This window comes from Pelobates fuscus, chromosome 1 (assembly GCF_036172605.1).
Source record: "Pelobates fuscus isolate aPelFus1 chromosome 1, aPelFus1.pri, whole genome shotgun sequence".
Taxonomy (NCBI): Eukaryota; Metazoa; Chordata; class Amphibia; order Anura; family Pelobatidae; genus Pelobates; species Pelobates fuscus.
This window is the reverse complement of record NC_086317.1, coordinates 5,395,246-5,539,424: the sequence shown is the minus strand read 5'-3', so window position 1 is coordinate 5,539,424 and position 144,179 is coordinate 5,395,246. Positions and strand designations below refer to the sequence as shown.

General features: G+C 40.9%; 2 protein-coding genes across 3 annotated transcripts; both read right to left on the bottom strand.

Annotated features, from left to right (window-relative positions):
- Positions 1 to 37,322: 37,322 nt before the first annotated feature.
- LOC134586354 (butyrophilin-like protein 10) lies at positions 37,323 to 71,665 on the bottom strand. The gene is made up of 5 exons (XM_063441828.1): positions 71,544 to 71,665; positions 43,692 to 43,779; positions 39,647 to 40,063; positions 39,232 to 39,510; positions 37,323 to 38,286 (listed from the first exon to the last, which is right to left on the bottom strand). The coding sequence occupies exons 2-5, from the start codon at positions 43,741 to 43,743 to the stop codon at positions 38,252 to 38,254; spliced, it is 783 nt and encodes a 260-aa protein (XP_063297898.1). The 5' UTR covers positions 43,744 to 43,779; positions 71,544 to 71,665; the 3' UTR covers positions 37,323 to 38,251.
- Positions 71,666 to 82,369: 10,704 nt separating this feature from the next.
- On the bottom strand, positions 82,370 to 121,135 carry LOC134586343 (butyrophilin-like protein 8). 2 transcript variants are annotated; one of them, XM_063441821.1, is made up of 6 exons: positions 121,048 to 121,135; positions 101,078 to 101,127; positions 92,691 to 92,739; positions 91,586 to 91,924; positions 89,763 to 90,044; positions 82,370 to 83,191 (listed from the first exon to the last, which is right to left on the bottom strand). In XM_063441821.1, the coding sequence occupies exons 2-6, from the start codon at positions 101,093 to 101,095 to the stop codon at positions 83,154 to 83,156; spliced, it is 726 nt and encodes a 241-aa protein (XP_063297891.1). In that variant the 5' UTR covers positions 101,096 to 101,127; positions 121,048 to 121,135; the 3' UTR covers positions 82,370 to 83,153. The 2 variants fall into 2 exon arrangements, with proteins under 2 accessions (XP_063297891.1, XP_063297883.1); XM_063441813.1 differs by lacking the exon at positions 121,048 to 121,135 and adding an exon at positions 119,508 to 119,591.
- Between the last annotated feature and the right edge of the window lie 23,044 nt (positions 121,136 to 144,179).

Below are 144,179 nucleotides of genomic sequence, written 5' to 3'. Positions count from 1 at the left end.
CTCATCGCATTCCATTTGCTTAATATTTGACCAGGATGCCCCTGACGAAGTCGTAGGACGAAACGCGTAGGGCGGCAAAGAACACTTTATTTCACGGACTTTTGATTTTATTTAAGTTTCAATTTATTTTGTTCGTGTTTCTTCAACTTGGTTTCCTGCATTTCTGACTGGGAGATCTACCAAGAAGTTCACAACAATACCTGATGGGCTTTTAATCTTCTTGCATGTTGTAAGTGCAGACAATAAAGTGTTTACTATATTTTTAAAGTGGTACACTATGTTCTTTTATCTTCTTTCCCTTAAAGTTAAATTGCTGGGATAAAGAAGATTACACTGATCCTCCTGTCTACATCCAAACGTACATATATGGGGAGATTTTCTATTATAACACTGATATCTGTCAGGAATCCCCGAATAACCCTTCACATGTATATATTTTTTTAAAAGAAGACAACCTAAAGCATTAAACTTGGGGTACTTTGACTCTTTTCATGCAACCATTTTACCACCAATCTATGCCAAATAAAAATAAATAAAAAACAATTAGTGATTTTTTTGACACACATAACAATTAAAAAATACATGTACTGAAAACGTTAAGGGTTACTGCCAAAGAACACCCCAATATGTGTTCAGCAACATCTCCTGAGTACAGCAGTGCCCCCAATGTATAGGTTGTATGGGTTTTTTCAAACTTACAGGGGTCAAATGTAGGACTTTACCCTTTTCCATGTTTGCACATTGAAATTTGCCAGATTACACACACACAGACAGCAATACACATAGACAGCAATACACACAGACAGCAATACACACAGACAGCCATACACACACAGACAGCCATACACACACAGACAGCCAAACACACACAGACAGCCAAACACACACAGACAGCCATACACACACAGACAGCCATACACACACAGAGACAGCCAAACACACATTTCCCCCCATCACATTTAAAAAAAATATATTTCAATTTAAATCCACCCAGCCTCCCTACCTTTGGGAGAGCTGGGTGTATTTCTTACCTGGTGTCTAGTGGGGCTGATGGGCAGGTGTACATTCAAGCAGGCACGGGGGCGAATAGGCAGCGAGGGAGCATTGATTTTGAGCTCTCCTTGCTCAGCTCCCTCGTGCACCGCAGAGTGATGCTGGAAGCCGGAATGTGATTCTGGCTCCCGGATTCACTGCAGGAAGCTGAGCAGGGAGAGCTTACACTCAGTGCTCCCTCGCCATGGCCTGCGAGTTTTACATCTATGGGTTAGAGGAATCGAGCTGGAGTGACTGTCCGGCTTTGTCATGATTTACAGGTGTTATAGATTTGTTGTGTCTAATGCTATATCGTGTCTAATGCTCACTATTATAACGGTCGGTATGAGCCTATTTTCGGGCAAGGTTTCCCAACTGGTGATGCATGTCCTCAGTGGTGAACATTCGAATGAGCAATAAAGTGTCATAGCTTTATGGGTAACTGGTTACTGTGCTTTAAAAAATGTTTTTGTTGTGGGTCAGGTGGTGTTAAAATGGGGAAGATTCAAGATGTACTTGTTTTATAAATGCTTGTTTTATGACATAAGTCCAAGGTGTCACGGTTCTCACCAGTTAGACAGACAGCCAGACGTGGTCGCTCCTGGAGTTCCCAACAGGGGACTTGACCGGGGAACTTCTCAGTCCTGGTCCTGCTTGCTACCTCTGAGCCACAGCAGCTTTTTACAGTGATTACTGTTTCTGGTCCTGTTCATCCTGGCATGGATACTACACTGGGGGCTGCGCCTTGACTTGGCTGTGTTTCACCTGTTCCTGATCAGTCGTCAGCAGGGTAAACCCAGCCTCGCCCTGTGCTCAGTGTCAAGTCTTTGATCCTGTGATCCTCTGATCTTGTTTTGTACCAGTGTTCCTGTTTATCTGCTTCGTATTATTGACCCCGGCTTCTGACTAAGTTGTTCCTGACCTCTGGCATCCCTTGACTTCGGCTACTCCTCGTTGTTCCTGACCTCTGGCATCCTTTGACCTCGGCTATCCCTCGACATTCCTGCTGGTTCAGTCCTTGCCTATCCTGCGTATTTGGTACTGCATCCTGTACAGCCCCCGTGCACAGACCCACAGGCCAGGTGAATTCTTACCTGACCACCTCAGCCTGTGGCTATCTGCAAGGGTGAGCAACATATCTGCGCTAGAGACTCCCAACTCAGGTAAGACCCTGACAAAAGACTTGACCAATATGGAGTCCGCAGAGATGTGCTCACCCTCCTCGCCCCAGCAAGTGTCCAGCCTGGCCCAGATTGTTCGGAGCTGCAGCAAGAAATTTTATTTCTTAAAGGCGCAGTACATCCAGCCCCGGAACCAGCTTATCCGGAACCGTTTGTCATCATGCCCGACCGATTTGATGGTAGCCGCACGTCCTTTCAGTCATTCAAGTTGGATTGTGAGGTGTTGTTTTCTTTAAAGCCTCGGACATATGCCACAGAGTTCATCCAGGTCAGAGCGGCTATCAACCTGTTGTCTGGACGCATCAAAGTTTGGGCTCACCAAATGTTGCAGACGAAGAGTCCTGTTCTTGTCAGTTGGGAATCCTTTTGTACTGCTATGGACTCACAATGCAAGATGATTGTGCCCAAGCTAGCTCCACGTACTAAAAAATCGCGGAGTCTTCGTAACCAAGGAACCGAGTACCATCACTACACCCCAGTGATGCCCCCTTATGATCCAGTTCCCAGGAAAACTCCAGAGGTATCCTATGTTCCACTTGACCCTGAGGAACCTATGCAATTAGGACTTGTCCACTGCAAAGTGACACCTAGGGAAAGGGACCGAAGGAGAAGCCATGGCCTGTGTTATTACTGTGGAGAAGAAGGGCATTTCATCACGCTTTGTCCTGTTCGCCCTCCTAGACCTCCAGCTCTCCGACTGGGTACTAATTTCCTTCGTCATGTGTACACCGCACACCAGCCTAAAAGGCTACATGGGAGCCGTAATTCTTGCCCATGCTTGGCTTCCATGGGAAAAACTACAACCCCTGCTCCAGAGCCGCCTGCATCTACTGCCGAAGTTACTTCCTGTGGTACCACCACTACTTCCTGCCCACCTGAAAAGGATTTACCTGTGGATTGTGCCATTGCTTCTAATGGCACTACGGTCCGTAAAGAAGACCTTGAAATGTTCGAAAAAGCATTGTTAGCTACGAACACTGCTCCTGCCGAAGTTGTGGAAGTGCTTGCCACCTGTACCCGGAACCTAAAAAACCTGGACAGTTCTTCAGCCGTACCAGAAGCTGGTACTGGGAAATCCCAAGCAATTAAGGGATTCCACACTGAGGACTTTGACTATGGGGACTCACTGGATTCTGATAGTGACCCTGGAGAGGTGTATTATTACAATGGAGAACCTACTTACGCCCGGAGGTCGTTTTTAAAGGGGGGGGGGGTACTGTCACGGTTCTCACCAGTTAGACAGCCAGCCAGACGTGGTCGCTCCTGGAGTTCCCAACAAGGGACTTGAACTGGGGAACTTCTCAGTCCTGGTCCTGCTTGCTACCTCTGAGTCACAGCAGCTTTTTACAGTGATTACTGTTTCTGGTCCTGTTCATCCTGGCATGGATACTACACTGGGGGCTGCACCTTGACTTGGCTGTGTTTCACCTGTTCCTGATCAGTCGTCAGCAGGGTATTTAAACCCAGCCTCGCCCTGTGCTCAGTGTCAAGTCTTTGATCCTGTGATCCTCTGATCTTGTTTTGTACCAGTGTTCCTGTTTATCTGCTTCGTATTATTGACCCCGGCTTCTGACTACATTGTTCCTGACCTCTGGCATCCCTTGACTTCGGCTACTCCTCGTTGTTCCTGACCTCTGGCATCCTTTGACCTCGGCTATCCCTCGACATTCCTGCTGGTTCAGTCCTTGCCTGTCCTGCGTATTTGGTACTGCATCCTGCACAGCCCCCGTGCACAAACCCACAGGCCAGGTGAATTCTTACCTGACCACCTCGGCCTGTGGCTATCTGCAAGGGTGAGCAACATATCTGCGCTACAGACTCCCAACTCAGGTAAGACCCTGACACAAGGGTGGTTTGTAGTGATTAAACATCTGATTTATGCCATATATAAAGCATAATAATACTAATGCCCACGCATGCTTAAACTCCTTTACTGTGTTAACCCCTACCATTTCAGCTGGAAGGCTATTCCATGCATCCACTACCCTCTCTGTAAAGTAATACTTCTTGATATTATTTTTAAATCTTTGTCCCTCTAATTTAAGACTATGTCCTCTTGTTGTGGTAGTTTTTCTTCTTTTAAATATAGTCTCCTCCTTTACTGTGTTGATTCCCTTTATGTATTTAAATGTTTCTATCATATCCCCCCTGTCTCGTCTTTCCTCCAAGCTATACATGTTAAGATCCTTTAACCTTTGCTGGTAAGTTTTATCCTGCAATCCATGAACCAGTTTAGTAGCCCTTCTCTGAACTTTCTCTAAGGTATCAATATCCTTCTGAAGATACAGTCTCCAGTACTGCGTACAATACTCCAAGTGGGGTCTCACCAGTGTTCTGTACAATGGCATGAGCACTTCCCTCTTTCTACTGCTAATACCTCTCCCTATAGAACCAAGCATTCTGCTAGCATTTCCTGCTGCTCTATTACATTGTCTGCCTACCTTTAAGTCATCAGAAATAATCACCCCTAAATCCCTTTCCTCAGATGTTGAGGTTAGGACTCTATCAAATATTCTGTACTCTGCCCTTGGGTTTTTACGTCCAAGATGCATTATCTTGCACTTATCCACATTAAATGTCAGTTGCCACAACTCTGACCATTTTTCTAGTTTACCTAAATCCTTAGCCATTTGGCTTATCCCTCCTGGAACATCAACCCTGTTACATATATTAGTAACATCAGCAAAAAGACATACCTTACCATCAAGACCTTCTGCAATATCACTAATAAAAATATTAAAGAGAATGGGTCCAAGTACAGATCCCTGAGGTACCCCACTGGTGGCAAGCCCAAGATTCGAATATACTCCATTGACTACAACCCTCTGTTGCCTGTCACTCAGTCACTGCCTTACCCATTCAACAATATTGGAATCCAAACTTAAAGATTGCAGTTTATTGATAAGCCTTCTATGTGCAACAGTGTCAAAAGCCTTACTGAAATCTAGGTAAGCAATGTCTACTGCACCACCCTGATCTATAATTTTAGTTGCCCAATCAAAAAAATCAATACGATTAGTTTGGCATGATCTCCCTGAAGTAAAAAATGGTTTCCATCACTTTCCCCACTACGTAAGGCTTACTGGCCTATAGTTGCCCGACTCCTCCCTACTACCTTTCTTGTGAATGGGCACAACATTCGCCAACTTCCAATCTTCTGGGACTACTCCTGTTAACAATGATTGGTTAAATAAATCTGTTAATGGTTTTGCTAGTACACCACTAAGCTCTTTCAATACCTTTGGGTGTATTACATCAGGTCCCATTGACTTATTTGTCTTTACTTTTGACAGTTGAAATAGAACCTCTTCCTCTGTAAACTCACGTGTAATAAATGACTCATTTATCCTTTTTCTTAACTGAGGTCCCTTTCCTTCATTTTCATCTGTAAATACTGAACAAAAATATTCATTGAGGCAGTCAGCTAGACCTTTATCCTCTTCTACATACCTTCCTTCTTTTGTTTTTAATCTAACTAATCCTTGTTTTACTTTTATTTTCTCATTTATGTATCTAAAAAAAGTTTTGTCCCCCTTTTTTACTGACTGTGCTATTTTCTCTTCTGTGTGTGATTTGGAAGCTCTTATAACTTGCTTAGCCTCTTTCTGCCTAATCTTATAGGTCAATCTGTCTTCCTCACTCTGGTTTTTTTTATAATTACTAAATGCTAACTTTTTGTTTTTTACTATTTTGGCCACGTCTGCGGAGTAAAGTTTGGGTGAATGTATTGTGTTGATAAAGTTACCTGCTTCCTGCTAGAGGTAGTAGGTTCATATAGTTATTGGTGTTTTTCAAAATTATGGTACTTAAGAAGACTTTGGTTTTGGTGTAGTTAATTAGTTGTATTATTTAGAAATGATATTGCATTGGTTGATCTAGATGTTTTGGTGACTATAATGTTTTCAGTAAATAGTATTGAGTTGGTAAAAGTACCGGACAATCTTTTTCCATTTTCTGTTCCACATATCTGAAACCAGATATAATGGATTTTGTTGCCTTGCACAGCACCAACAGGATTACCGGTAACAGAGTAACAGTCATAGTCTGTGTTCAGGAAACACATTTTCTCTCTTGGTTAGAACAGCTCGCAACATAAATGCTGGTATTGATTCTTCAGTATAACTATTGAAGGGAGAAATGCCTTTGTGTGTTCTGTGGTTGATGGTGAGAACGAAGGCTGCTATGTGCTCGCTTCTGACAGGGAATAGATAAAATGTGGGCAGTATATAGCTGAGTCTTTAAGTGAGAGTCATAAAAATAGATTCTAAGTACCTGAAATAATGTCCTGGGGGTCATGGTTTAGTTGGGCTTCTCACCAGCAAATTTATTCACTACATCATACTTATAATATATTTATATATTGCCTTAGCGTGGGCATTCATTAGCTGCTGATGGATCTGCAAACACACAAACGTTTGGCTTGTCACATGTTTACTGCATCGAGTAACCGAGTTTACATATTGTGCTTCAATCCCCAAGATAACCAAATTAAAGCATGCACAACACCCAGAACCTAAAGTCTACATCCCCCTACTAAACAACTGTCTGGGAAGATGTCTCTAAACCGCCTGGTCCACATAGTGTGCTCTACTCACCAACATAACTGGTTAATAGATTTCCAATACTCAGCTCGTAAGCAGACACAGAACCCCCCTAACAGAACTATGTCTACAAACCATTGAGTAAATGTTGCAATAATATGGTTTTGGTGTAGTTAATTAGTTGTATTATCTAGAAATTGTATTGCATTGATTTAATTAAGGGTTTTGGTGACTATAATGTTTTCAGTAAATAGTATTGAGTTGGTAAAAGTACCGGACAATCTTTTTCTATTTTCCGGTTCACATAACTGAAACCAGATATAATGGATCCTGTCACCTTGCACAGCACCAACAGGATTAACAGAGTAACAGTCATAGTCTGTGTTCAGGAAACACATTTTCTCTCTTGATTAGAACAGCTCACAACATAAATGCTGAAATCGATTCTTCGGTATGACTATTGAAGGGAGAAACGCCTTTGTGTGTTTTGTGGTGTGGCAGAGTGAGATTAGATCAAAGTGCAACATTTAATTTTATCACATGACAGGAGGCTTCATATTTTGCATAACTTTCTTTACTTTATGCCTCCAGCAGCACAAGTCAATCAGAAAACTTTAAACCAATCAGTAACAGGCATCACATCCATATATAAAGCCCTGACAGTCACATGATTTCCTCTTTCTTTGCTGCTTACCAGCCAAGGCACAGGTCAGAGTATTTTGCTCCAAACAGTTTTAATTTATATTACATTTATCGTTATATTTGAATGTTTATGGTGTGGTATTTGTCCCCTGCTACCCTCTCTCTTCTCTACCCTGATTATCTACTAAATTGCTTTTACATTTTGGTATTAGGCTTGCTTTTCTACCCTGATAATTTGCTAGTTGCCTTTACAGTTGGTATTAGCTTTGTCTCTCTAATATGATAATTTGCTAATTCCTTTTGCTTTGAGGGGATTACTTTGGTCCTTCTAACCTGATTTTTGCTGTCGATTTTAAGTTTTTATATTAGACTTGTCTCTGCTGGCACTTTGTTGTAGCACTTTCTCCGATTTAATCTCGCGCGTATCGCAGCGTTTTACCGCGATCGCGCTTTTGTTTGCTTTGGGGCCAGGACTTCAGGGCAAATATCAGGGGGCTGGGGGTACCGGGTGGACTCAGTACTGCAACGGCGGGCCGCGATCGCTTTGGGGATCGCGGACCACGTGGAGCATTTGCGCGCGCGAACGGCGGCCATCTTGAATCTCGCGGCTCTCGCGAGATTCACGTCGGCCATTCGGTTTTAGCCAGTTCGTGATTCCCATATACTGGATGCAGTACTCAGGTCTGCTGCCAGTTTGCTCTATAATGTTACATACAAATATCATGTGGAATAAAAGTTTTCTTGTAAATCTGGAGGATTAAGAATGGACTTTTCCCTGCTGTGGGCACATAGTGGATGCTTTACTCTATCTGCTGGCAGGGAAATTAAATAGAGCTGATAACTTACTCAGCTCCCTAATCCCACTGGACCTCACAACCACTGGATATACTCCATCCCCACAGGGATACAGGACACAGTAGTGGAGGCGCATAACGGAGTGATTAACAGGGGTGACCCCCCTTATGCTGGGTGAACCCCAAGCATGGCAGACACCTCTCCAAAGTGACATTGTGGTTCAGGGGTGACCCCCCTTACACTGGATGAACCCCAAGCGAATCTGGTCCCTGTCCTAGTGACATACCTATACTGGGGTGAAACCCCTACGCTTGGTGACCCCCAAGCGAATCTGGTACCTGTCCTACTGACATACATATACTGGGGTGAACCACCTACGCTGGGCGAACCCCAAGCGAATCCTATTCCAGTACTAGGGACATATATATATATATATATATATATATATATATACTGGGGTTTCATCCCCACGCCCTAGGACGGACTGATAACCACGGAGTACGATCTGTTACCGTATGTACAGACCGGAACACAATGGATACATGTATGTCGACAGAACCAGGAAGGAGAGCTCACGGTGCTGCCAAATCTCCACAGTACTATATCCAATAAGGGTGACCCCTTGGATAATTTGGAGGCTACCATACCTCCCCATACACGGGCTTACGTCCCAACATTACTGACCGCTCATCCCGGTCTTATTGAGGGTGACCCCCTCCTCAGACCACTCCCAGGAAATCTCTAAGTGGCACTGATTGAAACAATTCTGGGTGACCCCCAGTTGTACGTGGAGGCCCACTAGTGGCAATAAGTGTACTACCGTACCTGACACCTGGGTGTCCCCCAGGCTAGTCTTACTCCGGTGCTAGTGGCTTCTACCTTCAGAGTACGCTCTGTCATTGTATGCACAGACCAGGGCACACTAGATGCATGTGTTCCGACACCTCTATGCTTCAACAGGAGGATCCGTATGCCCTTTCCTTAACCGAGAAGGAGAACTCACAATACTGCCAAACTCCACAATTCTAGGACATATAAGGATGAACCCTTGGATTATACATAGGGAGGCTTTCACGTCTCCCATACTCGGGCTACGTCCCGACATTGCAGGATGCTCATTGATCGAAATTCTGGGTGACCCCAGTTACACACAGTGGCACACTGAGTTGCAATAAGCGTACTGTTGTACGATCCTGGCTCCACAGACCGAAAGGGTGTGAACCAACAGGTCGGACTTCCCTCAATTCCCCCGACCGATTTTCAGGTGAGGATTAAAGCCGCCAGGGCAGCTCCGGGGGAAGAAGTCCTCTCCAAGATGCTGGCTAACAAGTCGGGCACCTTACCACCTAAACACCATTGTAAGGGCCCAACGCGGCTTCCCCAAAGGGGAAAGAACACCCCAACTTAGCGGAACCGTCTCTCAGAACGTCCTGTCCATTAAACATCTCAGGCTCCATCATCAGGGGACGAGGACTTCATCCCTCCCCCTTCTCTGGAGATCATGAGAGAATGGAGAGTCTCCATCGGAAGAGATAAAGTGACAGAACCTGCCTAGCAAGAAAGGTTTCCTTTGGCACACTGGACAATCTTGTTTGACTCACGTACCACCCGACACCCAGGGTAATCCGAAGGGGGTTTACCGGAGCACCGGGCACACTTTGCCAACTTCCGGCTTCGGGGAAAAGAAGTCAGAAACAAGCTCAGGGTGGAATGCCCATGCCCTCTATGAACGAACAAGATAGTCCTCACCAGGGAGCTCGGTGTCACTGCGGGGATATCTATGTCCCGGTCAGGCCAGGATCCACGTAAAGGTGTAGGAGAAGGACTCAAAACTAGTTAGGATGAAATACTGGACATGATCAGCCCCGAGTAAAAATTCTATACTTTACGGAACTGACCCCACCCAAGACCTCTAGAAACTCACAATGTGAAGGAATGGGTGCAAAGGGCAATATGTAGGTTGGGGAACGCAAGGCAGACAGGGGCGCAGAACGGTGCAAAACAGCCCAATTAAAGATGGATTTTACACCATTGAAATTAGGGATGAAAGAACAAGGACCTCAACCGGACGGACTATTGTTTTGGTAGTAAGGAAGAAGACAGGAGACTATCGCCCAGTCATCAACCTAGGCCAAACCAATGGTTTTGGGGTGTACCGACAACTCAAGAAGGAAGGTATACATCTATTAGGACACCTACTCCTCGAAAGGGGTCTGCAAGGTTGGATTTGAAGGACACTTCACATGGTGCCTCAAGAAGTTTCGGAAGCTGGTCATGGCGCACTGAAGAGCAAAGGGTATCCGCTGTAGCAGTCCTAGACGACTTGCTGACCTTTTGCAAGTCCAATTCCTGACTACGTTTACAAACAAGATTTATGTTACAGTTTCGGGAATTGTTGGGATTCATAGTGAACAGAGGAGTCGGATTACACCTTCCCACAACAGCGATAGCGACTTTTTGTAAGGAAATTCGACGGGTACGGTGGAAAGGCTCCATAACCTCTTGACTATTTCCCAGGACCACTTCACTACCGGGCCAGACATCGGCTGAAAGCTCACTGCCTGAGATCCGAGCAAACCTATGAAATTGGGATCAGAATGGCAAGGACTTCGATAGTACTCATTACCGAGGTAAAGGAGTCAAGCGTGGCACCTAGAATGATTGTCTTTAATTGGGATCATCCTCTGTTTCTTCAGTTTTAGCTTGCCTTCGGGCAGATCCTAAAGGAGAACATCATCTATTGATGATGCAGGAGCGTCTAGAGTTGGTGGATTGGTGTCTTCCAGGGGAGACTGGTATGTCAAGGGACTATCACAACCAACTAGAGACCTATTATGGGACTCATGGACAACAGGTATTCCCCGAAATAACTTATCCGCATGGAACACCTGGAGTTCGCTGGGGTATGGAAAAGGACTGCGATCCTTTTATTACCCCTATCTACCTCGATGTTGAATCTTTATCATAATTTTTACTACGGACCGATCGGAACGGTCCGACTGTTCCATTAACGGGATACGTTCCGCTATTTCGATGGCGCATAGTACAATTCACAACACTCCGGTCGATCAAGAGCCTTTGATATGCTGCTTTCTCCGGGGTATCAAACAGTCCAGAACCATGAGTCAAAGTATCACTGTTGTGGGACTTTAATTGGGTTTTTTTGGAACTAGTCACGTTACTTTAGATTTTTTTCGTCGGGTATCAGATGTACTGGAGTTCGACGTAGATGTTTTTTTTTCGGTATCACCAGAAGGAAGGATCTCTACGGTGTCTTGTAGAACTAAATCCTATTCGCGTCTGTATCTTACCCGGTTCCCGGCGGTTTCCCAGTCTTTGTGCAGTTATAGCGGTGTTTTGTTATATGGAGATCACGACAACACTTTGTCACATTAAGGACATCTTCTGGGCTTATACCAACCATACAAGCCAGTTACCATGAACACTCCGTCTAGATGGGTTCATTGGTTGTTATCGCTAACGGGGGTGGAGACGTGCTTTGGGTACTCATTCGGTACGACGCACGGCTGCTTCTCAGGCCTTCACGGGGGGGCCTCTATATTTTACAGCGACGAATTGGACACGGATAGACTACTTCCGGATATTTATTTTCGTCAAACCACACACGCATCCTTCTCGCTCATACCACAGCTTTAAAAATGCAAAATATGAAGCCTCCTGTCATGTGATAAAATTGTAGATTATGCTAACGTAGTGTACCTATAATCTTAATTTTAATAATGACAGGCGAGTATTTTCCCTCCCTGTTCCCCTCCCTATACTCTGGGAAATTCTAATTTTCTGGTTGTCATTTTCACAGTCTAATTATAAGGTTTTGGGTATTTCAGTATATTTATGGGATGCTTATCTGGTTGACGGGTGTTTCAGCCGTGGTGATTATTAAGGTATACTACGGTTTGTTTAATGTTTCAATATATTAACGCAATATAAATATAGATGCATATTGTACTGGATTTAATGTGGACATCAGTTGATTTCCATCACCTTTCACGTATTTCTGTTCTTTTCAGAGTAACCATCATAAAGATAAAGATCAAGATAAAGCTGGAAGGTTTCAAGTCGTGTTCCAAGTTATGTTCTACACGTTACTCAGGACTGTTATTTGAAATTATAATAGACTGTTTTCACATCAAAGAAAGAGGAAGTCATGTGTCTGTCAGGGCTTTATATATGGATGTGATGCCTGTTACTGGTTTAACATTTTCTGATTGACTTGTGCTGCTGGAGGCATAAAGTAAAGAAAGTTATGCAAAATACTCGCCTCCTGTCATTATTAAAATTAAGATTATAGGTACGTAGTAGCATAATCTACAATTATTATAAAGAGTTAGAAAGTAGAAGGGATTCTCTGATAGGGACTAACCCTGACCTGCTTTGTGCTGCGTGGAAATACATTTTTATATTTTCTTGCATGGTGGATGCCAGAATCATTTCCTACATACGATAAATCTGCTCTCATTTTCAGGTCAAAAGTAGAGTTGAGCGAACCCGGACTGTAAAGTTCGGGTTCGTACCGAACATTACGTTTTGTGGACCCCGGACCCGAACACGGACATATCACTGTATGTTAGGGTTGGAGTTCGGTGTTCGGCAATTTAATGGCACGTTTTCAAAGGCTGCAGGCAGCCAATCAACAAGCGTTTGACTTTTGTGCCCTTTGAAGCCCTCACAGCCATGCCTACTAATGGTAGCCGCACACACATGAGGTATAATTAGTGTAGGGAGAGGATGCTGCCGCTGTGAGGGACAGCTTAGGAAAGAATTCTGCAAACTAGTGCATTAGTGGGGTGGGGTGCACTTCATATCTGAGAGTCAAATAGAAGCGTCAAATAGTGCTGTTACAGCGCAATTGTAAACATTCTTATTTTCTGGGTGCTAATCTGCTAAATAGTAAATTTGGGCGTGCTCTTCATATCTGAGAGTCAAATAGAACCGTCAAACACTGTGCTTACAGCGCACTTTGAAAAATTTAAATTGTTTTGGGTGCTAATTTGCGGCCTGCACTTCATATCTGACAGTCAAATAGAACCGTCAAATACCAATATTACAATATTGTAAATGTGGGGCAATACCCTCACAAGTCAAACTGAGAGGTCAGTTTATAGGGGAAACTGTTGCCTGGATACAATTCTAAAACAATTCCCATATGTCCTTTGCAGAGTTTACATGCTGGAAAAACACAGGTGCCAACTGCTGTGGCTTTCTGCACTGTGCATACCGGCAAGGAGGGCAGGGTTGAGGAGTGGGTGGAAGATAATGTCCTAGACCCCACATGGAATCAAGTTCATGCGAGTGACATGTTGGAGGAAGAGGCGCTGGTCGCACAGAGGCACCAGCACAGCATAAGAGGGTTGCAAAAGCGGAGCGGCCGTGCCCTAGCACTCATCGGCATGTATTAGCTCGAGAATTACCAGTTATCCAAGTAACAGATGGAGTGATCAAAGGATCCATAATAGAGTTGAGCGAACCCGAACTGCAAAGTTCGTGTTCGTACCAGATTTAAAGGACCACTATAGCGCCAGGAAAACATACTCGTTTTCCTGGCACTATAGTGCCCTGAGGGTGCCCCCACCCTCAGGGTCCCCCTCCCGCCGGGCTCTGGGGAGAGTAAAGGGTTAAAACTTACCTTTATTCCAGCGCCGGGCGGGGAGCTCTCCTCCTCCTCTCCGCCTCAGATCCTCCCTTTCGGCTGAATGCGCATGCGCGGCAAGAGCTGCGCGCGCACTCAGCCAGTCTAATAGGAAAGCATTTCCTATGGACGCTTGAGTGCTCTCACTGTGATTTTCACAGTGAGAATCACGCAAGCGCCTCTAGCGGCTGTCAGTGAGACAGCCACTAGAGGATTTGGAGGCTGGATTAACCCTATTATAAACATAGCAGTTTCTCTGAAACTGCTATGTTTATAAAAAAAAAGGGTTAATCCTAGAGGGACCTGGCACCCAGACCACTTCATTAAGCTGAAGTGGTCTGGGTGCCTAGAGTGGTCCTTTAACGAGCCATTCAAAGTTTCACATTGAGGACAGCAGTCCGGTGACCGGGACCCAGACACTGTCTGGGCGGCGGTCGGACGGCCGCGACCCAGTATGCCTGATGTTGAAGTTAGGAGTCACACTGTGGAATGGATTAGCAGGGTCTGGTGCAGGGTAACCGCACGCTCCCTGGTTGTAGCGGAGAGGTAGTATAATCCACAGTATCTCTGCTGGGTAACAGGAACAACATAAATAATCCAGGCAATTGAATACAGCATGCAGTAGTCCTAGTAGCGTTATAAGAATCCTTCCTTCCCAAGGACTAGACGACACATAGGCTGGGAGTCAACTGAGGTCTTTATTCACAGTTCCAGTATTTATGCAAGTCTACATGCAAGGGGTTTCCATACTGACATAACAGGGGCATTCTGAACATTTCTCCCATCAGGCACTGCTGGACGAGAGGGATACTCCCACTAGAATATACAGTTAAGTGGATTATCCCTCCGTGCAGCAGAACCGGCATTTTACATTAAAACTCATAACTTTTACATTATTCCCTTTATTTAAACGAATGGATGTTCGGTAGATAGCTCGGGTCTGAGCGCACATTTCGTGAAAGTACCGCTCAGATCCCAGCATAAATAACCGAACGCCGCATGAAACAAGTATTACATTCAAGTTACATCCAAACTATCGATTGACTTTAGGGAACCGCGGCTCCCGAACGGCTTGGAAGTCCAGCGGTCTTTGTGCCGTCGAGTAGCCGATTTTAGTTCCAGGCGCTCGACGACAAAATACCGCTGGGCTAACAAAGGATCCAAGATGGCCGACCGCCGCTTGGTCGGTAGCCGAACGGCGGCCACCCTGAATCCCTCTAATTACTGATTGCAACAATGTTGCAATCCTTAATGGGAGCCACACGACCTCCTGTGTGTGGTCTCCCTTCGGTAGTTTGTTCATTTCACGAACAGTGTTGAAATTCACTGTTCGTGAAACTATTGTATGAATGTTGGTGGTTTTTCATGCCGCCAGCATACGAACGCTATTGTTTGCATGGAACCTATGCAGCATACATATACTTGGTTCTTAAAGGTATACACACATCTTTAGGATAATACAGTAAACAGTGGCTAATTTGCCACACTGGTGTTGAGCACCAGCTTTTGTGTGGCCACATACCAGGACCCTGATGCAGCTTCAGTAAAAAGAGTACTGGATACCAGAAGCCATCACCAGACTGATCCGCAACTTGGAACAGGATGTGACCTTTACTGTAGTGGCTGTGCGTGCTTTCGGCGTTCTCACCCTGCTGCTGCTCGCCTGACTGCGCTGCAGTGTAATTTTGGCCTTCCTGCTCACCGCCTCATATGCGACGTGCCCGCAAGGTGGAGCACATGCTGGAGAGACTGTGCGAGCAGCAGCAGGCGATAGTGGATGTGACGAGACCAATCTCGCCACTGTGCATTGGAGGAGCCTGGTTGCCCGCCTGCTGCCTTTAGACTATGGCCCCATGTTGAAACGCTTGCCGGGTCATTCGGTGCTTGCCCTGTTTGAGCGGTGATACCCTAGATAGCTATGCCATGGAGCCCATTCGTATAATGAAAGGCTTTGGCTCCATGGTAATTGAACTGTATGTATGAGATCTGAGCGCCATTCAGTAATAATGTGCGCCCAGATTTGAGCTATCTGGGGATATGTTGAACGTAATTGTTTTATGCAATGGCTGCACAGTTATATATTTTTATGTATTTTATTGTCTTGTGCTGCCATGTGTTCAATTGAGTTTTGCCTCTGTCCTTGGAGATAATTGGATTACTTCCCAATTATTTCCAGGATAGAAGACTCTGTGGAACTGGTTTTGGGCAGAAAAGGCATGCTTGATTTGGTCACAAAGGACTACGATCTATCTTTTGAACCACTGGACCAATTTGTATGATTTTGACGTATGTTTGTATTTGGAGTATGCTGATTCTGAAAATGTAAGAATGTGAATGTGATGTATACTTTTAAAGTTATGAATAATGTGGAAAAACTGTATTTCTCTGCCTGTGATAATTACATTACCCATTGTGTAAGGTAATTGTATCAGAGGCAGTGGGGAAGATTTTGTGTGGGAGTGTCTGAGTGTATTGTACGTGTTTGTTGGTTGTTTTCCAAAACCCTGTGGGTGGTACTAATGTGTAAGAATGTGTATATAAGAACAATAAACCCACAGCTCTGTCTGTTCCTGCTTGACCCTCAAAACAGAGCCTTGTCTCGTTCTTGGGGGGATTTATTGTATGCTGTTCCAGTTCGACTGCTAAGAGTGTAAACTTATTCGTATGGTTTTTCCTATTCAGCTGTTTACAGCATTCGTATGTTTTAGAGCATTTATATGCTTCTCCGGTTTGGTGGATTGGTGTCTACAGTAGCTGTGCCTGTGTCTCTGGAAGGGGAAGATCTACTAAACGGCTGTTAACCACTTTTATGCCTGGGGGTGCCGTTACAGTGGAGTTTCAGCTGCAGCACGCACGGGTCAGTCGCTCTGCACCAGACTTGCCCTCCAATTGATCATAGTTAAAGGATTTCAAGTGGACTCATTACAATTACAGGGCCTCTAAAGAGTCCTGTATTGCTATTTGTCGTCACTACCTCCCCGCGTGGGGAGTGGGTAATTTGCGCGCCTGCTGTCTTCCTTGGATGTGATAGCCGTTTCTCAGGTTCCCTCTCCGTAATCGAACCCTGATTCCCCGTTACCCATGGTCACCATGGTAGGCGCAGAAAGTGGCATCGAAAGTTGATAGGGTAGACATCCGAATGCAAAGTCGCCATCACGGGGACATGCGATTGTCCCAAGGTTCTCTAGAGTCACCAATGTGCCTGCGCAACTATAATGTCAACAGCTACGGATCTTCACTAATAGGTAGGGGATGGAGGGGGGCCCTGTGCCAGTCCCTTCTCTTCCCCACTCTCTGGCAGACATCTGGCAGTACTGCCTCAGATCCTGAGATGCCTGGCCAGAAGAAGCTGTGGGTGAGCCGAGCTGCTTTCCGGCTGTTGCCCAAATGCCCTGCCAAGGGGCATACAGTGAGCTAGCTTCAGCAGCTCTTACCAATACTTCTTGGGTCTGAAGCTGGCGGTCTCTCACCAGCCGTGTCTTTGGGGAGCCCATTGAAAAAGTGCTTGCATGACGAGCTGGGTGATCTCCTCCGGGAACTTGGCTTGATGGGAGTTGAGCCAGTTCTGGGTGGCCCTTGTGATGAGGCATGCCCACTCCGCATGGGAGTCCTTCTCCCCTCTCCGGGTCTCCCTAAACTTTCGGCGGTATTGCTCAGGGGTGACCGCATACCGGGCCAGGAGGATTTGTGTAATAAAGGGACCAATACTCTCTGATCTGCTCTTCTGGTACAGCCCAGTAATGGGCGAATTCTCGTAGCAGCTCTGGGCCTAGCCGGTTTGACGCACATCCTTTGCCTGGCACATGTGCTGAATTTGGTGGTGTAGAAATTCCTGAAAAACTACCCAGATATATCAGAGCTGCTGCAGAAAGTGCGTGCCGTCTGGACGCGCTTTTGGCGTTCTCATCCTGCTGCTCGCCTGTCTGCGCTGCAGCGTAACTTCGTCCTTCCCGCTCACCACCTCATATGTGACGTGCCCACAAGGTGGAACTCCACCTTGCACATGCTGGAGAGACTGTGCGAGCAGCAGCAGGCAATAGTGGAGTTTCAGCTGCGGAACAGCCCCACTTCACTACCAATGAATGGGCCTCCATGCGAGACCTGTGTGCCATGTTGTGCTGTTTTGAGTACTCCACCAATGTGGCCAGTGCCGATCATGCGGTTCTCAGCCTTACTATCCCGCTTCTATGTCTCCTTGAAAAAACGCTTCAGGTGATGATGGAAGAGGATGTGGCACAGGAGGAAGAGGGGTCATTTCCACGGTTATCAGGCCAGTCATTCACAAGTGGCTCGGAGGGAGGGTTCCTGCACCAGCATAGGCCAGGTAAAAAATTGTCCAGCATCTCCACACTGTCCCATGGAAGTGTTCAGCTGTCCATCTCCCAAACACTGGAGAGAAAGAATAGAAATAAAAATATTTAGATACAGTGTATTTAAGGCGCTTCGTGATGTCTAACCAATGTCAAATCCAGTATCAGCAGCTATGGCACCATTAGTGGATATCCCAAAAAATCCACTAAAAATGACAGAATGAAAACAAAGAAAAGGACTCAGAAGTTTAGGTGATAATCCCACCACCCAACATGCAGAGTCCCAAGGTGCAGCGCTATTTAAGTTTCACTTACTCCTTAGTACAATGTGGGGGATTTTCTCAAATATATAGAGAGATAATAGTATAATACTGTATTGTTTAAAGTAACCTTTAAATTTGAGTGAGTGTATACTCACATTTTTATGAGCCTTTTTCGTTATCGGCTCAGAGTGGATCTGGATTTTCAGCTGCACCAGAGGACCTTCCTTAATGCATTCACTCCCCGTAGTAAATATATAGATAAAACAGAAAACACAACAATCTAGGTGGAACTGTTTTTCACAGATTGTGGAAATAAATATATGAGTGAACTGCTCACCTTGCTCCAAAATATCCACTTAGTGTCAGATTTTAGGGTGACACTACCCTTTCAGGAAGCGGAAAAGATCAAGAGTAGATAGGGAACCTTTTCTAAGGTAAGACTTTAATAATAAAACAAAAATGTATAAAACAAATATAAAATATAAGTATAAAAAGTCTTTCTTTAGTCCTCCTCTGAGTCCAAGATGCGTTTTGCCGCTTTGGTGGGCTTTCTCAATTTTTCACTGGGGAGAAAGAGGAAGTACCCACCTAGCCACCCGCGATCCCTGGCCCTGAATGACAGCATTTCAAAATTCGTGGCCTTTGAAATGCTGGCATTCCGTCTGGTGGAGACGGACAGTTTTAAAAACCTGATGGCGTTATTGGACTGCAAGAAATGCACCGCAGGCCGGAAATGTTTCTTTATTTTATATGTCCCAATATTTTGGAGGCTACCCCAATTAAAACAAAAAAAAAAAAAATAAATAAAAAAGTGTTGGCTTCCTCCTCCACCGCCGCTTCCACCTACACCACCACGGTCACCGCCTCCTCAACCTATTGGTCACTTAGTATAAACTATGTACACAATAGCAGAGTCTTGTGAAGGCCTTTTCTCCATGCATCAGGAGTTGACAATTTCTCCATGCATCAGGACTGCAAGAAATGCACCGCAGGGCGCAAATGATTCTTTTTTTTGTATGTCCCAATATTTTGGGGGCTACTCCAATACAAATAAATAAATAAATAAAATAAAAATAAAAAACAGTGTTGGCTACCTCCTCCTCCTCCACCGCTTCTTCCACCTACACCGCCACGGTCACCTCCTCAACCTATGGGTCACGTAGTATAAACTATGTACACAATAGCAGAGGCTTATGAAGGCCTTTTCTCCATGCATCAGGAGTTGAACTCAGTTTGAACAATGAAAGAGAATACCCTGCACTCCAACCCTCTCTCAAATGGATAATTCTGGTGATCCTCCTCACAGCCATGCTTTAGATTTTGATTTATGTTCTTCCAAAGCTAAAATCAAAGATTCCATCTAGTGCTTTTTTATGGCTCAGCTGTGTTTTTAATCTTTATGTATTTTATGTTATTTTAAGTGATTTCCCTATCCACATTTGTTTGCAGGGCACTTGTCCTACTCTTACTCTTAGTGATTTGGTTTAGGTTTCGGGATAATAGTTGGAGGTTAGCATTAGGGATAGTGATTTGGTTTAGGGTACAGGATGAGTGTTAGCGCTTAGCTCTGGGGATAGTGATCTGGTTTAGGGTGAGTGTTAGAGGTTAGCATTGGGGAAAATTATTTGGTTTAGGGTGAAAGGTGAGTGCTAGAGGTTAGCCCATTGTGTTCAGTAATTATATCACAGGCAGAGGGCAGGATTTTGTGTGGGAGTGTCTGAGTGTATTGTATGTATTGATCGGTTGCACTTCAAAACCCAGTGGGCGGTACTATGTTTGTAGAATGGGCATAAAAGCAGAGTGTTTGATTAAAAGCTTGAGTTCTTCTTCACCCTCAATTTGGAGTGCCGTCTCTTATTGGGGGAATCTGCTACAAGGGATTGCTATGCTTGTCATCCTCCCTTGCTAAATCACTACTTAGCTCTTGTAAGAGCTTGTTCCTGCCTTGCTCTCTGGAGGAGTCTACGGTGGTTATGGTGTCTGCTGGAGTGCTTGGAGCCCTCAGGAGGCGCTAGGAGCATCCTTCAACGGAGGTACCCAGTCAGGGTGCCCGTCGATCTGTTACAAACCCCACCTCCTCTAGACTGTAAGCTCGTCTGAGCAGGATCTTCATATAAACATAGGAAACATAGAATGTGACGGCAGATAAGAGCCATTCGGCCCATCTAGTCTGCCCAATTTTCTAAATACTTTCATTAGTCCCTGGCCTTATCTTATAGCTAGGATAGCCTTATGCCTATCCCACGTGTGCTTATACTCCTCATCTACCTATAAATCTACCTATTGTTCCTGTTACACTTTGTTATTGTCTCATTTGGTGAATTCCCATTTTATTGTAAAGCGCTGCAGAATAAGCTGCACTATATAAATACCAATAATTATAATAATAATAATAATAATGATAATAATAATAGAGGTTAGCACTGGAATCAGTGATTTGGTTTAGAGTTTAGGATGAGTGTTAGAGGTTAGCACTGGGGATAGTGATTTGGTTTAGGGTACGGGATTAGTGTTAGGGGTTTGAATTTGGGTTAGTGTTCTGGTTTATAGTTCAGTATTTATGTTAGGGGTTCAAGTTAAGGTTAGTGTTAGAGGTTAATTAGACTTAGTGATTTGGTTTAGGCTTAGTGCTTAATGTAAGAGGTTAAGGTTAGTGGTTTGGTTTAGAGTTTAGTTTTATTAGTTTGAGTTAGGACATGGCATATAGTTTAGGGTTGGTATTAATGTTATGGGTTAAACTTAGTGTTAGTTATCTGATTTAGGGTTTGTTATTGTAGCGGATTGTATTGGGCTGTCTCTAAATACTCTGGTTATAATGTTATTTTCATTTCATTTAATTTCTGTATACCTGTACTGTATGAAGCATTTGTCTGGTTGTTCGGTTAAACCACTCTTTTCGACATACGAACAACCAGACCACCCCAGAGAGAAGTGTGCCTCTAGTTTACCTCCCTCATCGGTGCTAACCCCAGTCTAATTGGCAATTAGACGAATACTCTGTGTGTGTGTTCCCTGGGTGGCCGCTGTTCGACATACGAACACATGGCAGCGGCCATCTTGCCATACGAATGTACAGCGGTGTTTGGTCGTCGAGTGTCTGGAACCCAAATCGGACACTCTACTACGCAAACACCGCTGAGACCCAGACTTCCATATATTCGTGCCGAAACAGAAAGAATCATACGAACAAGGGATTCATACGAATGTAAAAACAATCTGTTCAGCCCAGTATTTTCATGCATTTCAACTCACGAACAGAGACCAACCGCAAGGCCAAAATGTATGGAACTACTTTCGGCTACTGCCTCGTGTGCGGTCGGTCAAACGAACGCATCCACATAACTCCCAAACCACTGGTCCGGTCTGGGTGATTTTTGAGTATGTTGCTCATCCAGGTCAGAGCTATCAGGGGATACCATATTTAGAGGTGTATCATATGTATTTGGGGTACATACAGAAAATGGGAAAAAATGTATACTGAATAAGTAGATTCTGTCATACTGAGGGGAGGAGATGTGTGGGTTGTAACTTGTGTAGGATTGGTTACTGTACAACTTGCTGTGGGTGTCTCCCTTGCATGGGAAAGATGCATATAAGCAGGGTATGTGGAATAAAAGTTCTGCTCCTGATACTGTGTGTCCAGTTATTGGGAATCGTGATGGGATATTACTGGATTATTTTATTTACTATCGATGCTGTTTAACCTGGGTTAACCTCTTGTTCCTGCATTACTATTGCAATACCAGCGGAGAAGTCTATGGGAAACTAGTGCTCCGCTACAGTTATTGATGTTGGGGGTTAGAATTAGGGTTAGTTATCTAGTTCAGTGTTAGAGATTAGTGTAAAGAGGTAGACTTAGTGATTGGGTTTAGTGTTATTAGTTAGGGTTAGTGACCTAGTTTAGTGTTAAGTATTAATGTTTGGTGTTAGACTTGGTTTGTTTTAGGATTAGGGTTTAGTGTTATAAGCTAGGGTTAGAGATCTAATTTAGGGTTATGGATTAGTGTTAGGGGTTAGAGTTAGTAATTTGGTTTAGAATTAGCATTTAGTGTTATTAGTTAAGGTTAGTGATCTAGTTTAGGGTTATTATTATTATTATTATTATTATTATTATATTTATATAGCGTCAACAAATTCCGTAGTGCTTTACAATGGGTGGACTAACAAACATGTAATTGTAACCAGTTTCACACACAGTAACAGATGGGTTGAGGGCCCTGCTCAGTGAGTTTACATGTTAGAAGGAGTGGGGTATAGTGACACAGTAACAGAGGGATTGAGGCCCTGCTCAGTGAGTTTACATGTTAGAGGGAGTGGGGTATAGTGACACAGTAACAGAGGGATTGAGGCCCTGCTCAGTGAGTTTACATGTTAGAGGGAGTGGGGTATAGTGACACAGTAACAGAGGGATTGAGGCCCTGCTCAGTGAGTTTACATGTTAGAGGGAGTGGGGTATAGTGACACAGTAACAGAGGGATTGAGGGACCTGCTCGGTGAGTTTACATGTTAGAGGGAGTGGGGTATAGTGACACAGTAACAGAGGGATTGAGGGCCCTGCTCAGTGAGTTTACATGCTAGAGGGAGTGGGATATAATGACACAGTAACAGAGGGGTTGAGGTCCTGCTCAGTGAGTGTACATGTTAGAGGGAGTGGGGTATAGTGACACAGTAACAGAGGGATTGAGGGCCTGCTCAGTGAGTTTACATGTTAGAGGGAGTGGGGTATAGTGACAGTAACAGAGGGATTGAGAGCCCTGCTCAGTGAGTTTACATGTTAGAGGGAGTGGGGTATAATGACACAGTAACAGAGGGATTGAGGGCCTGCTCAGTGAGTTTACATGTTAGAGGGAGTGGGGTATAGTGACAGTAACAGAGGACTTGAGAGCCCTGCTCAGTGAGTTTACATGCTAGAGGGAGTGGGGTAAAGTGACACAAAAAGATAGTAAAGTATTAGACTAATGACAGTTGTAAGAGGGGAATCAGTCTGGGAAGTAGATTGGTAGAATAGTATTCAATGAAGGCTTTTTTTTAGCCATTAATAGTTTAATTGATATGCTTTTGTGAAAAAGTGAGTTTAAGATGATTTTTTGAAGGAGTGGAGACTGGGTGAGTGTCTAACGAAAAAGGGAAGTGAGTTCCACAGGAACGGGGTGCAGCCCTAGAGAAGTCTTGGATACGAGCATCAGAGGTGGGAGTACAAAGAGTACGAACAGAGGATAGACCCAGGTCTTCGGCAGAGTGTAGGGGCCTAGACGGGACATACTTGTGTATAAGGGAGGATAGGTAGGTGGGAGTAGCATTATGTAGAGATTTGAAAGCAAGAACCAGAATTTTATATTGAGCCCTATATATTACGGGAAGCCAATGCAGGGACTGACATAGGGGTGAGGTGTGGGAGGTGCGGACGGACAGGAAGATGAGCCTCGCCACCAATGGGGCAAGTTGGGAGCATGTAAGACCAGTGAGAAGTGGATTGCACTAGTCGAGGTGAGAAAGGACAGTGGCATGGACAGCACCTTAGCCGCATCTGGCGTTAAGTAGGGTCGGATGCGCACAATGTTTTTGAGATACAAGCAGCAGGATTTGGCAATAGACTGGACATGAGGGGTGAAGGAGAGTCAAAGAGAACACCTAGGCAGCGAGCCTGCGTGGTGGAGCTGATGGTAGCACCATTAACGTGGAGGGAGACAGAAATGGGAGTAGCAACACCTGAGGGAGAAAAGGTCAGAAGTTCTGTTTTGGACAGGTTCAGTTTAAGGAAGTGGGCAGCCATCCAGTTAGAAATAGCAGAGAGGCAGTCAGAGATACTAGTCAAGAAGGACAGGTAGAGATCAGGAGAGGACAGATAGACTTGCGTGTCATCCGCATAGAAGTTATATTGGAAGCCAAAGGACCTGATGAGTTTACCAAGGATGGAGAACAGCAGGGGACCAAGGACTGAACCTTGGGGGACACTAACAGAGAGAGGTTGTGAGCAAGAGGCAGAGCCAGAGAATGAAACACTAAAAGATCGCTGGGTGAGGTAGGAGGAGCACCAAGAGAGAGCAATATCTGGTAGACCAAGATTCCGGAGGATGAGAAGAATCTGTTGATGATCAACAGTATCAAAAGCAGCGGAAAGGTAAAGGAGAATTAGGATAGAGTAGTGACCATGAGATTTTGCAGCGAGTAGATCATTTGATACTTTGGCCAGAGCAGTTTCCATAGAGTGCTGAGCGTGGAAACCAGACTGAAGTGGGTCGAGCAGATAATTGGACTCGAGAAAGTCTGTCACATATGCAAGTCTTTCAAGGATCTTGGACGCAAATGGCAGAAGCAAGATAGGGCGGTAGGTCGACGGCAAGTTAGGGTCAAGGTTAGGGTCAAGGGCTTTTTTTTAGAATCAGGGTTGCAGTTGAATGTCTGAAAATATGCCAGAGGAGAGGGACAGATTGAGAATGTGAGTGAGAGGCAAAGCAAGTGAAGGAGACAAAGTACGGCTGAGATGTGAGGGAATAGGACCAAAGGAGCAGGTGGTGGGGCGGGAGGACCGGAACAGATCAGAAACCTCTTCCTCCGTAGCGGGTGCTAATGAGCATAGAGCAGCAAAGGTAGTGAGGTTGGGGGAAGTATTGTAAGGGGAAGGAGAGAGATGAGAGATCTCTTCCCTGATTGTAGAGATCTTGTCAGTGAAGTGAGTTGCAAAGTTTGTGGTGGTTAAGTTGGAGGAGCAACAGGGCAAAGAAGAGAGTTAAAAGTGTGGAATAGTCGTTTGGGTTCGTGGGAGAGTGGTTATGAGGGTACTGAAATAATTTACTTTTGCAGAGGAAAGAGCCAAGACGTAAGAGCGCAGCATAAATTTATAGTGGAGAAAGTCAGGTGCGGAGTGAGACTTCCTCCAGCAGCATTCAGCAGTTCTTGAGCATTTTTGGAGGTATCAAGTCAACTTGGTGTGCCAATGTTGTAGTTGGGGTCGCTTGCTGCATTTAAGTGTACGAGGTGCCATTATGTCTAGTTGAGAGCAGAGGGTGGAATTGTAGAAGGAAATAACAGAGCTAGGACAGGTGAGGTTTGAGATAGGTAAAAGGGGAGTTTGGAGGTTATTGGAGAAGTACAGAAGTTGGTGAAGGCGAGATCAAGAGTTATTCCCGCTTTATGGGTTGCTGCATTTGACCGTTGCGTGAGGTCAACGGAGGAGGTTACAGAGAGCAGACGAGAGGCATCAGTGCAGTTGGGTTTGTTAATTGCAATATTGATATCCCCAAGTTAGGGATTAATGTTAGGGATTAGCTTTAGTGATTTGGTTTAGGATTAGGGTTTAGTGCTATTAGTTAGGGTTAGTGATCTAGCTTAGGGTTAGGGATTAGAGTTAATGATTTGCTTTAGGATTAGGGTTTAGTGTTATTAGTTAGGGTTAGAGATCTAGTTTAGGATTAAGGTTTGGTGTTATTAGTTAGGGTTAGAGATCTAGGCAGGCAGGATTATTCAATAAAGTGTGAACCTTAGGGAAGTCAAAGTGAATTTAAAGTCACTAAATGACTAGGAAATCCCACCTGAACAGATGGTCTTTAAAGACGAGACTGTTAACATGGCTGAGGCCATTACTGCCTCTTAGAGGAATAAAGAAAATAAATGTGCTTTCTCTCTCTTCCTGTTCATTGGACCATTTAAAGGAGCATTCAGGTCATTATAACAGCTTCATCTTAATTTGTAATGGTGCCTGGTGTCCTTCCATATTACTTGTTAAGTATTAAACCGTTCCCACGTAGTTTAACACTAAAACTATGTCTCTCTTTCCTCTTCTACCTGGAATGATGTGGAAGTATCAGTGTGAGCTGCCAATGATAGTCCAAGAGTGTCAAGTGATGCTTCCAGCCATGCACCGCTGCCTCATTACTGCTTGCATTAAGGCTTCTATTTTAGCCATAGCAGGAGAGGACAGCAAGAGACTGGACCTGGAGAAACATCTTTAGCCATAGCAGGAGAGGAGAACAAGAGACTGGACCTGGAGACACATCTTTAGCCATAACAGGAGAGGAGAACAAGAGACTGGACCTTCAGACATATCTTAAGCCATAGCAGGAGAGGAGAACAAGAGACTGGACCTAGAGAAACATCTTTAGCCATAGCAGGAGAGGAGAACTAGAGACTGGCACCAGGATACACATCTTTAGAAATAGCAGTAGAGGAGAACAAGAGTGACACAGTGGAGACAGTGATACCGGAGAAACTGACGGAAGCGAAGCACAGAGAGATGGACACAGGTTTCTTCAGGAAGGAAGAGATTCTTTATTGGATCACCGCTCGGGACTCAGAGGGACTAACGTCACCAAAATACAACAAGTTCTGAGCCCCGGACAATAGTGCAGGCTCCTTATATAGGCACATAACTCCTCCCATATTAAGCTCCACCCGCACATTCTCTTGACCAATCAATACAAATAAGAATTAACTTCCTGCTTGACCGCATGGCTTGTCCAGCACAATGGAGGAGGGGAATACTACATCCTGTATTCTTGCACATGCTCCGTACACTACTGATCGTATCTTGCCTCGTGCAACCAACTGATCGATACGTCAGCATATGCACGTACACATGCCACGTGGTAATCTCGGCCTACTAAATTTATTTTTACCGAGATTCCACCACATTCCCCCCTTTGATGCCTCTTGATATTTCACAATTACTTGAGGCATCACTTAACCTTAGTTTGCATACACCGCAAGTTACCTTGAACCAGACCAGACTTATCTTATGATGTGAATCTTCAACACTCATCTTCCTGCATTGCTTCTCCCTGATCTAGAGCCTCATATTTATAAATTGCCATTATCTGTGCAGCAGCCTTCCTCTCTGCTATATTTTCTATCAGGCTTTGCACAGACCTAACTACTAAGGGTATAAGACACGGCAGGAGTAGACACAACATTAAAATCAGTAGGACTCCACCTACCACTGCCTTAAGCCCTCCAAACCACTCATACCAGCTACCAAACCAACTACTTGGATTATACCCTTTCCATACCTGAGTAGGCACATGCGCTAGTTTAACCATATGGCTAGTAAGCTCAGCTATTGCTTGCCCTTCGTCATCTATTTGAAGACAGCAATTGCTCAGGTTAAACTTCCCACATACACCTCCCTCTACTGCCAAAAGGTAATCCAAGGCTAATCTATTTTGGTAGACTGCTGTCCTCATCCTGGTATTATGCTTCGCTAGAAGATTGAGCGCTTGTGATGTCTCGTTAGTAATAATCTCAACCACCGCCTGTAATCGTATAATACGGTTGAGCATATAAATAGGGGTTCTATAACCAAAGGTACCATCTTCTGCCCACGTGGCTGGCCCATAATAATCTATAATATGCTGGGGAGGCCATTCATTATCTTCCCAGGCGCCTATCTCTATGGGTCCCCTTTTCTTCCTATGATTCACATCATACACTTTAACACCTAAAGTCTCACCTGTTTCAATAGGTAACAAGAAGAAGGATGGTTTGAGCATACCCAACACACATGCCCCTTCCCAGTCCTGTGGCAACTCCGAATAGGCTTTCTTACCACAGATCCAGTACAAATTTGCTGGGGCTCTCCAGGTAGATGTGATGGATAAATCAAACCACACATCCTTTAAATTGGCGTATCTAGCAAACGGGTTAGATGGTTCTGAGACATTTGAAGCCGACCACCAAGTTGTATTCTTTGTATCATCATCATAAGCTTTTTGCCCTAGACAAGTTAATTCTCCTACAGAAGTATTATACATTATTCCTTTCCTTGCTATGCAAACATAACCTATGATGGAGGTCTTTAATCTCCACTCAGATTTACCTCTAACACTCATATGATAATCGGCTTGTGTAGATATTAATTGGTCAACTGCCTCAGAACCGGACATTACCTCCTTTGCTTCCCAAGGCCATTGGTCTCCCATGTTAGTACCTCCACACACATAGCAGTTGGTAACATTAAGACTACCGGCAATACTTTCAGCTAAATCAATGAACAGGTTTTTAGCATTATGGGGGATCTTATTATCTATGCTCATCTCTTCATAAAAGGAATGGTATACTTGATGAGTTTGGGAGGATACCGTATCAGTCTCTATCCCTATAAACAATACTGTCCCAGGATCTAAACCCGTCCCGTATATTTGAAACCCAAATAAATTGCCATACTTGTCTAAGAACTTATCGGGGTTATTTATAAGTATATGGACTGGGTTGCATTCCATAGACTTACAATATGGGCTGGTAGGCAACTTAGTCACTATCATGTCTTTGTCTACTGTCTGTCCCCAAGTTGCCCACCCCACACAAGACCAATATGGGCAAAAGTTATAGTCTCTATTTGGGCATCTAGGACTCACATATTTATTTTTACTACTGGGACAAATATATTTATCATTAGACCCATACGTCCTCTCCCATCTAAGATCCCCACATACATTCCACGGCTTTCTACCACTTGATATCGCCTTACACGCATCAAACAGCAGAACACCCGAAGAATGTACGGATTCTAACACCGTCTTATTAATTAGGGTCCCCTGGGGATCTCCATTCCTGAGAGTCAACCAAATTGTACGGGGTTGATACTCTGGACTGAAGCACTTAGGTTCTCCTATTCCTAAATGGCACACACTATAGTCTATATTTAGGTATCTACATCTTGATACATCTCCTTTACACTCGTATTGTGAATGCCAAATTAGGGTTTGGGATATATGGTTACCTGTTCTTGTAGTCTTAATGCATACCTCACAGCTAGGAGTGTCGGTACCTCTACCTTCCTGAATATAAAAATACACATAAATAAACATTATCATCAACACATCTTTCGCCGTCATCCTCAGTCTTCGTCCGTGCGAAGGCACCTCAGCTTCCAGGATGTAAGGGCTGCAGGGAATGGAGTTCTGCTCGTCTTCACAGGAGTCCCTTCGAGACTTTCCCTGGCTTATATACTATACCTCGGTGGCGGACAGGCTTTATTATGGCCTTCTCACTCACGCACCAAATCCCAAAAATAATAAAATGTTGTAATCCACAATAGTTCCTCGTTACTCCGACTGAGTCGTGCGTTTTAACCGGATCTTGCAGGGATTCTCTGGATCTGCTGTAACTTGCCAAGAATCGACTGCTGCTGGTTTAACCCTGGAGTGATGTATCCACGGAGTCACTTCGGCTACTTTTATCGCTGTAGGGGTAGACAAAAGAACAACATAAGGACCTCTCCACTTGGGCCCTAACGGTACATTATTCCACTCTTTAATCCACACTTGGTCTCCTGGATGATAACTATGAACTGGGGGATAAATATTCACAGGTAATCTATCTTGTACCCATTTCTGTACCTCCTCCATAGTCTTACCCAACTCTACAACCTGCTGCCGGGTAATTCCTTCTCCCAACTGACTCAAGTCCCCCCTTAAGTTACCAAGTACGGGAGGTGGTCGCCCATACATGATTTCAAAAGGAGAGAGGCCCATCCTTCTGGTAGGGGTACTGCGGATTCGCAATAAAGCTATGGGTAAGAGAACGTTCCACTTAAGTTGGGTTTCCTGACACATTTTAGCCAACTGATTCTTAATAGTTCTATTCATTCTCTCTACCTTACCAGAACTCTGGGGTCTATATGCCGTATGAAGCCTCCACTTTATACCAAGCATATGAGTCAGTTGTTGTAGGCACTGATGAACAAAAGCTGGACCATTGTCCGATCCTATAGAACAGGGTAGTCCATATCGGGGTATTATTTCTCGTAGCAGGAATCTCACTTCTCCTGCTTTCTCTGTATGAGTAGGACATGCTTCTACCCAGCCTGAATAGGTGCACACAATTACCAGCAGGTAACGATGTCCACCCGATTTAGGCATCACTGTAAAGTCAATTTGTAAATCGGACATGGTGAGTCCCCCCATAAACTGGACTCCTGGTGGCTTTACTGGTCCTTGTCTTGCATTATTTTTAGCACACGTTACACATCTTCGTACAATGGCCTGAGTCAAGTTGGACAATCTTGGTATGTAGAAATGTTTTCTGAGAGATTCTTCTGTGCTGTCTCTCCCAGAATGTGTCCCGTTGTGATAATTTTGGACAATTTCTACCGCTAGTGATGCTGGTATGACTATTCTTCCATCTTCTAGCTGATACCACTTGTTCTCCAAATACTTTCCTGGTTCAGTCTTTAACCACTCCTCTTCTTGAGCTGTATAAACTGGAGTCCATTGGGACAGTGGAGTTGGTATAAGAGCAGCTATATGCCCCACATATTCCTGTCTTCCTGATTCAGCAGCACGCTTAGCTGCACTATCTGCCATCCGATTTCCCTTGGTTACATCACCATCTCCTCTCAGATGCGCTCGACAATGTATGATACCGACTTCTTTCGGTTCCCACACTGCTTCCAATAGTTGTAGGATTTCAGCTGCGTACTTGATTTCTTTGCCTTCTGAATTCAGTAGTCCTCTTTCTTTATACAAAGCTCCGTGGGCATGAGTGGTTAAAAACGCATATTTGGAGTCCGTGTAGATGTTCACTCTTAAACCTTCAGCCAATTGTAACGCTCGTGTCAGTGCTATCAATTCTGCCTTTTGTGCTGATGTTCCTTTCGCCAGTGGCCGAGCTTCTATCACCTTGTCTATTGTTGTTACTGCATATCCTGCATAGCGGATCCCTTCTTTCACATAACTACTGCCGTCGGTATAATATTGAACATCGGGGTTCTGGATGGGAAAATCAAGAAGATCTGGTCTACTTGAGAATACTTCATCCATTACTTCCAAACAATCATGTTGACTTTCAGTAGGTTGTGGCAAAAGGGTAGCTGGATTTAAGGTGTTTACAGTCTCTAAATGCACTCTTGGGTTTTCACACAACATTGCTTGATACTTAGTCATACGGCTGTTACTAAACCAATGATTCCCTTTGTAATCCAACAACGTCTGTACTGCATGTGGAACTCGTACATAAAGTTCTTGACCCAGAGTGAGTTTATCGGCTTCAGCTACTAGCAGGGCGGCTGCAGCTACGGCTCTTAGACAAGGTGGAAGTCCGCTGGCCACTGCATCCAATTGCTTAGACATGTAGGCAACAGGTCTTTGCCATGATCCCAAGTACTGTGTCAATACTCCCACAGCCATTCTTCTTTGCTCATGTACATACAGGTAGAATGGTCGTGTGTGATCAGGTAGACCTAATGCTGGGGCACTCATCAAAGCCTTCTTCACATCTTCAAATGCCGTTTGCTGTTCTTGAGTCCATAAGAAGGGGTCGTGCTCTGTACCTTTGATAGCTGCATACAGAGGTTTTGCCAGTATCGCGTAGCTGGGAATCCATATCCTACAGAAGCCTGCTGCCCCCAAGAATTCTCGCACTTGTCTTCTATTCTTGGGTATCGGTATTTGGCACACAGCTTCTTTTCTCTCTGGCCCCACCATTCTTTGACCTTCAGAGATATGGAATCCCAGATATTTGACAGTTGGCAAACACAACTGAGCCTTCTTTCTAGACACCTTGTATCCTGCCTTCCAGAGAATGTGTAGTAGATCGTGCGTTGCTTGCTGACAGATTTCTTTTGTAACTGCTGCTATCAACAAGTCATCTACATACTGTAACAATACACACTCTCCTGGGATGGACTCGAAATCCAGTAGATCTTGACTTAAAGCTGAACCAAATAGGGTAGGTGAATTTTTAAACCCTTGGGGCAGTCTTGTCCAGGTCATTTGGCGTTTTGAGCCCGTTACAGCGTTCTCCCATTGGAAAGCGAAAATACATTGACTTTCTGCGGCAATTCGGAGGCAAAAGAAGGCATCTTTGAGGTCTAAGACTGTAAAGTAAGTAGCCCCGCCCGGAATTAAAGCAAGCAGGTTATATGGATTGGGTACAACTGGATGTATACTAACAACCGCATCATTGACTGCTCTCAAGTCCTGCACAGGTCGATACTCATCTGTACCGGGCTTTTGAACAGGCAGCAATGGGGTGTTCCAGGGGGAAGTACAGAATTTTAGGATACCATACCGTATGAACTTATCCAGATAAGATTGGATGTTCTTCTTAGCCTTCTGCGGGATGTGGTATTGTCTTAGGCTTACTGGATAAACCCCAAGTTTTAGTTCAATTTTAATAGGTGGAATATTGCGGGCCAGTCCTGGTGGGTTGTTCTCTGCCCAAACTCCTGGTATGTTGAATAATGACTCATCACTCCTAGGGTTTTGGCTAGTCAATGCTGTATAAAGTCGCCACTCTTCTTCCTTTGGTACAGATAATGTCATAATACCTGAAGGTCCATTAAACTTTAAGGATGTTGTTCCATTTGGTAGGAACGTAATCTGCGCTTGTAATTTTGATAGCATATCACGTCCCAGCAATTGGACTGGACATTCAGGCATATAAAGGAATTGATGTTTTACTACGTGGCCTCCCAATGTACAGAGTCGACTTTTAAGAACCGGTTTTTCAGCACTTCTTCCAGTCGCTCCTATTACAGTAATAGTCCTTCCAGATGGAGGAGCAACTAGATTAGTCACCACCGAATGTTCAGCACCAGTGTCGATCATGAACGCACTCCTTTTTCCCCCTATTGATACATCGACCATAGGCTCCGCTCAACCAAGGGGGATGGAGCCCGGTCGGTATCAATAGTCCTCCATGACCGTGTCAGCCAATCCTACAAAGTCCCTACCTTCTCTATCGCGGGACCTTTGCGCTGCTGGGAAATACCTATCTTCCCTAACACTTCCTCTGTTCCCATTGCTCCCTCCGGGGCCTCCTCTACCTCTCGCTCTGCCTCTAAAGTTTCCATAACCTGTCCTAGGTCTGTCTCTCTCACACTGTTCTCTTCGAGGACACTCATTTCTCCAATGCCCTTCTTCCCTACAGTATGCACACTGATTTCTACTGAGAGGTTCCTCATTCCACTTACTATCGCCTCTATCTGGGCCCCGTCTATCTACGCCTGCGATCGCTACCGCTAACATATCTGCCTTTCTACGCATCTTGCGCTCTTCCTCTTTCTTACTTTCTGTTTCCCTATTCATATACACCTTATTCGCTACCTCCATTAGTTGGGTGATGGACATACCTGCAAACCCTTCTAACTTCTGTAGCTTGCGCTTAATATCTCCGTAAGCTTGGCTGACAAAGGCGGAGTTTACCATTCGAGAATTATCTGCGTCTTCCGGATTAAAGGGGGTATACAAGCGGTATGCCTCCAATAATCGGTCATAAAAGACACTGGGCGCTTCATCACTTTTCTGAATCACCTCAACTGTCTTCGACATATTAATGGCTTTCTTTCCTCCGGCTTTCATGCCAGCAATTATAGCGTCTCTATAGGCTCTGAGTTGAACCATATCAGCACCATTTACATTCCAATCGGGATCGGTGTTGGGATAATGTGTTGCGGCCCATGCTGATGGATTGGCTTGATTCAAAGTACGGGCTTTATCCTCTAGCGCTTTAATGGCCGCTTGATTAATTCTTGTCCTTTCCTCATTGTTAAACAAAGTCATTAACAACTGCTGGCAATCAGCCCATGTCGGGTTATGTGTCTGTACTATTGAGGTGAACAGATCAGTCATAGCTTGTGGTTTCTCAGTATACGAGGAATTGTGGGTCTTCCAATTTAAGAGATCGGTTGTCGTGAACGGGACATATACGAAGACTGGGTCAGCATGTGCCATTTGGCCTGCGGCATCGATATAGGCTGACCCGGGATTCAGACGAAGAGGCATCTGATAATGTTTTAATTGTTGGGTACCGGTCAGTTGTCGGGTTTGTATGGGGCTACGTGGAAGGGCGTCAGTTATGGGTTCCAGTCGGGGAGAAATAGGGTATGAGGATGTGGGAGCTTGGTTTTGGGAAAAGGTTGTAAATAAAACACTTCGAGCCGAGCTAGAAGAAGCTTGACCGGAAGTCTGAAGTGGCGCCAAATCAGGATATTCGGATCTAATGGGGGTTGGCTCTGATTCCGGAAGGGGAGATTTAGTACGAGAGGGGGTGGATTCTGTACTGGAGGAGGAAGCGGAAGTGGATGAGGGCAATGAGGGAAGGGTTGCAGGACTTCCTGCATTTGCGTCACTTCCTCTTAACGGAAAGTAAGGGGGCGGCAAAGGGATCTCGGACTCAGGGGGCGTGTCCAAAATGGGCCTAACACCAGTCCTAGTGGACAAACAAGTCCTAGCCACCATGAGGCGACATTGCTCCTCGTGGCACGTCTGAATCCATTTTGGCAAGTCATTTACGGCCTGTCTCCAACAATCAATATAAGGAAACTGGCCGTAAAGTTCAGGCCTACCCGATACAGCCACGTGTAAGCGCTGTACCAGAGTTGGATCCAAACTGCCACGTGGCGGCCATGCCGCAACCAAAGTAGGCCACTCCCTAGTACACAAAGTGACCAAACGTACAGGAGACATTTTAACCCCAAAATCACAAGTTTTGAATCCCTTTTTAAAATTCTTCACCATACAACCTAAGGGGTCCGGAATCGTTGACTGCGACGCGCCCATACTTATCAATGGAACGTCGTTGACAACGAATACTATGCACGCGTACTATTCAACAGTCACACCCGTTTCCTCTGGCAACAGCACCACGTGGTACGGTTACCAAGTGAAACGTATACAATAACACAATAAACACTCAGGGAATTCCCGTACACACACAGCTGTTACACCAGTCACTAGATAATCAATATTATGCCCTTTGGCGAAACTATACAGTCACCCACGCTATAATTCTCTATATACGAATTACCCGTCTATAACACACCCCAGTAACATCGTCTTTTACAAATAGCGGTTACAGTACGGTTAGCATAGGTCAAAGCACAAGTTAAGGTCACAATACAATTATTAGTGGTTATGGTGTTAAACATGCAATGGACGACAATTATTAGTACTTATATACAGTGTCAGTAAATATACAGGGTTATGATACCGTGCACTATAATACAGCAACACACTATTAACACTCTCGCTAGACGGCTGAGCTCGCGCTATCTAACAAGATATATACTTTACTAAACAATCTTTATCACATTTACAATTCCCAACTAAACTATTGGCCAGTACCTTGATGGACTACCTAAAACTATGTACACCCGTTTTGGTTAGCCACACTGCCCAAGCACCACATATAGCGAGCTAGAGGACCGAATTTACACAGACGCCTCTTAGTCGATTACTATCAAAAATCTAGTGGGTTCCAAATTTACACGCCTTCCCACTTAGCCAAGATAGGTTGAGAGCTAGCGAACCGAATTTACACAGACGCCGCTTAGTCTCCCGGTCCCTCCGACCTAGCGAACAAAATATACACCCTAGAACGCTAGTCTAGACAAGACACCGGTGTCCGGCTAGGGCTATTTACACCAGAGCCCCGCCTGACTAACAAAATCAAACGGTCTGACTAAAGAGCGTTCGATCGAGCGGTGCGCCTTCGCTCCTTCCCTCCGACAGAGGGGGCAGATTCCATACACAAATAACCCCTTATGGGCCTACCGCACAATCGGTATACCCCTAGTGGGTCTGCCGTCTAAAACAGCAGTTGTCTTACCTCCTCGTTCCTGAACCTGAGTTCACACTCATCGACGGGGACACCCCAGCACTTCTTACGTAGAGGCCGATGATCTCCTGGACAACAGACCAGTGGCGCCGAGATGAAGGGAGGTCCACGCAGAAGTTCAGGGGTGCAGCCGTAGAGAACGTGGGCAAAGATAGACCGTCTCACGCCTCTGCCTCTCAGCTACCGTTGAACGATGAGCTTCCCGGCCAATGCACCAAATGATACCGGAGAAACTGACGGAAGCGAAGCACAGAGAGATGGACACAGGTTTCTTCAGGAAGGAAGAGATTCTTTATTGGATCACCGATCGGGACTCAGAGGGACTAACGTCACCAAAATACAACAAGTTCTGAGCCCCGGACAATAGTGCAGGCTCCTTATATAGGCACATAACTCCTCCCATATTAAGCTCCACCCGCACATTCTCTTGACCAATCAATACAAATAAGAATTAACTTCCTGCTTGACCGCATGGCTTGTCCAGCACAATGGAGGAGGGGAATACTACATCCTGTATTCTTGCACATGCTCCGTACACTACTGATCGTATCTTGCCTCGTGCAACCAACTGATCGATACGTCAGCATATGCACGTACACATGCCACGTGGTAATCTCGGCCTACTAAATTAATTTTTACCGAGATTCCACCACAACAGGGATGTATTTACCACAAGGCAAACAAGGCATTTGCCTAGGGTGGCACTTTCAGGGGGGCGCCAAAAAAATGCCACCCCAAGCTCCCAGACAAATGCCTTGTTTGCCTCATGTTCTGGGGCTGTCCACCTTACTGTGAGTGAGTGAGTGTAGCTGTCAGTGTGTGTCTGTGAGTGAGTGAAAGTGTGTGTCTTTCAGTGAGAATGGGTGTGCCTGTGAGTGTGTCAGAATGTGTATGTCATTTTATGTGTATCTGAGAGTGTGTGCCTGTCAGTGTGTGTCTGTCAGTGAAGGTGTGTGTGCCAATGACTGTGTATCTGTCAGTGAGTGTATATATTGGGGGGGCAAATTTAGATTTCGGGGGTGCCCGAATTTAGTCGTGCCTAGGGCAGCACAAATCCAAAATACACCACTGCCCAGAGACACAGCTTTAGCCATAGCAGGTGAGGAGAGCAAGAGACTGGACATGGAGACACATCTTTAGCCATAAACCATTCCAGGACAGTTTAATTCTTTAAGGTAAGACAGCAACAGGGGGACTCCGTGTACCATAACAACTTAATTGAGAGGAAGTTGTGATGATGCTCGAAGGGTTCCATTAATGAATACAGGCAAAGAGGCATTTAACAGCTATGGGTTTGAAGGATAAAAATGAAAATCAAGAAAGTGGGAGATAGCTATTTATTTGCCAAACAATTAAATTCAAAGCCGTTTGAGAAAGAGGCTTAAACAGGGTGGACCAAAATCCAGAGCAGGGTTTGAGGAGTCAATAAGCTTTTTACTAATGAATTTTACTGATATAACATACACTGAATGCTTAGTGCATGGAAGATTACATCTTTTAAATGAACTTCATTTGCCGCCTCACAAAGTCGGCTCTTTTGGTTGCTTTGTTTATAACATTAGCTATTGTTTGAGGCTCTAACACTCAAATTTCTGCGCGGATATTCTCCTTGAGCTGCTCAAGGGTGCGCGGTTTGTTCAAATACACCGCTCCTTCAGATAACCCCACAGGAAGTAATCGGGCGAACGTGGCGGTCAATCTATCTGGGAATTTATTGAAATTATACTCAGTTGTCTCAGGAGGTCCATTGTGGCCCATGCTGTGTGAGCAGTAACCCCATCCTGTTGAAACCATATTTCAGGACGATTTTCAAATAGAGGATATAAACATGTTTTAATCATATCTTGATATCTCACACTATTTTTACTTATTGTTTCTTTGTGAAATTAGCAATGATGAATCTTCCTAGACTCCGTTATAATATGTACCTGTAACAAAAAAAAAATAACTACTAACAAATAAATGATTTACCTGCCAAATCCTTCTCTGGATTCTTGCCCACCCTGTATTTGCTAAATTTACAATTTCTTTTAACATGTTCTAATACATCTTTATACATATCTTATTGTGAGAGTGACCATATTCCCAGGTCGTGGGTTTAAACATATTAATAATTAACTAGATGGATGTCTCTTCATACTCTGTATTGCTCTATAGTGCGACTCAGATGTCTGATAGGGATAGTAGCCATTCTCTATTGGCTCTCCAATCATCTATGTAAGCTACAAGAGGTGAACAAGACGACTGTTTCGGTCAATCTGTTTTCCGTTTCCAGGATACTGCTTCAAAATTCCCCATATTCTCTCAGAACTCCTTTTTCTGTAAGAGAAACACATGCAAACATTATTAAGAAGCTTCTTAGATTTAGTCCGCCCATCATCCACCCACTTACAATGTTTCGCTTTCATTTCTTACACCCTTCCCTCTGTTTCCATTCATTTTATTAAGTTGTCATTCATTTTAATAATTTGATTATTATCTTGCATTTTATAATGCTCTTCTACTTTCCCTAGTGTTATTATTATGAGATCAGGGTTCAAAGCAATAATTTCATGTCCCCAACCGCAATCATTCCTTATACTCAATACAATCTTAACAATGACTCTATAACTTCTTCATTCATCCCTCCTACCCCATGTAATCCTCAGAATGACATCACAACCATTACCAGGAAGTACCCACAGTGGATGAGGTCTGGGAATTAAGTTTTATAGGAAGGGCAGGTATTATTAATGGTTAGTGGGTTTAAAAACAGATATAGGTTGCAACAGGCAGGAGTGGGAGAGGCTTGAGGTGAAAGTAAGTTGAGAGGGGCAGGAACTGCCCACATTCAGTGGGCTTTAGGTAGGAAGTTTGTTGGAAGGGGAAGGAACTGCCCACATTCTGCGGGGTTTCGGGAGAAAGTAGATTGGAAGAAGCATGAACTTCCCACATTTGTTGCAGTTTGTGGAGGAAATAGATTGGAAGGGTCAGTAACTTCCCACATTTGGTGCCGTTTGTGGAGGAAATAGGTTGGAAGGATGAGTAACTTCCCACATTTAGCAGGGTTTAGGACAGAAGTAGGCTAGAAGTGCAAGGAAATTCCCATACTGGGTGGAGTTTGGGGAGGAAGACAGCTGGAAGGGGCAAGCGAAGGATCTGAAAAACAAGCAGCTCATAATAACTATCTGCTTTAAAGTGTTTATAAGGTTTGTTCAATCTATAATACAATTATGTGAAGTTTTATATAAACATGTCAGGTCAAAATGGCCAAGTTGTTCATACTTAGTTTCCTATGAATGGTCCGGGCACGGCGGGCCTTTTTGGCATCCCGGATCAGACAGCGATAGATTTCATGGCTTTTTACTCCACTTAGTGTTGAGGAAACACGGTGACTTCCATCTTGCCTCTCCTCCAGCACCAGCATGGTAGAGTTCTCACTAATGTCCTGCTCACGACGGTTCAACCACTTTACAATGGGGACTTTGTACCAACCAGAGGAAGCACATCGTACAACTGTAGTGTTGTCAATTGTATCAAATTCAACTGGGGGCTCCTCTTCCTCTACAAAAAAAGAAAAATATATACAGTGTCATTATCAAGAGACATAAGAGGAAGAGACATTGGTGTCTTGCAAACTTACACTCTAGTCCTACATAGCTAATGAAGGGATGACCTTGGCTGTGCTTGTTTACTTTACCTTGTATCATCAGTTTCATTTTTATTTCCCCTTTTCCATGGGGGCTGAAGGCTTTGCAGGTATACAAGGCTTCATCTATGTAGTCCACATTGTAAATATGAAGAGTGAGGTCTCCGTCACTAATCTCAGACACGTCAACCTTAACCCGATCTTGGTAATTGAAGCTCTGCTCTTCCAGCTCTACGCGGTTTCCGTGGAAGCTGAACACTCTCTCCGGCTCTTTATATTCGAACTTCTGCTGTATATAGGCATAGATGTCATCCACCTCTATCTCCTCAATTATGTCTTCACGCAGCCAGCTAAAACCCATCTCGTCTGTACCCTCAATGAATGAGAACTCACATGGCAGAGAGGCATTGCCATAGCGTGGTACTAGTATTTCCTCGTAGCGAACTGGTGGTATAACATAGTCACACTCTGAGATAAAAGAGAGATAAAAGAGCTAATTATCAGAATCACTAATAACATATAAAAAAACTGCTTTTAAAATTGAGCGCTCATTTTGCGGTGAGTCCTCCATAGGTGAAGATGGATTATTTTTGTTGCAGTGTGTTTCTATTTTTACGGTGGGTTATTGTTGCAATTGTGTTTTATTTTCATTTATGTAACTATGGATTTTGATTTGGCATTGTTGGTGGCAGAAGAACAGAATTAGAAGAAAGAAGACTTTGGATGGTATGTATAATTTTTTTTACAGGTTTTAGGTTTGGGGGACCTTTAGCCACCTAGGGGAGGGTTACTATTGTTTGGAAGTTTGGACAGTGGCATGTCTACCACTCCTGTGTTAGAATTAATTAGGGCCCCTACTTGCCAGTATGCATGGGGGCCGGGATTGGAGACAATAGCGAGCAAATTGTTCTTTAATTTTCATTCATTTGTAAAAAACAAGAGAATGATAATTAGCGAGCGCGCATCTTGCTGGATGGATTTGGTTTATCATCGACCACCATGCAGGTCGATAATCAATCTCAGAATGCCGATGGCTTAAATTGTTTTGGATGCGGTTAGTAGTGATTTTCCTAACTCATCCGAATGAATGTTAGAGGATCGGTCAGACTGGCCGGATTTGGCTTTAGTTAATCTGCAAATAGCCAATGCTGTTGGAATTTGTCGTTTTGACCCTATTTTGTCAATTCGGACAAAATCTATTGTTTTGTGATAGACTGTAAGCTCGTTTGAGCAGGGCCCTCTTCAACCGATCGTTCCTGTAAGTTTTCTTGTAATTGTCCTAATTATAGTTAAATCCCCCTCTCATAATATTGTAAAGCGCTACGGGATCTGTTGGCGCTATATAAATGGCGATAATAATAATATAAATAGAATAAACTCAGAAAACTCCCTGTGTAAATCTAAATGACAGTTTATTATTATCCCTGCACTGGTCATTAAAGTGTAAGTTCACTTGCCCCATCAAATGACACTTTAATGGCCATTGCAGTGGTGATAAAAACCTCTTATTTAAATGTGCATAGGATTTGGGATAGAGTGCACATTGTTCTGTAAGCAAATGCCCCCAATATTAACTCATTCATGGAATTAACTTTAATAACCTCATATTGTTCCAAATAACAAAGCCTGTCTGGTTTTATCATCAACCAGTGAACAAACAGTGAAATATAATAATAATAATAGTTATAAAATATATATATATATATATATATATATATATATAAAATAACCGGAGTAGCCAAAACTGGCTTTGGGTTCCTGGGTTAGACAGAGTACGAGGAATCATACATTTGATTGGCTCCATTTACCATCCCTATAAGAACAATGAGGAAGTCTAGCTAGGGCCCTCTGGGATCTAAATCCTTCTCAGAGTCTAATAATCAGTAAGGAGCCAGGATTGGTCTCGCCCCTTCTCCTATCCGTGGGCAGGGTGACTGGATCTATCATCCATACCGGGACACATATAAGTTTCTCACATTTATGAAAACACATTAAAGGGTTGCACTGCAGTGTGTATAGTGCATGTTCTGCATTATTGCCTACTGCCTAATTGCTTAGTCTCATACACCTTCTTCTGAATTCTACATGCTACAGGACTACCCTTTTCATGTGCTGCCCATCAATATGTATATGTGATATTTGTCCCAGAAAACATGGTGGATCTGGCCTCCCTGTCCATGGGGAACAATGAACAATCAGTAATATATATGAGGCTGCTCAGGATCCTCACTAAATGATCAGTGAGTCACTCCCTCGTCCATCCCTGGCAACTGGCAGTACAAGAGAGGAATTCCACGGCACTCATTATCCTCCGTATTCCCTCACCTCGAGCACATTGGGTAAACCTAACGGGACACTAGAGTCACCAAAACAACGTTATCTTAATGAAGCAGTTTTAATTATAAACCATGCCTCTGCAGTCTTACTGCTCAATTCTCTGCCATTTAGGAGTTAAATTATTTGTTTATGCAGCCCTAATCCTTTATACCAGTTCTAGTCCTTTATACCAGTTCTAGTCCTTTATACCAGTTCTAGTCCTTTATACCAGTTCTAGTACTTTATACCAGTTGTAGTCCTTTATACCAGTTCTAGTCCTTTATACCAGTTGTAGTCCATGTCTGAGAACTTAGACGAGCTAAACAGAGGAGAAGAAAACACAAGTATTGGGAACCCCTCATCTATTGATTAACTGAAAGAATACGACCCACCCCGGTTAGTGGAAGTGAGGTGGAAAGATGTCCGGTGGCAGATTAAAGTGACCCTGTCGTGTTATTTACCCTTTAGTTTTCCTTTACTTATATCGTAATTATTGTACTGGCCCCCCTCTCCCTATTGCTGTTATTTATCGGAGATTATCTTTTCTCTATTTCTGGGGGCTGCCATATCGTTCTCCATCATGTCTGTAGTTTGCCTGTTTATGGGATTAATTTCACTGATGGATTGTGGGTAACTTAGCTTAGCAACTGAAATCACACTCACATATAACTAAGAAAACAAACAAACAGGGTGAACAAAAAAACGTGGGAAATAGAGAGGGATTGATTAAAAAACAAAACCTGCAGCGTGAAAGAACCTGTGTGAATGAATGGAGGCAGCCCAGCTCCCTCTGTTGGTTAACAAGAAATTAACCCAATGCTTTTACCACAGAAGTTCCAATATCTTACAGTCCACAACAGGCAGAACGGAGATGGGGCCTCCCCATCCCCCCATTAACTCTTATCCTGCAGCACACAGAGTCAGGGAACCGTGGGAACGTCCGCCTGAGCTTCTGTAAGCTCTCACCAGTCGTACATCGAGTGGGGCAGGTCGAGGAATCAGTAATCACAGCTCTTGTTTGGTTTTAGCAGAGAGAAAGAAGATGTCCTATTCTTATTTCATGCTGTTAGTGAATTTTGATGACACCCCCACCTTTTTTTAATCTTATTTATTTTTACACCAATAGCAGAGTGACCCCATATCCTCCGACCCTGACCAGCTTAATCTATCACAAAATACCCCCCACAACTTGGATCAATCCAACCCATAGCAGAGTGACTGCCTCCACATGGGCTAAGCCAACCTATAGAAGAATGGCTCACCACCCACCAATGGACCAACCAGCAAACAGCAGAGTGACCCAATACTACCACCTTGAACAGCCATCCTTTGACTTATTGACCCCCCACCCAAGCCAACCTATAGCATTGTGTCCACCCACCACCTGAGCTAGCCAACCTATAGTAGAGTGATTCCATCACCTACTATCTGGGACAACCATCTTTTGTCTTCCCGAGACAAACTATAGCATAGTGTACCCCCACCACATGGACCAGCATGGCCAATATCAGAGTAGCCTTCTGCCACCAGAGCCAACCAACCCATAGCAGAATGAATCTCACCACCTAGAGCAGACTGGTCCTCCTGAACCTGGGCAGTCTAATCATTAACAGTGTGCCCCCCTGCCATCAAAGACAGCTCAGCTAATAGCAGAATGGCCCTCTGTACCGTGGGCCAGCCAAGCATACAGCAGAGCAAAAAGCTGTTTTCAAATCCGAGTGATAGGCTTGGAGCAGAGTATTGGGGTTGTTTGCAGGAAATTGGGGTGCAGATCACTCACTTGCATAATACAGGATTAAAGTAAAGGTGATGAGTTTCAGAAGTAAAGTCATCTCACATGCAGGGCTGCAGAAGGATCAAAACGTCTCCTGCAATGAAAAACACACGTTACGTGTTCGAACTCAGTAAATGCTCAGGTAAATACGTTATTTATTAATTGTTTTCTTTACTTTACTTATTATGTTTGATGTACTAGTAGATCTCTATAGAATCGGTGGGTGTCATGTAGTAAAGGGAAATATATAATACCCAACTTAGCCCCCAGAGACACAGATAATACCCATCCTGCATTCATACAGAAATTATGGGTAATTCACTATGAATTAGACATGTGCATTTGTTTTCGTAAAAAAATCAGGTTCTAAAACGAAAGCCCTACATACGAAATATAAACTAAACGAAAGAGCAAATGCCGAATGCACTGTCTTTTCGTTTGGCTTCATTCGTTTAATAGACTCTGTGCTGCAGACAAATTAACTCCCTCAGCAAAGAGAGAATAACACTGTGCATGCGAGAAAACCAGAAAGCAAGGAGGGAGCCAGCAGTGCTACCAGCATCCTCCTTGTAATTAATATTAATTCCAGCCCACCCCCCCCCCCCCCCCCCACCGGCATTAAAAGTTCTAATAAACCTATGACCCCCATATTAATAAAAGGGAGATTAAATCCTCCCGCATGCCCCTACTCGGCTGCTGTCATTTAAAGCTGCTAGTGACTGGGCAGCTAATGCCATGGCGGGGAACACAAATAACTAAAATGGTGGGGGACATAGTGTCCCCAAGCCCCTACCTACTCCCCTCACCATAATAATAATAATAAGGGGGAGGGGGGGGCAATAAACTAACAATGTAAAATAAAATTTCATACTTACTATTTGATGTCTTCTTTTATTTTCTTTCAGCCCCCAAAAATGCCAAATAAAAATCCATAATACCCGTCGCAACTGTTAAAATTATTATTCTTCACCCATGGAGGGCACCACGCAGAATGAGCTCCACAGGGGGGGAAAAAGCTTAGAAAGCCTTCCCACTATGAAATCTGGATTGATGAATACCCTTCGCAACTGTTAAAATAATCCTTCTTCACCCATGGAGGGCACCATGCAGAATGAGCTCCACAGGGGGGGAAAAAGCTTATAAAGCTTTCCCACTGTGACATCCAGATGGCCAGACATGGTCACCCCAGAATGGCCCAACAGGGGCTTTGAACCTGGAATTAATTATTACAAGGATGAAGCTGGTAGCTCTGCCGGCTCCCATTTTTATTTATTTATTTTTTTAATTGCTCAGTGCTGTTTTTTTGTCCTAGTAGCCGAAAACAAATTATTTTTGAAACAAATTTCTTTGAAAATGAATGGTTTACAGACGAAATTCGGGATTGATGAATGACATTTTTTATTTACTACGAAATCATTTGTACGAAAATTTCCGTGGTGCACATGTCTACTATGAATGCCCCGGTCACAGACAGCAAGAAGAGCCAAGTGACAAATAGTCACTCTAACACCAGGGCAGAGTGAGTTAGTGTGGCAAATACAGCCACTATATATTGTCCTGTATGTATAACCACTGTTAATGTATGTGTATACCCCTTTAAAAGAACCAAGTGGAGGACTGCCTGCCAGCCTCTTGCCATGTGATTATGGTCCCTGGGAGACTGGGCCCTTTAAAAACAGTATGCGTGTGGCCTGGGGTCACACAGTAAAAGTAAAACCTCCCCACAATGCATCCTGGTTTCCTCCCTTCTGCCCTGGAGATAATTGGAGAAGTATTCCAATTATCTCCCAGGTCAAAGACAAGACTCCATTACACATGTGGGGACCTAAATACAGGATTATGTTTTAAAATATATAAAGTTACTTTTAATACACCAAACACAGACATGTTACATATCCCCAGATAGCTCAGGTCTGGGTGCACATTATTAGGTGAATGGCACCCAGACCACACGAATACTGTTTTTAAAGGGCCCAATCTCCCAGGGACCATAATCACATGGCAAGAGGCTGGCAAGCAGTCCTCCACTTGGTTCTTTTAAAGGGGTATACACATACATTAACAGTGGTTATACATACAGGACAATATATAGTGGCTGTATTTGCCACAGTTAGAAATGACCGTTTTTGGCCAACAACTGCAAGTCAGCTGAAACAAGGACCAAAACATATGAGGGCCAATATAACCCTTGGATATTTACCTGAAGGACATACTCTGACTTCCCCTAATTCTCCGTCCGTCATTTAACAATTGCCCACCCATTCAGGGTTGTATTTGTGTGTGAATGAAGTCCATGTGTTTATATTAAGTGTGTGTGTGTGAATACAGAGGTGTATTTGTGTGTGTGTGTGTGAATACAGAGGTGTATTTGTGTGTGTGTGTGTGTGTGAATACAGAGGTGTATTTGTGTGTGTGTGTGTGTGTGTGTGTGTGAATACAGAGGTGTATTTGTGTGTGTGTGTGTGAATACAGAGGTGTATTTGTGTGTGTGTGTGTGTGTGTGTGTGAATACAGAGGTGTATTTGTGTGTGTGTGTGTGTGTGTGTGTGTGAATACAGAGGTGTATTTGTGTGTGTGTGTGTGTGTGTGTGTGTGTGTGTGAATACAGAGGTGTATTTGTGTGTGTGTGTGTGTGTGTGTGTGTGTGTATACAGAGGTGTATTTGTGTGTGTGTATACAGAGGTGTATTTGTGTGTGTGTGTATACAGAGGTGTATTTGTGTGTGTGTATACAGAGGTGTATTTGTGTGTGTGTGTGTGTGAATACAAAGGTGTATTTGTGTGTGTGTGAATACAGAGGTGTATTTGTGTGTGTGAATACAGAGGTGTGTGTGTGTAGTTCATGATTTTATATGGAGTGTGTGGATAGAGAAGTGTATTTGTGTGGATGAATTAATGATTTTATATGGAGTATGTGAGTGAGTGTGTGTGTGGATAGAGAGGTGTATTTGTGTGCAGTGTGTGTAAATGAAGCTCATGGTTTTGTGTGTGTGTGTGGATAGAGAGGTGTATTTGTGTGCAGTGTGTGTAAATGAAGCTCATGGTTTTGTGTGTGTGGATAGAGAGGTGTAGTGTGTGTAAATTAAGCTCATGGTTTTGTGTGTGTGTATAGAGAGGTGGCTTTGTGTGTAGTGTTGGTATTTACATGTATGTAAATATGATATGTATAAAATATGTATGGATATGTATGCAGTGTTGATGTTTGAATTCAAACACACGTTGGCACATAGGCATACATACACACTGCTATGCACAGATGAACGCAGACACACATGTACACTAGCACAGATATTCACTGACAAGTACATAGATGCAGACACAGATACACACAATGAAACAAAGAAAATATATATTTTAGCCACCTTCCTGTTACTATGCCTCTAGGGTGGCTTTGCCTGGGGTCCCGTGGCACCTGGCTGGGGTGGTCCAAGCTGTTCACTCCCACACATGGCTGTGTGTGTGTGTCGGAGGGAATTAAAAAAAATTGTAACAAGCGGAGATGTAATTGATCAGCCTATCAGTCAGAGGCTCAGTTAAACTATTAAAGGTCCGTGGTGCTCAACTGTTCCTCATCACAAAATGCACTCTAATGGACTCTGTGTATGAGGGCCACCTGAAGGGCCCCCTCAAGGCTGTTTTCTTCTGTCCATGATGTCTGCAGTTTGCCTTCTGTGGGATTCTTTTGACTGATGGATTGTGGGTAAGTTAATGAAATGGAACTCTGCTTAAGCTCTGCCCATTGCCAAATATCATGCTCCCCATGAGAAAAACTAGTGCCTGCTTATGCATAGCTTAAAAACTAAGGTGAATTTCAAAAACATGACACTAAAGAGAAAATAAAAAAGTTAGGTTTCAAAACAAGTCTTGGACGGTGACAGAGCCTCGGACTAGGCGTTGCTGATAGGCTGAGAACGTACGTAACTTTCTCACAGTGAAGTGTCAGCTCCCTGTCCGAGATGTCCAATTGAAGCTTCGGATCATTGCCTAAATGAGCTCCTCCTGACACCATAACAACTTCGTAGGAATGCATTTGTCATGGTGCCGGAGTGTTTTATTATTCTTCATCTTAAAAACTTGTCCTCACATGTTTAGCTCACTAGATGGCATGACAGTATAACAGAATGGAGAAAGCCGGAACTTTGCTCCATGTCTGGAATAACGGTGTGGGTATCAGAGATTATAAAACAGGCTGAGAGCCAGGGTTTATATCATAACATGAGCAGACGATCTGATCTGCACCACACATGCAACATAAACTGTTTTAATTCAAAGAAGATCCGCGTTAGAGGAATGCCGCAGAACAAGTTAATGGAACTCCATCAGGGTCACTGACACTGGGAACAGTAAGAACCAGAAATATTGTCCACCTCTGCATCATTCACTCCAGCTCCACACCACAAAGGGGGTGACATTACCTAATGGATCCCACACACTCAATATAAAAGATCACGTCATTCTAAATGGAATTTTATGGATACCCATGTAGGAAAAACATGGTGACCAACTTCTTTAGCTATTCCACATGGAATCGATGGAGAATAATCTACATGTGAGCACAGCTAGCAATTTATTGAACATTTCCAAATAAAAAACAGGAGACAAATAATCCAAAACCAAAAATATAAAACCCAAAAAACTAAAAAAGAATAAAAAAACTCTAAAGGTGCAGTCAATAGGAAAAGCCAACAGAGCGCCAATGAACAATATGGTAAAAACTCGTACATCAGTGGTTAAATTACATAATGTGTTACATTCTCTGCTTCCAAAGGGATAGGGCACTTAGTGAGTGGCGCAGAGTAAGAGGAACAGAGTGAATGGCACAGAGTAAGAGGAACAGAGTGAATGGCGCAGAGTAAGAGGAACAGAGTGAATGGCGCAGAGTAAGAGGAACAGAGTGAATGGCGCAGAGTAAGAGGAACAGAGTGAATGGCACAGAGTAAGAGGAACAGAGTGAATGGCGCAGAGTAAGAGGAACAGAGTGAATGGCGCAGAGTAAGAGGAACAGAGTTAATGGCGCAGAGTAAGAGGAACAGAGTGAATGGTGCAGAGTAAGAGGAACAGAGTGAATGGCGCAGAGTAAGAGGAACAGAGTGAATGGCGCAGAGTAAGAGGAACAGAGTGAATGGCGCAGAGTAAGAGGAACAGAGTGAATGGCGCAGAGTAAGAGGAACAGAGTGAGTGGCGCAGAGTAAGAGGAGCAGAGTAAGAGGAACAGAGTGAGTGGCGCAGAGTAAGAGGAACAGAGTGAGTGGCGCAGAGTAAGAGGAGCAGAGTAAGAGGAACAGAGTGAGTGGCGCAGAGTAAGAGGAACAGAGTGAATGGCGCAGAGTAAGAGGAACAGAGTGAATGGCGCAGAGTAAGAGGAACAGAGTGAATGGCGCAGAGTAAGAGGAACAGAGTGAGTGGCGCAGAGTAAGAGGAACAGAGTGAGTGGCGCAGAGTAAGAGGAACAGAGTGAGTGGCGCAGAGTAAGAGGAGCAGAGTAAGAGGAACAGAGTGAGTGGCTCAGAGTAAGAGGAACAGAGTGAGTGGCGCAGAGTAAGAGGAACAGAGTGAGTGGCGCAGAGTAAGAGGAGCAGAGTAAGAGGAACAGAGTGAGTGGCGCAGAGTAAGAGGAACAGAGTGAGTGGCGCAGAGTAAGAGGAACAGAGTGAATGGCGCAGAGTTCCAAAGAGATAGGGCACAAAGTGAGTGAATCTCTCCAAGAAAAAAAAAATATATACTTAAAAAATGTGATTGTAAAATAACCTAACCTAATAATATATTGGAAATAACCTAACCTAATAATATATTGGAAATAACCTAACCTAATAATATATTGGAAATAACCTAACCTAATAATATATTGTAAATAACCTAACCTAATAATATATTGTAAATAACCTAACCTAATAATATATTGTAAATAACCTAACCTAATAATATATTGTAAATAACCTAACCTAATAATATATTGGAAATAACCTAACCTAATAATATATTGTAAATAACCTAACCTAATAATATATTGTAAATAACCTAACCTAATAATATATTGTAAAATAACCTAACCTAATAATATATTGGAAATAACCTAACCTAATAATATATTGGAAATAACCTAACCTAATAATATATTGGAAATAACCTAACCTAATAATATATTGTAAAATAACCTAACCTAATAATATATTGTAAAATAACCTAACCTAATAATATATTGGAAATAACCTAACCTAATAATATATTGGAAATAACCTAACCTAATAATATATTGGAAATAACCTAACCTAATAATATATTGTAAATAACCTAACCTAATAATATATTGTAAATAACCTAACCTAATAATATATTGTAAAATAACCTAACCTAATAATATATTGGAAATAACCTAACCTAATAATATATTGGAAATAACCTAACCTAATAATATATTGGAAATAACCTAACCTAATAATATATTGTAAATAACCTAACCTAATAATATATTGGAAATAACCTAACCTAATAATATATTGGAAATAACCTAACCTAATAATATATTGGAAATAACCTAACCTAATAATATATTGGAAATAACCTAACCTAATAATATATTGTAAAATAACCTAACCTAATAATATATTGGAAATAACCTAACCTAATAATATATTGGAAATAACCTAACCTAATAATATATTGTAAAATAACCTAACCTAATAATATATTGGAAATAACCTAACCTAATAATATATTGTAAATAACCTAACCTAATAATATATTGTAAATAACCTAACCTAATAATATATTGTAAATAACCTAACCTAATAATATATTGTAAATAACCTAACCTAATAATATATTGTAAATAACCTAACCTAATAATATATTGTAAATAACCTAACCTAATAATATATTGGAAATAACCTAACCTAATAATATATTGGAAATAACCTAACCTAATAATATATTGTAAAATAACCTAACCTAATAATATATTGGAAATAACCTAACCTAATAATATATTGTAAATAACCTAACCTAATAATATATTGTAAATAACCTAACCTAATAATATATTGTAAATAACCTAACCTAATAATATATTGTAAATAACCTAACCTAATAATATATTGTAAATAACCTAACCTAATAATATATTGTAAATAACCTAACCTAATAATATATTGTAAATAACCTAACCTAATAATATATTGTAAATAACCTAACCTAATAATATATTGTAAATAACCTAACCTAATAATATATTGGAAATAACCTAACCTAATAATATATTGGAAATAACCTAACCTAATAATATATTGGAAATAACCTAACCTAATAATATATTGTAAATAACCTAACCTAATAATATATTGTAAATAACCTAACCTAATAATATATTGGAAATAACCTAACCTAATAATATATTGTAAATAACCTAACCTAATAATATATTGGAAATAACCTAACCTAATAATATATTGGAAATAACCTAACCTAATAATATATTGGAAATAACCTAACCTAATAATATATTGTAAATAACCTAACCTAATAATATATTGTAAATAACCTAACCTAATAATATATTGTAAATAACCTAACCTAATAATATATTGTAAATAACCTAACCTAATAATATATTGGAAATAACCTAACCTAATAATATATTGTAAAATAACCTAACCTAATAATATATTGTAAATAACCTAACCTAATAATATATTGGAAATAACCTAACCTAATAATATATTGGAAATAACCTAACCTAATAATATATTGGAAATAACCTAACCTAATAATATATTGTAAATAACCTAACCTAATAATATATTGGAAATAACCTAACCTAATAATATATTGTAAATAACCTAACCTAATAATATATTGGAAATAACCTAACCTAATAATATATTGTAAAATAACCTAACCTAATAATATATTGTAAATAACCTAACCTAATAATATATTGTAAATAACCTAACCTAATAATATATTGGAAATAACCTAACCTAATAATATATTGTAAATAACCTAACCTAATAATATATTGGAAATAACCTAACCTAATAATATATTGTAAATAACCTAACCTAATAATATATTGTAAATAACCTAACCTAATAATATATTGTAAATAACCTAACCTAATAATATATTGTAAATAACCTAACCTAATAATATATTGTAAATAACCTAACCTAATAATATATTGGAAATAACCTAACCTAATAATATATTGGAAATAACCTAACCTAATAATATATTGTAAATAACCTAACCTAATAATATATTGGAAATAACCTAACCTAATAATATATTGTAAAATAACCTAACCTAATAATATATTGTAAAATAACCTAACCTAATAATATATTGTAAATAACCTAACCTAATAATATATTGGAAATAACCTAACCTAATAATATATTGGAAATAACCTAACCTAATAATATATTGTAAATAACCTAACCTAATAATATATTGGAAATAACCTAACCTAATAATATATTGGAAATAACCTAACCTAATAATATATTGTAAATAACCTAACCTAATAATATATTGTAAAATAACCTAACCTAATAATATATTGGAAATAACCTAACCTAATAATATATTGGAAATAACCTAACCTAATAATATATTGTAAATAACCTAACCTAATAATATATTGGAAATAACCTAACCTAATAATATATTGTAAATAACCTAACCTAATAATATATTGTAAATAACCTAACCTAATAATATATTGGAAATAACCTAACCTAATAATATATTGTAAATAACCTAACCTAATAATATATTGGAAATAACCTAACCTAATAATATATTGGAAATAACCTAACCTAATAATATATTGGAAATAACCTAACCTAATAATATATTGTAAATAACCTAACCTAATAATATATTGGAAATAACCTAACCTAATAATATATTGGAAATAACCTAACCTAATAATATATTGTAAAATAACCTAACCTAATAATATATTGGAAATAACCTAACCTAATAATATATTGTAAAATAACCTAACCTAATAATATATTGTAAAATAACCTAACCTAATAATATATTGGAAATAACCTAACCTAATAATATATTGGAAATAACCTAACCTAATAATATATTGTAAAATAACCTAACCTAATAATATATTGGAAATAACCTAACCTAATAATATATTGGAAATAACCTAACCTAATAATATATTGTAAAATAACCTAACCTAATAATATATTGGAAATAACCTAACCTAATAATATATTGTAAAATAACCTAACCTAATAATATATTGGAAATAACCTAACCTAATAATATATTGTAAATAACCTAACCTAATAATATATTGGAAATAACCTAACCTAATAATATATTGTAAATAACCTAACCTAATAATATATTGTAAATAACCTAACCTAATAATATATTGTAAATAACCTAACCTAATAATATATTGTAAATAACCTAACCTAATAATATATTGGAAATAACCTAACCTAATAATATATTGTAAAATAACCTAACCTAATAATATATTGTAAATAACCTAACCTAATAATATATTGGAAATAACCTAACCTAATAATATATTGTAAATAACCTAACCTAATAATATATTGTAAATAACCTAACCTAATAATATATTGTAAATAACCTAACCTAATAATATATTGTAAATAACCTAACCTAATAATATATTGTAAATAACCTAACCTAATAATATATTGGAAATAACCTAACCTAATAATATATTGTAAAATAACCTAACCTAATAATATATTGTAAATAACCTAACCTAATAATATATTGTAAATAACCTAACCTAATAATATATTGGAAATAACCTAACCTAATAATATATTGTAAAATAACCTAACCTAATAATATATTGGAAATAACCTAACCTAATAATATATTGGAAATAACCTAACCTAATAATATATTGGAAATAACCTAACCTAATAATATATTGGAAATAACCTAACCTAATAATATATTGTAAAATAACCTAACCTAATAATATATTGGAAATAACCTAACCTAATAATATATTGGAAATAACCTAACCTAATAATATATTGGAAATAACCTAACCTAATAATATATTGGAAATAACCTAACCTAATAATATATTGGAAATAACCTAACCTAATAATATATTGTAAAATAACCTAACCTAATAATATATTGGAAATAACCTAACCTAATAATATATTGGAAATAACCTAACCTAATAATATATTGTAAAATAACCTAACCTAATAATATATTGTAAATAACCTAACCTAATAATATATTGTAAATAACCTAACCTAATAATATATTGGAAATAACCTAACCTAATAATATATTGGAAATAACCTAACCTAATAATATATTGTAAATAACCTAACCTAATAATATATTGTAAATAACCTAACCTAATAATATATTGGAAATAACCTAACCTAATAATATATTGGAAATAACCTAACCTAATAATATATTGTAAATAACCTAACCTAATAATATATTGTAAATAACCTAACCTAATAATATATTGGAAATAACCTAACCTAATAATATATTGGAAATAACCTAACCTAATAATATATTGGAAATAACCTAACCTAATAATATATTGGAAATAACCTAACCTAATAATATATTGGAAATAACCTAACCTAATAATATATTGGAAATAACCTAACCTAATAATATATTGTAAATAACCTAACCTAATAATATATTGGAAATAACCTAACCTAATAATATATTGTAAAATAACCTAACCTAATAATATATTGGAAATAACCTAACCTAATAATATATTGGAAATAACCTAACCTAATAATATATTGGAAATAACCTAACCTAATAATATATTGTAAATAACCTAACCTAATAATATATTGGAAATAACCTAACCTAATAATATATTGTAAAATAACCTAACCTAATAATATATTGTAAATAACCTAACCTAATAATATATTGTAAATAACCTAACCTAATAATATATTGGAAATAACCTAACCTAATAATATATTGGAAATAACCTAACCTAATAATATATTGGAAATAACCTAACCTAATAATATATTGGAAATAACCTAACCTAATAATATATTGGAAATAACCTAACCTAATAATATATTGTAAAATAACCTAACCTAATAATATATTGGAAATAACCTAACCTAATAATATATTGGAAATAACCTAACCTAATAATATATTGGAAATAACCTAACCTAATAATATATTGGAAATAACCTAACCTAATAATATATTGTAAAATAACCTAACCTAATAATATATTGGAAATAACCTAACCTAATAATATATTGGAAATAACCTAACCTAATAATATATTGGAAATAACCTAACCTAATAATATATTGGAAATAACCTAACCTAATAATATATTGGAAATAACCTAACCTAATAATATATTGGAAATAACCTAACCTAATAATATATTGTAAAATAACCTAACCTAATAATATATTGGAAATAACCTAACCTAATAATATATTGGAAATAACCTAACCTAATAATATATTGGAAATAACCTAACCTAATAATATATTGTAAATAACCTAACCTAATAATATATTGTAAAATAACCTAACCTAATAATATATTGGAAATAACCTAACCTAATAATATATTGTAAAATAACCTAACCTAATAATATATTGGAAATAACCTAACCTAATAATATATTGGAAATAACCTAACCTAATAATATATTGGAAATAACCTAACCTAATAATATATTGTAAATAACCTAACCTAATAATATATTGTAAATAACCTAACCTAATAATATATTGTAAAATAACCTAACCTAATAATATATTGTAAATAACCTAACCTAATAATATATTGTAAAATAACCTAACCTAATAATATATTGGAAATAACCTAACCTAATAATATATTGGAAATAACCTAACCTAATAATATATTGGAAATAACCTAACCTAATAAAATATTGGAAATAACCTAACCTAATAATATATTGTAAAATAACCTAACCTAATAATATATTGTAAATAACCTAACCTAATAATATATTGGAAATAACCTAACCTAATAATATATTGTAAATAACCTAACCTAATAATATATTGTAAATAACCTAACCTAATAATATATTGTAAAATAACCTAACCTAATAATATATTGTAAAATAACCTAACCTAATAATATATTGGAAATAACCTAACCTAATAATATATTGGAAATAACCTAACCTAATAATATATTGGAAATAACCTAACCTAATAATATATTGGAAATAACCTAACCTAATAATATATTGTAAATAACCTAACCTAATAATATATTGTAAATAACCTAACCTAATAATATATTGTAAAATAACCTAACCTAATAATATATTGTAAATAACCTAACCTAATAATATATTGTAAAATAACCTAACCTAATAATATATTGGAAATAACCTAACCTAATAATATATTGGAAATAACCTAACCTAATAATATATTGGAAATAACCTAACCTAATAATATATTGGAAATAACCTAACCTAATAATATATTGTAAATAACCTAACCTAATAATATATTGTAAAATAACCTAACCTAATAATATATTGGAAATAACCTAACCTAATAATATATTGGAAATAACCTAACCTAATAATATATTGTAAAATAACCTAACCTAATAATATATTGGAAATAACCTAACCTAATAATATATTGGAAATAACCTAACCTAATAATATATTGGAAATAACCTAACCTAATAATATATTGGAAATAACCTAACCTAATAATATATTGTAAAATAACCTAACCTAATAATATATTGGAAATAACCTAACCTAATAATATATTGGAAATACTTACCGCCTTCATACGCACCCTACCGCAAGGCACCGCACTCACCAGGACCCGGACAGCGTTCGAGACACTGTGCGATAGCCCAGACCCAACGACACACGGGGTCTCCCTCATATACACATTATTACTAACAGGGACACCTACTGCTAAACCTTTATTCATGGGGAAATGGGAAGCGGCGCTGAACACGACATTCACAGACGCAGAATGGGAGCAGATATGCTACCTCACCCACCACTGCTCGACACACAGCAAGACCCAGGAGACAGCATTCAAACTCCTGACAAACTGGTACCGCACCCCACACCTCCTCCACAACATAGACCCAGAACACACCAATCTCTGCTGGAGGTGCGAGAAGGAAACAGGGACCGCAATCCACGTATGGTGGGAATGCGAAATAATTAGACCATACTGGGAAGACATACACAAAATTGTAAAGATGTTCTCGGACGCCCCCCCCCCCCCTGGAACCGGCAGCAATGCTCCTTCACCACACCACAGTATCTAAATCCAAATACAAGAGGTCTATGACGGTTAGGATCCTAAACGTAGCTAAACAGATAGTCCCCCTCTACTGGAAACAAAAGACCGCACCCCCGCTGAGGGTATGGTTTGCCAAGATGGAAGAACTTAGGGCCATAGAAAACCTGCTCATGTCAGCCTCAGACAAACCCCAGACATACGCTGAGACCTGGACATTGTGGCTCCTTGAAACCGCCAAGGACACCTTCCTGGACAAGCTCAAAGACAGAGACACGACTGGACCCCGACCCCCCCCTCCCCCCCCCACCACGGCTTAGACTGAACGCGACTCGAGACTGGAACCCAGGACCGGCCCACCCTGGAGCTCCAATGCGCACCTCCATTCTACTAAAATAAAGACACGTTCACTCTGCGCTGCTACCTACACAGCAGCACTCAACATATCACGCTTTCAGACACAGGTTTAAGTATACCACAGCGGTCACACGCAACGCCCCGCTGTGGCACACATAGCTAACAGATCCCGAACGGGAAGGAGACCCAATACCAAGTACTGCAACACTCCTCCCAGAAGGTGCATACTACCATGAGCCTCGAACACACACTAGGGATGCAAATAATCCAAGCACACGAAACTTGACTAACATAACGCTGCATGCCCACATGTTATACGGGACCTGTGAGCCAGACATTACAAGGGGCCTGCGAGCCCAACTGAACATGCAAAAGTACTGCCCTCAACAAGGGACAGGGCACACATTATGCTCTTGCTCAAACACCTGTGACACTGTATCAACCTGTTTACTTACCCATGAGGGCCTGCGAGCCCGAGATCTTTTTGATACTGATCGTTAAACCTGTCTGCATATTCTAACTTGACTAGAGACCTGCGAGTCTCCAAACTTTGAACGTAAACAAAACAAAAATAAAAATTATATTTACAAAAAAAATATATTGGAAATAACCTAACCTAATAATATATTGTAAATAACCTAACCTAATAATATATTGGAAATAACCTAACCTAATAATATATTGGAAATAACCTAACCTAATAATATATTGTAAAATAACCTAACCTAATAATATATTGGAAATAACCTAACCTAATAATATATTGGAAATAACCTAACCTAATAATATATTGTAAATAACCTAACCTAATAATATATTGTAAATAACCTAACCTAATAATATATTGGAAATAACCTAACCTAATAATATATTGGAAATAACCTAACCTAATAATATATTGGAAATAACCTAACCTAATAATATATTGGAAATAACCTAACCTAATAATATATTGGAAATAACCTAACCTAATAATATATTGGAAATAACCTAACCTAATAATATATTGGAAATAACCTAACCTAATAATATATTGTAAAATAACCTAACCTAATAATATATTGGAAATAACCTAACCTAATAATATATTGGAAATAACCTAACCTAATAATATATTGTAAAATAACCTAACCTAATAATATATTGGAAATAACCTAACCTAATAATATATTGGAAATAACCTAACCTAATAATATATTGTAAATAACCTAACCTAATAATATATTGGAAATAACCTAACCTAATAATATATTGGAAATAACCTAACCTAATAATATATTGTAAATAACCTAACCTAATAATATATTGGAAATAACCTAACCTAATAATATATTGGAAATAACCTAACCTAATAATATATTGGAAATAACCTAACCTAATAATATATTGGAAATAACCTAACCTAATAATATATTGTAAAATAACCTAACCTAATAATATATTGTAAATAACCTAACCTAATAATATATTGTAAATAACCTAACCTAATAATATATTGTAAATAACCTAACCTAATAATATATTGTAAATAACCTAACCTAATAATATATTGGAAATAACCTAACCTAATAATATATTGTAAAATAACCTAACCTAATAATATATTGGAAATAACCTAACCTAATAATATATTGTAAAATAACCTAACCTAATAATATATTGTAAATAACCTAACCTAATAATATATTGGAAATAACCTAACCTAATAATATATTGGAAATAACCTAACCTAATAATATATTGGAAATAACCTAACCTAATAATATATTGGAAATAACCTAACCTAATAATATATTGTAAATAACCTAACCTAATAATATATTGGAAATAACCTAACCTAATAATATATTGGAAATAACCTAACCTAATAATATATTGGAAATAACCTAACCTAATAATATATTGGAAATAACCTAACCTAATAATATATTGGAAATAACCTAACCTAATAATATATTGTAAAATAACCTAACCTAATAATATATTGGAAATAACCTAACCTAATAATATATTGTAAATAACCTAACCTAATAATATATTGTAAATAACCTAACCTAATAATATATTGTAAATAACCTAACCTAATAATATATTGGAAATAACCTAACCTAATAATATATTGTAAATAACCTAACCTAATAATATATTGGAAATAACCTAACCTAATAATATATTGGAAATAACCTAACCTAATAATATATTGGAAATAACCTAACCTAATAATATATTGGAAATAACCTAACCTAATAATATATTGGAAATAACCTAACCTAATAATATATTGGAAATAACCTAACCTAATAATATATTGTAAATAACCTAACCTAATAATATATTGTAAAATAACCTAACCTAATAATATATTGGAAATAACCTAACCTAATAATATATTGGAAATAACCTAACCTAATAATATATTGTAAATAACCTAACCTAATAATATATTGTAAATAACCTAACCTAATAATATATTGGAAATAACCTAACCTAATAATATATTGTAAATAACCTAACCTAATAATATATTGTAAATAACCTAACCTAATAATATATTGTAAATAACCTAACCTAATAATATATTGGAAATAACCTAACCTAATAATATATTGGAAATAACCTAACCTAATAATATATTGTAAATAACCTAACCTAATAATATATTGGAAATAACCTAACCTAATAATATATTGGAAATAACCTAACCTAATAATATATTGTAAAATAACCTAACCTAATAATATATTGTAAAATAACCTAACCTAATAATATATTGGAAATAACCTAACCTAATAATATATTGTAAATAACCTAACCTAATAATATATTGTAAATAACCTAACCTAATAATATATTGTAAATAACCTAACCTAATAATATATTGTAAATAACCTAACCTAATAATATATTGGAAATAACCTAACCTAATAATATATTGGAAATAACCTAACCTAATAATATATTGGAAATAACCTAACCTAATAATATATTGGAAATAACCTAACCTAATAATATATTGGAAATAACCTAACCTAATAATATATTGTAAAATAACCTAACCTAATAATATATTGGAAATAACCTAACCTAATAATATATTGGAAATAACCTAACCTAATAATATATTGGAAATAACCTAACCTAATAATATATTGTAAATAACCTAACCTAATAATATATTGTAAATAACCTAACCTAATAATATATTGGAAATAACCTAACCTAATAATATATTGTAAATAACCTAACCTAATAATATATTGGAAATAACCTAACCTAATAATATATTGGAAATAACCTAACCTAATAATATATTGTAAAATAACCTAACCTAATAATATATTGGAAATAACCTAACCTAATAATATATTGGAAATAACCTAACCTAATAATATATTGGAAATAACCTAACCTAATAATATATTGGAAATAACCTAACCTAATAATATATTGGAAATAACCTAACCTAATAATATATTGTAAAATAACCTAACCTAATAATATATTGGAAATAACCTAACCTAATAATATATTGGAAATAACCTAACCTAATAATATATTGTAAAATAACCTAACCTAATAATATATTGGAAATAACCTAACCTAATAATATATTGTAAAATAACCTAACCTAATAATATATTGTAAATAACCTAACCTAATAATATATTGGAAATAACCTAACCTAATAATATATTGTAAATAACCTAACCTAATAATATATTGTAAATAACCTAACCTAATAATATATTGTAAATAACCTAACCTAATAATATATTGTAAATAACCTAACCTAATAATATATTGGAAATAACCTAACCTAATAATATATTGGAAATAACCTAACCTAATAATATATTGGAAATAACCTAACCTAATAATATATTGGAAATAACCTAACCTAATAATATATTGGAAATAACCTAACCTAATAATATATTGTAAATAACCTAACCTAATAATATATTGTAAATAACCTAACCTAATAATATATTGGAAATAACCTAACCTAATAATATATTGTAAATAACCTAACCTAATAATATATTGGAAATAACCTAACCTAATAATATATTGGAAATAACCTAACCTAATAATATATTGGAAATAACCTAACCTAATAATATATTGGAAATAACCTAACCTAATAATATATTGGAAATAACCTAACCTAATAATATATTGTAAATAACCTAACCTAATAATATATTGGAAATAACCTAACCTAATAATATATTGGAAATAACCTAACCTAATAATATATTGGAAATAACCTAACCTAATAATATATTGGAAATAACCTAACCTAATAATATATTGGAAATAACCTAACCTAATAATATATTGGAAATAACCTAACCTAATAATATATTGGAAATAACCTAACCTAATAATATATTGTAAAATAACCTAACCTAATAATATATTGGAAATAACCTAACCTAATAATATATTGTAAAATAACCTAACCTAATAATATATTGGAAATAACCTAACCTAATAATATATTGGAAATAACCTAACCTAATAATATATTGGAAATAACCTAACCTAATAATATATTGTAAATAACCTAACCTAATAATATATTGGAAATAACCTAACCTAATAATATATTGGAAATAACCTAACCTAATAATATATTGGAAATAACCTAACCTAATAATATATTGTAAATAACCTAACCTAATAATATATTGGAAATAACCTAACCTAATAATATATTGTAAAATAACCTAACCTAATAATATATTGTAAATAACCTAACCTAATAATATATTGTAAAATAACCTAACCTAATAATATATTGTAAAATAACCTAACCTAATAATATATTGTAAATAACCTAACCTAATAATATATTGGAAATAACCTAACCTAATAATATATTGGAAATAACCTAACCTAATAATATATTGTAAATAACCTAACCTAATAATATATTGGAAATAACCTAACCTAATAATATATTGGAAATAACCTAACCTAATAATATATTGGAAATAACCTAACCTAATAATATATTGTAAATAACCTAACCTAATAATATATTGGAAATAACCTAACCTAATAATATATTGGAAATAACCTAACCTAATAATATATTGGAAATAACCTAACCTAATAATATATTGGAAATAACCTAACCTAATAATATATTGGAAATAACCTAACCTAATAATATATTGGAAATAACCTAACCTAATAATATATTGGAAATAACCTAACCTAATAATATATTGTAAATAACCTAACCTAATAATATATTGGAAATAACCTAACCTAATAATATATTGGAAATAACCTAACCTAATAATATATTGGAAATAACCTAACCTAATAATATATTGGAAATAACCTAACCTAATAATATATTGTAAATAACCTAACCTAATAATATATTGGAAATAACCTAACCTAATAATATATTGGAAATAACCTAACCTAATAATATATTGTAAAATAACCTAACCTAATAATATATTGGAAATAACCTAACCTAATAATATATTGTAAAATAACCTAACCTAATAATATATTGGAAATAACCTAACCTAATAATATATTGGAAATAACCTAACCTAATAATATATTGGAAATAACCTAACCTAATAATATATTGTAAATAACCTAACCTAATAATATATTGGAAATAACCTAACCTAATAATATATTGGAAATAACCTAACCTAATAATATATTGGAAATAACCTAACCTAATAATATATTGTAAATAACCTAACCTAATAATATATTGGAAATAACCTAACCTAATAATATATTGTAAAATAACCTAACCTAATAATATATTGTAAATAACCTAACCTAATAATATATTGTAAAATAACCTAACCTAATAATATATTGTAAAATAACCTAACCTAATAATATATTGTAAATAACCTAACCTAATAATATATTGGAAATAACCTAACCTAATAATATATTGGAAATAACCTAACCTAATAATATATTGGAAATAACCTAACCTAATAATATATTGTAAATAACCTAACCTAATAATATATTGTAAATAACCTAACCTAATAATATATTGGAAATAACCTAACCTAATAATATATTGTAAATAACCTAACCTAATAATATATTGGAAATAACCTAACCTAATAATATATTGGAAATAACCTAACCTAATAATATATTGGAAATAACCTAACCTAATAATATATTGTAAATAACCTAACCTAATAATATATTGGAAATAACCTAACCTAATAATATATTGTAAATAACCTAACCTAATAATATATTGTAAAATAACCTAACCTAATAATATATTGTAAATAACCTAAGCTAATAATATATTGGAAATAACCTAACCTAATAATATATTGTAAAATAACCTAACCTAATAATATATTGGAAATAACCTAACCTAATAATATATTGTAAAATAACCTAACCTAATAATATATTGGAAATAACCTAACCTAATAATATATTGGAAATAACCTAACCTAATAATATATTGGAAATAACCTAACCTAATAATATATTGTAAATAACCTAACCTAATAAAATATTGGAAATAACCTAACCTAATAATATATTGTAAATAACCTAACCTAATAATATATTGTAAAATAACCTAACCTAATAATATATTGGAAATAACCTAACCTAATAATATATTGTAAATAACCTAACCTAATAATATATTGTAAATAACCTAACCTAATAATATATTGGAAATAACCTAACCTAATAATATATTGGAAATAACCTAACCTAATAATATATTGGAAATAACCTAACCTAATAATATATTGTAAAATAACCTAACCTAATAATATATTGGAAATAACCTAACCTAATAATATATTGTAAATAACCTAACCTAATAAAATATTGGAAATAACCTAACCTAATAATATATTGGAAATAACCTAACCTAATAAAATATTGGAAATAACCTAACCTAATAATATATTGTAAATAACCTAACCTAATAATATATTGTAAATAACCTAACCTAATAATATATTGTAAAATAACCTAACCTAATAATATATTGGAAATAACCTAACCTAATAATATATTGGAAATAACCTAACCTAATAATATATTGTAAAATAACCTAACCTAATAATATATTGGAAATAACCTAACCTAATAATATATTGGAAATAACCTAACCTAATAATATATTGGAAATAACCTAACCTAATAATATATTGTAAATAACCTAACCTAATAATATATTGTAAATAACCTAACCTAATAATATATTGTAAATAACCTAACCTAATAATATATTGTAAATAACCTAACCTAATAATATATTGGAAATAACCTAACCTAATAATATATTGGAAATAACCTAACCTAATAATATATTGGAAATAACCTAACCTAATAATATATTGTAAAATAACCTAACCTAATAATATATTGGAAATAACCTAACCTAATAATATATTGGAAATAACCTAACCTAATAATATATTGTAAAATAACCTAACCTAATAATATATTGGAAATAACCTAACCTAATAATATATTGGAAATAACCTAACCTAATAATATATTGGAAATAACCTAACCTAATAATATATTGGAAATAACCTAACCTAATAATATATTGGAAATAACCTAACCTAATAATATATTGTAAATAACCTAACCTAATAATATATTGTAAATAACCTAACCTAATAATATATTGTAAATAACCTAACCTAATAATATATTGTAAATAACCTAACCTAATAATATATTGTAAATAACCTAACCTAATAATATATTGTAAAATAACCTAACCTAATAATATATTGGAAATAACCTAACCTAATAATATATTGTAAATAACCTAACCTAATAAAATATTGGAAATAACCTAACCTAATAATATATTGGAAATAACCTAACCTAATAAAATATTGGAAATAACCTAACCTAATAATATATTGTAAATAACCTAACCTAATAATATATTGTAAATAACCTAACCTAATAATATATTGTAAAATAACCTAACCTAATAATATATTGGAAATAACCTAACCTAATAATATATTGGAAATAACCTAACCTAATAATATATTGTAAAATAACCTAACCTAATAATATATTGGAAATAACCTAACCTAATAATATATTGGAAATAACCTAACCTAATAATATATTGGAAATAACCTAACCTAATAATATATTGTAAATAACCTAACCTAATAATATATTGGAAATAACCTAACCTAATAATATATTGTAAATAACCTAACCTAATAATATATTGTAAATAACCTAACCTAATAATATATTGGAAATAACCTAACCTAATAATATATTGGAAATAACCTAACCTAATAATATATTGTAAAATAACCTAACCTAATAATATATTGGAAATAACCTAACCTAATAATATATTGTAAAATAACCTAACCTAATAATATATTGGAAATAACCTAACCTAATAATATATTGGAAATAACCTAACCTAATAATATATTGGAAATAACCTAACCTAATAATATATTGTAAATAACCTAACCTAATAAAATATTGGAAATAACCTAACCTAATAATATATTGTAAATAACCTAACCTAATAATATATTGTAAAATAACCTAACCTAATAATATATTGGAAATAACCTAACCTAATAATATATTGTAAATAACCTAACCTAATAATATATTGTAAATAACCTAACCTAATAATATATTGGAAATAACCTAACCTAATAATATATTGGAAATAACCTAACCTAATAATATATTGGAAATAACCTAACCTAATAATATATTGTAAAATAACCTAACCTAATAATATATTGGAAATAACCTAACCTAATAATATATTGTAAATAACCTAACCTAATAAAATATTGGAAATAACCTAACCTAATAATATATTGGAAATAACCTAACCTAATAAAATATTGGAAATAACCTAACCTAATAATATATTGTAAATAACCTAACCTAATAATATATTGTAAATAACCTAACCTAATAATATATTGTAAAATAACCTAACCTAATAATATATTGGAAATAACCTAACCTAATAATATATTGGAAATAACCTAACCTAATAATATATTGTAAAATAACCTAACCTAATAATATATTGGAAATAACCTAACCTAATAATATATTGGAAATAACCTAACCTAATAATATATTGGAAATAACCTAACCTAATAATATATTGTAAATAACCTAACCTAATAATATATTGGAAATAACCTAACCTAATAATATATTGTAAATAACCTAACCTAATAATATATTGTAAATAACCTAACCTAATAATATATTGGAAATAACCTAACCTAATAATATATTGGAAATAACCTAACCTAATAATATATTGGAAATAACCTAACCTAATAATATATTGTAAAATAACCTAACCTAATAATATATTGGAAATAACCTAACCTAATAATATATTGGAAATAACCTAACCTAATAATATATTGTAAAATAACCTAACCTAATAATATATTGGAAATAACCTAACCTAATAATATATTGGAAATAACCTAACCTAATAATATATTGGAAATAACCTAACCTAATAATATATTGGAAATAACCTAACCTAATAATATATTGGAAATAACCTAACCTAATAATATATTGGAAATAACCTAACCTAATAATATATTGTAAATAACCTAACCTAATAATATATTGTAAATAACCTAACCTAATAATATATTGTAAATAACCTAACCTAATAATATATTGTAAATAACCTAACCTAATAATATATTGTAAATAACCTAACCTAATAATATATTGTAAAATAACCTAACCTAATAATATATTGGAAATAACCTAACCTAATAATATATTGTAAATAACCTAACCTAATAAAATATTGGAAATAACCTAACCTAATAATATATTGGAAATAACCTAACCTAATAAAATATTGGAAATAACCTAACCTAATAATATATTGTAAATAACCTAACCTAATAATATATTGTAAATAACCTAACCTAATAATATATTGTAAAATAACCTAACCTAATAATATATTGGAAATAACCTAACCTAATAATATATTGGAAATAACCTAACCTAATAATATATTGTAAAATAACCTAACCTAATAATATATTGGAAATAACCTAACCTAATAATATATTGGAAATAACCTAACCTAATAATATATTGGAAATAACCTAACCTAATAATATATTGTAAATAACCTAACCTAATAATATATTGGAAATAACCTAACCTAATAATATATTGTAAATAACCTAACCTAATAATATATTGGAAATAACCTAACCTAATAATATATTGGAAATAACCTAACCTAATAATATATTGGAAATAACCTAACCTAATAATATATTGGAAATAACCTAACCTAATAATATATTGTAAAATAACCTAACCTAATAATATATTGGAAATAACCTAACCTAATAATATATTGGAAATAACCTAACCTAATAATATATTGTAAAATAACCTAACCTAATAATATATTGGAAATAACCTAACCTAATAATATATTGGAAATAACCTAACCTAATAATATATTGGAAATAACCTAACCTAATAATATATTGGAAATAACCTAACCTAATAATATATTGGAAATAACCTAACCTAATAATATATTGGAAATAACCTAACCTAATAATATATTGTAAATAACCTAACCTAATAATATATTGGAAATAACCTAACCTAATAATATATTGTAAAATAACCTAACCTAATAATATATTGGAAATAACCTAACCTAATAATATATTGGAAATAACCTAACCTAATAATATATTGGAAATAACCTAACCTAATAATATATTGTAAATAACCTAACCTAATAATATATTGTAAAATAACCTAACCTAATAATATATTGGAAATAACCTAACCTAATAATATATTGTAAAATAACCTAACCTAATAATATATTGGAAATAACCTAACCTAATAATATATTGGAAATAACCTAACCTAATAATATATTGTAAATAACCTAACCTAATAATATATTGGAAATAACCTAACCTAATAATATATTGGAAATAACCTAACCTAATAATATATTGTAAAATAACCTAACCTAATAATATATTGGAAATAACCTAACCTAATAATATATTGGAAATAACCTAACCTAATAATATATTGGAAATAACCTAACCTAATAATATATTGTAAATAACCTAACCTAATAATATATTGGAAATAACCTAACCTAATAAAATATTGGAAATAACCTAACCTAATAATATATTGGAAATAACCTAACCTAATAAAATATTGGAAATAACCTAACCTAATAAAATATTGGAAATAACCTAACCTAATAATATATTGTAAAATAACCTAACCTAATAATATATTGTAAAATAACCTAACCTAATAATATATTGTAAATAACCTAACCTAATAATATATTGGAAATAACCTAACCTAATAATATATTGGAAATAACCTAACCTAATAATATATTGGAAATAACCTAACCTAATAAAATATTGGAAATAACCTAACCTAATAATATATTGGAAATAACCTAACCTAATAATATATTGTAAATAACCTAACCTAATAATATATTGTAAATAACCTAACCTAATAATATATTGTAAAATAACCTAACCTAATAATATATTGTAAATAACCTAACCTAATAATATATTGGAAATAACCTAACCTAATAATATATTGGAAATAACCTAACCTAATAATATATTGTAAATAACCTAACCTAATAATATATTGGAAATAACCTAACCTAATAATATATTGGAAATAACCTAACCTAATAATATATTGGAAATAACCTAACCTAATAATATATTGTAAATAACCTAACCTAATAATATATTGGAAATAACCTAACCTAATAATATATTGGAAATAACCTAACCTAATAATATATTGTAAATAACCTAACCTAATAATATATTGTAAATAACCTAACCTAATAATATATTGGAAATAACCTAACCTAATAATATATTGGAAATAACCTAACCTAATAATATATTGTAAAATAACCTAACCTAATAATATATTGTAAATAACCTAACCTAATAATATATTGTAAATAACCTAACCTAATAATATATTGGAAATAACCTAACCTAGCTGTGGTTCCCAAGCTTTTTTTCAATTGAGTACATCTTCGCATTTCCATAAATTGTACCCCTCATATTAGCGAAATGTTTGTAATTAATATAGGTGCTGTCATTTAAAATGTTTTTTTCTTTACCCCAGGCTCTCCCTGTTTCTACCTCTGTGCCATGCTTCCCCTGCTTCTCCTTCCCCTGCTTCTCCCTCTACTGTAATGTAACCTGTAAAGTGCTGAGTACACCTGCTAGCGCTATATAAATAAAATATACATACACTGTATACCTACTGCACTTACTGTACCTCCCTCTACTGTAATGTAACCTGTAAAGTGCTGAGTACACCTGTTAGCGCTATATAAATAATATATACATACACTGTATACCTACTGCACTTACTGTACCTCCCTCTACTGTAATGTAACCTGTAAAGTGCTGAGTACACCTGTTAGCGCTATATAAATATAATATACATACACTGTATACCTACTGCACTTACTGTACCTCCCTCTACTGTAATGTAACCTGTAAAGTGCTGAGTACACCTGTTAGCACTATATAAATAATATATACATACACTGTATACCTACTGCACTTACTGTACCTCCCTCTACTGTAATGTAACCTGTAAAGTGTTGAATACACCTGTTTGCACTATATAAATAATATATACATACACTGTATACCTACTGCACTTACTGTACCTCTCTCTACTGTAATGTAACCTGTAAAGTACTGAGTACACCTGTTAGCGCTATATAAATATAATATACATACACTGTATACCTACTGCACTTACTGTACCTCCCTCTACTGTAATGTAACCTGTAAAGTGCTGAGTACACCTGTTAGCGCTATATAAATAAAATATACACACACTGTATACCTACTGCACTTACTGTACCTCCCTCTACTGTAATGTAACCTGTAAAGTGCTGAGTACACCTGTTAGTGCTATATAAATAAAATATACATACACTGTATACCTACTGCACTTACTGTACCTCCCTCTACTGTAATGTAACCTGTAACGTGCTGAGTACACCTGTTAGCGCTATATAAATAAAATATACATACACTGTATACCTGCTGCACTTACTGTACCTCCCTCTACTGTAATGTAACCTGTAAAGTGCTGAGTACACCTGTCAGCGCTATATAAATATAATATACATACACTGTATACCTACTGCACTTACTGTACCTCCCTCTACTGTAATGTAACCTGTAACGTGCTGAGTACACCTGTTAGCGCTATATAAATATAATATACATACACTGTATACCTACTGCACTTACTGTGCCTCCCCCTACTGTAATGTAACCTGTAAAGTGCTGAGTACACCTGCTAGCGCTATATAAATAAAATATACATACACTGTATACCTACTGCACTTACTGTACCTCCCTCTACTGTAATGTAACCTGTAAAGTGCTGAGTACACCTGTTAGCACTATATAAATATAATATACATACGCTGTATACCTACTGCACTTACTGTACCTCCCTCTACTGTAATGTAACCTGTAAAGTGCTGAGTACACCTGCTAGCGCTATATAAATAAAATATACATACACTGTATACCTACTGCACTTACTGTACCTCCCTCTACTGTAATGTAACCTGTAAAGTGCTGAGTACACCTGTTAGCACTATATAAATATAATATACATACACTGTATACCTACTGCACTTACTGTACCTCCCTCTACTGTAATGTAACCTGTAACGTGCTGAGTACACCTGTTAGCGCTATATAAATATAATATACACACACTGTATACCTGCTGCACTTACTGTACCTCTCTCCATGTAAAGTGATGTATTTAAGATACATACACACAGTAACAGCTGATGTAATACAGGTAGTTTCAGTTGCCCAGGTGTGTTAGAGATAGGTAACTATGTTACAACGAGCAGAAAATTCCTGTTTTCAGGTAACATAATGAGATGTGTATAAAGAACTCTTTTTAGGATAAAATAATAATAGAGCCATCAGCAGATACACAGAATGTGTTTCCTTATCTCCTTTTTAACACATAGCCCCAGACGTGCTATCTATTCCTTGTTACATCTAATTAATAATAAGATTAGAATATTTTACCTGTTTCACTGGGAGCTTTGCTGGATCGATCCGACCAGGAGAACATCTGCTGATAATTACACGTGTTCCTTGTGTATGTGGCTGTAATTGTGGCCCCAGGGATCGAACATTATTATGGCAGCCAGTAAGAACGTTCCACGCTCGGCACATCTCTGTCAATGGAGTGTGATCACAGTGACAATCCATCCATCGCTTCACTGCACTCTGTGTCTGATAGGAATAATTCTATTCATTGTGAGAGGCTAAGGCTTCACAAGCCAAACTTTGGGGGTTAGCTGAACACGGATATTGTTACACAGGGATACCCATATTACACAGGCTTTTTGTCAGTGTAACTGCATCACATGCACATGGGTAAAGAACTTAACCTTCCTTTCACTAATGATCCCCACACCTCCTATAACACACACTCACTGCAGCTCCCACACCTCTTGCAACCCACATTACCTGAGCAGCTCCCCACACCTCCTATAACACACACTACCTGAGCAGCACACTTACTGTAGCTCCCCACACCTCCTATAACCCACACTCCCTGAGCAGCACACTCACTGCAGCTCCCCACACCTACCTGACACACACTACCTGAGCAGCACCCTCACTGCAGCTCCCCACACCTCCTATAACCCACACTACCTGAGCAGCACCCTCACTGCAGCTCCCCACACCTCCTATAACTCACACTACCTGAGCAGCACACTCACTGCAGCTCCCCACACCTCCTATAACACACAATACCTGAGCAGCACACTCACTGCAGCTCCCCACACCTCCTATAACACACAATACCTGAGTAGCACACTCACTGCAGCTCCCCACACCTCCTATAACTCACACTACCTGAGCAGCACGCTCACTGCAGCTCCCCACACCTCCTATAACTCACACTACCTGAGCAGCACACTCACTGCAGCTCCCCACACCTCCTATAACTCACACTACCTGAGCAGCACACTCACTGCAGCTCCCCACACCTCCTATAACACACAATACCTGAGTAGCACACTCACTGCAGCTCCCCACACCTCCTATAACACACAATACCTGAGCAGCACACTCACTGCCGCTCCCCACACCTCCTATAACCCACACTCCCTGAGCAGCACGCTCACTGCAGCTCCCCACACCTCCTATAACACGCACTCACTGCAGCTCCCCACACCTCCTATAACCCACACTACCTGAGCAGCACACTCACTGCAGCTCCCTACACCTCCTATAACCCACACTAGCTGAGCAGCACTCACTGCAGTTCCCCACACCTCCTATAACCCACACTACCTGAGCAGCACACTAGGTGGCACAAGAGTTAATTATGTGGCGGCCGGGGCTGCACTTGCTAACCAGCTGCCACATTGAAGACAGTCTATAGGGATCAATAAGACCACATTTTACTGTAAGATGGATTTTAAACCTACCATGACTTGATATGACATGTGGCAGGCGGGGTCATGTCTACTAAGATGTCAAAACTACCAACTGGGCAGCCATTGTCTGTGAAATAATGGGGGGGTGGTGGTTTGAATCAGTATGAGCACTCTGATTGGCTGGCTAGTAAGCCAATCTTTCCCCATGTTGTGTGATAGCTGACATGGCGTGGCAACGCCTGTATAAAAATGTTTCTAAATATTAGAGTCTGCACAGAGCCCCCCAAGATGGATTCATTTTATCGTGGCACATTTTTTGCAAATCAGGTTTTATTTTATGTTCATTAGTTGCGATGGGAATTGTAGATTAACATTTGGCCGTTGTGAAGTTGAAAAACAGAAAAATTAGCAGAAAAAATACTTCTAAAGGTTATTATAAAGTTATACATGTAGGAGATTTATTGCTCCCCCTTACTCTTATTAGGGTGTGGGTTAGGTAGGGACATTGATTGGCGACCCATATCCCAGCTGGGGTAGATTGTAAGCTGTCTACGCCCATTACTTATTAAAAGGATGTTAGTAATTGGACAGTAATGGCTCCCAGTTTTAAAGGCATATGCTAGTCACCAAAACAACTTTAGCTTAATGAAGCAGTTCTGTTGTATGGATCATGCCCCTGCAGTCTCACAACTCAATTCTTTGCCATTTAGGAATTAGATCCCGATTATACAGCTCTAGTCACACCTTCCTGCATGTGACTTGCACTGTCTTCCTAAACACTTCCTGTAAAGTGAGATCTAATGTTTACACTTCGTTTATTGCAAATTCTGCTTAATTTAGAATTTCTTAATTCCTGCCATGTTAATAGCTTGCTAGACCCAGCAGAAGTTTTAAAGTAAGTTACATCTGATTGAAAATTAAAACATTTTGTTTTTATGCAGGTTGTGTCAGTCAGGGGAGGTGTGGTTAGGACTGCATAAACAAAAACAGTGATTTCACTCCTAATTGGATGAGAATTGAGCAGTGAGACTACAGGGACATGATCAATACACTAAAACTGCTTCATTAAGATAAACTTGTTTTGGTGACTATAGTGTCCCTTTAACATGTTAGTAGACATGCCCCCGCCTACTGCATGGAGAGTAGGGCCATAGGGAGATTTTAAATCTCGCAGGTTTTTTATTTATTATTTATTTATCTTACTTTGTTAACGTGGGGGCTTGTAGTGGTCAGTAGGCAGGCACCTGGCAAGACCCAGGTAAATGATCAAACTGTTCTTAAACTGGCTGCAGTGGTTATGGTGCCTGGAGTGTTCCTTTAAATGTATCAATTACAAGGAACTGAGGAAGAGAGGAAAACACTCAAAAGCTTGTCTTTGAAATATTATGTTAGTCTAATAAGAAAGGTTATCATTGCATACTGCAACACTCCGGGATTTTGTCATGTCTACTGGACTAATAAAGTTAATCCAATCTACAATATATAATATACTGCATTATTAAAACCATCTTCTTTGTATGATGTTCTCCTATTAGTCTGAACTAAAAGTATATTTTCTATTAATATTTCGAATGATTTTTTTTGAGTATGTGCATCCTCCTTCGTTACTTGTGTTGCAATATTAGTTTGTTACAATAGTGTTCTCCTTTCACCATAACCACTACAGCGTGCTATAAAATGCACATTGTATAATTCTAGATTTTACTATCTAGCAGAATGGAGATATATATATATATATATATATATTACTGTTTTAAGCTTGAAACAAAAACGTGCTATTGGTTTTCAGTCTCCATCCTGCTTGAATGGAGAGCCTTCTCAGTGAGTGGAATAATTCCTTTTATAAAAACTCTAGAAAACGCGAGTGTTTACAAACATGTTAACTTAGGAAATGTGTCGACAGGACGAATAAAATAATATCTGGAAACATTGTTATCAGCATTGCGTCATTTATTTAGATGATATATAGCAAATCAGATTTGATAATAGTTGATTAAATGTAACCCACTACATATAGAAATAACATCATGTTATATAGATAGATATAGACTTCCTCGCTGCCACGGAGCCTGGGAACAGTTTTACTTTCTTTTGATTTAGCCTTCCTTGTCCTGGGTAATTCCTACAATCTCAATAATATCCTGATAATATCGATCTCTGAGTAATATCGATTCCTACAATCTCGATAATATCCTGATAATATTGATTCCTACAATCTCGATAATATCCTGATAATATTGATTCCTACAATCTCGATAATATCCTGATAATATTGATTCCTACAATCTCGATAATATCCTGATAATATTGATTCCTACAATCTCGATAATATCCTGATAATATTGATTCCTACAATCTCGATAATATCCTGATAATATTGATTCCTACAATCTCGATAATATCCTGATAATATTGATTCCTACAATCTCGATAATATCCTGATAATATTGATTCCTACAATCTCGATAATATCCTGATAATATTGATTCCTACAATCTCGATAATATCCTGATAATATCGATTCCTACAATCTCCATGTACTGGATTATATCTGTTCCAACAATCTTCGTGTCCTCCAGCTGAATGACCCAACAATCATTTCACATCTTACGCTGGAGAATTTCTGATGCCTCTAGACCAGGGCTTCCCAAACTTTTATGGGCCGAGACCCACTTTTCAAAATGGTAATTTTTCGAGACCCACTTGCTTTTAATGCATATTTTAAAAAGTGAACACCATAGCAATCCGCTTTAGAGGCATACAATTGGCACACCATAGCAATCCGCTTTAGAGGCATACAATTGGCACACCATAGCAATCCGCTTTAGAGGCATACAATTGGCACACCATAGCAATCCGCTTTAGAGGCATACAATTGGCACACCATAGCAATCCGCTTTAGAGGCATACAATTGGCACACCATAGCAATCCGCTTTAGAGGCATACAATTGGCACACCATAGCAATCCGCTTTAGAGGCATACAATTGGCACACCATAGCAATCCGCTTTAGAGGCATACAATTGGCACACCATAGCAATCCGCTTTAGAGGCATACAATTGGCACACCATAGCAATCCGCTTTAGAGGCATACAATTGGCACACCATAGCAATCCACTTTAGAGGCATACAATTGGCACACCATAGCAATCCGCTTTAGAGGCATACAATTGGCACACCATAGCAATCCGCTTTAGATGCATAAAATTGGAACATCATGGCAGCTTTAAATACATAAACTTGGCACAGCTTGGCAATAAGCTTTAGATGCATAAACTTGGCATATCGTGGCAATCAGCTTCAGAGGCATATGATTGGCATACCATGGCAAACAGTCAGATGCATAAAATTGGCACAACATGGCAATAAGTTTTAGATGCATAAAATTGGCACACCATGGCAGTTTTAGAGGCATATTTCTGGGATATTATGGCAGTTTTAGAGGCAGAAACTTTGTGAGCATGTATGGGTGTATTTGTATGTACTGTTGCCATTGGAATGTAGTGGTGTACTTGTTTGTAATGTTTGCGTCTGAATGCAAGGGTGTTTGTATGTAGTGTCGGACTTGAAATGCAGGTGTGCTTTTTGAGTGTTGGTGTTTGAATGAAGGGGTGTTTGTAGATAATTTGCCGGGGTGTGTTTGTATGTAATGTTTGCGTTTGCAGTACGTGTGTAGTAGATGCAGTGTGTGTGTGTGTAGTGGATGCAGTGTGTGTATTGTGTTTATAAAATATATATATACACAATGTGTGTTTGAATGTAAGCATGTTTTTTGTATGGAGTATGTGTGAAGTGTATACACATATACACACACATACAGAGACACACACAGACACACAAATACACACCCTGACAGCAATACACACAATGACACCTAGTTTCCCACACATAGATAAACAGACACTCATGTACACAGATACACACTGACACACAATACACACACAATGACACAAAAGGACACCCAGATACATATACACGCAGAGACAGGAGGTGAGTGCAGTGGCGTACTAAGGGGGGGGCGGGGGGGGCGGTCCGCCCCGGGTGCCATCCAGTAGGGGGGTGCCACACTCTGTCCCTCCTGCTGGTCGTCCTCTCCCTCGCGGCTCAGGCGCTCAGTGAGTGAGTCAGAGCCCAGGGAGGGGATTCCCAGCCTGTGTTCTGAGTCATCACTGAGCACCAGGGATGCTGTTATGGAGTGTGCCAGCAGGGGGCGCAGAGTGTGTATTCTGACAGGTTTCTCCCCTGCGGCCACTCTGCCTGCACCTCCTGCACTGCCTGGGCTGGGATGGAGAGAGACAGCCCCTGAATCATGGTAAGAAAATATTATTGTAAATTCACCCTGTCACCCCCTCCCTCAGACACCCTGTCACCCCCTCCCTCAGTCACCCTGTCATCCCCCTCAGTCACCCTGTCATCCCCCTCAGTCACCCTGTCACCCCCTCCCTCAGTCACCCTGTCACCCCCCCCACTCAGTCACCCTGTCACCCCCCCACTCAGTCACCCTGTCACCCTCCCCTCAGTCACCCTGTCACCACCCTCTCACCCTGTCACCCCCTCCCTCAGTCATCCTGTCACCCCCTCCCTCAGTCACCCTGTCACCCCCTCCCTCAGTCACCCTGTCACCCCCCCACTCCCCCTCACCCTGTCACCCCCCTCAATCACCCTGTTACCCCCTCCCTCAGTCACCCTCTCACCCCCTCCCTCAGTCACCCTGTCAACCCCCCTCAGTCACCCTGTCACCAGTCACCCCCCTCAGTCACCCTGTCACCAGTCACCCCCCTCAGTCACCCTGTCACCCCCTCCCTCAGTCACTCTGTCACCCCCTCAGTCACCCTGTCACCCCTCCCTCACCCTGTCACCAGTCACCCCCCTCAGTCACCCTGTCACCCCCTCCATCAGTCACTCTGTCATCCCCCTCAGTCACCCTGTCACCCCCCCTCACCCTGTCACCCCCCTCAGTCACCCTGTCACCCCCCCTCACCCTGTCACCCTGTCACCCCCCTCAATCACCCTGTCACCCCCCTCAGTCAACCCCCTCAGTCACCCTGTCACCCCCTCCCTCAGTCACTCTGTCACCCCCCTCAGTCACCCTGTCACCCCCTCACCCTGTCACCCCCCTCAGTCACCCAGTCACCAGTCACCCCCCCTCAGTCACCCTGTCACCCCCCTCAGTCACCCCCCTCAGTCACCCTGTCACCCCCCTCAGTCACGCTATCACCCCCCTCAGTTACCCTGTCACCCCCCCTCAGTTACCCTGTCACCAGTCACCCCCCCCAGTCACCCTGTCAACCCCCTCAGTCACCCTGTCACCCCCTCAGTCACCCTGTCACCCCCCTCAGTCACCCTGTCACCCCCTCAGTCACCCGGTCACTCTGTCACCAGTCACCCCCTCCCCAGTCACCCTGTCACCCTGTCACCCCCCCAGTCACCAGTCACCCCCTCCCTCAGTCACCAGTCACCCCCTCTCTCAGTCACCCCCCCTCAGTCACTCTGTCACCAGTCAACCCCTCCCTCAGTCACCCTGTCACCCCCTCCCTCAGTCACCAGTCAACCCCTCTTTCCCTCACTCTGCTACCTGTCACTCCCTCCCACGCTCTGTCAGCCCCTCCCTCCTACGCTCTGCCACCTGTCCCCTCCTCACTCTGCCAACCCTATCCCACAGCACACTATGTGCCTTACAATGCCCTACACACACTACATACACTACATCCCACCCCCACACTATGTGTCTTACCCATACTACATCCCTATCACCCCTACACCAGGTCTGTCTCCTAAATTACTATCAATAAAGATTTGTATCAGGACAAGTAGATTGTCACGGCAGACAAGTAGATTGGGCAAACACTTTAGTCCCTGGACAAGTAGTTTTTTTTTAAAAAAAAATTTCAACACCCCTGCCCTCTCTGCCATATACACCCCCACCATGTCATAATATCCTCCCTGCTATAAACCCACTACCTGGTCATAATTCCCACCCTGGCATATACCCCTTTAACATGTCATATAATACTCACACTGCCATAATCCCCTCCCTGCTATATACCTCCACCGTATCATAATACACACCCTGCCATACACCCTGGCCCTGCCTTGACATAATATCCTCTCTTCCATATAACACCCAATCCCATTGTTCCCACCCGTGACATAAAACACCATATACTCACCACCTCACCTGCAGTCACCTCCTTCAATCCACTGTGTGCAGTGGCACACACTGTCATAGTATCCACCACACTGTCCCACCCTGCCATATACCTTTCTCCTGATAGTAATACTCACCCACTTACATATACATCCACGTTGTCACATTCCCCCAGACAGATAGGACAGATATATACTGGAAGGCAGTGAGATTAAACATTTTTATGGACCATATAGGAGTTTGTGTACGCCCTGCAGTAAGCCGGCAGCCGGGGTATGACAACATCCTGGCATTGGCATCACTACTGGTCGTGCAAGTGAGCTGTGAAGGAAGAGCACAGAGATCCCAGCCCAGCAGCAACCGCTTGTCACTCCCAGAGTAAGGTAGGGAGGTTGGTTGGACCTCTTAATAACTAAATGCGTGTGTATATCTGTGGTTGTGTATATGTTTAGTAGATAGCTCCCTAATTTGGTGTCCTTAAATATGTCAATCCCACATAAGGATAACAAATAAGTGAGTTATCTACTAAACAACCTAAAGATTAAAATTAAGAAAAAGGCTTTTTAAATTTTGATCTTTTAGCTATTTAGTAGAGAATTCCCTAAATTGGTGCCCTTATGTGAGATTCCATATGTAAAGATACCAAATTAGGGTGCTGTTTAGCAGATAGCTCCCTTATTTGGTGTCCTTAAATATGGCAATCCCACATCTCAGCATCTTGCCAACACTACACACAAACACATCCCTGCATTCCAGTGCAAACACTACATACAAACACACCTCTGTATTAAAACATCACCATTATATATAACCACACCACTGCATCTCGCCAACACTACACACAAAAGCATGCCTGCATTAAAATGCCAACACTACATACAAACACACCCATTCATTCACTCACACTTACTCCATACAAAAGCATGCTTACATTGAAACATGCAAGCACTGCTCAATGTCAATGCTACATACATTTAAAAAAATGTGGGTGTTTTGTACATTTTAAAGTGCAGGGGGGGGGGTGCCAAAACTAGGACCCGCCCCGGGTGCCATATGCTCTAGGTACGCCCCTGGGTGAGTGTGACCGTGTGTGGGAGAGGTGAGGGTGACAGTGCGGGAGGGAGTGTGTGTGCTGGTAACAGTGTGGGGGGCAGTGTGAGGGCAAAGTGAGAAAGGATTACAGTGGGCGGGCAGGGGGAGAAGGCGTTGGCAGGCAGGGGGAGAAGGGATGGCACAGGCGGGGGGAAAGGGTTACAGTGTGGGGGCAGGGGGAGAAAAGGCTACAGTGGCGGGGGCAGGGGGAGAAAAGGTTACGGGGCGTGGGGGTGAAGGGGGTGACATGGGGGAGGGCAGGGAGTGAAGGGGTGACACATAGGGGATGGCAGGGAGTGAAGGGGTGACAAATAGGGGAAGGCAGGGAGTGAAGGGGTTACATGGGGAGGGCAGGGAGTGAAAGGGTTACAGGGGGAGGGCAGGGAGTGAAAGGGTTACAGGGGGAGGGCAGGGGGTGAAGGGGTTACATAGGGGGGCAGGGGGTGAAGGGGTTGCATGGGGAGGGCAGGGGGTGAAGGGGTTACATGGGGAGGGCAGGGGGTGAAGGGGTTACATGGGGAGGGCAGGGGGTGAAGGGGTTACATGGGGAGGGCAGGGGGTGAAGGGGTTCCATGGGGAGGGCAGGGGGTGAAGGGGTTACATGGGGCGGGCAGGGGGTGAAGGGGTTACATGGGGAGGGCAGGGGGTGAAGGGGTTACATGGGGAGGGCAGGAGGTGAAGGGGTTACATGGGGGGAGGGAGGACATGGTCTGGGGCTGTGTCCTACCTGTAATAAATTTCCTGGTGGTCCGGTGGGTTACCTCTCCGGCCTGCAGCTCCGCCGGGTGCTGAGCTGCAGACAGTGTAATTAAAATCTCACGAGCTCCCTGAGTGTTGCCATGGTAACTCTCTGGGAGCTCGCGAGATTTCTATCACACTGTCTGCAGCTCTGCACCCGGCGGAGCTGCAGACCGGAGCTGGTGGGCAGACTGACTGGAGGGAGCCCGGCGGCATACAGGGCAAGCCGCCGGGCTCTCTCTTGGTGTCAGTCTGCCTGACTCCCCGGCGGCCCTGGATGTGTGGGTCAGCGCGACCCACTGGGAATCGCCCTGCGACCCACCAGTGGGTCGCGACCCACACTTTGGGAACCGCTGCTCTAGACTAATCTCAACCCACAAGTTTAAAAATGTCTAATAATCTCAAGTAGAGATTGTAGCCGTATTAGTCCAATAAAAAAGGTATTACATGATACAAATTTTATCTGTTTTTTTACATCTACATCACTGGACTAACAGATTTTTTTTTTTTTTAATGACCAGCTTTCGGGAAAACCTCCCTTTCTCAAGTCTCAAGCATTTCTGAGCAAGACGACACATAGATTTCTAAGTGGAGTTGTGATACAGGAGTTAAAGTACATGAGTGCAGATAAGACACAGGTCTGATAGAAAATAGACACCATTCTCGCAGAGGGTCGTAATCAAACCTGTGCCTTATATGGACTCATGTCACTTTAACCCCTGTATCACAACTCCACTTTAAATTCTGTGTGTCTGAATTCTGTGTGTCTGAATTCTGTGTGTCGTCTTGCTCAGAAATGCTTCAGACTTGAGAAAGGGAGGCTCTCCCGAAAGCTGGTCATTAATAAATTCTGTTAATCCAATAAAAAAAGCCATTACAAGATATGAATATTATCTGTTTTTTTACATCTAATAATCTCTATATTCCAGTAACACACAATTTCACCGGCCTTAATCCCATTTATATATTTTATAAAACCTTAAACCACAGCAATACTCAAGCCATGCATATGGAACTGATATAAGGAAGAATTAAAAGGAAACCATTATATAGATAAACAAGCATTAAACACACAGTATAACTCTAAATGTCTCATTTCGCATTGTTTTTTGTGGATTCTCTTCCTCTGCAGTTGAAGTGTTTGAGATATTTCAGCCAGTTCTGGGTCTGTGATCTTATTGAAGGAATAACTGAGCATGTCGCTGTATGACATCACAACGCTCGCTCGCTCGGTAATTCCTCCTAAACATTAATGGTCTCGGTGTGTGCATGCAGCAGGCAAGCTCAAACAGGAGCTCGTTACACATCAATAATAAATGGAAATCGGTGCTGGAAGTATTTCACATTGACATTTTTCTTTTCATTTTCTAATTAGGGGGCTGTTGGGACGTGGCAGTAAGGATTATTACAGCCATATACCGTGTTTTACTGACAATATATTTTTGGTTGGAAAAACCCTTTAAATGATAATGAAATTATTATAAACCGATCTGGCGTCAGTCTGCCATTGCTACGCCCAGTACGGTATCGCTGTGCAACGAGTTCTACTGCGACTCACAGGGTAATTTCATGGGGAGTTCGAAGTGAAATTTCAGGTAAAAAATAGCTGAAAACTGAGTCATCTATTGCATTGCAACTACTTTCACCGAACTTCTCCCTGACTTCTGACTTTGGTAAATAACTATTAATGAAAAGCGCTTTACCGATCCAGAGGGATGCCGTCCGTACAGGAATTGAGCTGTGACATTCTCTGTCCAGACAGCTTGTTTTGTCGGATTCTGTAGATATTTTTAAATGGCAACATTGATTTTTTTGGGGGGGCAGAATATTTGATCATATAATTAATATGTACGGGAGCAGTTTACTGATCGCCAATATGGAGTCTAGAAGGAATGTCTCTCCCTTTTTGTTGCATAAATGGTAATCTCATTAAATTTAGTTTTTACTTTTGGACCAACAGGATAAAAAGATACATTTAAAGGTTGACCACAAAGCGGGACTATTTACTAAACTGAGAATTCTAAGTGAATTTCAACAAATTTAAAGTCAGAGTAGCTGAGATAAAACACATAAAAACTATGAATAACACCAAGTATTTTATTGTCCTCTTCACAGGATGTGAGAAAAGGATTCATGTTAATAAAGTAGCCGGCTCACATTCTGTCTTCTCCTGTTTAATTCCACCTGCCCCCAGTTAGATTGCACTTATAACAAAATGCTTCCATAAATGCATTGCAAGCGAAATTCATTCTGTCGCTGGGACATTAGAACTCATCGGTGATTTTAACGGTCTCTTTTCCATCTGAAACACAAACAAAGACAAGACAGTATATTATGTGAGTTATGTTATTTAGTAAAAGATCAATTGCTGGATCCGTAGAAACTATGGAACCAACACACCAGTGGGACGCCCAAGGAGAGTCCAAGGGCTTAACCCATGTGAATGACCTATTGAGAATAGAAAATCGCAGTCTCACTCTGAGTGGGAGAGTACTGCCTGGGAATAAAGGAAACCCCCAAAGAAGATCCAGCAGTAGATGTGTACCAAACTATCTTTCGGCAGACCTGCCCTATAGTGAATTCATTAAAAATAGTAGCTCAATAAAACCTATACCTTATCCTGTCAACAATCCCAAAACCATGTGATGACCTAGAAACCATGTAGGTAGGTGACCTTCATAAAGAGGCTTTACTCCCCCAGCAACCTTCTGTCTGTGTGTTGGTGCCTCTAACATGTAGCCTAGACACCATTTTATTTTTATTTTTTAACATCAGATTGGTATTTTTGATGCATATATATTTTTCTTTATAGTCATATGTATCAGATAACTCTTCATCATTTGTTTTTTTTTTTTATTCCAAATTATCTATAGATAATATGCTTTATTCAATTTATTATTAAACCATACTGAGAGAATCTATTTCTTAATAGAAGATAAATGACTTAAAAAGAAATTCAGCCCTCATTCATTCCATCACTTTTTAGTTCTATTATATTAAAACTAGTGACGTAGAGTTACAATCTTCCTCATCTCACAACAAACCAGATACACCATTCATCCCTTAGGGTACGGTCAGTGGGGGTCAGAGGGGTGATTGTCCATCTAGGTCACCAATGTCAAATCTGTATTCACCCAGGGATTCCAAATATTATGATACATCTCAAGATTGGCGTGGTTAATATATAACGCTTTCTCCATCATATGTTGATAATTCCTGCATTTGTATATCCGTCCAGCATGGAATTATAGATGTTTTCCCGCGTCTAGCAATGCAAATCTTTGCCGCCGTTAAGATCTGTATCACCAACATGGGGATGTATTTCTTACTATTAGGGAGATCTAAGTGGAATAGGAAGGTCTAAGGAGATATCGTAACTGTAGTACCCATAACGTTGCCAATTGCTTGCCTAGATACCTTTTATATGTTTACTCTATCTGGTATAGTCTACAGATACTTTAGTTGCTTATATTTCCATAAACAACTACATTGTATCAGGGACTCAGAGGAAATATACTGATATTCCAAACGAGGGTCTTTCTGAGCTATTCAGAGACAGGTGGATGGACTCCCGATTCTCATTTCTCCCCATGACATACAGATTGTATGATCTGTAGAGCGCATTGGTCTGAGGGAGTAAATCCTCTTTATGAAGGTCACCTACTTGCATGGTATCTAGCTCATTACATGGTTTCGGGATTGTTGACAGGATAAGGTATAAGTTTTATTGAGCTACTATTTTTGATGAGTTTGCTATAAGCCAGTTCTGCGGAAAAATAGTTTGGTACACATCTACTAACCAAAAAAACAAAACAATATATTTTTACTGTCTGTCTGTAGAATACTCAGGGAACCCAGCAGCTCACACTGGAGGGGGCAATTAACCAAACCCCCCAATATCTTTTACACTAAAGGGATACGGACATTACAATGTAACTGCTGTCTGTAGAATACTCAGGGAACACAGCAGCTCACACTGAAGGGGGCAATTAACCAAACCCCCCAATATCTTTTACACTAAAGGGATACGGACATTACAATGTAACTGCTGTCTGTAGAATACTCAGGGAACCCAGCAGCTCACACTGGAGGGGGAGGACGGGGCAATTAACAAAAAAAATCTATATCTTTTACACTAAAGGGGTATGGACATTACAATGTAACAGCTGTAGAATACTCAGGGAACACAGCAGCTCACACTGGAGGGGGCAATTAACCCCCCCCCCCCCCTCCACCCCCCAATATCTTTTACTCTAAAGGGATACGGACATTACAATGTAACTGCTGTCTTCAGAATACTCAGGGAACACAGCAGCTCACACTGGAGGGGGCAATTAACCAACCCCCCCAATATCTTTTACACTAAAGGGATACGGACATTACAATGTAACTGCTGTCTGTAGAATACTCAGGGAACACAGCAGCTCACACTGGAGGGGGCAATTAACCAAACCCCCCAATATCTTTTACACTAAAGGGATACGGACATTACAATGTAACTGCTGTCTGTAGAATACTCAGGGAACCCAGCAGCTCACACTGGAGGGGGCTATTAACCAACCTCCCCCCCCCCCCCATATCTTTTACACTAAAGGGATACGGACATTACAATGTAACTGCTGTCTGTAGAATACTCAGGGAACACAGCAGCTCACACTGGAGGGGGCAATTAACCAAACCCCCCAATATCTTTTACACTAAAGGGATAGGGACATTACAATGTAACTGCTGTCTGTAGAATACTCAGGGAACACAGCAGCTCACACTGGAGGGGGCAATTAACCAACCCCCCCAATATCTTTTACACTAAAGGGATACGGACATTACAATGTAACTGCTGTCTGTAGAATACTCAGGGAACCCAGCAGCTCACACTGGAGGGGGCAATTTACTAAACCCCCTCAATATCTTTTACAATAAAACAGTGGTTTCCAACATTTTTTTTTTTAACTTGTGTACCCATTGGCAGCCCATTTACATAAATTGTACTCCTCATATTGGCAAAAGGTTTGTAATTAATATAGTTGCTGTTATTTCAAATGTATAAGTTTTTCCTGCCCCTTCTCCTCTGCCCCAGGCTCCCCCTGCTTCTGCCCTTCCCCAGGCTCTTCCTGCTTCTCTCCTGCCCTAGGCTGGCCATGGTTATCTTCTGCCCTGGGCTCTGATGCTCCCCCTCTGCCCCAGGTTCCCCCTTATTCTCTTCTGCCCCAGACATATTGGTACATACAGTGCAGATACACAGATGCATACACTGACACACATGTTAATACACAGACAAATATAAAGATACAGACACACAGGTACTGACACAGACACAGAGAAACAGTGGTTGTATCTGTGTGCCTGTATGTATGTTTGTCTGTGTCTGTATCTGTGTATTTGTGTATCTGTATGTTTGTGCGTTTGTACCTGTGTATGAGCATTTGTGTCAGTGTGAACGTATCAGTGTGTCTGTGTAACTATTTGTGTCAGTTTGTATCTGTGTGTCTATAGAGCATAAGAACTATCGGTCAAAGTGCAAAACTCTGACCGGTAGTAAAAAGGGGTTACAGGGGTAGTATAGGGCTTAACCCTGAAAATATGACTATCAAAGCGGAGGGAGTGAGAAGAGTTCCCCGTAAAAGCGGGGTCCTTAGTCTCACTACCGCTACCCCCAGTCTTAGTATCAAAACAATAAGAGCAACGAAAATAACAAAAACTTTAATAGAACAACTTTAAGGAAAAAATATAATATCAAAAAACACACCACCTATTAAATCACCCCACTCAGTGAGGGTTAAAAACAAGATAATACGATGCGACTGTAAATGTAGACTGGCGAACCAGTGTGGCTGGGTACCTATTGGAATGCAAGTAGCAACAGCAATCACAAAAAGTACTGGTATATCAAGTTTTTAGACACAATATAGTTTGTAAAGATACATAATTGCTAATCTAGCTTCCCTTGGAGCCTCAGCCTACCTGTCACTGATTAATGCCAGGAAACAGCACCAAAGCCGGGGGATTCCCCCAATTGCAGTGTTCCTAGGAACAGCTAATATCTAGTTAAATCTGTATAATAGCTTCCGAGAATCCTAAGGTGTACTTAAATTAAGTCCAATATCAAAAAGTGCCTGGTAAATCTAGTGCACCAAAAGGAAGTAAATCGAAAGGAAAGTAAGATCAAACAGTATATACAGAGAAAACAAAGTAATGAAAGGGACTGAGTCTAAACAGAGTTATGCAGATAATACAATTACCATTACTGCTCCTAACTCAGAATAATCCCTCTAGTCTGTACCTAGGGCTGTGAGGTTTCCCTCAAGTTGTCAAAGCAGTCAGCATCGAAAGTATATCAGTGTGTCCAATCATGTGGAACAAACTGCCCAAAGCGCGTTTCGGCGGTCTCACCGCCTTTCTCAAGGGCAAATAGTGGTACATAATGAGCCTCCCTTTACCTTGTTTATATACCCCACCATCTACTAATCCAGTAGAAGGTGGGGTTTCAAATTGCCCACCAGCCGCATCCACTAATTACCACTGGTGGTGTTGTGCGCATGTCCCTTTCCCCGGCGCATGCGCGGGAACTTCTCCCCCTTCACGGGTACAGAGCCTCCACTTGCGCATGCGTCAGAACTTAGTCTTCGGGCCAGGCCGAATATCCGCTTGTGGGCATGCGTATAGATAGCGGCGCATGCGCACAGAGTATATGTCAGTCTGTTCGCGCATGCGCCAAAAACTCAGAATTTGGGCGATACGCTCACGGCAGTATGCCGTCAAGTATTGGCGCATGCGTGCGAACTTTGTGTTTTATGAGTATTTATTCTTGCGCATGCGTCTGGACTTAGTTACCAACTCAGGCAGTCCACCTTGTAAGGATGGTAAAAGTAGTGGATGATAAATCGGCTCTGCTACTGGGTAGCTGTGGTTAATATCTATCATGATACGGTAGGGGTTTATCCGTCTCAACCCACATCCCCAAAATTCTTTAGAAAAGGGGGGGGGGGGGGTGGGTGGATGTTGTAAGGTGGCTAGTAAGCCCGAGTATCATAACGTTCGATATCTAGTGGGGGCAAACACTTAAGAGAGGCATAATTCGTAATAAGTGACATATTATGTATCAATAGAAAAAAAGAAAATTAAAGGTCCATTCAAATGTTATGAACTAAGTTGATTATACATTATGAAGGAGTGGTAATAAAACAAGAAAGGCATGGTTCAAAACATAAACTAATAAACAAAAAAAGCAAAGAAAGCATCATAAAAATGTTATAGACAAGTCAGATGAATGGGGCAAAAGAGAAACCCTCATTTAGACCTCTCGGTTGGAGTGTTTTTAACTGATAAATCCATTTGGATTCTCTCTGTCTAAGGATTCTGTCAAAATCACCACGTCTTTGGTTCCTTTTCACTAGTTCAAGGCCGCAGAATCTGAGGTTATTAGAGTCACCGTGATGGTGTTCCTTTAGATGTCTAGATATTGGTGTATCTAAACGGTTCCTCGGAGACCTTATATGCTCCATAATTCTCGCTTTGAAGGCCCTGAAGGTCTTGCCTACATATTTCTGTCCGCAGGCACAGGATAAAAGATATACAAGTCCCTTGGTATTACAATTAAAGAAATCTTTTATCTTTACGGTATTTTCACCTGTGCTATCAGTTACGGTCTTTGAGCCTTTGGAGATGTATCGACAAGCGACACATCTACCGCAGCTGTATGAGCCACAGGGTGGGGTACCTAGCCAGGTGGCTCTTGGTTGTATTGGGGTAGAAAAGTGACTTGGTACCAGCAAGTCTCGGATGTTACGTCCCCGTCTAGCCGTAATATCAATGTGAGGGCCAAGGACCTGTTTGAGATGGGTGTCATTCAGCAGTAACGGCCAAAATCTGTCCAGTGACTTCCTAACCTCCGGCCAGCCAGCATCATAGGTCGCGATCATGCGTATTTTGTCAGTTTCCCTATCAACCTTGTCAGGTTGGTCACTCAGGAGTGCACTCCTCTGGGTCTCTAGTGCCCTTTTATACGCCAGCTTTAAGCAGCGGTTCGGATAGCCCTTAGCCTTAAAGTGGGCTCTAAGTTGTTGTGCTTTGAGTTTAAAATCTGCAATATCGCTGCAATTCCTGCGGAGACGGAGATATTGACCCGTAGGGATACCAGCCTTCAATGGTCTTGGATGATGACTACTCCAATGGAGAAGCGAGTTTGTAGCAGTTGGTTTTTTGTACAGTGTGGATTGAAATGTACCTGTGTGTCTGCATGTTTGCCAGTGTGTATCTGTGTATCTGCATGAGTGTCAGTCTGTGTATTTGTGTATCTAGATGTGTATCAGTGTTTCCTTCTGTGTGTCTATGTATGTGCATGTGTGTCTGTGTATCTAGAATGTGTGTCAGTGCGTCTGCACGTGTGTCTGTTTGCTTCTACGTGTCTGTATCTGCATGTGTGTCAGTATGTGTATCATTGTATTTAGATGTGTGTTATTGTTTGTTTGTGTATCTCCATGTTTGTCAGTGTTTGTATCTGCATGTGTGACATTCTTCCTCTGAATACTGCACCAAGACTCCCGCTGTACCCAGGGCAGAGAGAGCCCAGGCCTGTGTCAGTATGTTGGCATTATACCATGCCATACTTTAATTTGCAGAGAGAGCCCAGGCCTGTGTCAGTATATTGGCATTATACCATGCCATACTTTAATTTGCAGAGAGAGCCCAGACCCCTCTCTGTTTGCTGGCATTAACCCAGCAAGCCATATGTGAGTACAGATCCCACAGCTACGTTCTGATACATTTTACAATGCATATTATACATTGCTTTTACTTGGTTCCTTATTCCCTCTCCTTAAGATCTGGACTGAGAACTGGAGATCTGAGACTGCTGGTCCACAAACACACTTTACCTGACAACACAGCTCGGGCAGATCGATTCAGCCTCCCTTCCTTGACACGGCAGAAATAGTGAACATTTGGCTGCACATCGATGTCCAACACAGATTCCACCAACAGGTTCCCGTCAGGAAGTTCGTTCTTTTTAGTAAGCTTTGCATTTTTGGTTAAATCTTCCCCATTTCCATCCTGCCACTCAACACGGGGTTCTTTAAACAATCCGGTGGAGGAACATCGCAGCTGTGTCTTGCCATTGGAAACAAGTGTTACAACAAGTGGATCCTCAGCATGTAATCCTTAAAAGAAACGATAAACAGCGTGTAAATATAAGGACACCGGGACCCGAGGTGATGGAAGTGCTGTAACACAGACATGGAGTCCTTCTCATTAATATCAACAATCCAACAGGATTGGGTCATAAATCTCGGACAGAAGGGAACACTCAACGAGAGAGCACTCACACTCAGTTCTAATTAGTCACACATTTTCTTATTAGTTAATCCTCCTGCAGATCAGTAATTGCAATAAATATGTAGGCAGTTCCAAAAAAAAAAAAAGCCTTCCCCTACGAATCCAGAGCATGTAATCAATCCCATCATGGATTCATAGAAAAAACAAACACTAACTCAAAATGAACCAAATGAACATTTACTGATGTTTATATATAATAAACCGTAAGGTAGATAGAAAGGAATTAGAGAGCGCCAGAAATAGCATTATATTATTATATAATAAATATAGAGACACAAGAAAAAAAGAAAACGGCGTAAATAGAGTAAATATTAAACATAATCTTTATTGAATTTTATATGATTATTAAATCAGTGAATAATATAAAAGGCAATGTGTAATAACACCCTAATTAAATGGACGTAAAACTATCCTGTCATAAACACGTTGTTTAGCGTAATCCTTAATGGCAGAGAAATCAAGGTTTACAGTTTCTACATAAAACAAATAATCAGTATGTCAATAACACAGTGTGAAATTAGTGTCCGTTTATATCAGAACCGGACATAGAAGGATCAGGATAATGGTGGAAAGTAACAGCAGGGAGAGGCAATGAGAGGAGAGACAGCCCCTAATAATCGGTCACTGATCGTGCCGCCAAGGGCGCCTGTACCAGACTAAACATCCCAACCATGCTACAACAATCTGGGTAACACATTCCCGGCTAGGAAGAAACGGCCTGTCCATCCAGGTCCCTGCAGTCACTCCATGTCCTACGAGACAAGCCGTGTGGGCAAAGTGACATAAACAGCCGCAGAATCGAACCCCCAATGATCGTTTCACCGGTCAGATCCCCGGGTTAAGAGCCACCGGGCCAGCGAAATGATGGTTTCTACAGATTATTAGAAACTATATCTCTCCTCTCGTGGCCTTTTCCTGCTGTCATTTAATTCCAGTTTAGGTTCTGATAGAAGCTGATAATAACTTTACACTGCAACGGGTATTCACTAAAGCCCGAATGGCATCGAACCCGTTCGGTAATTTTTACCTAATTTTGGCCATCCTGACAAACATCTGGTGTTTATTGAGTAACCTGATACTGCCAGTTGCATTACACCAAACAACATGTGCTTATGGCAGGATAGGTTTATTGCCATTCGATTACTGTGTTATTGATTACATTGGTAGCTTTTTAGATTATTCCCCGATTTTAATAATCATACATTTTAATGAAGTTTCTGTAGTATGCCTTTCCCTTTTTATTGTGTGTTTCTATTTTCTGACGTTTCGACATAAAATTTATTTCTAGGTGTTCAACTTGCAAACTTCCTCCTGCTAAGAACAATAACCGTGCCGGCACATCTATACAAATGAGAGTCCAACTTACTGTCAATAGATATTCTGAATAGCATATTTCCACTCCCCTTTTTATTAGCTGCTGCACAGGTGTAGAATCCTTCATCAGCAAAGCCCACGTCATTCAGGGTCAGTTTCAGGGTGCCTCTGGCCAAGTCAGGAGACATCTCAGTGCGTCCTCTGAACTGAATATCTTGATCTTTTAAATTGTCTTGCCCATATTTATAGCTGTGAACCACTTTGGCATTTCCATTTGAGGAGCTTCTATGAGCACAAGAGACGAACAGGTCCTCTGGGCCAGAGACAAAGTGGAATGTACACGGCAGAGTCACCGATCCATACAGGTGTGTGTTCACTTCCACTGCACCATCTACATGGGAAACAAACAACCTCACAGATTAAAACTGATAATAACTCGCCTATCTGTGATCACCAACATTTTATTTGTCAGATCAGAATTAGTAAAAAGCAAAACTCTCAGATAATGAAACATTAGGAGAGATTTTCTGCAAATGTCTGGAGCAATTTATTAGATGCAACGGCTTTATGAACATTTCCACCTCTTTTTTTTTTTTTTTTTTTTTTTTCATAAAAGTGGAATTGGCAGTTTTCCAAACAGAAAGTTCTATGAAAACTGGTAACATTTAAATTTCTAAATCAATTTAATAAATGCGACCAAAATAATGTAAGAATTGAATTGCCACTTTTCAGGAAACTTTGATATATATGAGGATCCAATAATTCCTTACATTGCTAGAACCCGAAAATATCGGGCATTCTCTACTGTGAACCACAGACCCCGAGGGCCACCGTGCGTGCATCCGGGAGAACCAGTTGGTACGGTCAGCTGATCTCAATGACTGATATTAGAATCGGTAAAATCACTGAATATTAAGTGAAAGTGGAAGCTTGCTCGGCAATTCATTTTGAATAAGTGGAGCTTTTACAAAGATTTCTGGTGATTTTTTTGTACTCCCGAGAAGGCTCACACTGGAGTTTATTCACTAAACATTAAACTGTACTGAACTTAACACGGAACATACCCTGTGATTTATCTTTCTGCTTTAAATTCAATGCAATTAGTGAATAAGCCCCTTAGACTTTCTTGGGGAGACGCAGTTAAAGGGGTGTCTTACCTTCAGATTTAAAGCCAGGAATAAACAGCAAAAGAAAAAGTATTTGAATCTGAAAATAGAAATTATATCCAATTAGTATGAATCCACAATATTATTTAATTACTTTTAGTTTAATTATAGTCTTTAAAGAAACACTATTCATTCTTTCACTAGTCAGTCATTCTGTCAGTGTGTGTGTGTGTGTCTGTGTCATGGTGTGTGTGTGTGTCATGGTGTGTGTGTCATGGTGTGTGTGTCATGGTGTGTGTGTGTGTGTGTGTCTCTTTCTGGGTGTGTTTGTCTCATGGTGTCTGTCATGGTGTATGTATGTGTCTGTGTGTATTTACATAGTGTTTTTACTCACTTTTTTTCCCCACGCCGTGCTGGTCTCCCCGCGACTGGCCCTGCCTGTCTGAGTGTCTGTCACTAGAGGTGTCACTAGGAAGCAATGTAAACACTGTCATTTCTTGGAAAAGTCAGTGTTTACATTGAAAAGCCTGCAGGGACAGGCTATAGACACCAGAACCACTACATTAAGCTGTGTGTGTGTGTGTGCGCCTGCTAGTGAGTGAGCTTGTGTTTTTATGCCAATGAGCTTCAGTGACATTGTTTGTCTATGAGGCTGTGTATCAATGAGATTGTCTGTGTCTGCATGTGAGTATGCTTACTGTATAATTAAACGTTTTACTCTGAAACGACCAATATTATATATTAGAAAAAGCAATATATATTTGATATATATATATATAGATAGATATATAATCTAAACCATCTGGGGTGGCAAGACATTGCCTTACATATTACATCCGGCAGGCAATATATGGCGCAATGACTTATGGGGCTGGCATAGATTATTTATTTTTCCCAGGGCTGCTTTGTATTCCCAGTCCGGCCCTGCCCCCATATACAGGTTTTATCGTGGTTTCAAAAGGTACAGGGTCAATATAGGGCTTGCCCAATTCAGTTTGCCAGATTGGTTAGCTGGGTCTGTGTTGCCTTTTGAGACCATATGGTAGCCCAGGAATGTGAAATAACCCTCATTATGGCATACCATTTTCAAATGTAGATAAACCAGGGTATTCGAAATGGGGTATTTCCAGTCTTTTGTAGTAGCCACTTAGTCACAAACGCTGGCCAAAGTTAGCGATTTTGTTTGGGTTTTTTATAAATGTTTTTTTTTTCTCAATTTTCAATATATATATATACATACATACATACACACACACACACACACACACACACTTTTATTTCCTATGTATGTATAATATATTATAAAATAATTAAAGCATTTTATAATATATATATGATTTCATTATACGTGTATTTTGAGATATATATGCATTATATATGTATAATATATTATATTATAAAATGCTTTAATTATTTTATAATATATTATACATATATTTGGTAAGTTGTATATATATTTTTTTCAGTTTAGATATGCTTTTCGATTGCTTTAGTCTTAATATTGTGAGATTCTGAGATCTATGATCTATGATTTAATGAGATGTTTATAATTGTATATAGACTGTACTCTATTAGAGATATTCTGTCTGTGTCATTTATATGATGTGCTGTATTTGTCTTTTGACTCAATTTTTCCTATTTGCATGCCTGCTGTTCTTCTCTGTGTTCTGAGTCTTTGCCTTAATAGACTTGATTCTCCTCTTTAAATTGATTTATAATCATTATAAGATATTCTAAGTAATGCCCATGATCTTGATATGGTATGTGAAATGCTTTTAACACACCTTATTCTGGGTCACTCTTCTTATTGGGTATTAAGTGAAACCTGCTGGGGTCTCCGGCAGCCCCCCACCCCGATCATGATCGTCGGTACAGGTAAGTCCAGGGCTCCTATTTGCTGCGGTGATACTAGGTATGTCCGCGGTCGCTAACAACCGTTTTTTTTTTTGTCGGACGTACATTGTACGTCCACGGTCGTTAAGGGGATATACATATATATCATTTCATATCTTTTTTTATCAAAATACACTTAGAATGAAATGATATATATGTAAATCCCCTTTACGACCGTGGACGTACTATGTACGTCCGACAAAAAAAGGCGGGGCTGTACCAAGTGTGAGTGACGGTGTGGCTGTACCAAGTGTGAGTGAGGGTGTGGCTGTACTAAGTGAGGGTGTGGCCAGAGGCAGGGCTGTTCTGAGAGATTTTAGGTGACTTACTAATAACAATTTATAGAACTAAAATGAAATTTAGAACAAGAACCATGTATCTTATTTACAGACTGATTTCTAAACACATTTATTGTAGTGTAAAGACACATTACTGGGAGTATTATTGCTGTGGAGCTCTGTTATACACTCAGTCACATTACTGGGAGTATTATTGCTGTGGGGCTCTGTTATACACTCAGACACATTACTGGGAGTATTATTGCTGTGGAGCTCTGTTATACACTCAGACACATTACTGGGAGTATTATTACTGCGGAGCACTGTTATACACTCAGACACATTACTGGGAGTATTATTGCTGTGGAGCTCTGTTATACACTCAGACACATTACTGGGAGTATTATTACTGTGGAGCTCTGTTATACACTCAGTCACATTACTGGGAGTATTATTGCTGTGGGGCTCTGTTATACACTCAGACACATTACTGGGAGTATTATTGCTGTGGAGCTCTGTTATACACTCAGACACATTACTGGGAGTATTATTGCTGTGGGGCTCTGTTATACACTCAGACACATTACTGGGAGTATTATTGCTGTGGAGCTCTGTTATACACTCAGACACATTACTGGGAGTATTATTACTGCGGAGCACTGTTATACACTCAGACACATTACTGGGAGTATTATTGCTGTGGAGCTCTGTTATACACTCAGACACATTACTGGGAGTATTATTACTGCGGAGCACTGTTATACACTCAGACACATTACTGGGAGTATTATTGCTGTGGAGCTCTGTTATACACTCAGACACATTACTGGGAGTATTATTACTGTGGAGCTCTGTTATACACTCAGTCACATTACTGGGAGTATTATTGCTGTGGGGCTCTGTTATACACTCAGACACATTACTGGGAGTATTATTGCTGTGGAGCTCTGTTATACACTCAGACACATTACTGGGAGTATTATTGCTGTGGGGCTCTGTTATACACTCAGACACATTACTGGGAGTATTATTGCTGTGGGGCTCTGTTATACACTAAGACACATTACTGGGAGTATTATTGCTGTGGAGCTCTGTTATACACTCAGACACATTACTGGGAGTATTATTACTGCGGAGCACTGTTATACACTCAGACACATTACTGGGAGTATTATTGCTGTGGAGCTCTGTTATACACTCAGACACATTACTGGGAGTATTATTGCTGTGGGGCTCTGTTATACACTCAGACACATTACTGGGAGTATTATTGCTGTGGAGCTCTGTTATACACTCAGACACATTACTGGGAGTATTATTGCTGTGGAGCTCTGTTATACACTCAGACACATTACTGGGAGTATTATTGCTGTGGGGCTCTATTATACACTCAGACACATTACTGGGAGTATTATTGCTGTGGGGCTCTGTTATACACTCAGACACATTACTGGGAGTATTATTGCTGTGGAGCTCTGTTATACACTCAGACACATTACTGGGAGTATTATTACTGTGGAGCTCTGTTATACACTCAGACACATTACTGGCAGTATTATTGCTGTGGAGCTCTGTTATACAATCAGACACATTACTGGGAGTATTATTACTGTGGAGCTCTGTTATACACTCAGACACATTACTGGGAGTATTATTGCTGTGGAGCTCTGTTATACACTCAGACACATTACTGGGAGTATTATTGCTGTGGAGCTCTGTTATACACTCAGACACATTACTGGGAGTATTATTACTGTGGAGCTCTGTTATACACTCAGACACATTACTGGGAGTATTATTGCTGTGGAGCTCTGTTATACACTCAGTCACATTACTGGGAGTATTATTGCTGTGGGGCTCTGTTATACACTCAGACACATTACTGGGAGTATTATTGCTGTGGAGCTCTGTTATACACTCAGACACATTACTGGGAGTATTATTACTGTGGGGCTCTGTTATACACTCAGACACATTACTGGGAGTATTATTAATGTGGGGCTCTGTTATACACTCAGACACATTACTGGGAGTATTATTGCTGTGGGGCCCTGTTATACAGTCAGACACATTACTGGGAGTATTATTGCTGTGGAGCTCTGTTATACACTCAGACACATTACTGGGAGTATTATTAATGTGGGGCTCTGTTATACACTCAGACACATTACTGGGAGTATTATTACTGTGGAGCTCTATTATACACTCAGACACATTACTGGGAGTATTATTACTGTGGAGCTCTGTTATACACTCAGACACATTACTGGGAGTATTATTGCTGTGGAGCTCTGTTATACACTCAGACACATTACTGGGAGTATTATTGCTGCGGAGCTCTGTTATACACTCAGACACATTACTGGGAGTATTATTGCTGTGGAGCTCTGTTATACACTCAGACACATTACTGGGAGTATTATTAATGTGGGGCTCTGTTATACACTCAGACACATTACTGGGAGTATTATTACTGTGGAGCTCTATTATACACTCAGACACATTACTGGGAGTATTATTACTGTGGAGCTCTGTTATACACTCAGATACATAACTGTGAGTATTATTGCTGTGGAGCTCTGTTATACACTCAGACACATTACTGGGAGTATTATTGCTGTGGAGCTCTGTTATACACTCAGACATTACTGGGAGTATTATGGCTGTGGAGCTCTGTTATACACTCAGACACATTACTGGGAGTATTATTGCTGGGGAGCTCTGTTATACACTCAGACACATTACTGGGAGTATTATTACTGTGGGGCTCTGTTATACACTCAGACACATTACTGGGAGTATTATTGCTGTGGAGCTCTGTTATACACTCAGACACATTACTGGGAGTATTATTAATGTGGGGCTCTGTTATACACTCAGACACATTACTGGGAGTATTATTGCTGTGGAGCTCTGTTATACACTCAGACACATTACTGGGAGTATTATTGCTGTGGAGCTCTATTATACACTCAGACACATTACTGGGAGTATTATTACTGTGGAGCTCTGTTATACACTCAGACACATTACTGGGAGTATTATTGCTGTGGAGCTCTGTTATACACTCAGTCACATTACTGGGAGTATTATTGCTGTGGGGCTCTGTTATACACTCAGACACATTACTGGGAGTATTATTGCTGTGGGGCTCTGTTATACACTCAGACACATTACTGGGAGTATTATTGCTGTGGGGCCCTGTTATACAGTCAGACACATTACTGGGAGTATTATTGCTGTGGAGCTCTGTTATACACTCAGACACATTACTGGGAGTATTATTAATGTGGGGCTCTGTTATACACTCAGACACATTACTGGGAGTATTATTACTGTGGAGCTCTATTATACACTCAGACACATTACTGGGAGTATTATTACTGTGGAGCTCTGTTATACACTCAGACACATTACTGGGAGTATTATTACTGTGGAGCTCTGTTATACACTCAGACACATTACTGGGAGTATTATTGCTGCGGAGCTCTGTTATACACTCAGACACATTACTGGGAGTATTATTGCTGTGGAGCTCTGTTATACACTCAGACACATTACTGGGAGTATTATTAATGTGGGGCTCTGTTATACACTCAGACACATTACTGGGAGTATTATTACTGTGGAGCTCTATTATACACTCAGACACATTACTGGGAGTATTATTACTGTGGAGCTCTGTTATACACTCAGATACATAACTGTGAGTATTATTGCTGTGGAGCTCTGTTATACACTCAGACACATTACTGGGAGTATTATTGCTGTGGAGCTCTGTTATACACTCAGACATTACTGGGAGTATTATGGCTGTGGAGCTCTGTTATACACTCAGACACATTACTGGGAGTATTATTGCTGGGGAGCTCTGTTATACACTCAGACACATTACTGGGAGTATTATTAATGTGGGGCTCTGTTATACACTCAGACACATTACTGGGAGTATTATTGCTGTGGAGCTCTGTTATACACTCAGACACATTACTGGGAGTATTATTGCTGTGGAGCTCTATTATACACTCAGACACATTACTGGGAGTATTATTACTGTGGAGCTCTGTTATACACTCAGACACATTACTGGGAGTATTATTACTGTGGGGCTCTGTTATACACTCAGACACATTACTGGGAGTATTATTGCTGTGAAGCTCTGTTATCCACTCAGACACATTACTGGGAGTATTATTGCTGTGGGGCTCTGTTATACACTCAGACACATTACTGGGAGTATTATTGCTGTGAAGCTCTGTTATACACTCAGACACATTACTGGGAGTATTATTGCTGTGGAGCTCTGTTATACACCCAGACACATTACTGGGAGTATTATTACTGTGGAGCTCTATTATACACTCAGACACATTACTGGGAGTATTATTACTGTGGAGCTCTATTATACAATCAGACACATTACTGGGAGTATTATTACTGCGGAGCTCTGTTATACACTCAGACACATTACTGGGAGTATTATTACTGCGGAGCTCTATTACACACTCAGACACATTACTGGGAGTATTATTGCTGTGGAGCTCTGTTATAACACATTACTGGGAGTATTATTGCTGTGGAGCTCTGTTATACACTCAGACACATTACTGGGAGTATTATTACTGCGGAGCTCTATTATACACTCAGACACATTACTGGGAGTATTATTGCTGTGGAGCTCTGTTATAACACATTACTGGGAGTATTATTGCTGTGGAGCTCTGTTATACACTCAGACACATTACTGGGAGTATTATTACTGTGGAGATCTGTTATACACTCAGACACATTACTGAGAGTATTATTACTGTGGAGCTCTATTATACACTCAGACACATTACTGGGAGTATTATTACTGTGGGGCTCTGTTATACACTCAGACACATTACTGGGAGTATTATTGCTGTGAAGCTCTGTTATCCACTCAGACACATTACTGGGAGTATTATTACTGTGGAGCTCTATTATACACTCAGACACATTATTGGGAGTATTATTACTGTGGAGCTCTGTTATACACTCAGACACATTACTGAGAGTATTATTACTGTGGAGCTCTATTATACACTCAGACACATTACTGGGAGTATTATTCCTGTGGGGCTCTGTTATACACTCAGACACATTACTGGGAGTATTATTGCTGTGAAGCTCTGTTATCCACTCAGACACATTACTGGGAGTATTATTGCTGTGAAGCTCTGTTATACACCCAGACACATTACTGGGAGTATTATTACTGTGGAGCTCTATTATACACTCAGACACATTACTGGGAGTATTATTACTGTGAAGCTCTGTTATCCACTCAGACACATTACTGGGAGTATTATTACTGTGGAGCTCTATTATACACCCAGACACATTATTGGGAGTATTATTACTGTGGAGCTCTGTTATACACTCAGACACATTACTGGGAGTATTATTACTGTGGGGCTCTGTTATACACTCAGACACATTACTGGGAGTATTATTGCTGTGAAGCTCTGTTATCCACCCACACACATTACTGGGAGTATTATTACTGTGGAGCTCTGTTATACACTCAGACACATTACTGGGAGTATTATTGCTGTGGAGCTCTGTTATACACTCAGACACATTACTGGGAGTATTATTGCTGTGGAGCTCTGTTATACACTCAGACACATTACTGGGAGTATTATTGCTGTGGAGCTCTGTTATACTCTCAGACACATTACTGGGAGTATTATTGCTGTGGAGCTCTGTTATACACTCAGACACATTACTGGGAGTATTATTACTGTGGAGCTCTGTTATACACTCAGACACATTACTGGGAGTATTATTGCTGTGGAGCTCTGTTATACACTCAGACACATTACTGGGAGTATTATTGCTATGGAGCTCTGTTATACACTCAGACACATTACTGGGAGTATTATTGCTGCGGAGCTCTGTTATACACTCAGTCACATTACTGGGAGTATTATTGCTGCGGAGCTCTGTTATACACTCAGACACACCAACAACAGGAGCTCCTAGAAAAGAGGGGTATTAGGAGAGAAAAGCAGGACAGAGGGATTTTGGCCCAAACTAGGGACTGTCCTTCTAAATAGGCACACTTGGGTGGTATGTTCCTGAGTTATACAGACTAGTAGTTTTATGCACTGCGATAACAAATAAATGCTCCTCCAGTCCAAGAACAAAGCCATAATCACCACCATCACGGTCACCATCAAATCTCAGATCCAACAACAATTTGTTACCTTCTCCCCGGGAACTTACCGCTGTTGGACTTACCTGGAACAAACGCTCCATTGCACTGACAGACGAGTTTGTTCCTCAGTTGTCTGCGTAAAGGAGAGAAATGAAAATGAAACGAACTCTGGGGACAGACATTTGGTTTCTGTTTGTTTGAAACATCAGGTCACATTCACCCTTATCTAGGAGGTAGACGGAGGGTCTCACAGGTAAGGACTAACAAGGTGGGAAGTAGACGAAGGGTCTCACAGGTAAGGACTAACAAGGTGGGAGGTAGACTGAGGGTCTCACAGGTAAGGACTAACAAGGTGGGAGGTAGACGGAGGGTCTCACAGGTAAGGACTAACAAGGTGGGAGGTAGACGGAGGGTCTCACAGGTAAGGACTAACAAGGTGGGAGGTAGACGGAGGGTCTCACAGGTAAGGACTAACAAGGTGAGAGGTAGACGGAGGGTCTCACAGGTAAGGACTAACAAGGTGGGAGGTAGACTGAGGGTCTCACAGGTAAGGACTAACAAGGTGGGAGGTAGACGGAGGGTCTCACAGGTAAGGACTAACAAGGTGGGAGGTAGACGGAGGGTCTCACAGGTAAGGACTAACAAGGTGAGAGGTAGACGGAGGGTCTCACAGGTAAGGACTAACAAGGTGGGAGGTAGACGGAGGGTCTCACAGGTAAGGACTAACAAGGTGGGAGGTAGACGGAGGGTCTCAGAGGTAAGGGCTAACAAGGTGGGAGGTAGACTGAGGGTCTCACTGGAGGTAGACGGAGGGTCTCACAGGTAAGGACTAACAAGGTGGGAGGTAGACGGAGGGTCTCACAGGTAAGGACTAACAAGGTGGGAGGTAGACGGAGGGTCTCACAGGTAAGGACTAACAAGGTGGGAGGTAGACGGAGGGTCTCACAGGTAAGGACTAACAAGGTGGGAGGTAGACGGAGGGTCTCACAGGTAAGGACTAACAAGGTGGGAGGTAGACGGAGGGTCTCACAGGTAAGGGCTAACAAGGTGGGACTGAGGGTCTCACTGGTAAGGGCTAACAAGCTGAGTGGTAGACTGAGGGTCTCACTGGTAAGGGCTAACAAAGTGTGAGATAAATGGAGGGTCCCATAGGTAGTGACTAACAAGGTGGGAGGTAGACTGAGGGTCTCACAGGTAAGGGCTAACAAGGTGGGACTGAGGGTCTCACAGGTAAGGGCTAACAAGGTGGGACTGAGGGTCTCACAGGTAAGGGCTAACAAGGTGGGAGGTAGACTGAGGGTCTCACAGGTAAGGGCTAACAAGGTGGGACTGAGGGTCTCACAGGTAAGGGCTAACAAGGTGGGACTGAGGGTCTCACAGGTAAGGGCTAACAAGGTGGGACTGAGGGTCTCACTGGTAAGGGCTAACAAGCTGAGTGGTAGACTGAGGGTCTCACAGGTAAGGGCTAACAAGGTGGGACTGAGGGTCTCACAGGAAAGGGCTAACAAGGTGGGACTGAGGGTCTCACAGGTAAGGGCTAACAAGGTGGGAGGTAGACTGAGGGTCTCACAGGTAAGGACTAACAAGGTGGGAGGTAGACTGAGGGTCTCACAGGTAAGGGCTAACAAGGTGGGACTGAGGGTCTCACTGGTAAGGGCTAACAAGCTAAGTGGTAGACTGAGGGTCTCACTGGTAAGGGCTAACAAAGTGGGAGATAAATGGAGGGTCTCATAGGTAAGGACTAACAAGGTGGGAGGTAGACTGAGGGTCTCACAGGTAAGGGCTAACAAGGTGGAAAATAAATGGAGGGTCTCACAGGTAAGGACTAACAAGATGGGAGGTAGACTGAGGGTCTCACTGGTAAGGGCTAACAAAGTAGGAGTTAAATGGAGGGTCTCATAGGTAAGGACTAACAGGGTGGGAGGTAGATTGAGGGTCTCACAGGTAGTGACTAACAAGGTGGGAGGTAGACTGAGGGTCTCACAGGTAAGGGCTAACAAGGTGGGATATAAATGGAGGGTCTCAGAGGTAAGGACTAACAAGGTGGGAGGTAGACTGAGGGTCTCACAGGTAAGGGCTAACAAGGTGGGACTGAGGGTCTCACTGGTAAGGGTTAACAAGGTGGGAGGTAGACTGAGGGTCTCACAGGTAAGGGCTAACAAGGTGGGAGATAAATGGAGGGTCTCACAGGTAAGGACGAACAAGGTGGGAGGTAGACTGAGGGTCTCACAGGTAAGGGCTAACAAGGTGGGACTGAGGGTCTCACAGGTAAGGGCTTACAAGGTGGGACTGAGGGTCTCACAGGTAAGGGCTAACAAGGTGGGACTGAGGGTCTCATAGGTAAGGGCTAACACGGTGGGACTGAGGGTCTCACAGGTAAGGGCTAACAAGGTGGGACTGAGGGTCTCACAGGTAAGGGCTAACAAGGTGGGACTGAGGGTCTCACAGGTAAGGGCTAACAAGGTGGGAGGTAGACTGAGGGTCTCACAGGTAAGGGCTAACAAGGTGGGACTGAGGGTCTCACAGGTAAGGGCTAACAAGGTGGGAGGTAGACTGAGGGTCTCACAGGTAAGGGCTAACAAGGTGGGACTGAGGGTCTCACAGGTAAGGGCTAACAAGGTGGGACTGAGGGTCTCACAGGTAAGGGCTAACAAGGTGGGACTGAGGGTCTCACTGGTAAGGGCTAACAAGGTGGGACTGAGGGTCTCACTGGTAAGGGCTAACAAGGTGGGACTGAGGGTCTCACAGGTAAGGGCTAACAAGGTGGGACTGAGGGTCTCACAGGTAAGGGCTAACAAGGTGGGAGGTAAACTGAGGGTCTCACAGGTAAGGACTAAGAAGGTGGGAGGTAGACGGAGGGTCTCACAGGTAAGGGCTAACAAGGTGGGACTGAGGGTCTCACTGGTAAGGGCTAACAAGCTGAGTGGTAGACTGAGGGTCTCACTGGTAAGGGCTAACAAAGTGGGAGATAAATGGAGGGTCTCATAGGTAAGGACTAACAAGGTGGGATATAAATGGAGGGTCTCACAGGTAAGGACTAACAAGGTGGGAGGTAGACTGAGGGTCTCACAGGTAAGGGCTAACAAGGTGGGACTGAGGGTCTCACTGGTAAGGGTTAACAAGGTGGGAGGTAGACTGAGGGTCTCACAGGTAAGGGCTAACAAGGTGGGAGATAAATGGAGGGTCTCACAGGTAAGGACTAACAAGGTGGGACTGAGGGTCTCACAGGTAAGGGCTAACAAGGTGGGACTGAGGGTCTCACAGGAAAGGGCTAACAAGGTGGTACTGAGGGTCTCACAGGTAAGGGCTAACAAGGTGGGACTGAGGGTCTCACAGGTAAGGGCTAACAAGGTGGGACTGAGGGTCTCACAGGTAAGGGCTAACAAGGTGGGAGGTAGACTGAGGGTCTCACAGGTAAGGGCTAACAAGGTGGGACTGAGGGTCTCACAGGTAAGGGCTAACAAGGTGGGACTGAGGGTCTCACAGGTAAGGGCTAACAATGTGGGAGGTAGACTGAGGGTCTCACAGGTAAGGGCTAACAAGGTGGGACTGAGGGTCTCACAGGTAAGGGCTAACAAGGTGGGACTGAGGGTCTCACAGGTGAGGGCTAACAAGGTGGGACTGAGGGTCTCACTGGTAAGGGCTAACAAGGTGGGACTGAGGGTCTCACAGGTGAGGGCTAACAAGGTGGGACTGAGGGTCTCACTGGTAAGGGCTAACAAGCTGAGTGGTAGACTGAGGGTCTCACAGGTAAGGACTAACAAGGTGGGAGGTAGACGGAGGGTCTCACAGGTAAGGACTAACAAGGTGGGAGGTGAACTGAGGGTCTCAGAGGTAAGGACTAACAAGGTGGGAGGTAGACTGAGGGTCTCACAGGTAAGGGCTAACAAGGTGGGAGGTAGACGGAGGGTCTCACAGGTAAGGACTAACAAGGTGGGAGGTAGACGGAGGGTCTCACAGGTTAGGACTAACAAGGTGGGAGGTAGACTGAGGGTCTCAGAGGTAAGGACTAACAAGGTGGGTGGTAGACTGAGGGTCTCACAGGTAAGGGCTAACAAGGTGGGAGGTAGACGGAGGGTCACACAGGTAAGGACTAACCAGGTGGGAGGTAGACGGAGGGTCTTACAGGTAAGGACTAACAAGGTGGGAGGTAGACGGAGGGTCTCACAGGTAAGGACTAACAAGGTGGGAGGTAGACGGAGGGTCTCACAGGTAAGGACTAACAAGGTGGGAGGTAGACGGAGGGTCTCACAGGTAAGGGCTAACAAGGTGGGACTGAGGGTCTCACTGGTAAGGGCTAACAAGCTGAGTGGTAGACTGAGGGTCTCACTGGTAAGGGCTAACAAAGTGGGAGATAAATGGAGGGTCTCATAGGTAAGGACTAACAAGGTGGGAGGTAGACTGAGGGTCTCACAGGTAAGGGCTAACAAGGTGGGATATAAATGGAGGGTCTCACAGGTAAGGACTAACAAGGTGGGAGGTAGACTGAGGGTCTCACAGGTAAGGGCTAACAAGGTGGGACTGAGGGTCTCACTTGTAAGGGTTAACAAGGTGGGAGGTAGACTGAGGGTCTCACAGGTAAGGGCTAACAAGGTGGGAGATAAATGAAGGGTCTCACAGGTAAGGACTAACAAGTTGGGAGGTAGACTGAGGGTCTCACAGGTAAGGGCTAACAAGGTGGGACTGAGGGTCTCACAGGTAAGAGCTAACAAGGTGGGACTGAGGGTCTCACAGGTAAGGGCTAACAAGGTGGGACTGAGGGTCTCACAGGTAAGGGCTAACAAGGTGGGACTGAGGGTCTCACAGGTAAGGGCTAATAAGGTGGGAGGTAGACTGAGGGTCTCACAGGTAAGGGCTAACAAGGTGGGACTGAGGGTCTCACAGGTAAGGGCTAACAAGGTGGGACTGAGGGTCTCACAGGTAAGGGCTAACAAGGTGGGACTGAGGGTCTCACAGGTAAGGGCTAACAAGGTGGGATTGAGGGTCTCACAGGTAAGGGCTAAAAAGGTGGGACTGAGGGTCTCACAGGTAAGGGCTAACAAGGTGGGAGGTATACTGAGGGTCTCACAGGTAAGGGCTAACAAGGTGGGAGATAAATGGAGGGTCTCACAGGTAAGGACTAACAAGGTGGGAGGTAGACTGAGGGTCTCACAGGTAAGGGCTAACAAGGTGTGAGGTAGACTGAGGGTCTCACAGGTAAGGGCTAACAAGGTGTGAGGTAGACTGAGGGTCTCACAGATAAGGGCTAACAAGGTGTGAGGTAGACTGAGGGTCTCACTGGTAAGGGCTAACAAGGTGGGAGGTAGACTGAGGGTCTCACAGATAAGGGCTAACAAGGTGGGAGGTAGACTGAGGGTCTCACAGGTAAGGGCTAACAAGGTGGGAGGTAGACTGAGGGTCTCACAGATAAGGGCTAACAAGGTGGGAGGTAGACTGAGGGTCTCACAGATAAGGGCTAACAAGGTGGGAGGTAGACTGAGGGTCTCACAGGCGAGGACTAACAAGGTGGGAGGTAGACTTAGGGTCTCACAGATAAGGGCTAACAGGGTGAGTTGTAGACTGAGGGTCTCACAGATAAGGACTAACAAGGTGGGAGGTAGACTGAGGGTCTCACAGGCGAGGACTAACAAGGTGGGAGGTAGACGGAGGGTCTCACAGGTAAGGGCTAACAGGGTGAGTGGTAGATTGAGGTTTGATAATCTGCCAGCACGCTGATAAAATATATGTATTTGACACTTGAGAGTAATGTTGGTTGATTAGTTCACTTTATTTTAGTATTTTCTCATATACATATATTGTACAAACCACCTCTTTTACAGGTAGGATTTTGTCATTGATCTTGCAGTAACCACAGCCTTCTAGGGTATACAAAGTCCAGGACACATTCAGCTCGGTTTTCCTTTTTTATCTGTAATTGGGTGGCTTTACCACTTACCAATTTTCCAAAAAAAACGAAATCGCTTTGCAATAAACACAATAGTTGTTCTCTCTCCTTCAGCTGTCCTAGCTGGCTTTTTCTCCCTGACTCTGCAGCAGGCTAATCCCTTCTTTTAGAGGCCTGTCTGCTAATTGACCAGCTACAGTGAGTGCCAATTAGTTAATTCTGAAGCTAAATCAAGATTCTGGTCAGTTACACAGCAACTAGTGCTGTTGGAGCATTGGCCCACCCTGCTCTCCAAATGCTCCGCCCCAGGGACCCATACCGGGTTTTGCAGAGCATCCACAATGTATATTGCAAACTTTAACCTCCTTACCTAAGGCATTTAACTAAAAATTCTCTGGCTGCTGTTTAACAAATCAGGCCTGATATATCTTCCATCAAACACTATTCCACTTTTCCGCTCACAATGTATATATATATATATATATATATATATATATATATATATATAAATAATAATAATTATTTTTTTACTTATTATTTTAGATTCTTAATGTCTGGTACATTGCACTTTTATACCTGTGGACGTACACCATATGTTTTGTGGTCAGGGTTGTGTTTACCCCGAGGCAAACAAGGCATTGTCCTGGCTACCTCAGGGCCCCCCAAGCTGGCACCAGCGGAACTTTCTGGGCGGGCAGCGAGGGAGCACTAATCCTCCTGTTCAGCTCCCTCGCACGCACCGCAGTGATGCCAGAGCCGGAATATGGCGGTATCAATACGCAACGCGCGAGGAAGCTGAACAGGAGGATTAGTGATCCCTCACCGACTGCAGTCACCGGCCACCCAGCAGCCCCACTCGACCCCAGGGAAAGCGAGAATCCACCCCAGCATTCATTCCCAAAGGTAGGGAGGCTGGGGGGATTGAATTTTTAAAAGAATGTGAGTGTCTGTTTGTGAGTGTGTGTGTCTGTTAGGGAGTGTGTTACTATGTGTGTGTGTGTGTGTCTGTTAGGGAGTGTGTTACTGTGTGTGTGTGTGTGTGTGTGTGTGTGTGTGTGTGTGTCTGTTAGTGAGTGTGTGTGTCTGTTAGCTAGTGTATGTGTGTCAGTGAAAGTGTGTGTCTGACACTGAGTGTATATGTAGAAGGTGGGGTGGGGGGAGGAGGGGGTGCCTGTGTTTTGTCATGCCTAGGGCAGCACAAAACCAGGATACACCACTGTTAGTGGTATACATATTATAGGTGTCCTTGAAGGCACAGCACTTACTACCTACATTTAGCACCATTTAGACACGTCACTTTGAATATGTTAGATCCATTTGGGGTGAGTGCCATTTAGCATCAGGCTTATAGGTGCCCTCGAAGGCACAGTACTTTGTTATCCAAGTCTAAGACCGTTTAGGTAAGATGCCCTTTTATTAGCAGCCCTCGAAGGCACAGAGCTTAATGTAGTATTGCTAGGCAGTTACCCCATTCCTGTATATACCCTAGTAATCGGGGATGGCTGCAGAGATTCGTATCCACATAGTAATCGGCACACTGCCAGTTTATTCATTATATTCATTATAATCCTGAGTCTTTGCTGAGGGACTGTCGGAGAGTTTATTTTCTCCCTCCTCTGTTACTTTCTGACCAGTATCTAACCAAGTTACCCCCGATAGTTACAATATCCTCCCAGTCACCGGCATAGACAGAGGGAGGAGTTGAAATCAGTATTTATTGTATTTGGGGTAATTTACCCGTCGTGTAAATAAATAAATAGAACTGCATTTTTGGCTTTTTATCCACCATGTAATAAAAGCAAAATTTTAATATTCCTTTTGGATTTTTTTGCTGAAATGAAGTTTCTTTTCTTCTATTTTGATTAGTTTAATCTTAATTCTCACTTCCTCTGCCGTTACAGGAAGTGGTCATTTTCTCTGAAAAACCAACTCTTACAGGTGGAAGCCCATTCTGATATTATCGTGTTTACAGACAGACGAGAGACGTTACTGGCTCAAACCAAACTGCTTAGAACACATTATTATTATTATTGGTATTTATATAGCGCCAACTTATTCCGTAGCGCGTGAAAGGGGGAGATTTAACAATAAATGAGACATTTACAAAATGCTACAGGAACAATAGGTAGATGGGGACCCTGCTCAAACCAGCTTACTTTATCACAGCCCAGCAGCACTCGCTTTATTTACCCAAATACCGGGTATGACGAACTGACACATGACAACACATCAATGTTTACCACCAAACACGTGACAAAATGACAGTGAGGTTTATTACAAGACAAGGACACAACCCAGTCAGGCTTTTAAAAAACAAATGACAAGAAATCGATTTGAGAAGGTGCATTGAGGAAGAGATTGGAAAATTTGTCACAATCGGAACCAGATTTCATAGTTCACTCATTTCTTCCTACATGCAATGCTATAGACACGCTCTTATCTTATCAATTGTAACGGAACCGCTGGCACCCCGACTGGGTACCTTCCGTTGATGGATGCTCCTAGTGCTTCTCGAGGACTCCAAGCACTCCGCCAGACACCATAACCACTGTAGACTCCCACGAACCGCCGCAGCTTGGTTGGGGTCTCGCCATCTCCACCCACTCTGGACCCAAGACCAGGGTCCAGCTTCCAGTAGGTCAACCGAATTCCAGAGAGCAGGAACAGGACCAAGCTCTTAGCAGAGCTTAGTAATTATACCCTGGGGAGTATAGTGATTATAGCAATCCCCAGAGTGTAGTTCTCCAATCCCCCAAACATGAGCCGAACCTTCATGAAGGTACAAGATGATCTCAACTTTTAATGACCACACACTGGCTTTTATGCAAGTCCCCATGCAAGGGGACATCCCACAGGGTGGGACACAATACAACCAATCATTTACAGGAAAACCGTAAAACACACCCAGCACCAACATACAATCCCTCCCCTCTGCCTGTGATATAATTACTGCATACAATGGGTTAATGTAATTTATCACAGGCAGGAAAAATACACTTTTTATACATACACTGTAACTTTAGTCCTTTATGACCGACCGCAAGAACATTTCCCTGCCCAAAACAGTTCCATAGATTTGGGCTGTGCGGTTGGTCTTTTTTATGCATTTAGCTTAGTATAGCAGTGAGTTCAAACTGCCGAACGGGACTTAGTCTCTGCAGCTGAAAGTGTAGGAGAAGGGAACGGTCAGCGGTGTTCGGTGAAATGTGTAGCCGATTTCAGTTCCATGAATTTGGCTGCACATACCGCTGACCTCTATCGAATAAACAAAGATGGACGCAGCCACGTGTTGGTTTGCACGAACGGCGGCCACCCAGCGGTCGGCAATTTACCTACAGCAGGCTCCCAGCCTGGGAGGTAAATTACCTGCACACTTCCACTTCTGGGTGGTCCGCCTGTGTGGTACTTGGTTCAGTAAGCCCCATTTACTGAACCAAGTGGGAGAAAGCCAGGAACACAGTATATTAACAGTCTGGGGACACTGGGGACACCGTCTTAAAGGGGCATTGTCAAACAAAGTCTCAATATGTCCCCAGACGGTTCTTAAAGGGCCATCATGGTCCAATACAAGTCCATAAGCCACAATGCAGTTCTTAAAGGGCCAGCAGCAGCACAATATAAATCCATTAGCCCAAATAATGTTATTAAAGGGCCCAATCTCCCAGGGGCCATAGTCATTCGGAAGGAGGCTGGCAATCAGCTCCTCCAACAGCCAGGGGAAAAGGGCAGCTTGTCACCTAACAATCCAGTGACAAAAGGCGTTTTGTCACATCAATATATTGCTTTCATTCTATTTTTGACTGCACTTTTTAAAGGATTGTTTAACAATTATCTTTCATCTCAATAAAGACAAACATTATTTGAGGCAAATAACGTGAGAGTAATGGTGAGAGCAAATAAAATACTAGATAACAATAAATGAGAGGCAATATTACCATATATAACTGTCTGTTGGGCTTGTCCTAAAACAATAGAATAAAGGACATAGTATAGCCTGTAAAACAGAACATATAAATAATAAATATAAAAATGCCCACTCACGTGGTGCTGAGCCGTTTGAAAGTGGCTCAGACTATCAGCGCCTTGTAAAATTATATTGGAGACTGTAATGCCGGAAGCAGGTTTTTCAATGCATAAATTCCGTCTTGTAAAATCATCAGACTGGAAAAGCAGGTAAATGAAAAAAACTTTTATTGCTAAAAACACAGCATAAAAAACTCGTCCCCCAATTGCACTAACGCGTTTCGACCGATAATGGTCTTTTTCAAAGTGCTACATGCTTCATCAAACTTTACATTTAAATATGCTACATTTTGGCGACAAAGTTCATGTTCCGTTTCATTTCCGGTTCCGGTTTTCGGGTCTTGCTGACTTCCTGTTTCCGGTCACGTTACGTGTCAGGGTCCATTTCCGGGTCAGCGGCAAAAGGCATCCCTGCATCTTTGTTTACTTCCGGTCTCGGGCAGATGATAGAGACAGCTTTGCGCATGTCCATTAAAGGAAAATGTCTATACTTCGTAGAAAACTAGTTCTTTACATGATAAAACGGAACATGAACTTTGGCGCCAAAATGTAGCATATTTAAATGTAAAGTTTGATGAAGCATGTAGCACTTTGAAAAAGACCATTATCGGTCGAAACGCGTTAGTGCAATTGGGGGACGAGTTTTTTATGCTGTGTTTTTAGCAATAAAAGTTTTTTTCATTTACCTGCTTTTCCAGTCTGATGATTTTACAAGACGGAATTTATGCATTGAAAAACCTGCTTCCGGCATTACAGTCTCCAATATAATTTTACAAGGCGCTGATAGTCTGAGCCACTTTCAAACGGCTCAGCACCACGTGAGTGGGCATTTTTATATTTATTATTTATATGTTCTGTTTTACAGGCTATACTATGTCCTTTATTCTATTGTTTTAGGACAAGCCCAACAGACAGTTATATATGGTAATATTGCCTCTCATTTATTGTTATCTAGTATTTTATTTGCTCTCACCATTACTCTCACGTTATTTGCATTATATTTATTTGGTGTGTTTTGGAGTGATTCACATCTGTGGTGATTTGAGCATTTGCTCTCGACTCCTTTACCTTTTCTGTATTTTTTATATATAAACATTATTTGAGACCTTATAAATAATATATAAAGACAGGAAATAGATCGAATACCAGCCAAGGTGACATGGTTTGATCTGCTACATTTATCCATAAAATTACTTGTTTTTCTAGAAATGTGTCTATTAGGAGCCACTTTTACAGGGTTATTCACTAAACACCAGGTTTTAAAACCAAAATCCATTAATATTAATAACAGCCTGGGGGCAGCACCAAGGCCCAAGAAATAGTTCATAGTCACCAAAGAAAGGTCCAGGCTCTCAAAGGCTTAGAGGGGCATTTTTATTAGAACTACACGGTCCACCAGCAAGCTTTCTTTAAAGACTATAAACACCAGGTTCTGTCTGAATGGCCAGCAACCACATATAAGTGGTAATAAATAAATAATAACAATCGCATGGGAGTCGATAAGACTTACATATTGCACCTCCATATTCCCCCACCCACCATTCGGCATATCCACTAAACATTAAAAAACAGCGACTAGAAAAGGACACATCCATTGGGGCTAGGGCTTGTGAAATAACCAACCAATCAGAACGCTCTGACTGCCAGGTGTTGAGAGAAGTGAGCTTTGGCTTTCAGAGCGCTCTGATTGGATGGGAAATGTTCTCACTCTTTTCAGTTGCTGTCATTGCATGGGACCGCCTATAGAGGGCCTTCCCCGCTGTCAGCGTTGGAAATTATGGATTCTATTTGGCCTTTTTGGGGCAGAAGAATGAGAAGAAAGTATACACGGTAAGTATACACGGTAGGTATACACTGTAGGTATACACGGTAAGTATACACTGTAGGTATACACGGTAAGTATACACGGTAGGTATACACGGTAGGTATACACGGTAGGTATACACTGTAGGTATACACGGTAAGTATACACGGTAAGTATACACGGTAGGTTTACACGGTAGGTATACACTGTAGGTATACACTGTAGGTATACACGGTAAGTATACACTGTAGGTATACACGGTAAGTATACACGGTATGTATACACGGTAAGTATACACGGTATGTATACACGGTAAGTATACACGGTAGGTATACACGGTAGGTATACACGGTAGGTATACACTGTAGGTATACACTGTAGGCATACACGGTAAGTATACACGGTAAGTATACATGGTAAGTATATACGGTAAGTATAAACGGTAGGTATACACGGTAAGTATACACGGTAGGTATACACGGTATGTATACACGGTAGGTATACACGGTAGGTATACACGGTAGGTATACACTGTAGGTATACACGGTAGGTATACACGGTAGGTATACACTGTAGGTATACACTGTAGGCATACACGGTAAGTATACACGGTAAGTATATACGGTAAGTATAAACGGTAGGTATACACGGTAAGTATACACGGTAAGTATACACGGTAGGTATACACGGTAGGTATACACGGTATGTATACACGGTAGGTATACACGGTAAGTATACACGGTAGGTATACACGGTAGGTATACACGGTAAGTATACACGGTAGGTATACACGGTAAGTATACACGGTATGTATACACGGTAAGTATACACGGTAGGTATACACGGTAGGTATACACGGTAGGTATACACGGTAGGTATACACTGTAAGTATACACGGTAGGTATACACGGTAAGTATACACGGTAGGTATACACGGTAGGTATACACGGTAAGTATACACGGTAGGTATACACGGTAGGTATACACGGTAAGTATACACGGTATGTATACACGGTAAGTATACACGGTAGGTATACACGGTAGGTATACACGGTAGGTATACACGGTAGGTATACACTGTAAGTATACACGGTAGGTATACACGGTAAGTATACACGGTAGGTATACACGGTAGGTATACACGGTAGGTATACACGGTAAGTATACACGGTAAGTATACACGGTAGGTATACACGGTAGGTATACACGGTAGGTATACACGGTAAGTATACACGGTAGGTATACACGGTAAGTATACACGGTAAGTATACACGGTAGGTATACACGGTAGGTATACACGGTAGGTATACACGGTAGGTATACACGGTAAGTATACACGGTAGGTATACACGGTAGGTATACACGGTAGGTATACACGGTAGGTATACACGGTAGGTATACACTGTAAGTATACACGGTAGGTATACACGGTAAGTATACACGGTAGGTATACACGGTAGGTATACACGGTAAGTATACACGGTAGGTATACACGGTAGGTATACACGGTAAGTATACACGGTAGGTATACACGGTAGGTATACACGGTAGGTATACACTGTAAGTATACACGGTAGGTATACACGGTAAGTATACACGGTAGGTATACACGGTACGTATACACGGTAGGTATACACGGTAAGTATACACGGTAAGTATACACGGTAGGTATACACGGTAGGTATACACGGTAGGTATACACGGTAAGTATACACGGTAGGTATACACGGTAAGTATACACGGTAAGTATACACGGTAGGTATACACGGTAGGTATACACGGTAAGTATACACGGTAGGTATACACGGTAGGTATACACGGTAGGTATACACGGTAAGTATACACGGTAAGTATACACGGTATGTATACACGGTAAGTATACACGGTATGTATACACGGTAAGTATACACGGTAGGTATACACGGTAGGTATATATGGTAAGTATCCATGGTAAGTATACATGGTAGGTATATATGGTAAGTATACATGGTAAGTATATATGATAAGTATACCTGGTAGGTATACATGGTAAGTATACATGGTAGGTATATATGGTAAGTATACATGGTAAGTATACATGGGAAGTATACACGGTAGGTATACACGGTAGGTATATATGGTAAGTATCCATGGTAAGTATACATGGTAGGTATATGTGGTAGGTATACATGGTAAGTATATATGATAAGTATACCTGGTAGGTATACATGGTAAGTATACATGGTAGGTATATATGGTAGGTATACATGGTAAGTATACATGGTAAGTATACATGGTAGGTATATATGGTAAGTATATAGATTTTTACAAGTTCTGGATTTTTTTTAACCCTTCACTATTATTAGGTTGAAGGGGGTAGGTAGGCCTTCATTTTACCGAGGCGTGTGGCTAAGGGATTGGAGATGCAACCTACTGACATAGTTAGTAATCTAGATTGGAAAAAGACTCAAGCCCACCTTTAAAACACAGATTTCTATGCTGCTGATCTAAAAGAAGTAAAAAAATGTCAATGATGATAATAATAATTGACACTATAATAATAAATTGACTTTATAATAATAATAAAAATAACATTGACAATATAATAATAATAATAATAATAGATTGACTGTATACTAATAATAATAATAATAATAATAATAATAATTGACACTATAATAATTAACTATATTATAATAATATATTGACACTATAATAATAATTGACAATATAATAATAATAATAATAATAATAAATTGAATATATATAATTTATTGACACAATAATAATAATAGACAATATAATAATAAATTAACAATAATAATAATAATAATAATAATAAGAAAAATAGATTGACAATTTAATAATAGATTGAAAATTTAATAATATATTGACACAATAATAATAATAGATTGACTTTATAATAATAATATATTGACACAATAATAATAATAATAATAATAATAAATTAACTCTATAATAATTATAATAATAGATTGACTATATAATAATAATGATGATGATAGTGATATATTGACACTATAATAATAATAAAAAGGAGCAAGGGAAGGAAGCACAAGGTAGGGTGAGAAATGGACAAAGCACCAGGGGGAAGATCCACATAGAGGGGAAGGGGAGAAAGAGATACACAAAAGAAGATGGGGAAGACCAGCCCTGGTCCTACTTTAAACCTCTACCATGCATCAAGGGGAAGAGCTGCTACGAATAACCCCAGGGAACCCCAGGGAACTAAATGCTATATGGAGAAGCATTTAACTTATCTTACTTAATTATTTACTTTTCTATTTCTAGCTCCTATTCTTTCCATCTCTTTAATCCTGTACGGAAGATTCTGCGTTAATAAAATGATGTCTATGTGCAGTGCCCCCTATGGCTTGTCAGGGCACTATTAATATATTGTCAATATTACCAGCACAGACAGAATTCCTCTCTGTGACCCTGTCTTTCCAATCTGTTATAAAGTGATGTTTAAATGTGTTCTATTGGCGGAATTGCATCATAGAATGTGAGAATGCCGCCATTTTGGTAGTTCGATGTCACGAAGGGCGCACACATCAATGTGCCAGATGGAGTTTCCCATTGTAGGAGGAAATCACAGGAGTGTGTGTACCGCCATGGTGAATGGAAAATAACTATCATTGCATCATTAATAAGCACTGCAATCTTGGAGATGGCAGGAAAGGATTGAATTATGTCAGAAACCAGAAGTATCGCCATCTTATTGGTGGTGATTTACATCCGGTTTGGGCTATATATGGAAAAGGGGTGGGTTAAGGTAATTGACACACCTGTATCAAATGATTAGGATGATTATCAAAATGATAACTTGTGGGTGTGTGTGCGAGAATGCGTATTACATTACATGCGTATGTGTGACACCCATATCGTCAGAATGATTGACAGTGTCACATCCCACCCATTGCAATCTCACGTGGTCGCATAGCGATACGTCATCAATGACGAAAATTACTTCAACATCCTGGATTGGCCAATTCACATTTAAATACCGGGGGGTTTTGGGCGGGAATTTTCAGCCCCTGACGAAGGAGCCTCGTACTCCGAAACGCGCGTCGGGTTTTCTCTGGGATTCCCTCTATTCACTCGAGCACTTCACTATGCACGAGGGAATGCTCCTGACACCTTCACTTTTGCTTTTTTCGTTAACTTAAATGTTTATCTTCTATGGAGCAATACTAGGGTAGTGGCAGTATTTTAAGGGAACAGTGGCTAGTTAGCTTATTTATCATAGAACACCCACGAAGGTGTTAAGAGGAGATCATAGGAGATTAGAATCGTGGGGATTCTCAGGGGTTTTTCCCTATGCATTACCCCAACCACCGTTTATATTCTATTACACCTACTGCTCTGAATACACTAGCAAGCTATCTACAAGCTATTCAATAACAGCTATTTCGTTTTCACGACTATGCTATACGGTTTCCTCTATTGCCCTACCTATCTATCCATAATAAGATACTAAGGTACTATATTATTTTTTGTCTCCTCTGTGGATCATTTTTATGTGATATACCTCACTGTAGTAGCTTCCAGTATACCTCAATAGAGATCTGGACACTAAGACAGATCCACATAGGATTTCAGGGTTATAAGCATTTTAGAGACACTGAAACATTGTATCCTCTCTACAGTTCAGTTAATACAGTTGCAGTGTATCACTGTTTATGCTTGGATACATGGTTACACAGTGCCTATAATATCATTATATGCTTTCCCTGTAGGAATTACCTTTTTCCAACTTTTGACAGTCTTTTGACATAACTGTGATATCAGTTGGCGTTTTTTCTACTATCATTACCAGATTTATTGGGAGCACCCCCTTCTCTTAAGGGGAGCTATCCAATTATTATATTTTTGTATCTTTAACTTAACCCCTTAAGGACCAAACTTCTGGAATAAAAGGGAATCATGACGTGTCACACATGTCATGTGTCCTTAAGGGGTTAAACATTCGGGTTCAAGCCCATACTTAGGTGGAACTGGTACCACCATCCTGACCTCTTTTCCATAGTCTCTGACTCAACAGTTGCTGATCAGGGACTAAGGGAATCAATATATATCTTTTTTCTATTCATTATACCAACAGACCCCCACATTACATTATACCGACAGACCCCCAGATCCCTATATTACATTATACCGACAGACCCCCAGATTCCCACATTACATTATACCAACAGACCCCCAGATCCCTATATTACATTATACCGACAGACCCCCAGATTCCCACATTACATTATACCAACAGACCCCCAGATTCCCACATTACATTATACCGACAGACCCCCACATTACATGATACTGGCAGACACCAACATTACATTATACCGACCGACCCCCAGACCCCAACATTACATTATACCAACAGACCCCCCCATTACATTATACCGACAGACCCCCACATTACATTATACCGACAGACCCCCAGATCCCTATATTACATTATACCGACAGACCCCCACATTACATGATACAGACAGACCCCCACATTACATTATACAGACAGACCCCCAGACTCCCACATTACATGATACCAACCGACCCCCAGACCCCAACATTACATTATACCGACAGGCCCCCAGATCCCTATATTACATTATACCGACAGACCCCCACATTACATGATACTGGCAGACCCCCACATTACATTATACCAACCGACCCCCAGACCCCAACATTACATTATACCGACAGACCCCCAGACCCCAACATTACATGATACTGGCAGACCCCCAGGTCCCCACATTACATGATACTGGCAGACCCCCACATTACATTATACCGACAGACCCCCAGACCCCCACATTACATTATACCGACAGACCCCCAGACCCCAACATTACATGATACTGGCAGACCCCCAGGTCCCCACATTACATGATACTGGCAGACCCCCACATTACATTATACCGACAGACCCCCAGACCCCAACATTACATGATACTGGCAGACCCCCAGGTCCCCACATTACATGATACTGGCAGACCCCCACATTACATTATACCGACAGACCCCCAGACCCCCACATTACATTATACCGACAGACCCCCACATTACATTATACCGACAGACCCCCAGGTCCCTATATTACATGATACGGACAGACCCCCTGGTACTATGGTAACCATGCTGATAGCTAGATGCATTAAATACACACAGCCTGTATAAGAAATTCAGACAGGACTAATAGGAAGTCAGATTGGGTTTGTACCAGCAGACAGCTGCCAAACAGAGCTGACAACAACTCCTTGACCCTCAGCCGGCCTGCGTACCGTCACAGCCTGACGGCTTATTCGCTATTAGTAAAGTGCGCTATACGTATGGGAGCAGCAAAGAAAGGAAGTGCTGATAGTTGGGACACATTATACACTTCTATACCTAAAACAGCAAGTGATTATAATTACATTATTTATATATAGCACCAACATATTCCACAGTGCTGTACAATAGGTAAATAAGACAAACATTTAATTCTAACAAAACGTGATTAATGTCCTGGGACAGCAGCTCTAAACTCGTTTGTTTCCTTGCATTTTAGTGAAGCTAACTTTGCTGTTTTGGGACGGTAAGGAGATCAAAGTATGAGTCTCCGTGTCAGAAATAAAGTGATGGGAGTTGCAGTCCAGCATTAGCTGTAAGTTTAGGTGTTAGGGCTATGTCAGTCACCGTAAGGCAGACGGTGGAGGGGACTTTAATGTTAGAAATCCTGGGCCCTGTCTTGACCCTCTCTGCCCCCCACCCACCATCACCACTTCCACAACACCACTCCGCGTCAGGGACTTACAGAAACCTGTATTCCTAGAGAGGCTTTTCCAGTACGTGAGCCTCGGCCATGCAGTTAAAGTCAGCATAAAGAGCGTTACTTCACTTTCACTTTCATTTCTGTGTCACCGATTAGAACACAGTAACACAGCACCTCCCTCTTTAACCGCCCTAACAGAGACTATCTGATCCCCCATCACACAAATAGCAACTATTACACTACCCAACAGAAAGTGGCAATGGCTAACAGGGATATAGAAAGGGTAGTAGATACCTGGAATAGCCTTTCAGTGGGAGCAGTAACAGTGATATAGAAAGGGTAGTAGATACCTGGAATAGCCTTTCAGTGGGAGCAGTAACAGTGATATAGAAAGGGTAGTAGATACCTGGAATAGGTTTCCAGTGGGAGCAGTAACAGTGATATAGAAAGGGTAGTAGATACCTGGAATAGCCTCCCAGTGGGAGCAGTAACAGTGATATAGAAAGGGTAGTATATACCTGGAATAGCCTCCCAGTGGGAGCAGTAACAGTGATATAGAAAGGGTAGTAGATACCTGGAATAGCCTTCCAGTGGAAGCAGTTACAGTGATATAGAAAGGGTAGTAGATACCAGGAATAGCCTTCCAGTGGGAGCAGTAACAGTGATATAGGAAGCGTAGTAGATACCTGGAATAGCCTTCCAGTGGGAGCAGTAACAGTGATATAGAAAGGGTAGTAGATACCTGGAATAGCCTTCCAGTGGGAGCAGTAACAGTGATATAGAAAGGGTAGTAGATACCTGGAATAGCCTTCCAGTGGGGGCAGAAACAGTGATATAGAAAGGGTAGTAGATACCTGGAATAGCCTTCCAGTGGGAGCGGTAACAGTGATATAGAAAGGGTAGTAGATACCAGGAATAGCCTTCCAGTGGGAGCAGTAACAGTGATATAGAAAGGGTAGTAGATACCTGGAATAGCCTTCCAGTGGGAGCAGTAACAGTGATATAGAAAGGGTAGTAGATACCTTGAATAGCCTTCCAGTGGGAGCAGTAACAGTGATATAGAAAGGGTAGTAGATACCTGGAATAGCCTTCCAGTGGGAGCGGTAACAGTGTTATAGAAAGGGTAGTAGATACCTGGAATAGCCTTCCAGTGGGAGCAGTAACAGAGATATAGAAAGGGTAGTAGACACCTGGAATAGCCTTCCAGTGGGACCAGTAACAGTGATATAGAAAGGGTAGTAGATACCTGGAATAGCCTTCCAGTGGGAGCAGTAACAGAGATATAGAAAGGGTAGTAGACACCTGGAATAGCCTTCCAGTGGAAGCAGTAACAGTGATATAGAAAGGGTAGTAGATGGCTGGAATATCCTTCCAGTGGGAGCATTAACAGCGATATAGAAAGGGTAGTAGATACATGGAATAGCCTTCCATTGGGAGCATTAACAGCGATATAGAAAGGGTAGTAGATACATGGAATAGCCTTCCATTGGGAGCAGTAACAGTGATATAGAAAGGGTAGTAGATACCTGGAATAGCCTCCCAGTGGGAGCAGTAACAGTGATATAGAAAGGGTAGTAGATACCTGGAATAGCCTCCCAGTGGGAGCAGTAATCTCCACCAGCACAGTATCTGCGTTTGGAAGTATTAGGGAAGTACGGTTTGTTGTTGTGTTTTCATACTAAACCCAATGATATGCTATTTGTTAGCAACAGATGATGCTGAATTTTTCTGATTTTTCATTGGACGCTCATTATATGTATATGTATCACCCTGTTATTTCCTTCTGATTGGCCGTATTAATGATGATAGTTATAATGTAAAGTAGCAACGTAGATTATTATATTAGAATTAAAATAAGTTACACAGCACTATTAAGCAGAGAGGTAGCAACACTTAAAAGACAAATTAACCCTCAAAATATAAAGAATACAAAAATCACAGGAAGTCAAAAAATTATCTTGATTGGAGATGTAAATCCAATTTCAAAGAGAAACACAGTGTTTATGGTGTAAATCCGGCAGATATATGGTATAGATTTTAATAAAGGCACACTCACGTGTTAAAGAGCTATCCGCCCAACTCAGTATTAAAAGACAGCCACTAGAGGTGCTTCCAGGAGTTTGCCGGACTTTAGGCCGTCTGACACTGGACGTCCTAACGCTCTGCATGAGGACATCCAGCGCCAGTAAAATCCCCATAGGAAAGCATTGGTTCAATGTTTTCCTATGGGGAAGGCCTAATATCCATGTGCATTAGGTCCCTCCGTCGGATGACGTTTGAGGAAGCAGATCGTCTGGTGAGTAAATAAAGAGGTAAATAACCTTTATGTGCTGCTAGGGAGGGCAAAGAGGCAGGGGGAGATCGGAGGGCACTGTAGTGTATTCCTAACACTATAGAATCCCTTAATATAAACAGAATTTTTTTAAAGTGGTAATCAAGTATATATATATATTTCACATAGTATACACTCATTGACACCCACACCCACTCAGACACAGTATACACACAATGACACAATTAAATGTCAGCTGCCACAACTCTAACAACTTTTCTAGTTTACCTAAATGGCAAATGATTTAGGTAAACTAGAAAAATTGTCAAAGTTGTGGCAACTGACATTTAATGTGGATAAGTGCAAGATAATGCATCTTGGACGTAAAAACCCAAGGGCAGAGTACAGAATATTTGATAGAGTCCTAACCTCAACATCTGAGGAAAGGGATTTAGGGGTGATTATTTCAGATGACTTAAAGGTAGGCAGACAATGTAATAGAGCAGCAGGAAATGCTAGCAGAATGCTTGGTTGTATAGGGAGAGGTATTAGCAGTAGAAAGAGGGAAGTGCTCATGCCATTGTACAGAACACTGGTGAGACCTCACTTGGAGTACTGTACACAGTACTGGAGTCCGTATCTTCAGAAGGATATTGATACTTTAGAGAGAGAGTTCAGAGAAGGGCTACCAAACTGGTTCATGGATTGCAGGATAAAACTTACCAGGAAAGGTTAAAGGATCTTAACATGTATAGCTTGGAGGAAAGACGAGACAGGGGGGATATGATAGAAACATTTAAATACATAAAGGGAATCAACACAGTAAAGGAGGAGACGATATTTAAAATAAGAAAAACTACCACAACAAGAGGACAAAATCTTAAATTAGAGGGAGAAAGGTTTAAAAATAATACCAGCAAGTATTACTTTACGGAGAGGGTAGTGGATGCATGGAATAGCCTTCCAGCTGAAGTAGTAGAGGTTAACACAGTAAAGGAGTTTAAGCATACGTGGGATAGGCATAAGGCTATCCTAACTATAAGATAAGGCCAGGGACTAATTAATGTATTTAGAAAATTGGGCAGACTAGATGGGCCGAATGGTTCTTATCTGCCGTCACATTCTATGTTTCTATGACACACAATTAGAGACAGCATACATTCAATGACACAGACTCAGACACAATATACACACAATGACACACTCACAGTATACACACAATGACACACTCTTAGACACAGTGTCACGATTCGGGGAACCCAACATGCTAACACACACACAGAAAATGTGCAATACCGGACCTTAGAGTGGCCGGGCTAAGCACACACAGAATAGTCAGGAGACAAGCCGAGTAAGGGGAACCAGAAGACAGAATAACGAGAAACAAGCCGAGGTCAAAGGGTAGGAGAAAGTCACAAAGTCAGATTAACAAGCCAGAGAGTACGTAACCAGAAACACAAGTTCAGTATCAATACTAGTAAGCAAAGACCACAACAGGGCACTGAGAGACAGGAAAGGTAAGTATTTAAATCATTGCCTTAATCCTGATTGGATAACTTCCAATCAGTATTAACAAACACACGTGGGGGATATCTATACCCCCCACTGTGATTGTTGCGCTGTAGCTTTAATGCCGGGTCACGTGAGTGACCCCGGCGTTCTGATATTAGTGCCGGCTCCCAGCGTGCAGCGTTAGACATGCTGCCGCTGGGAGGAGGAGAGGAGGACGCGAGCGGCGTGTCAAGGGGAGAGGACGCCGCTCGCTGACCCGTAATGGAAGAGCCCTGACATAACCCCCCTCTCGAGGACCGCCCGGAGGGCGGGAAGCCGAAGGCTTCAAAAGGAAACCACGCATGAAAGGAGCGGATCAAAGAGGGAGCGTTCAAGTCAGAGACAGAAACCCACGACCGCTCCTCAGGACCGTAACCCTTCCAATCAACTAGATACTGCAACCGACCTCAAGAGAAACGAGAATCAAGGAGAGCAGCCACCTCGTACACGTCATTAGAGACCGCGCGGAGGGCATCGGAACGCCTGAGAGACCCAGAGAACCGATTACAGAGCAAGGGCTTCAAAAGGGAGGTGTGAAAGGTGTTAGGTATACGCATGGAAGGGGGGCAAGGCCAGGGAGTAGGACACAGGATTCACCCTACGCAATACCTTATAGGGACCAAGGAACTTGGGCGCGAACTTCATCGAGGGAACCCTAAGGCGGAGATTCCTAGAGGACAACCAAACCCTATCACCCGGAGCATAAGAAGGAGCCGCACACCTACGACGATCAGCAAATCTCTTTTGAGCAGCAGCCGCACGACAAAGAGCAGCATGGACCTGATCCCACATCTTCGTAAGGAGGCAAGGTGCTCGTCCAAAGCGGGCATTCCCTTGTTGGAGAACACACCGGGAAGGACAGAGGGCTGGAACCCATAAGCCACCATAAAAGGACTTACGCCAGTAGAAGAATGAGACACAGTGTTCCTGGCAAATTCAGCCCAGGGAAGGAGATGGGACCAGTTGTCCTGGTGTGCATTCGTGAAACAGCGTAAATACAACTCCACAGACTGATTTGCCCGTTCGGCAGCTCCAGTAGATTGCGGATGATAGGAGGAAGTAAACAATAAGGAGACCCCCATCTCAGCACAAAACCCCTTTCAAAACCGAGAGACAAACTGAGGTCCCCTGTCAGATACGATATCTTGTGGTATACCATGCAAGCGGAACACTTCTTTGGCAAACACCTGAGCCAACTGAACCGCAGAAGGTAGCTTCTTAAGCGGAATGAAGTGCGCCATTTTGGAGAACCTATCAGTTACAGTCAAAATTACTGTCTGTCCATCAGATGAAGGAAGATCCACAATAAAGTCCATGGATAAGTGTGTCCATGGTTTCTTGGGTACAGATAGGGGCATAAGGAGTCCCAGGGGTTTAACATTAGGGGACTTACACTGTGTGCAGACACGGCAAGCCTGCACATAATCTGCCACATCTTTTTTAAGTGAAGGCCACCAAAACTGTTGGAGGAGACCGTTGTAAGTCTTGGTAACCCCTGGATGACCAGCCATTTTGGCTGTGTGAAATAAAGTTAATAACTTCTGTCTTTTACTTTTACGTATAGCTTACCAACAGGAGTCTCAGAGGGTGCTTGGGATTGGTATGTCTTGATGCCATCAAGAAAAAGAGACGAAATAACCAAACGGGTAGCAGCTATTATATTAGATGTAGGTACAATGGGCTCAGGAGTAGAGGCAATTGAATCTACAGGTTCGTACTGGCGGGAGATAGCATCAGCCTTGACATTTCGATATCCAGGCCTGTATGTGATTATGTACTGAAAACGTGAGAGAAATAAAGACCATCTAGCCTGACGAGAGGATAACCTTTTAGCGTCTGCGATATAGGATAGATTTTTATGATCGGTTATAACCAGAATTTTGTGTCTAGCTCCTTCTAACAAGTATCTCCATTCTTTAAAAGCCATCACTATAGCTAATAATTCCCTGTTCCCAACGTCGTAATTCTTTTCAGACTCTGACAAGCGTTTAGAAAAGTAACCACAGGGAAGGAGGGGTTCGTCATACGATTGTCTTTGTGACAACACTGCTCCTATACCTGATTCAGAGGCGTCTACTTCCAGTACAAAGGGAAGGATCAGGATGGTGTAACACAGGGGCAGTGGCAAATGCCTTTTTAAGAGTCTCGAAGGCCTCAATAGCTTTAGTCAGTTTAGTGATAGGGGAAATAATGGATGAGAAGTTTTTAACAAATTTCCTATAGTAATTGGCAAACCCTATAAATCGCTGTATTGCCTTAAGTCCTTGGGGAAGGGGCCAGGACAGTATAGCTTCCAATTTAGAAGGATCCATGTTGAATAATTGTTCAGAAATAACATAACCCAGGAATTGTACAGAAGTTTGGTCGAGTAAGCATTTTTCTAATTTACAATAAAGACCGTTCTGCAACAACCTCTTAAGCACCATCCTAACATGAGTATGGTGTGTCTTTAAATCTGGAGAATATACAAGTATGTCATCAAGGTAGACTACGGCACAGACATGCAGTAGATCTCTAAGGACATCGTTTATGAGATCCTGAAATACAGCAGGAGCATTACACAATCCAAAAGGCATGACAAGATACTCGTAATACCCACTATGTGTATTGAATGCTGTTTTCCATTCATCGTTCTCCTTTATACGAACAAGGTTATAAGCCCCCCTGAGGTCTAGTTTAGTAAAATATCTAGAATCTTTAACACGATCAAACAACTCAGTGATGAGAGGGATCGGATAGGCATTTTTAATTGTTATATTGTTTAGAGCCCTGTAGTCTATACACGGTCTCAAATCGCCCTCCTTCTTTGCCACAAAAAAGAAACCAGCACCAGCAGGAGAGGAGGACCTTCTAATAAAACCTTTACTTAAGGCTTCTCGTATGTACTCCTCCATGACATGGTTTTCTTTCTCAGAAAGAGGGTAGACCTTGCCCCTAGGAGGCATTGTACCTATGGCACAGTCATAGTCAGGGCCGGACCAGGCATTTTTTTATCTCAGCAGCCCACTAAGAAGGGGGCGGGGCAGAGAGCGTGTGTTTCGTCATCACCAATGACAAACATGCCCCCTCTCAAAGTGAGCATGTTGGTTCTGCTAAAGAGCTCTAGCAAGAGAAAAAAAGCCCTGTATTTGTTCTGCACAGTGCAAGCAAATGTAATAACATGCTTGCACTGTGGTTCCTTGCAACTTGTCTCTGGTGTCTTTATAAATGGATACCAGGAGACAAAAGGGGCCAGGAAAGAGTATTGTGCATGTGTTTGGAGCCTGCTTGTGGGATTGCGTGTGTGTAGAGTGAGCTGATTGTGGTGTAGTATTGTGTAATAAGGTCGGTTTTAGTCGTGTTGTGTTTTTGGTGTAATGTAATGCATATGTGGCTAGGGGCTGTAGAGAATGTGTGTATTGGGGATGTTCTAAGTGTGTGCATACAGGCTATAGTGTGTACAGTATGTGTGTGTGTATATAGGTGATGTAGTGTTTGTTGGGGTTGTAGAGAGTGTGTGTTTACGGGTGTAGTATGTGTTTGTTTACAATGAATCTAGTGTGTTTATAAGGGATCCAGAGTGTGTATTTTAGGAATGTAGTGTGTGTGTGTGTATATATACAGGAGTCTAGTGTGTGTTTGAAGGACCCAGAATGTGTAGGAGATCTAGTGAGTGTTTGTATATAAGGATTCAGAGTGTATAAAGGGATCTAGTGTGTGTATATGATCCTGTATATGTATATGAGGGTGTATATGAGGGTGCTGTGTGTGATGTGTGTGTGAGTGCTGTGGATAAATGTTATGTGTGGGGGGGGTAAAAAATAAAAATAAGCAGATATTAAGTCCCCCCCTCCCTTCTTACCTTTAGCCTGGGAGGGGGGGACCGGCACGCTGGTACGTGGAGAGAGTGGGAGGGGGGGGCGCACTCTGACACCATCCCTGGTGGTCCAGTGGTGAGTGAACTCTAGCCTGTGGGCTAGAGTTCACTCTCGCGAGATCCGGTCGTTGCCATGGCAACGCACCGGATCTCGCGAGAGGAACCCGGCGGAGCTGCAAGATAGAGCTCCGCCGGGTCCTCTCCCTCCCTCCCCAGCCGCATGTCTCTCCAAGTGGGCCGGTGAGGGAGAGCTTTGATCTCCTCACCGGCCCCTCATTGAAAACAGCGGGCGGCGCTCAGATAGTGCCCACCCTGCATAGACTGGCAGGGGAGATCCTGGGACCTCCCCTGCCGGCCACGGCCCATGGCCACCGCGGCCCACCGGGCATTTGCCCGCTGTGCCCGATGGCCAGTCCGGGCCTGGTCATACTCACGGTGTGGAGGTAGCTTATCTGCCTCCCGAAAACCAATGCAAGGTCTGCATACACAGAAGGGACAGAAACAGAAAGTGGTTTAGCCGTGGGCACGTTGAGCAAACAAACAGGACGTACATGAGCCATACAGTCTCGTTGACAGGATTCCCCCCAGGAGAGTATATCCAAACAACCCCAATCAAGTACTGGGTTATGTTTAACTAACCAGGGAAAACCCAGAACGATGGAAGCAGTAGGGGGGTCAATTATTTGGAAGGTTAACCTTTCCTTGTGTAAAGCACCCACAGACATAACTATATCTTGGGTTTCATGGGTCACCAGAGGTTTCTCAAGTGGTCTACCATCTATGGCCTCAACGGCCAAGGGTGTGGCCTTTCGGATCAAAGTCAGGGCTGCGGTTTTGGCAAAGTTCTCATCCATAAGGTTGTCTGCCGCACCTGAATCGATCAAGGCTTTAGTTGTTATAGTGGTTTTGTTGACCAAAAGAGAAACCGTAATAAACGGTCTGGAGATGGACACATGAGGGGACAAAGTCATAACACCCGAGGCCGACCCCTCTCTAGGCCTTAGGTGCTGGAGTTTCCCTGTAATTTAGGGCAGGTATTACAGTGGTGCCCCCTCTTTCCACAATAAAGACATAACCCTTCCCTTCTACGATATGCTCTTTCAGCCTCAGTTAACCCCGAAGCACCCAATTGCATGGGTTCGGGGGATGGTTGCCTAGGAGCGGGTAATGCTAGTAATGCAGTACTGGGTAGAGCAGGTAACACCCGTGTATCCAGCCGTCTTTGACTACGCCTCTCTCTAATACGGTTATCAATAAGGGTTACATAGTCTATAACTTCATCCAGAAGAACAGGCAGTTCACTGGATGCTATTTCATCCAGTATGTAAGCGGCCAAACCCTCGTGAAAGGCTGTTACGAGGGCGTCGTTATTCCAAACCACTTCAGCTGCTAGAGTGCGGAATTCGATAGTATAATCCGCTACAGATCTGTTACCCTGTCGAACCCTAAGCAGAGCTTTGCCAGCAGAGGCAACCCTACCGGGTTGATCAAACGTGCGTTTGAATGCTGACAAAAAATCTGCAAAGGACATAGGAGACATATTCTCCCACATGGGGTTTGCCCATGCTAAAGCTCTCCCGGACAGGTGGTTTAGCAAAAAGGCAATTTTGGATCTGTCAGTGGGATAGGAACGTGGATTCATCACCAAATGGATGTCGATTTGGTTGAGGAAACCACAACACATTGCTGGGTCACCACTATAGCACTGTGGTGGCGTCATATGAACTACATGAGCAGGAACGGATACTGGAGTGGGAATGGGTTCGGGCACAGCAGCAGCCGCCTCCTGAACGGCAGGCTGCAAGTGTGCGGTACGAGCCAGTATGGTTTGTAGAGCTTGAGCAAACTGATCCATACGGTGGTCCAAGCCATCCATTCTAGCCTCCTGATTAACTAGGAGCTGAGGTATGTCAGCAGGTTCCATTATGGCCCTGTTGTAATGTCACGATTCAACAGGCTAACACACACACACACAGAAAATGTGCAATACCGGACCTTAGAGTGGCCGGGCTAAGCACACACAGAATAGTCAGGAGACAAGCCGAGTAAGGGGAACCAGAAGACAGAATAATGAGAAGCAAGCCGAGGTCAAAGGGTAGGAGAAAGTCACAAAGTCAGATTAACAAGCCAGAGAGTACGTAACCAGAAACACAAGTTCAGTATCAATACTAGTAAGCAAAGACCACAACAGGGCACTGAGAGACAGGAAAGGTAAGTATTTAAATCCTTGCCTTAATTCTGATTGGATAACTTCCAATTAGTATTAACAAACACACGTGGGGGATATCTATACCCCCCACTGTGATTGTTGCGCTGTAGCTTTAACGCCGGGTCACGTGAGTGACCCCGGCGCTTAGATAATAGTGCCGGCTCCCAGCGTGCAGCGTTAGACATGCTGCCGCTGGGAGGAGGAGAGGAGGACGCGAGTGGCGTGTCAAGGGGAGAGGACGCCGCTCGCCGACCGGTAAGAAGAGGGGGGACCGCGGGCAGCGACGGACCGAGGGTGAGTGCTGCGAGAGGATTGCAGCCTCCCCTCACAGCCGCCCGCGGAGCCCTGACACACAGCATACACACTCAGACACAGTATACACACAATGACACACTTAAACATAGTATGCACACATACTGGAAAAAGGTTTAGGGGAAACGAAACATTGTTTCAAATTTTTACTCAACAACAACAACTGCCTATTGAGGAAACTACCAGGTGCGCTTAGACCTACATTTGTTCTACAGTATACATTCAATGACACCCACTCAGACATAGTATGCACACAATGACACACACTCAGGCACAGTATACACACAATGACACACACTCACAGTATACACACAATGACACCCACACCCCCTCAGACACAGTATACACACAATGACAGACACCCCCTTAGACACAGTATACTCACAATGACACACAATTAGAGACAGTAAACACAATGTCACACACTCAGACTCAGACACTTTATACAAACAATGATACACACACTCAGATACAGTATACACACAATGACACCCATTCAGACACAGTGTACACAGGTCTGTAGCGGACCCTGGGTAACCCGACCGGTTATCTTCGCTATTCATGAATAAAGAGACCCATCTCCCCCTCCCCTGTAACTTGATGACACACAGTTCCAATGGTAGAACAACTTTATTTGCCCACGCTTGGCTTTATACTTTTCCCCATGCAATGGGTGGACACCACACAAGGACATTGTCCCCTCCCAGTGGTCGTATAACGGAAACGGAACTGTCCCCCTTGGCGGTTTGTGGTTTTCACACCTCATTAGTGTGATGGAATATATCTTGATTCCAATGTTCAGCGTAATTAACTTAAGGCCTACATATGATGCTCTTTGTATGTAATGAACGTTTTCTCTTTAAAATGCTGTATACGTGTCAGCATAAGTTGCATTCTCTGTGTATTTAGCCCCCACCGGAACACTTATTTTGAGAAACTGTACATTGTGTGACTGTTTGCTAGCTAATTTTGTCTCTGTGACCTTCCTTTCTTGTAAAATATGTAACCACATATTGTTTTGTAAACTAATTTTATATCTTCTGAAATATGTAGCCACATTAACTAATTTTATCTTTTGACTTTCCTATCTTTAACTACATTATTTATTTTTAAACTTTATTTTTAAACTGTCAAGCTAAACTGCAACAATGTTGTGTATAAATACACCCTTCTTTGAATAAATGAGCAGGAAGTAATTCTGGACTCACAACCATCTGTGTCGTATGTTAATTGCTTCTCCAGGCGCCTGATATAATTTGGATTCCCCTGAATATAACAGGTGTGAACATTCTAAATAAACATTCTAAATGGGGTATCGGGATGTTCCCCGTTCGGGAGACGAACGGGTTTTGTTCATACAAGTAATCACGAATTCATGGGCAACATAGGCAATTACACAAAGACACTTCACACTGTTGTAACTGTGTCTGTAAGTCACACACTTTTTTACAATTAAAGTGTGTGACTTTCTGCCTGTATGTTGTGGGGATATTTATGGGGTGATAAATATAAAAAAAAAATATTTCATTAAAATTATCAAAATTTTATTTAATAATTTTTTTATATCAAAACTTGATATCTTGGCACTGTTCCCCGAATAATGATTTAAAGCTGAGAATTACCCACAATTTAAATTCTCTTAGATCCTAGAGGAAGTTTCACTAGAGGATTTAACTTCACACAGTAATCACAAATTAATTATAAAAATATAATTTATTGTGACAATAATAATAAAAATAATAGTAATATGTAACATGCGTGAGAATCAGTGAATAATTAGGTATAACATCATCATTATACAATATAATAGTGATTTAACACAATATAAACAGCTAACAGCAACCAGTTGTCAATAAGATTTATGATAGGACACTGCTTAGAAACCAAATTCACAGAGAAGACAAAACTTCACAGAACACACAGCAGGGCAGCGTAAAGCAATAAAGACTTTGGCTGACAGTCAGATCACACTGAATTACTTTTCCACTGCTGGCTACAATCCTCATAGGCAAGATATCCTATCATATTGCAATTTTACAAATAAAGTAATCCTCATACCAGCTCATTTGACCATTCCTCTGTCCATCCAATAAGAATAATTTTACCAGATTTAACATTTGCAGAATTTTAACTTTCCTAATTAAGATTCACTACCTTGTATCAGAACAAGTCAATTCCTCTGGATAAAAATTTGGTATGCTAACATTTGGCAAATTTACCGTTAATATATCGTTATCTTTATTCCACCTGCAGGAATGGAATTTTTATAACCATATATTCCTTAGCTAATCATGATTTCTAATAATTGAAATCTGACCAAGATTTATCCAGATATATATTCCTGCTATAAGTAAAAATTAATTAATTTCATTTAATTAAATAAAACCAGCATAATTACAAGTTAGGTTGTAGATATGGCCCAGGAATTTTGAATGCAAGTATGATGAGAATTGTGGAAAATAGAAACGTTTTGAGAGTTCTGAAGTTGTGTGTTAGTTGGAAAAGAAAATGCTAAGAATTAGGTGTGTCCAAGAGAGTGTTTGACATTTTCTTGAGTACAATCCAGGAGTAGATGTTGTGTCCCAGGGTGTTTCAGAGAGTGTCAGAATGTCCAAGAGTCAGAATTTCCTCTCTCTTCCCTTTGTCCTTACTTTTTAAAAACAGAAATTCTCTGCACGTCACTAGTTAATAGGACCAATAGGGAACTGTGGGTGTGTCTTCCCTACAGACTATCATCTAGTTTTTGGTCAGTAGATGGCGCAATTACATCACAGAAAATTGTACTATAGTGCACTTTTAACATTGGACATATTGAGCGCTCAGATCCAAGCTATCTGGGGATATGTTGGACATATAGGTTACAAATCAAAAACACAATTATATTAGATAGCTATGATATGCAAACCATATAAACACTCCCTAATGTTTGGAATATACAAATATCTATATAATATAGAATGCACACTATAACATTTTCTCAAAAATCCAATTTTATTACGTACAAAAAATACAAAAAATAAGCACAGTAACAGAAGCAATGGCAAATACAATAATGCAATGGTACAATGCCTAATAAAATTTCTTACAAGCCACAAGACGGAAACACGAGTCACCAAACCCCCCAACGTTTCGGCACCAACTGGCTGCCTTTATCAAGGGTACCTGGAATGCAGCAGGGCCAGCGCTCATATAGTGTCGGCCCTGCATAGACCTGTTGGGGATATTTGCTTGGTGTACCCGATGGCCAGTCCGGGCCTGGTTCGAACTTGCGAAGTGGCACTTCAAACTCCCGAACAGTTCGCATTGACCAAAACTGTGAATAGACTTCAGGGGGACTTAGCCGCGAATGCCCTGGAACTATTTTAAGCCTGAAAACCTTGCGGTTCCCGGTCAGTCCTCCAGCCGCACTTAGCTGCGATTCTATGGAACTGTTTTGGGCATGGGACCATGCCTGCGCCTGGGCAAAAACTACGACTTCCATAATATTTCGGAACCCCTGATCTGACCTGGGAGTTTTGGATATGTTGTTCATCCAGATCAGGGCTATCCAGGGATGTATATTTGTGGGGATATATTGTTGTTTTGGGGTGTTTCTGGACTTTGGGTAAAACTTAAATCTTATATCAAGAAAATGACCAAGAGGCTAAATATAACCTGTTGGTATGCAGTATAAATCAAAAAAATAATGACCCTAATAAATATATATGCTGCTGCCAGAGAACAGATGAGTACCTTGAACAAAATAATAGATATAGTCAAGAAGGTTAAAAAAGGACTGGTTATTTGGGCGGGAGATTTCAATATAGTGTCAGGATTACAGAATGATCCAGCACATAGAATTGTGTAACACAGAGGACTGATAGGTAACGTATACCGGACCTTAGAATGGCCGGACTAACGTACCAAAGAATAGTCAGGAATAGCCGAGGTCAAGGGATACAGAAAGAGACACAACGATAAGGAAAAACCAGGAGTCAGGGATGCCAGAAAACAGGGAAGTCAAAAACAATGCCAAAGTCAAATAACCAGAATTACCAGAATCAATAACGCGCTCTCGGACAACCACAAGGGAAACCACGACAGGGCACTGAGCAGGATGAGAACTGGGCCTAAATACCCCTCCTCTAGGTCTGATAGGCTGTAACCGCCTTTGACCCCATAGGCAGTTACCAGGTTCCAATTTGCATAATTGCTGCTCAGCATTAACCCTTCTGTGGATTTGGTTGCTGCTCGGCAACTTTTCCTGTGTGGACGGTAAATGCCATTAACCACATTTTTATAAGCGGATGAATACGTGACATATGGTAATTGAACCCAGCTTAGATAAAATGTTACCAAGAGGCTCCGTCCCATCTAGGGACGTAGTAAAACAAGCACAACATTTCAATAGATTTATTAGAAGAAATGGCCTCCATGATGCATGGCGCACAATTCATCCAGATAAAAAAGACTTCACACAATGGTCTAGGGTACATAATTCTTATTCCCGTATAGATTTGGTTCTGTGCGATCTTATACTTCTGCAAAAGATAAATAAGATCGGCTTCATCGAAATAACTTGGTCAGATCACAATGCTATCTGTTGGGACCTAAAGAACCAGGGAGAGATGAGGTCCCGTACTGTCACGGTTCTCGCCGCGACATCCAGACTGCAAGACGAGGTCGCCCCAGAAGTGCCCAACAAGGGATTTGAACCTGAGTACTTTGCGGTCCTGGGCCTGTTGTTTCTCCTCAGAGCCACCTTACAGTTCAAGTATTGCCCATAGTCCGATCTTGCCTTGTATCCAGCACTGGGGGCCGGCCGTTATCTGCGGCTGCTCCAATATTCTCAGCACACCTGAAGCTGATGGCCGTTAGCCAGGTATATAACACTGCCTCTCCCAGAATGCAGGGTCAGTTCATTGACTCTGGTTCCTGTTATTTCGAGTTCCTGTTGTCCTGTTAGTTTTCGGCTTCTGACCTTGGCTTTGTTCTTGTTGATCCTGTATTCTGGCATCCTCTGACCTCCGGCTTACCCACGACGATTCTCCTGCTCTTGTCCTTGTCTGTACTTCGACCTGGTTATCCTGAAACAGCCCCCGTGCACAGACTCACAGGCCAGGTGAGTTCTTCCCTGACCACCTTGGCCTGTGTTTAATTGCAAGGGTGAGCATATCTCTGCACACTGGACTCCCACCAAGGTAAGCCTGTGACACGTACATCCTGGAGGCTCAATGAGACTCTCTTGGATTCGGAGGATAACTGTAACCATCTCAAACAAATAACAAAGTTTTTTTGTTTTTTTATGAAAATGATACTTCAGATATTCTGCCTGAAAAAATATGGGCCACATACAAATGTGTGATCCAAAGCTAAAATAGAGAAAGGCCTACCTACAGTAGATCTATATATACCCTCACTCACACACACACACACTGCACCCCTGACACTCACGCCACCCTCACTCAAACACACACACACACTGCACCCCTGATACTCACAGCACCCTCACTCACACACACACACTGCACCCCTGACACTCACATCACCCTCACTCAAACACACACACTGCACCCCTGACACTCACAGCACCCTGACTCAAACACACACACTGCACCCCTGACTCTCACAGCACCCTCACTAACACACATACACTGCACCCCTGACACTCACAGCACCCTCACTCACACACACACTGCACCCCTGACACTCACAGCACCCTCACTAACACACACACACACACTACACCCCTGACACAGCACCCTCACTCAACACACACACACTGCACCCCTGACACTCACAGCACCCTCACTCACACACACACACTGCACCCCGGACACTCACAGCACCCTCACTCACACACACACACTGCACCCCTGACAGTCACAGCACCCTCACTCAAACACACACTGCACCCCTGACACTCACAGCACCCTCACTTACACACACACACACACACACTGCACCCCTGACACTCACAGCACCCTCACTCAAACACACACACTGCACCCCTGACACTCACAGCACCCTCACTCACACACACACACTGCACCCCTGACACTCACAGCACCCTCACTCACACACACACTGCACCCCTGACACTCACAGCACCCTCACTCACACACACACACACTGCACCCTTGACACTCACAGCACCCTCACTCAAACACACACACACTGCACCCCTGACACTCACAGCACCCTCACTCAAACACACACTGCACCCCTGACACTCACAGCACCCTCACTCACACACACACACTGCACCCCTGACACTCACAGCACACACACACACTGCACCCCTGACACTCACAGCACCCTCACTCACACACACACTGCACCCCTGACACTCACAGCACCCTCACTCACACACACACACTGCACCCCTGACACTCACAGCACCCTCACTCACACACACACACTGCACCCCTGACACTCACAGCACCCTCACTCACACACACACACTGCACCCCTGACACTCACAGCACCCTCACTCACACACACACTGTGGCAAAACCGACCTCGCCACGTGTCCTTGGAGGGGGCTGCTTGCCCGCCTCTTGCCTTTGGACTATGGACCAGACTTTATGTGAATGTGTTAACCCAGATAGCTATGCCATGGAGCCCATTCGTGTAGTTAAAGACTTTGGCTCCATGGCGATTAAACTGTATTTGTGTGGTCTGAGTGCCATTCACCTAATAATGTGCACTCCTAATTCACCTAATAATGTGCAGACCTGAGCTATCTGGGGATGTGTGACATGTCTGTGTTTTATGTATAAAAGGTAACTGTGTATTTTAAGGTGTTTCACTGTATTTTGTGTCCCATGTGTGTAATGGAGTTTTGCCTCTGTCCTGGGAGATAATTGAATTACTTTTCTAATTATCTCCAGGATAGAGGGAGGAGATCAAGATGCATTGTGGGAATGTTTTACTGCTGTGTGTCTGTAATTGGTTTATGTCTGTCCTTTGTTACATTCTTCCATTTGGTCCCCTAGGGGAGTGTCCACTAGGTGGGAGACCTGCATAAATACTGGGCAGGTAGCCCTGAGTAAATCAGTTCCTGCTTAACCCTCAAAGTGATGTGTCGTCTCGTTCTTTGGGGGAATTGGATTGTATGCTGACTGCCAGGAGTGTAAGCGGATTGTATGCTTTTCCTGTTCGGCTGATTCCAGGGTTCGTGTATTTGCAGTTCGGGAGTTGGTGAAGTCGTACAGTTTGGAGTTTGGGAGATTGGTGATTGCAGTAGCTGCTGGTCTATGGGAAAGGGGATTATCGCCTAAACGATTTTATCCCCTTCTGAGAGAAACGGTCTGTAACGGATCACCTGGCACCCCGACTGAGTACCTCCGTTAAAGGATGCTCCTAGCGTTTCCTGAGGACTCCAAGCACTCTGGCAGACACCACAATCACCGAACCGATGCAGCATATGAACCTTCTCAAGCATAGGAATGCTGTAGACCGTTGAATAGGAACCATACGAATAGGCTTGCACTCCTAGCAGTCAACTGGAACAGCATGCAATAAATCCTCCCCCCCCCCAATAATGAGACAACACATCACTTTGAGGGTAAAAACAGGAACTCTGGACTGGCTCATCCAGCCCGGCTTTTATTACAATAATACACATACAGTCCACACCCAGGGGGAGGCATAAAATAACCAATCACATACATGGTTCAGCCCACACATCCCCTCCCCTCAGATAACATTAAACCCAATTATCCGGTACACCTTTTCAGCCAAGTTCTGGATGTACCCCAAAACCCGGGGGTACACCTTTAAATCCAGCATTGCTGGATAGCCCTTATTCAGGGGGACAACATATTCAAAATTCAAGTCATTCGGATGAATGGTTCGTGAGATATGGGGTTCCAAAGATTTGACCGACCGCATGGGTAAAGTATCCGAAAACAGTTCCATGCATTTTGGCCCTGCGGTCGGTCACAAACAAGGGAATGAAAACAGGCGAATTGCCTGTGTTATAGAGCCTGGAGAGGGCTTGAATGAATTCCCTTGTTTGTGGGGTTCTTTCTACCGAACGGCGGGTCATTCGGTAGTTTCTATACGAATTTCTGGAAGTATGGAGGTCTCAGCGGTGTTTGCCTAGTCAAGTGTCCGATTTTAGTTCCAGACACTCGACGGCAAAACACCGCTGTTCGGTAGTTTAAGATGGCCGCCGCCACGTGTTCGTTTCCCGAATGGCGGCCACCCAGAGGACAAAGAATACATTACACTGATTGCCAATTACCCGTTTGCAACATTGTTGCAAACGGTAATTGGAGGCACACTTATTCCTGGGTGGTCTGGTTGTTCGGTAGTTTCACTCAATATAATGAATGGAGTGGTTCTACCGAACAATCAGGAGAATGCTGCATACATATCCCAGGTTAAACTCAACACATAAATACATATGTAATATTAAAGGCAGTATACTGGAATATGCTCCACAGTCTTAAAGGGACAGTAGTCCCAAAAGTCCCAATATGTCCATCGCTGATTTTAAAGGGCCAGTAGCAGCAATATAAAGTACAATATGCCCCAAATAACCCAGGGGCCATAGTCAGCAGGTAGGAGGCTAGCAAACAGGCTTCGCCAGGGCCCAGTGGCGAGGTTGGTTTCGCCACACGGTCCGTTACACACACACTGCACCCTTGACACTCACAGCACCTTCACTCAAACACACATACTTGTGCTTTTTTCATTCCTCCTGTTATCTATATCTCATTTATAATGAAATTGTAATGTGAGTCTAAGAGACAAAACACCAAACTAAGAGAAATATAATCCCTTTACTTGCACAAATGATGTATATGTTTTCTATGTCTTTTTATTCCTATATAAGAAAAAAGGTTTTCATCATTATTTTCTTTATCTTTTTTCAATCATTTTTAATGGTTTTTCATTTTATAAAAAGATAAAAAATCTTGCAATATACTAATGAAGTTTTAACCAAGTCTTTTATTACACCGATTCATGTATCTTAATTATTTTAATGATTTTGTTGTATTTTAAACAATTAATGTATTTTAACAGTAATATGTGTGTTAATATGTACCCAATTTTGCCAAGTCTGACAAAAAATCTCTTTGAGATATAATGGAGCACCACTCAAATTGTGTATGGGCAATATGTCTTGCAACAGAAAGCCCAAAGTAATGTGGAAGGACAAGGCAAAATGGGACTGTAACAGTTAAATGAATGAGAGCGTATATAATAACGCTCCCACTAGCCGTCACACTATCTTGAAAAAGCCGGGTGTTGCGGGCGAAACGCGTTGAAGCGTGAGCGGCATTCATCTGAGGGAGAAGCCACTTGCAAAGACCGATCCCTGTCTCCTGGGTTCTCCCAGGATTGGCACTGATTCTATCAGCATACAGATCGAGCGGGAGCTTCCACGAGCAGGACGACGGGCGATAGTGGCTTCTTATCTTTAATTTATGCTTACTTGTGGTATCTTAGAGATAAGTACCACCACTTGCACATGTAAGGGTTCCCTTTGGGGGGACGGGGTTTTTTTATATTTATTTTTCAAATAAATTACAATGTTACGCTATGAAGTGCTTTTCTGTATCCATTTAAGATACAAACAGACACAGTGTTATACAGTGTATACAAAGACGCTGGATCATAGCAGAAAGACAGAATTAACCCTAAAAGGACTACTCCCCAAATACTTTTGGACTCTGCAACAGTTATAACGGTTATATGAAAATGCACACCCAATAATTTGATATGCAGTCAATTCCTTATATAAGTGGCTTTATCTATTATTTTAATATTGCATATAGAGGTGTCTGTATTTCATACAACATATATTGATAACCAATTCTGGGATTTCAAACTAGAGCGCTTTCACTTATTTTAATAATACTATTGGGGGGCGTGGCCAGCAGCCGAGAGTAATGGACGCATAACTCCTAGCTCCGGCTATACGGGTCTGCAATCCATATCCATCCAACGATATAAAAACAAATTACAAGCGAAAACACCGAGATGGCACAACACAAAAGCAAGAAAAACACCAACAAGGCAGAAAAAATCAATTTCTTCGGAAATAAAACGGGCACGGAACCGGACTTATCACGAGCCTCCTTGCAGGCGGACGTTCCAAGCCACGAAGGCCCCGAGCCTCAAGCACTAGCGGGTTCAGACCTGCACACAGACGGCATAACCAAGAGCTACCTGCAAACTGCACTAGACGCTCTCTCCCACAAGCTAATCAGCTCATGGCAGCACTCAGTGGACTCTTTGCGCAAAGATGTCCAGGAATTAGGTAAACGCACGGCACACGTGGAGACCAAAATGGAGAATTTCGCCTCAGCTCACAATGATTTGGCTTCCCATGTGGAGCAGCTGGAAAAAAAGATAATGGCGACAGAGGTGAAACTTACCGATTTGGAGGACCGGGCCCGTAGAAACAATCTGCGCATACGAGGGGTACCGGAGACCATCACTCCCGACAACCTACAGGCCTACGCTAGAGGCTTATTCAAGGCCTATGCCCCAGACATCCCAACAGAAATGCTACTGATAGACAGGATCCACCGACTACAAAAAACAAAGTTTCTGCCTGAGACGACTCTACGAGATATCTTACTCAGAGTACATTATTTCCACGTAAAAGAAATTATTCTGCGAGCTGGCCGCAACAGAGCAACACCGCCAGCGGATTACCCGGGTGTGAAACTCTTCGCTGATATCTCCCCGTCCACACTACGCAGGCGGAAAGAATTTACCCGAGTTGCCGACATGGTGAGGGCGAACGGACTGCGCTTCAGATGGGGTTTCCCCACTAAGATGATTGTCACCAAAGATGGCGCCACACAAATTTTCGCCACACCGGAAGAAGGTCTCCACAAGCTACACGCCTGGGGCCTCACCGATCTACCGGCAGACCGAGCCAAATCGCAGACGGAACGCCTGCCACTGGAGTGGAGCACAGTCTCGCCGAGAGAGAGACTGATGAGCCAGCAAGTATAACTTTCCACCCACATAGCACACAAAAGACATTTAGGTGTTTTATATAATCTTATTGCAAACTAAATCTCCAATTTCCTCATACATAATACCACATATGAATAGGATGGACTCTATTATAATAATATGTACGTTGCATCGGTCTTAAATGTTTAAACCTTAGGCTAACGATGGCACAGACAGGGAACCTACTTGCAGGGCTCATATAGGGACTAAAGCTAAATTTTAACGACAGATTACAGGGAAATTGTGCAAGTGTGGGTTTAACACAGCTAGGCCCAGGTGCATAAGAACACCAACAAGCTCTCTATTCCCACGGTAGGGAATTTATGGACGACACACACAAAAAAAAACAACTAATAAATAAATAAACAAATAAATTAATTAATTAATTAATTGAAAAAAAAAAACTAATATATATATATATATATATATATATATGTATGTACAAACCAATATGCAACCAGGTTCTAAAGGATTACCCGGATAAGGGGCAAATATGAAGCTTTGGACACCCCTGTACATTGTAGCCGCTGACCGTAGACCGCAACGGGCAGACCCGCTGCCACCACTGAGAACATGAAAGTTCTAACCCCCGAGGTACCCATGTCAGGTACCCTGCCTCAAATTCTGAGGCTGTGTATATATGTTTCTTTTACGTTTACCCCAGTTAACCCCGACCCCACCTCCTCCCCAGGCAGGGATAACAGGTTGCACCTAGCACAACCACGCGAACTACCACAAAAGGCCAATGACATCCCAGGCTCGTTAAGGCCGCGAAATGCGAAGAAAAGACATACATGGGACCCTTGTAGACAGCCACAAAAAAAAAAAAAACAACACAAACGAATTTGCAAATACTCCCTCATACCCCACCTGATCTGAAATTACAAACACACAATGTGAGGGGCCTAAACACCCCACACAAACGGCGACTACTTATGGAAACTATGAAAAAAGAACAGATTGACATAATGTGCATCCAAGAAACGCACTTTAAACACGCTAGGGTTCCAATATTTGGTCTACAAGACTTCCCAACACAATACCACGCTACACACTCATCTAAGTCCAGAGGAGTCTCGTTCCTCTTCCATAAATCTCTCACCTTTGACCTCTTGCAAATGATCAGAGACCCATATGGCAGGTACCTCATTCTTCACTGCACCATAAATACAGCCAAATATACCCTGGTAGGCATTTACAGCCCCAACATGAATCAAAGGAACTTCCTACTTAAAGTCCTGAATAAGGTACCACCCCCTCAACGGGCTTCGATGAGAATATGTGGGGACCTGAACCATGTTATGCACCCACTTGAGGACACATCCCTTGCACCAAATACACCAAGATCCCACTCCCTAAAAAAGCAATGCAAAACATTAACAAAATTAGTGTTAGAACATAACCTCTATGACGTCTGGAGAACACAGCACCCTAGGGACAAAGGATACACATTCTACTCGCAAGTACATAAGTCATATTCGAGGATAGATATGATCCTAGTGACAGACACGATTCTCTCCAAAATAACCGACAGCCGACTAGGAGATATAGTATGGTCAGACCATGCGCCTCTTACGATAACATTGCAGACTACCCTCGACCATAGAGGCAGAGCCCCTTGGCGGCTGAATGATACACTATTGCAGAGCGCGGACTTCCGACACCAGACAGAGGGGATTCTCAATGACTACTTCAAAGATAACACACTCCCAGAGCTCAAACCCACCACTATTTGGCAAGCACATAAGGCAGTAATTAGAGGGGTCTTTATCAGCAGGGCTTCATATCTTAAAAAACTGAGGGACAAACAATACCTACAACTCCTGAAAGACCTGCAACACAACCAACAGATGCATCACATAAACCCCACTCCAGACAAAACACGCGAAATAGATAGACTCACTAAGTCACTTAATGAGCTTCACATCGAAGACACTGCACGAACTCTCCAGAGGCTTAAAATCAGGAACTATACACAAGGGAACAAAGCCGGAAGGGCCCTAGCATCTTTATTGAGACAGAGACAAGCACAATCAAAAATTCCATACATCCACAAGAGAGGAGGGAAAGCATATAACCCACATGACATTCTAGACGAAATGGCACACTTTTACACGGCACTCTACAATTTACGATTTGAACAGACGCACCAACTGACTACCATTGAAATCCAGCGATTCCTAAACAAGTTGAACCTCCCAAGTTTATCCCAAGACCATAGGGAAACTCTAAGCCACCCAATAACACTCCCAGAATTAGAACAAGTTCTACATTCCTTACCACTAGGCAAGTCCCCAGGTCCTGACGGCCTTACCGCAGCATACTACAAGACCTTTAGACATCTGCTAGGTCCACACTTGGTAAATACGCTAAACACGATAGTGACCACAGGTTCCATGCCACCAGACATGTTGTTGGCACATATAGCAACGCTGCCAAAACCGGGGAAGCCACCCAATAAACCGCAAAAAAAAAAAAAAACCTATATCGCTACTCAACATAGACACCAAAATTCTAGCCAAAATATATGCCACAAGGTTGTCGGCCTTGCTACCCATAATGATCAACAAAGACCAAGTGGGCTTTGTTAAAGGAAGGCAGGGGACGGATGGGACGCGAAGGCTTTATAGTCTCATGTACACCAAAACTCACCAGAGCGGGCCCAGGGCGTGCCTGTCGCTCGACGCTGAAAAAGCGTTCGACAGGCTGCACTGGGTCTATCTCAAAGAAGTGCTACGTAAATTTGGCTTTCCCGACCATTTCCTCCGATTAATCCAAGCACTGTATTCACAACCCATGGCCAGAGTAACGAATGGGGTCTATCTCAAAGAAGTGCTACGTAAATTTGGCTTTCCCGACCATTTCCTCCGATTAATCCAAGCACTGTATTCACAACCCATGGCCAGAGTAACGAATGGGGTCTATCTCAAAGAAGTGCTACGTAAATTTGGCTTTCCCGACCATTTCCTCCGATTAATCCAAGCACTGTATTCACAACCCATGGCCAGAGTAACGAATGGGGTCTATCTCAAAGAAGTGCTACGTAAATTTGGCTTTCCCGACCATTTCCTCCGATTAATCCAAGCACTGTATTCACAACCCATGGCCAGAGTAACGAATGGGGTCTATCTCAAAGAAGTGCTACGTAAATTTGGCTTTCCCGACCATTTCCTCCGATTAATCCAAGCACTGTATTCACAACCCATGGCCAGAGTAACGAATGGGGTCTATCTCAAAGAAGTGCTACGTAAATTTGGCTTTCCCGACCATTTCCTCCGATTAATCCAAGCACTGTATTCACAACCCATGGCCAGAGTAACGAATGGGGTCTATCTCAAAGAAGTGCTACGTAAATTTGGCTTTCCCGACCATTTCCTCCGATTAATCCAAGCACTGTATTCACAACCCATGGCCAGAGTAACGAATGGGGTCTATCTCAAAGAAGTGCTACGTAAATTTGGCTTTCCCGACCATTTCCTCCGATTAATCCAAGCACTGTATTCACAACCCATGGCCAGAGTAACGAATGGGGTCTATCTCAAAGAAGTG

Bases quoted from the DNA above. Each gene is read 5' to 3' on its own strand.
- LOC134586354 (XM_063441828.1), bottom strand. From the start codon at position 43,743: ATGACTTTACTTCTGAAACTCATCACCTTTACTTTAATCCTGTATTAT. The intron at 40,064-43,691 runs GTGAGTGATCTG...CTTTTATCTCAG, and splicing joins TTTAATCCTGTATTATGCAA to AGTGTGACTATGTTATACCA. The intron at 38,287-39,231 runs GTATGAACAACT...TTTCTCTTACAG, and splicing joins GACCATTCATAGGAAACTAA to AAAAAGGAGTTCTGAGAGAA.
- LOC134586343 (XM_063441821.1), bottom strand. The intron at 91,925-92,690 runs GTAAGACACCCC...TTTCCCATGTAG, and splicing joins TCCTGGCTTTAAATCTGAAG to ATGGTGCAGTGGAAGTGAAC. The intron at 83,192-89,762 runs GTAAAGTGTGTT...TTTGTGTTTCAG, and splicing joins TGCCCGAGCTGTGTTGTCAG to ATGGAAAAGAGACCGTTAAA.